At 56.3% G+C, this 139232-nt stretch overlaps 4 protein-coding genes across 11 annotated transcripts; 2 read left to right on the forward strand and 2 right to left on the reverse strand.

The window, feature by feature from the left end:
• The first annotated feature begins 20679 nt into the window (after positions 1–20679).
• AMT (aminomethyltransferase) lies at positions 20680–29240 on the forward strand. Of its 4 annotated transcripts, none has more exons than XM_077821389.1 (9): positions 20680–20889; positions 23659–23826; positions 25225–25305; positions 26115–26246; positions 26553–26631; positions 27313–27458; positions 27628–27808; positions 28165–28320; positions 28625–29240. In XM_077821389.1, the coding sequence occupies exons 1-9, from the start codon at positions 20794–20796 to the stop codon at positions 28801–28803; spliced, it is 1218 nt and encodes a 405-aa protein (XP_077677515.1). In that variant the 5' UTR covers positions 20680–20793; the 3' UTR covers positions 28804–29240. The 4 variants fall into 4 exon arrangements, with proteins under 4 accessions (XP_077677515.1, XP_077677518.1, XP_077677519.1 ...); XM_077821390.1 differs by lacking the exon at positions 20680–20889 and adding an exon at positions 21875–22043; XM_077821392.1 differs by lacking the exon at positions 28165–28320.
• Positions 29241–29913: 673 nt separating this feature from the next.
• Positions 29914–33621, reverse strand: TCTA (T cell leukemia translocation altered). The gene is made up of 3 exons (XM_077822821.1): positions 33120–33621; positions 31819–31957; positions 29914–31315 (listed from the first exon to the last, which is right to left on the reverse strand). The coding sequence occupies exons 1-3, from the start codon at positions 33490–33492 to the stop codon at positions 31273–31275; spliced, it is 555 nt and encodes a 184-aa protein (XP_077678947.1). The 5' UTR covers positions 33493–33621; the 3' UTR covers positions 29914–31272.
• Positions 33622–40957: 7336 nt separating this feature from the next.
• Positions 40958–86810, forward strand: UBA7 (ubiquitin like modifier activating enzyme 7). 5 transcript variants are annotated; one of them, XM_077822035.1, is made up of 25 exons: positions 40958–41008; positions 42618–42726; positions 42963–43131; positions 44234–44368; positions 45762–45868; positions 46152–46242; positions 47013–47151; positions 47705–47802; positions 60373–60507; positions 60737–60895; positions 63753–63860; positions 64530–64610; positions 64706–64861; positions 65979–66144; positions 66600–66796; positions 67669–67733; positions 68154–68328; positions 72759–72833; positions 77535–77724; positions 78546–78655; positions 79383–79475; positions 80021–80215; positions 84886–84987; positions 85497–85672; positions 86471–86810. In XM_077822035.1, the coding sequence occupies exons 2-25, from the start codon at positions 42647–42649 to the stop codon at positions 86604–86606; spliced, it is 3138 nt and encodes a 1045-aa protein (XP_077678161.1). In that variant the 5' UTR covers positions 40958–41008; positions 42618–42646; the 3' UTR covers positions 86607–86810. The 5 variants fall into 5 exon arrangements, with proteins under 5 accessions (XP_077678161.1, XP_077678163.1, XP_077678162.1 ...); XM_077822037.1 differs by having other exon boundaries at positions 85572–85672; XM_077822036.1 differs by having other exon boundaries at positions 64706–64855.
• A 612-nt stretch (positions 86811–87422) lies between these two features.
• On the reverse strand, positions 87423–93581 carry INKA1 (inka box actin regulator 1). Its single transcript, XM_077822032.1, has 2 exons — positions 93464–93581; positions 87423–88345 (listed from the first exon to the last, which is right to left on the reverse strand). The coding sequence occupies exons 1-2, from the start codon at positions 93512–93514 to the stop codon at positions 87464–87466; spliced, it is 933 nt and encodes a 310-aa protein (XP_077678158.1). The 5' UTR covers positions 93515–93581; the 3' UTR covers positions 87423–87463.
• Between the last annotated feature and the right edge of the window lie 45651 nt (positions 93582–139232).

The following is a 139232-nucleotide window of genomic DNA, read 5'->3' on the forward strand; positions in this document are numbered from 1 at the left end:
TAGTTTAAAGCCCTCCTCACTAGGTTAGCCAGCCTGCTGGCAAAGATGCTCTTCCCTCTCTTCGTAAAATGGAGCCCGTCTCTGCCCAGCACTCCTCCTTCATGGAACACCATCCCATGGTGCTGAGTACTGTGCTGAGGGAGGCCAGGCCTGAGGCTCTGAGAGTTTCCTATGCTGTGTTCAGACGCTCAATAAACCCTCCTGTTTTACGCTGGCTGAGAGTCACTCCGATCTAGAGAACAGGGTTGCATTATTCCCTCTGGGAGTGGAGGCCCCAAGGGTCTCAAGCAAGTGGACTTCCTGAGGGGGCCCATGGTGACAGACAGGCATGCTGATGGCTCAGAGAGGTGCGGTTCCAGGAGGTGGAGGGGCCTATGGTTTAACCCCTGAGAGAGAGTGGAACCCCAAAAAGAGCTGTTGCACTGAAGGGGGTTCCTCCCAGGGACTGTACAGAGCTGAGAGAGAACATGAGTACTGTGTGTCTGTGACAGTTACCAGTCCTTATTGTTGCTCGAGTCAGCCTAGTGGCCAGCTACACTGGACACGAGTAGCGGGAGCTAGGCCTCCATCAGACGTGTCTGATGCTCCATTGTTGCAGAATGACCCAAAGCCTCCTGGCCTCCCACCTTTATAGTAGTCGTCTTTCACGTCAGTCTATGGATTTTGCTGTTTCAGCTGGGATCCATTAATTACAAATCTGCCCTTCTCACAGTCATCTTTCATCAGTGATGTTTGGATCCTCAGTCACAAACTGTGTGCTAGGTGTTTACACAGCTGCTTCTTATCTTATACTTTGTTCTTAGTTTGGGGTGGATGCCTTGCACTTCAGGGTCATTAATTTGCACCTCTTCAGCCATCAGGACAGGATGACACTGGAGTCTTATTTTCACGCTTCCGTCTTCTTGAGATTAGGCCCATCTGCTCAGCTGGTGTGTCTTCTTATCTACTCACATCCTTGCATACCTCACTCATACAAAGAACAACTATACATCCATCCACTAAACAATTACACCTTATAAGTCAGCAAGCCATGTAGGGGCTTGAACTCTATGGACAGAAATCTAAGCCTTCTCCATGTCATGTGCTGGGCAGCTTGTGTTTGAAACAAAGGAAGCACAAGCCGCATGGCAAAAAACTATAAAAGGCAGCTGCATCTTCTCCATTTTGTCTTCAGTCCTGCTTCTTTCCTCTGAAGGAACTTTGCTACAAAGGGAAGCTCTGAACAAAGGACTGAATGACCCATCCAAGCTGTGCATGTGTTCCAGAGGGACTTTCGAGCCAGCAACTCTCCAATACTGATAAGAACCAGATATATGGACTTTGAAGTATATATTTGACTGCTTCACCATTTAACAATTCTCTTCTTGTTCTTTCTTTTTTCTTTATAATAATCTTTAGTTTTAGACACCAATGGAATGGCTGGCAGCGTGGTATTTTGGGTAAATTCCAAACTAGTATTGACCTGGTAACATGATTGGCCCTTTGGGGTCAGAACATTTTGTATATGAGAGCAGCCCTTTTAAACAGCTTCTCACTGTACTGGACCTAGGTGCTGACTGGGGGCCAGAGAACTGGAATGCAATAAAGGGGGCTGTGTGATTTCTTCTTTTTTTTTTTTTTTTGCTCTCAATAACGAGTGTGGGGGACCAGAATCAGAGTTTGTGACTGGTTGCAGAGTTTAACTTCAGTGTTAACCATCAGTTTTGGGAGTATCTGCTCCCCAGTTTGCAGTCTGCCCTGCCCTTGACATTTTCAGTGAGGGCTGCCCTGGCACCCTGGGTCACATAAGGATTGGTGCCTTACACCCTGAGCCCTTGGAAGGAAAAGGGTGGGAGTGCGTAAATTGACTGGTTGATGCCTTGAGCCCTCTGTAGAGTATAGGCTGGGTGCTGTAGATTGTGTGGGTAACACTGCCTTCCCCACATTCACCCCCATGAGCCTGGGGCTCGGTGAGCCCTTGTGCACCCTCCCCCGACCCCAGCTCTCCTGAAACCTGGCCTTGTCCCCTCTATGGACACTGGCCCTTCAGCCCCAGCTCCCCTCTTCTAAGAGCCGAGGGAAGGCTGGGTTGGGCCCAGGCAGCCCCCAAGCTGGGCCATAGGGAAGTGATGATGCCCAGGCCTGGCAGAAAGGATGGCATGTGCCAGCCCGGCTCCACTCAGGAGAAACCACTAGCACAGCTCAACTTTGGGGGTTGTTTATTAGAGCAGCTGGGTGCAGATCTAGCAAATGCACGATGCATGCCCCTGCGGGGATGGGCAGAACAAAGGTCAGATCCCCAAGGGCACAGTGACTGTTGGAGGGAACAGCATGGCTGGCTGTAGCCCAAGACCTACGTCCTACTCAGCCCAGCCCAGTCACGTGCAGCCAAGCAAACACATAGTCAGGAAGGATTGACCCAGGGGAGGGCACTAGGCTGGCATTCAGGAGAGCAGTGCTCATGTCCCAGCTCTGCTAAGAACTCCTTACGTGACCCAGGGCAAGTCTCTCTGGACCTCGGTTCCCAGCTGGATGCTGGGGCCAGCCGCGCCCAGGGTGGGCTCGAGGTTACATGCAGAGGAGGCTGGAAGGTGCTCAGCTACTCCAGCCCCCTTGGAAAGAACATGGGGAGAGGCCAGGCTGTTCACCTCCTGCCACTGCTCAGGCCTGGCTCGCTGATGAGGGAGAGATGGGCACTGCCCTGAATACCAGGGAAAGTGGCAGTCATGCCATTGCCCCATGTCTGGTGCCAGCACTGTCCACTGCACCTCCGGGGAGAGTTAATGGCACAAAGTGGGGCTCGGTTGCTGCAGGGGTTCCTAAGACACACCCCATCCTCTGCTTTTTTGAGCAGCCCGGTGAGCCCTCGAACTAGCCCACACCCCAGCGTTATGAAGGGACTGGGTGCTCGGGAGCACAGCATGGGGCTTCTAGGAGTTTTGCCCAGAACAGCAGCAGTACAGAAAAGAGAGACAACCCCCAGTACCTGGTGGTGGAGGAAGGTGCTCCAGGCCAGGATCCAGTGGCCCGGGGGATGGCACGCCAGGCTGGGATCCAGGAGACGAAGAGCTCAAATCTCTTCTGTGTGGCTGCTATTTGCTCCATGAGTGGAAGTGAGCATCTCGGAGCGCCCTAGGGTCATCAGAGGGGCTGGGTGACAAGCTGCCCATCTTCACAGAGTGTGCATGTTTATGGATCAGGAACCAATTGGGGGTGGGAGACATCTGGGGATCCCACACTCAGTCCTGGATCAGGAGTGATGTGGGTGTCTGGACTGGGTTCTGGGGAAGCATGCTTTGATTGCCATTGGTGCTGAGGCTTCCAAGAGCTGGCAGACAGCTCTCCCCATCCCAGGCTCTGAGCCCTGCAACCTTGTTAAAATCCACAGTCAGGAAGGCTCCACCCAACAGTCCTTCCTCCCCCTCGCCATGCTCCTGCAACCCCACTTCCATGGAGGGAAAGTGGCAGGGCCCCAGCCCTGTACCCCTTACACCCTCCCAGAACAGGAAGAACAGACAAACACTGCCAAAGTACCCCTGTGGCTTTTGGGTAGCACCTCCCACAGCACAGCCAGATGGATGCCACCTGTGCCCACAGGCAATAGCAATCAAACAGGGAATGTCACAGTCCCTCCCCTGTCCCACAACTCCCATGCCTGCAGCACATCAGCCCCACGCTGAGCCCCAGGCAGCCCCAAGCTTGGAGGGCTCTGGTGCAGCATTCAGGGCAGTAACTCTGTTCCCAGAGCCCAGCACATCCCTTGAGCTTCACCCAATGCAGGCCTATTGACACCCCAGATCCCACTGGCAGCCGGATTTGTTTGAAATTCCCGGGGGGACGCTCTGCCAAACACCCGCAGAGCAGTTTGATCAGGAGGCTGGTACATGCTGCTGGGCCCAGAACAGGGAGCTTATGCAGTGCTGGGAGAAGAGGAAGTCCGCAGGCCCCAGGGAGATGCAGATGGAGGAGTCTGGCCAGCACCAGGGAGCAGAGAAGCCCAGGAGATGCTGTGGGGGAGGCTTAGGGAGCACAGAACAGGGAGGGAGAGAAAACAACCCTCATGACCAGGGGTGGCCAACCTGAGCTTGAGAAGGAGCCAGAATTTACCAATGTACCTTGCCAAAGAGCCACAGTAATACATCAGCAGCCCCCATCAGCTCCCAGCGCTTCCCACCCACCAGCAGCCCTGCCAATCAGTGTCTCCCCTCCCATCCCCGCACCTCCCGATCAGCTGTTTCGTGGCTGCAGGAGGCTGGGGGGGGGAGGGGGGAGGAGCGAGGTCAAGGCAGGCTGAGGGGAGGGGGTGGGAAGGGGTGGAGTGGGGGCGGGGCCTGTGGCAGAGTCAGGGGTTGAGCAGTGAGCACGCCCCCGGCACATTGGGAAGTTGGCGCCTGTAGCTCCAGCCCCGGAGTCGGCGCCTAGACAAGGAGCCGCATGTTAACCTCTGAAGAGCCGCACGTGGCTCCGGAGCCCCAGGTTGGCCACCCCTGAATTAGAGGAAACAGCACAGGGACTGTTGAACAATTTCACAGCTATACATTCTTTTACTAAGCAACAAAAAGGAATAGCACAGGGGCTGTAAAACAATTTTCTCAGAAGCAGAACATCACAATTTTGAAACAAATCCACCTCATTTTACTGTAACTTAATAAATCCAAAACAGCTTAATAGATCAAGGCAATTTTGCCAGGGATTGGTAGTGGGTATGCTTTGTTACTGGGTATGCTTTGGCTAACATTGTTCCCCTTTTGACCCTTCAATAACAACACTGAATGGGTCACATTTTTAACCTTATGTAATTGTTTTAAAGCAATATATTGGGAAACAATTTGTGCTTGCGGTTTCAACTTAAAATACATTCTTCTCATCCAACAGCACAACCAACACATTATGATGAACAATATTCCGATTAACAAAGAAGACAATTATAGGGTGAAACATGATGTTAAGGACTGATGTCCATGGAGGTGACCATCCTTTAAAAATATACCAATGGTACACCATCATTTGTTCAGCTTGTGAGGATATTTTAAAATTTCTGACCCCTGATGTAAAATGGCCAGACTGTGGGTCTCTATCTGCTCTCGTGTGACCGCAGTCAAATGGCTAATTTGTTTGTTCTCTAGCAGCCACTTGTACAAAACCGTCCAACTGACTCCCAAGGAAAAAGTGAAATGTACAGCATTACTTGCGTCCATTGGGCTAAAACTTTTATCCTTATGGATTGGAAAGTAATACATTAAGTAGAGGTTTGTAACATAGTCACATTACACATACATGGCCGCACAGGAGGTTTGACAGTATGCCTTTCTTGCCACACAATTTTCTCTAATCCAGTGACACAGACACAACTTTTCCCATCATAATACATGTTGGTGGTGCTGTTATCTAATTCATCCCAATAGCATGTAGCCAGACCTTTGTTTTGTAGCGAACAGGGTTCCTCTAATATTTGTAGTGTGGGGTACGTCCACTGCTGGGCAGTCCATTCCTCACATCCTCAGTGGTCTATAATTTCCTCTTTCTCGTTTAAATATGACCCAGCCAGTCATGGAACCCAAATATGTCTGCCTTGAGGTGTTGGAAGTGCTAGGAAGGCCCACACAGTGCTTTGGTATCTGTGTAGCTGGGCTCGTATTACCTATATTGTAACACGCCCCATTAGGGAGGTTGCCTGTACATATGATTCCATAGGTTTGAACAATCGTGGGACATAAGGGAGAAAAAGATTATCCTTATGTTCAGTTAAAAGGGGAGTTAGGACTGCCATATCTTTGGCTTGTATTCAATCCATTTCTTTCTGTTAAAACAATGGCCAACAGTTGCTGCTCTGAGCACCGCAAAACCTTAGCTGTTTTATTGGCTATGTCCCGCATGGTAACATATTGTACCCAAAATGTATGATTCACATGGCTCCAGGTATGCCATTGTAAATACAGTGTGTCCACTCCCGTTTGTACCAATTCAGAAATTTGGTGTTCCTGTCCTTGCACAATTGTACGGTGCAGAGCTTCCACCACACTGGCCTTAGCCTTTAATGCTTCCAGATCCACAGAATTTAATATCCCTGTCCCTACTCTGATGCCTCCCAATATGGTGCTGGCTAGATCCCACCGTTTACGAGGATGGGAGTATCTTTGTTGCAGGGATTCATACCAGGTATTGAATAAGGGAGTGCTGTATTGTGCACATTCAGGCCATGTGATGGTTAGATTATTTTTAGTCCAATTAACTGTAATGTGTAAGGCTGTTATAATTGGCGCCACATATCCCTTAATGCAGGGGTCTCAAACTCACTTTACCTTAGGGCCAGTGCCAGTCCTCAAATCCTCCCAGCAGGCCAATAATGTCACTGAAGATGGTGTTCAGAAAAGAAAACGTTTATATTGTATTTTTTATTTCGAATTTCTTAGAAATAATAGAACTGTCATACAACTTTGCCTGCCAGAGAGTTTTTAGTGTTTGCCAGTGTCAAGGTTCCTTCCCCACTCTGAACTCTAGGGTACAGATGTGGGGACCTGCATGAAAACCTCCTAAGCTTATCTTTACCAGCTTAGGTAAAAAACTTCCCCAAGGTACAAAATATTCCACCCTTTGTCCTTGGATTGGCCACTACCACCACCAAACAAATACTGGCTACTGGGGAAGAGCTGTTTGGAAACGTCTTTCCCCCCAAAATACTTCCCAAAACCTTGCACCCCACTTCCTGGACAAGGTTTGGTAAAAAGCCTCACCAATTTGCCTAGGTGACTACAGACCCAGACCCTTGGATCTTAAGAACAATGAACAATCCTCCCAACACTTGCACCCCCCCCCTTTCCTGGGAAATGTTGGATAAAAAGCCTCACCAATTTGCATAGGTGACCACAGACCCAAACCCTTGGATCTGAGAACAATGAAAAAGCATTCAGTTTTCTTACAAGAAGACTTTTAATAGAAATAGGAGTAAATAGAAGTAAAGAAATCCCCTCTGTAAAATCAGGATGGTAGATACCTTACATGGTAATTAGATTCAAAACACAGAGAATCCCTCTAGGCAAAACCTGAAGTTACAAAAAAGATACACAGATAGAAATAGTTATTCTATTCAGCACAATTATTTTCTCAGCCATTTAAAGAAATCATAATCTAACGCATACCTAGCTAGATTACTTACTAAATGTTCTAAGACTCCATTCCTGGTCTATCCCCAGCAAAAACAGCATATAGACAGACAGAGACCCTTTGTTTCTCTCCCTCCTCCCAGCTTTTGAAAGTATCTTGTCTCCTCATTGGTCATTTTGGTCAGGTGCCAGCGAGGTTACCTTTAGCTTCTTAACCCTTTACAGGTGAGAGGCGTTTTCCTCTGGCCAGGAGGGATTTTAAAGGGGTTTACCCTTCCCTTTATATTTATGACAGCTTACTTTTACCAGCTTAGGTTAAAACTTCCCCAAGGTACAAATTAATTTTACCCTTTGCCCTTGGATTCCACTGCCACCATCAAACTTTATCTGGGTTTCCTGGGAAACATAGTTTGGACACGTCTTTCCCCCCAAAATCCTCCCAACCCTTGCATCCCACTTCCTGGGGAAGGTTTGGTAAAAATCCTCACCAATTTGCATAGGTGACCACAGACCCAAACCCTTGGATCTGAGAACAATGAAAAAGCATTCAGTTTTCTTACAAGAAGACCTTTAATAGAAGTAAAGGAATCACCTCTGTAAAATCAGGATGGTAGATACCTTACAGGGTAAGTAGATTCAAAACGTAGAGAATCCTTCTAGGCAAAACCTTAAGTTACAAAAAAGGTACACAGACAGGAATAGTCATTCTATTCAGCACAGCTCTTTTCTCAGCCATTTAAAGAAATCATAATCTAACACATACCTAGCTAGATTACTTACTAAAAGTTCTATGACTCCATTCCTGTTCTGTCCCCGGCAAAAGCAGCATACCGACAGACACAGACCCTTTGTTTTTCTCCCTCCTCCCAGCTTTTGAAAGTATTTTGTCTCCTCATTGGTCATTTTGGTCAGGTGCCAGCGAGGTTACCTTTAGCTTCTTAACCCTTTACAGGTGAGAGGATTTTTTCTCTGGCTAGGAGGGATTTTAAAGGGGTTTACCCTTCCCTTTATATTTATGACAGCCAGACACCTGACAACGCTTCAGTTCTGTCAGTTTGTTGATGTTTGGCCTCAGTGACTGAGCAGTTGAAACCTTCAGGATTGCAGCAAGGTGTGCATCGGATAGTTGCGTTCGGGATTCAGGCTTGTTTATATTCATTGTGGAAAAATGTGATGCTGCCTCCATGGCTGACTCTGCCGGCGACTAGTGATTCCCCAGCCGATGGGATCTGTAGGGGGTGGCACCTGCAACAGACATTGCCTGCAGCGTGGCTGCATGCATCTCTCCTTCGCGGGCTGCAATGGGGAGGTTCTTGGGCCACAGATGGCCTGCAGGCTGCCTTAACGGGTGGTTGTCTTTTAAGCAGATGTGGGTAAGGAATTTCTTTAATTGGAGGGCCATTTAAGAGTAACACTATTGCATTGCCTACAAAAATTGTCCTGTTCACCCATACTGTTATTGTACGAATTTCCAATGGCCCTGGAGTAAAGGGTGGAAAAGTGTGGTAACCAGGTTTACTGGGTTTACAAGAGGGGTTAGAATCTACCATTGTACCAGTAGGGTGGTTACCGTGGATGGTCACACACATATGATAGCCAGTGGTAAGGTTTACCCAAGCTTGTAAAGGAACTGTAGAGAAGGGCCCATACAGAGTATTGTTAAGCACTGGTACCTTTTGGACTTTATTCCAGTTGGAAAAATTGAACCATTGTATTCCCCAAAGTGTGTCTGATATCCTTAGACCACACATTCCCATAAGCAGTCCCAAAAGTATTAACATTGTGTACTTACGTCTTTGTTCTCCCACTTGACAGATTTCCAGAGGTGTTCCCCTGTATAAAAAATGCTTGCGCAGTGAGATATCAATTTGGTGTTAATGGGTGCTCTTCAGGGTAAAGATTTACACAGTGTCCACAGTCCTTGAGTGGTGAGTATAACGTATTCCAGCTGAAATAATTAAGCACAAACAGTTTAGAAAAACAGTTTTATCTGTGAAACATGGACCCATTACATTTCCTGTCCTTTTCAATGTGATACACCAGTGGGCTGAGTCGGTCAACTATGGATAAGGGCCTATCCATTTAGAATCTAGAGCATGATACCTTTTCCCTAATTTTACATACATTCCTTGGTCACCAGTTTCCCATAGCATCGATTCGGTGGCTTTTTGCTGATACATTTTCACAATTTGTTCAATGGCTTGGTTTACTCTATACTGTAGCATTGTCTTGTCTTCTTGTAATTGTTTGAGCCACTGAAAATAAGCATGTTGTGTTGCTGTAGGGTGTTCTTCAGAATTCTTAGTATGGATTCAAGATCAATTATCAATTGCAATGGCTGCCCGAAAAGAATTTGGTATGGCTGGATCTTTGTTTTCAGTCTGTCACTGCTGCAGATTGCAAATAAAATTAAGGGTAGCTTTTCAGGCCAGTTCTTGCCAGTATGGTCTACCACTTTTCGCAGCACTTCCTTAATGGTGTGATTCATCCTCTCTACTTCACCTGAGGATTGGGGTCGGTATAAGATGTAAAACTTTTGCTTGATTCCCAGAGCATGGGGACAATTTCCTGGTGCAAGTGCTGGAGGAACCAACTAGGGGCGGAGCTCTTCTTGACTTGCTGCTCACAAACAGGGAAGAATTAGTAGGGGAAGCAAAAGTGCATGGGAACCTGGGAGGCAGTGATCATGAGATGGTCAAGTTCAAGATCTTGACAAAAGGAAGAAAGGAGAGCAGCAGAATACGGCCCCGGACTTCAGAAAAGCAGTCTTTGACTCCCTCAGGGAACTGATGGGCAGGATCCTCTGGGAGAATAACATGAGGGGGAAAGGAGTCCAGGAGAGCTGGCTGTATTTTAAGGTATCCTTATTGAGGTTGCAGGAACAAATCATCCCGATGTGTAGAAAGAATAGTAAATATGGCAGGCGACCACCTTGGCTTAACAGTGAAATTCTTGCTGATCTTAAACACAAAAAGGAAGCTTACAAGAAGTGGAAGCTTGGACAAATGACCAGGGAGGAGTATAAAAATACTGCTCAGGCATGCAGGAGTGAAATCAGGAAAGCCAAATCACAATTGGAGTGGCAGCTAGCTAGGGATGTTAAGAGTAACAAGAAAGGTTTCTACAGGTATGTTAGCAACAAGAAGAAGGTCAGGGAAACTGTGCCCCTTACTAAATGGGGAAGGAAACCTATTGACAGAGGATGTGGAAAAAGCTAATGTACTCAATACTTTTTTTTCTCCTCTGTCTTCACTAATAAGGTCAGTTCCCAGACTGCTGCACTGGGCAGCACAGTATGGGGAGGAGGTGACCAGCCCTCTGTGAAGAAAGAAGTGGTTCAGGACTATTTAGAAAAGCTGGACGAGCACAAGTCCATGGGGCCAGATGCACTGCATCCGAGGATGCTAAAGGAGTTGGCTGATGTGATTGCAGAGCCATTGGCCATTATCTTTGAAAACTCACGGTGATCGGGGGAGGTCCCAGATAACTAGAAAAAGGCTAATATAGTGCCCATCTTTAAAAAAGGGAAGAAGAAGGATCCGGGGAACTACAGGCCAGTCAGCCTCACCTCAGTCCCCGGAAAAATCATGGAGCAGGTCCTCAAGGAATCAATTCTGAAGCATTTAGAGGAGAGGAAAGTGATCAGGAACAGCCAGTATGGATTCACCAAGGGCAAATCATGCCTGACTAACCTAATTGTCTTCTATGACAAGATAACTGGCTCTGTGGATGAGGGGAAAGCAGTGGATGTGTTATTCCTAGACTTTAGCAAAGCTTTTGATACTCTCCCTCAGTATTCTTGCCAGCAAGTTAAAGAAGTATGGGCTGGATGAATGGACTATAAGGTGGATAGAAAGCTGGCTAGATCATCGGGCTCAACTGGTAGTGATCAATGGCTCCATGTCTAGTTGGCAGCCAGTATCAAGTGGAGTGCCCCAAGGGTCGGTTCTGGGGCCGATTTTGTTCAATATCTTCATTAATGATCTGGAGGATGGCGTGGATTGCGCCCTCAGCAAGTTTGCAGATGACACTAAACTGGGAGGAGTGGTAGATACACTGGAGGGTAGGGATAGGATACAGAGGGACCTAGACAAATTAGAGGATTGGGCCAAAAGAAATCTGATGAGGTTCAACAAGGACAAGTGCAGAGTCCTGCACTTAGGACGGAAGAATCCCATGCACTGCTACAGACTAGGGACCAAGTGGCTAGGCAGCAGCTCTGCAGAAAAGGACCTACTGGTTACAGTGGACGAGAAGCTGGATATGAGTCAACAGCGTGCCCTTGTTGCCAAGAAGGGTAATGACATTTTGGGCTGTATAAGTAGGATCCAAGCAGATGAAATGGCCTTCACTCATCGGGAAAGCATAAAGCTGGGACTGCTGCTGCTTTTTGTTTTCAGGTGCTCAGGGCGGAATCCTGTTCCGGTCCTCATGCCCATTGAGTCTTTTTTTTTTTTAACAACTTCCATAAAGGAAGGGTGATTTCAGCATCCTTATAGATATGTGGCTGCAGGAAACTAAATCCGCCCAACAAAACACGTAAATAGTGCACATCCGTAGGGGCTGGCTGAATAATTTGCACCAGTTGGGCGTCTGCCTCCTTTGGGTAGGGGTATTGTTTCTGAGGAGATACTAGCTCGCCAACAATTTTAATGCAGGTGCTAATTTTACCGCAGTCTGTTTTCTTATGAGTCCATACAGTGGGGAATTTTAAACGCCACTCCTCAGCCTGCTCGGCTGAGAGTGTGGTGATGGGCCTCCTGCCCCCTTTTGATATAATAATAACCTAATGCCTATCCTTGCAACAAAGCCCGTTGCCAACTGTGTCCACATATCTATTCAGGGGACACCATCATAGGGCCTAATCACATCAGCCACACTATCAGAGCCTCGTTCACCTGCACATCTACCAATGTGATATTTGCCATCATGTGCCAGCAATGCTCCTCTGCCATGTACATTGGCCAAACTGGACAGTCTCTACGTAAAAGAATAAATGGACACAAATCAGACGTCAAGAATTATAACGTTCAAAAACCAGTCGGAGAACACTTCAATCTCTTCGGTCACTCGATTACAGACCTAAAAATGGCAATTCTTCAACAAAAAAACTTCAAGAACAGACTCCAATGAGAGACTGCTGAATTGGAATTAATTTGCAAACTGGACACAATTAACTTAGGCTTGTATAAAGTCTGGAAGTGGTTGTGTTATTACACAAAGTAAAACTATTTCCCCATGTTTATCCCTCCCGCCCCCCCGCTCCTCACACGTTCTTGTCAATTGCTAGAGATGGCCCACCTTGATTATCACTACAAAAGGTGTTTTTTTTTCTTCTCCCCTCCCTCCCCAGCTGGTAATAGCTCACCTTACCTGATCACTCTCATTACAGTGTGTATGGTAACACCCATTGTTTCATGTTCTCTGTGTATATAAAATCTCTCCACTGTATTTTCTACTGCATGCATCTGATGAAGTGAGCTGTAGCTCCTGAAAGCTTATGCTCAAATAAATTTGTTAGTCTCTAAAGTGCCACAAGTACTCCTTTTCTTTTTGTGACATATTAGCCGCTTGTGCCATTAAGTGTTAGCGGCCCACCATTTCTCCTAGTGTTGTAAACGTAGCCAGGATATTTGTAGGATTGTCCTGCCCCACCCTGTCAATGACTCCCTGGATTTCAGTTAGTAGATGCTGTATCTCAGGGAGTGTTAACCCTTCCCTAGCTATTAATTGAAAAACACGCAGCTTCCATTTAGAGAAATTTTCACGATTAAGGGGTCCAAGTCATTTCGCTATGGGTTGGAGATCAGAGGTGGATATGGGCTCTGTAGTGGTAGTGGTACTATTTCCATTGTCTTCTCTCGTGGTTGTCGCAATTTGGGTTATGACTGCAACTGGATTCTGATCAAGAGGTCCCCAACTCTTGGGATCATTCCAAATATTCGCTTCACTAGGATCCTAGGGTGCATTCTCCCAAGCAGGGATATTATCCCATTCTCCTGCTGTTACCGCTGCTATTTGACATGTTGTGAACCCGAGCTTTTGCCTGAGGTGTTTAATGAGGGATTCGCAATGGTTGTAACTGGCATGGGCTCTGCCTTGCTCTAGAGTTAATTTTTTAATCATTCCTTGTAACACCTGATTTTCTTTCTCTATTTTATCCTTTTCCCCAGCTTGTTCCTCTAATATTCTCTCCTTTTGTTTCCCTTCTCTGAGTGCTTCCCGAAGGGGATCTAACTGGCTTTGTATTCCTGTTGCCAATACCTTTCACTTCTCAGCTTCTTTTTCTGCTTGGGAAAGTTTCTTGTGCAGAGAGACACTCTCCTGCCGGCAAGCTGCCAGGCAAGCGAATGACTCATTGCACGCTTCCGATAGTAAACAAATTGCTGCCGAATCTCTTTTTGTTGGCGTGGAAAGTTTGTACAGGAGTATATATTTTGCCAGCCTATCTTCTCAATCCAAAATGGCCTGCACATCTGCCAATAGGTGTTCAGCCCGCGGGTTGTGCCCAAACCTTGATAAAATTTGTTTAAAAGGGGTGACTTCTTGAACAAAAGGTAACTCTCCTGACTTTTCTTAGGGGCATCTTTAGATTGTTGTTTCTTAAACATTTTTCCCAGAGATATAAAATCATGCAATGCTACTCAGATTCTTTTAACCCACAAATACTATTTGCCCAAACTCCTATATCCTTCAGAGTTGGGTCTTACACAGAAAATACCACCTAAAACTCCTCAAGAGTTTGTTCCGATGCCAAAACAGACAGTCTTAAGCAGCAGTCTCCTCCGACTGCTCAGCTCTCTATGACCAAGGGTGCGCAGACGAATTTTAAAATAAGCAATCCATTTTGCATCAACAATCAATCTTTCAACTTTACAATAAGTGTGGTGTACGGCCACGTTCCCCTGTCCGCAATTCTCCACCAAAAATGTTATGCTTATAAAAACTCACAGAATCTTTTTCAGGGGACAAAGCAATAAGCCATGTTTATTTAAAATGTCAACAGATATTAAAATCAGCAAATATATGCATATATTCAAACTAGCACACACACATAGGTTCTGGAGCTGGTGTTTATAGTTACCCCGTCCTTATTGTGCTCGAGTCAGCCTAGTGGCCAGCTACACTGAACACGAGTAGGGGGAGCTAGGCCTCCATCAGACATGTCTGATGCTCCATTGTTGCAGAATGACCCAAAGCCTCCTGGCCTCCCACCTTTATAGTAGTCGTCTTTCATGTCAGTCTACAGATTTTGCTTTGTCAGCTGGGATCCATTAATTACAAATCTGCCCTTCTCACAGTCATCTTTCATCACTGACGTCTGAATCCTCAGTCACAAACTGGGTGCTAGGTGTTTACACAGCTGCTCCTTATCTTATACTTTGTTCTTAGTTTGGGGCAGATGCCTTGCACTTCAGGGTCATTAATTTGCACCTCTTCAGCCATCAGGACAGGATGACACTAGTGTCTTAGGCTTTGTCTACGCTGAAAAAACACACCCCTGAGCGATGCAAGTTTCAGTGCTGTAAAGTGGCAGTGTAGACAGTGCACCAGCACTGGAAGCCCCGCTCCCAGCACTGGTAGCTACTCCCCTCGTGGGGGTGGGTTTTTTACAGTACTGGGAGAGCTCTACAAAGCCACGTTAAACGCTTTAACTTTGGTAGTGAAGACATACCCTTAGGCTTTGGCTACACTTGCACGTTATACTGTAATAACGCCTCACAGACTGCTCTACCTTACTCCCCGTCCACACTGGCAAGGAACGTAGAGCGCTCTGACTCCCTGGCTGGAGCACTCCTGGTACCCCACCTCCCTGAGAGGATTAACAGCTGTTATGCATTGGCTGAGACACCCTCAGTGTAAACGGGGAGTAACGTTATTATGCACTGATTGAACTCCGGAAACTCCCCATAATCCTTTTAACTGAGGCGTCCTCTCTTATTTTGTTGTAAACTCCGGAGGCGGAAGTGCTGTTTCAAAGCTCCGTTTCGGGGGCTGCTTATCAAAAAAACAAACACAGCTACTGTTTGCTTTGAATGAGTGAAAGGCAGGCGGGGGGCTCCGTTGGGAGTGCCGACAGCTAATGTTTGCTTGAAGAGAGAGGCGGCGCGGGGGGCTGAGGTCCATTTCCGCGAGCGGCTGCTTATCTCGTCTATGAGAAAAAAAGAAACAGCTGCCGTTTGCTTTCAGTGCGTGAGAGAGAGGCGGGGGAGGGAGGGGATCTGTACTTACAAGACAGCTCGCTGACACACTCTCAGCCCCCCAAAACCCCATGCTCTCCCCCCCCCACACTCCCTGTCACACTCCACCCCACCCCCCATTTGAAAAGCAGGTTGCAGCCACTTGAATGCTGAGATAGCTGCCCACAATGCACCGCTCCCAATGCAGCTGCAAATGTGGCCAGGACGGTGCGCTGGCAGCTATCAGTGTGGACAGACTGCAGCGCTTTCCCTACTCAGCTGTACGAAGGCAGGTTTAACACACAGCGCTGTACATCTGTAAGTGTAGCCAAGGCCTTATTTTCTCACTTCCTTCTTCTTGTGATTAGGCCCATCTGCTCAGCTGGTGTCTCTTCTTATCTCCTCACATCCTTGCATACCTCACTCATATAAAGAACAACTATACATCCATCTACTAAGCAATTAGAGGAAACAGCACAGGGACTGTAAAACAATTTTCTTACAAGCAGACTTGTAGCAGAACATCATGATTTTGAAACAAATCCAATCATTTACTATTTCAATTCATAAGACAAATTACTACTAACTTAATAAATCCAAAACAGCTTAATAGATCAAGGCAACTTTGTCAGGGATTGGTATTGGGTATGCTTTGTTATTGGGTATGCTTTGGCTAACAAGGGAGTTACGGTCTCTTCCAACCCTAATCTTCTTTGATTCTATGATTCTAGGTGGACAGAAGAATTCGGGCAGCCTAGGTACCGCCTCTCGGGGAGGTCAGTTGCGTACACTGGTGGGAGAAGCCCTGTTGGTGTAGGATGTGTCTACACTGAAGTGGGGCAGCTGTGAGGTTATAAGAGTAGACAAGCCTAGAGGAAAGAAGTTGCTACAGAAGCATAGCACCAGGAGGCCTGGTGTTGGCCAGGAGGGACTAGGCGGGCCTGGTCTACACTTAAATTAGGAGGACATAGCTACGGCACTCCGAGATGTGAAAGCCCCCCTCCCCCACCTCCCAAGTGCTGTAATTAAGTCAACCTAAGCCCCAGTGTAGATGTGGCTGGGTCAATGGACGAATGCTTCTGTCAACCTAGCTACCACTGCTCAGAAGCCAAAAAACCTTTCCAGCAGCACAGCTGCCATGCCGGAGCTGTACCACTGTATCACCCACAGTGTAGACATGGCCTCAGCCTTACCCTTTGCTCCTGGATACTAACCGAAGGACTTCCCAACCCTGTGTCCCAGTTGACTCTGTTTGCAAAAGGCTGCCAGGTGTCACTGCAAACACTGGCTGAGGTTCACTGAGCCCTGAAGAGGAGGAAAGGCTCTGACTAGGAGTCTATCTCAGGCCATGGCAACATGACTAAATTGACAAACGTTATGCCGGGGTGCGCTGATGTAACACGGGGCATCCCCAGGTGGTATTCCAGCATGTCCACCCCACCGTGGGGCACAATACCTTTGGGGACATTGTCACTGCTTGGTGGGCTAACTGGGAGTTTCACAGGGCTTTCTGGAACCAAGCAGGTCAAAATCCCACCATGCCACTGTCCACATCCCAGGATTTTCACATCTTTTTCTTTCCTGCCTGGTGCTATTCGGTGTCTGCCAGCTCTCGTCCAGAAGCCTGCAGAGCTCCATACGGTTCTCTTGTCTGTTGCTAATACAGGCTGCACAATTCTCTAGCATTTGCACAGTCTGAGGCAGCTCTGCTTCCATCAGGGCTGCAAGGAGGATGATGCAGAGATGTTTGGGCACAATAACTGGATGCTGATGGACTCAGCAAAAGTCAGTACCTGGTTGCTGCTCTTCACAGAGCGGTCCACATGGGGGAGCGCAGAAAGGGAAAGAGACATCTCAAAGCTCCCTGATGTTATTCTCACACATCTCTGTAATAAGAAATGCTTACTGACACTGTGGCTTTGGAGTGCATCGCCTGCACTGCTCTCCAGTGCAAACCCTGGGAAGCACAGCCAGGCTGGGCGGAGGGCATGCTCCATTGCAATGTAGCTCTATAGCTTGGTTCCTCCCTGGGTATAGGTATAGAGCAATGGCAGTGAATATACTGGCACTATTTTCATAGGCAGTTATTTTGGCTGGTCTTGCGGGTCATAAAGGCAGCTGTTACTGGCAGCCCAATATGGCCCGGGCCAGTAGGCTTCTAGCCTGTCTACTGCAATCGTGCTAGAGAACTGGCCATAGAGTGGTGCGGAAAGTGTCCTGGGTGGAGGCAGAACCAAGGCTGCCCTCCCTAGAAACCTTGGGGAGAGGATTGCACAGCATCTGCATGGAAGTCTCCCTGAGGTCTCTCATGGGGAGAAAAGCGACATCCCCATTCTGATACTGGAGAACTCTGCATGGCCCCACTGCCCAACAAGCCAAAGACATGAGAAGCCGATGCCGATTCTTCCTGTTTGTTCTACCTCTTTCTACCTCAAACCCTGGACACTGGCCTGCTGTGGCCTGTGGGATCGGATGGCCAGGACACCTGGTTAGATTGTGTTCCCTGACCGTCCCTCTCTCCCATTGGCCCAGTGGAGCCATGTGAAGGTGACACCTGCCTGAACCCACGAATGGGCTGCGTGCCGGTTTTAAATGGGGAACAAAGGCTGGTAGGGGACGGTGGGGGGGGGAGGTTCAAGGAAAGCAAAAAACAGGAGAAAAAGAAGGAATAATGTCACGGGGTCCCAGACTGGGGGCTCTGGAACTGCTCTGAATGAAGCCAGGTAGGACTCTGGGGCAGCATGTCTCCCCTCAGGCCCACTCTCACTAGAGCAGCCTGCTTGCCTTCAGCGCCTCATGGGTCTGACCTCGGAGCATTCAGCCCCCTGTTCTCACCATGATCTCCCTGCAATGAGTCCCCCTGGATGGGCCACCTGGGGAAGCCTCACCCTGCCCCCAGAGGGGCCCTGCACCCCACTCCACAGTCAGTGGTGGCTCGCAGCATGTGTAAAACAGAAGGTTTATTAGTTGTGTGGAACACAGTGTAGAACAGAGCTTGTTACCACTGAAAGCAGGAAGTTACAGCGAAGTCCATATTGGGGGATCCCCACCCCAAAGTCCCAAACCAGGAGACTGACTCGCTTCCAGCAGCCTCCACTCAGTCACACCCAGTGCCCCCTCGTCAGCCTTTGTCTCTTTTCCGAGCAAACCGGTCCCCTGGCCTCCACCTCTCGCTTTGTTCTCCAACAGCTCTGGCTGGCTCCCACAGAGGATCAGTTGCCAGAGTGTCGGCCATTGTCTGTGCCAAGGCAGCCAGTCAGCAGTCACACCTGCCCGCTAGTCCAGTGGCTCTCAACCTTTCCAGACTGTTGTCCCCCTTTCAGAAGTCTGATTTGTCTTGCGTACCCCAGGTTTCACCTCACTTAGAAACCACTTGCTTATAAAATCAGACATAAAAATACCAAAGTGTCAACAGCCACCTTATTACTAGAACACTGCTGATATTCTCATTTTGTCTGTATGAAATTTTAGTTTATACTGATTTCGCTAGTTTTTTATGTAGCCTGTGGTAAAACTAGGCAAATATCTAGATGAGTTGATGTACCCCCTGGAAGACCTCTGAGTACCCCCAAGGGTACGTGTACCCCTGACTGAGAGCCACTGCTCTAACAGCCTCTGCTTGATCACAGATCACACACCCTTGTCCCACCACCTAGATACTTGTGCAACACATAGAAGAAACTGAGGCACACACATTTTTCATACAAAACATTAAAAAAAATCCCATTTAATCACAAATGTATGAAGATACTTCCCCCCGCTCCCATTCCCGTGATCAGCAGCCTCATCCATGCAAGCCTGGCAAGACTGGCTAAATTTTGCGGAGTTTCAATCAGTGCCTGGCCCACTGCCACATCTCCCTCCTCCTCCTCCTCCTCTCCTGCCTCGCTGTTCACAACTGGGGTCTCCTCCAAGGTGTCCACAGTGGTCTGCGGGGTGTGGGTGGGCATGCACCTCATACAAGCAGCAGGTCTGTGAGGCACTACCAAATATCTAGTTGCCCTCCTTTGCACAGCACTGCATGCCCCTTCTCCTGCAGCCCCTGTGCAATGTGCACCACGATGGTCGATGGTCCGTAGCTGGGCCTGCAAAGCCTCTTCTCCCTGCCGGCCCAGGAACTCCAGTAGCTCCAGGCAGGAGCATGTCTAAGCAGTTCTTGGTGCACGGAACTGGCCTGGGTGGTTGGGCAGGTGCACACAATGAGGGAGAGCTGCCAGCTGTGTTCACCAAGATGCGCAATCAGTAAAAGGCATTTCAGAACCACGCAGGAAGTCAAAAGGTGAGGGAAGGTGTGAACTGCAGGGTACCATTGGGCTGCATGCTGGGAAACTGCATTCCAGTTTCTGCGCCCTCTGGGCAGTGCAGGTCAGAACCAGGACTAGTGCTGTCATGGGGACAGGGGCACTGTGGGATGGGTGCAGGAGAACTGGTAGGGTCACAAGTCCTGTAATGGCTCACTTGCAGTGGTGTTAGAGCGTTGCTGTCCTGGGCGGCAGGAGAAAGGTGCGAGCATAGACACATGCACACGTGCGGACTCGCCCAGACCTTGCTTTGCAATGTAGACCAGGCCTAAGCAGGACTCACTGGGCAGAGAGACTGGGTGAAGCAGGCAAGCTAAGCCAGGGGCTCAGCCTCAGAGGTGTCTTGCCCTGGGCTCTGGCACACTGAGGGGACCCTCCAAGGGTGGGGTGTAGTGACGCTCCTGGGGCTCCATGACAAGCCAAAGGCTGGCCCCCCAAAGATGAGGTGTGTGCACAGGTGGACATATGGCTCAGGGATGCTGCCACAGGGGATGGGAGCCCCAGGCTGTGAACACCCTACACTTGGAGCCATGCTCCACAGCCCGAAATCCTGGGGAGCTGGGCAGGCGCCGCAGCCACGCTGCCATGGGCATGGCAGGGGCTGTCCCTGCAATGGGCACATCCCAGTATGCAGCCCAATGGCACCCTGCAGTTCACACCTGTGTGAGCAGCACCAGGGGCCTCTACTGGGATTGGGGCACCTAGCAGTCCCGGAGTTCAGACAGACCCACATGTGTCTGGCTGGGGGCCCGGGGTAGAATGGGGGAGGTGGGCCCAGGGCCCACACACCCTCGCCACACCAGGAGCCCCCAGGTCCCATGCAGGCTGGGCTCTCCCTGGTGCCCCAGCTGGGGTGGGGGGTGCCGGGAGCAAAGCACCCAAAGCGCCCCAGCCCCCCGAGGGGCCCGGGTGGCACAGAGATCACATAAGACAGGTGCCCCCGCCCCGCGCTGCTCCTCCCCACACCGCGTTAAACCCCTCCCCCCGCAGCTCTCCTCTCCCGTATTAATCTCCTCCCCCTACAGCTCCCCCGAGTTAATTCCCTCCCTCCGCAGTTCCCTCGGTGCGTTAAACCCCTCCCCCCGCTGCTAATCCCCTTTCCCGCAGCTCCCCCACCCCCCACAGCTCCCCCGAGTTATCCCCTCCCCCGGCGTTAAACCCCTCTTCTCCTGGCGGCCCCATTTCCCAACCTGCAGTGCCGGGGGCAGGCCCGGGATCCGAGGCTGCGGGATGCTGCGGGCGGGCGGCCGGACTGCGCTGCGGGTCAGACCCCGGGGCCTGGAGCCCGGGGCGGGCGGGCGGCGGCGCTGCTGCAGCTCCGGGCCGGTGAGCGGGGGCGGGGGGACCCCGGCGTCCGGGTGCAACCCCCATAGTCCGGCCTGTGTCCTGCGCAGGCACTGTCCCGGGCTCCGGTCCCCACTGCCCCGACTCCCGACTGCCCCTTCCACCACCACCAACTTCCGCCTCGACCCTCCCCTCGCCCCCCATGCCCCCGATACCCGACACCCCCTGATTGCTCTTCCATGGCCCCCAACTTCCACCCCGACCCCCGATACTCCCTGACTCCCACCCCCAATTCCTGCCCCCTGAGTCCCAGCCCCCACCCCTGAATCCTCCCCCCCCACTCCCAACCCAGACCCCATACTGCTCCACAATACCTGCTGCCCCTGATACCTGACACCCCCTGACTGCCCCTCCACAGCCCCCAACTTCTGCTCCGACCCTCCCACCACTCCCAACTCCGACCCCCCTGCTGCCCTGGTACTCCCTGACACCCACCCCCAATTCCCCACCCTTTACCCCTGATTCCCAACCCCTACTCCGTGGCTCCGATACCCAACACCCCCAAACTCCAACCCCCTAATTTCCCCTGAGCTCCCCCTGCTCCTCTGCTGCCCCCCAAATCCCACCCCTCACCCCCCAATGCCCACTACCACCCCCCACCACCCCAATACACAACCCCCCCAACTGCCACCCCCCTGACTGCTGGTGAACACCCCCTCCAGGCCCCTGACTTTGCACTTCCTCCCTACATCCTGGCTTTGGGATAAAAACAAATTTAATTTGTAGCTGGGGCTGCTGTAGAGAATCCCCTTGCCCCCTCCCTAACCTACCCCCCTATACGGCCCCACCCAACTGCCCCCTCCTACGTGTCCCTCTACTGCCCCCACTAGCCTTCGGGACTATGCCCCCTGTGTCTGCCTCCCATATGTCTCCTGACTGTTCTTTGTACCCCCTGTTCCCCCTGACTGGTGTGTCCCCCCCTACTCCCAAATGCCCTGTCCCCTCAGACTACACCTCCCAGCTGCTCTCCTTTTGCCCCTCCAGCTGCCCTCTGCACCTCTGTGCCCCTGCTGTGGTGGTGGCTGCCTAAGTGTGCAGAGAGCCTGCCCCGGGGATTGGGGTGAGCCTGTGTTGGTGCCAACTCTGAACCCTAATGATGAATGTGGACTCTTCCTACTGATCTCTCTGCAGGCAGGGTAGGGGTGGGAGACTGGCAAAGAGCAGGGGCCAGAGAGACCTGGTGGAGGGGGGAGCGAAGCAAGAGATAGGGCAGCAGGACACCTCCCCCGCAGTGACCTTGGATATGCCAATTACCGATAATGAAGGGCACGTGCTGGGCAAAGGGCAGGAGCTCCCCTTGATCAGTGCACACAGCCCTGGGCTCTGCCATCAGTAAATATAGCCCTCGTCGTGTCCCCTCCAAGCAAGGATGCCCCGCTCCCCTCCATCCATCAGGGAGGCACCATGGACCCCAGCCTGGGGTTCTGGCTTTCTCGGCGGGTTGCGGGGGCTGTGTCCATCACGCCACAGGGAGCCGACGCGGCCAGAAAGGGGAGTCCAGCCTTGTGCTGAGTGTTGGCAGCTCTTGGCATGTAGGGAAGGGGATGCTGCTGCAGCACGGTGCTGCCAGGCTGGCACTGCAGCTCCCCCTCAAAGCCATCTCTCTCTTGCTGGGCATGACCACGGTGGGGGTGGCAGGGGGTGCTGTATCCCCTGCTGCCTGTTCTGTGCCAGCCTGGGGAGCATGGCCGAATCCTGGGGGTCCTGGCCCCTACAGTGTGGGGTACAGCGCTACAGGGAGGGGTGGGAGGACCCAGAAACCTGGCAGCTGAACGTTCCCATTAGTCCAGTCTTTGGGTCTGGCACTGGGGCAGGTTCCCCTTCTTGGGCTTCTTGGAAAATCCACATGGGCTCAGACCTGCAGCCTGGTTCTGAGCCGGGGCCCTGGCAGCCAGCCTGGGGGCTCCTCTCCATTCTGGGGCCTCTTGGGGAGCCCCTCTTGTGCCTCAAGATGAGTGTCCGAGCCAGCTCTGCAGCCCGAGGCCTCAGCTAGCATAGACACGTCCTGCTAAAACTTCTGGAATGGGAGCCCAGAGCCGGGAGCAGAGTGCCCCCCAGACCTTCCCCATCTGGAGCAGGTCCGGGGGGAGGGGCTCACGCTGACTGGGCTGTAGCCATGCACTGAGACTAAAGGGGGAAGCCTGGGGGTTCCCCAGCAAGACTGAGGTGGTCTCCCCTGGAGCCTGCATCCCTGGTCCCAGAAATGCCTGGCACTGGGGTTACAGTGGGGCAGGGCTGCCAGTGCCCCACTGTGGTGCCAGCTGGCGTCCCTTGGTCTCGGGCACAGCCCTGCAAACTGAGGCTGGCATTGGGCAGGGAGGAGCAGCAGGGGTGGTGGGGGGACAGAGCCTACAGCCTGGGCATGCTCCCAGCCTGCGGGCAGCGCAGGGAGACCCTGCGAGCTAGCCCCAAGCTGTTCAGGGAGGGGCTGCCACTGCGCAAGTGTGGCTGAGGTACCAGCTGGTCTGTGCCATCCTCTCTCCATTCTGCCCACAGGGGGAGGGGTCAGCTGCAGGTTCAGCCATGTCTCACAGGAGGGTGCCCAAGCTCTGACTGCCAGCGCGGTCCTCAGATGGTAATCTGCCCCGTGACAGGAACATTGCCCTGGGGCAGTGCCCATCGACCCTTCCTGGCCGGGAGCCATGCTGTGCCCTGGACCTGTGGCTCTGTGCCAGGTGCCAAGCCCAGCCCCTCTTGCTGGGGGGTTCTAGTGCCAGGGCCGACCTGATCCGGCCCCCTCTTGCCCTGCAGGACAGCCTGAAGCAGACGCCCCTCCACGCCTTCCACCAGCAGCAGGGCGGCAGGATGGTGAACTTCGCTGGCTGGAGCATGCCCGTGCAGTATGCGCTGAGCCACTTGGAGTCCCACCTGCACACACGCCGGCACTGCTCCCTCTTTGACGTCTCCCACATGCTGCAGGTAGCATCGCCCGCCCCAGCCGCTCCCCACCAAGGGTCCCCTGTGCTCACAGCCTGGCTGCATGCAGGCCAGGAAGCTGTACACCCCATTTGCTGTGCATCCGCTCACCTTGTAGATGAGCCTGAAGACACCCCGAGATGAGGAAACTGAGGCCCAAGCAGGGCCAGCCAGCACTGCCCAGAGTCAGATCTTAGGGGTGTGACTAGAGCTGTGGCCCTCCTGAAACAGGGCAGGGACTCAGCCAGGCTGCACAGTGTATTAGGGCAGAGCAGAGAATGGAACCCAGGAGTCCTAGCTCACTCGCCCTCCCCCACTTGCATTGGGCACCTCAAAAATATCTTAATACACAAGTACCCAGCCCTGCCAGCAGGGGCAGGGCAGGACTCTCTGCAATGGCGGGGGCGGGGCTGGACCGGTGAAGGGCTCTCTGCAATGGCTGGACTGGCACAGGGCTCTCTGCAATGGTGGAGGAGAGGGGGGCAAGGCTGGCATGGGGCTCTCTGTGATGCTGGAGAGGGGGTAGGCAGGGCCAGCATGGAGCTCTTTCTGATGTGGGAGGGACAGGGTCGACACCGGGCTCTCTGCAATGCGGTGGGGCTGGAGTGGGGGGGACTTTCTGCAATGCGGGGGGCTGGGCCGCCGCTGGGCTCCCTGCGATGGGGGTGGAGGGGGCAAGGCTGGCTCTCTGAGATGTGGGGGGTTGGGCCGATTTAGGGCTCACTGTGATGAGTGGGAAGGGCCGGCGTGGGGCTCCCTGCAATGGGGGTGGAGGGGACAGGGCCAGCATGGGGCTCCCTGCGATGGGGGTGGAGGGGGCAGGGTTGGCACGGGGCTCTCTGAAATGTGGGGGGCTGGGCTGGTGCAGGGCTCTCTGCGATAGGGGTGGAGGATTCCGGGCTGGCGCGGGGCTCCCTGCGATGGGGGTGGAGAGGGCACGGCTGGTGCGGGGCTCTTTGTGATGGGGGTGGGGGCCTGAGCCGGTGCACAGCTTTCAGTGATGGAGTTGGGGGGTAAGGCCAGCAGGGGGCTCTCTGCGATGGGGGTGGGGGAGCAGAGCCGTCACGGGGCTGTCTGTGATGGGGGCTGGGCATGTCTTAATGGCTATGGGGCAGGGCTTTGAAGCTGGTCTCAAGCTGTGCCCATGCTGGAGATGCCCACAGCTGGCCCATGCCATCTGATGTGGGTCATGGGACTGGCACGAGGGGCTGTTAAATTGCCGTGTAGAAGTCCAGGTTTAGGCTGGAGCCAGGATCTAGGATCCTGCGAGGTGGGAGGGCCCCAGAGCTGGGCTACAGCTGGAGCCAGAACATCTACACGGCAATGAAACCGCCCTGCAGTCCAAGCCAGCTGCCTGGCCTGCCAGCGGAGACAAGACCCTCAGCAATGTCTCCTTTCCAGACCAAGGTGTTTGGCCGGGACCGGGTGAAGTTCATGGAGAGCCTGGTGGTTGGGGACATTGCAGAGCTGAAACCAGACCAGGTATGGTGGGTGTGAGATGCCCTCCCCCATCCCCATGGCCAGGAGTCTTTGTAGTGCCCTGGAGAAAACAGCCTGGGCATGGGCAGAGCTACCGTTGTGGGGAGCCCTAGCCCTAGACCCCCTCTGCCCCTGCTCTGTGTGCAGCAGCAGCCTGGCAGCTCCTGCCATATGCCCGGTGGGGCACTCAGCTCCCTGCTGAGTGGGGCGAGGAGCTCACCTAGGAGCCAATGTGTTGATCTGGGCCCAGACAGCCCTGGTGACTCTGTGACTCCAACACCTTCCATGTCCCAGGGAGCAAATCGCTTCTCCCCTCTGGGGTAGTGACGCCACATGGGTAGGTCCCGAGTCAGATGGTTCATAACAAGCGCAGAAAATTGCCCCATTCATCAAAGGAGACGTGGCCACCTCAGCTGCCTGCCCGTCCTGCTCTGGCCATGGGGTCAGAGAGCTGGCGGGGGGTCCCATAGCACAAATCCATCACGAAACCAACCCCATCCTCTGTTCAGTTAGAGAGAGACCCGAGGCTGGGCTACCAGGGGGCTGCGGTCAGGAGTGAGGGGCACCAGCAGAGCTGGGGGAAGCCCAGGGCTGGGCTCACAGGGGTGTGGTCGGGAGTGAGGGGCACCAGCAGATGGGGGGAGCCCAGGGCTGGGCTTGCAGGGATCTTTCACTGAAGGGCCATTAGGAGACACTGCATGGCACGCTGGTGATCTGTGCCCTTGCCTGGAGTTTCAAAGGTGGGGGGCGGGCAGGGACAGGTCTGCTCTGTGACTTGTGGCTGCTCAGGCTCAGCATGGCCTCGCTCGCAGGGCACCTTGTCTCTCTTCACTAACGAGGAGGGAGGCATCCTCGACGACCTGATCGTGACCAGCACCTCGGAGCAGCACCTCTATGTGGTGTCCAACGCAGGCTGCAGGGACAAGGACTGGGTCCTGATGCAGGTATGTGTGCGGCTGGGCACCCCCTGCCTGGACCCTGCAGTGACCCTGAGAATGGGATCATTGCTGGGCGCCTGCTCTCTCCCTGCTGTGCTGGTGCTACCCTGCTGGTACCCTTCCCCATGGAGCTGCAGCCCTGGCTGCCAGGGGGCTCCCTGAATAGCAGAGGCGGAAGAATCCATCCCCCGTGCAGGGCTGGAGGCAGGTCTGATGGTGGTCCAGGGTCTGGCTGCTGACCTGGCCCTCAGGAGCTGGGCTCTATCCCTGCTCTGCGTGCCCTGTTCTCACCTGTGCTTGTCTCCGTTCCAGGGCCGAGCAGAAGAGCTGCGGGCTGCAGGCAGCGATGTGCACCTGGAGGTCTCTGAGAACGCGCTGCTGGCTCTGCAAGGTAACAGGCTGCCCACCCTGGGCTGCCAGCATGTCCCTGCACCAGGGCCCTGCACTGACAGCCCCTTCCCCATTGGGGTCACCCTGGTTCGGAGTTCCTGCCATGGCCGGAGCTGATGGTGCTGGCTCTACTGCCAGGCTAGCCAAGCCAAGGTGGGACTCCCCAAGGGCATGGGAATGGGGCAGGATGTCCTGTAGAGAGAATCTGATGGCACAGACCCTCGGCCCTGCTGTGCTCCCCCCATCCCCCACCAGTGCAGGGAGGAGTTGGCAAACACAAGCAGCACTGCCCTGGTACTTGGGGTTGCCAGGTGAGGGTCAAGGCCCATCATTCCCGGGCAGAGCTGTCCCAGAGGTGGGGGTGGGTCAGAAATGCTGACTCGCTCAATCTCTTACAGGACTGGTGAAACTTGGAACAAAACCTGCCTGGTGGGGGTCGGGCAGCCCTGGGGCCCAGTGCGTGGCAGCCTGCCAGGCAGGCAGGCCCTGGCAGAATGGCTGTGTGGGGCAGCGTTGAGAGAGCAGCGGGGGGCTAGCAGGAAATGCCCATTTGTTGTGAGTCAGACATACTGAAACTTCCCCTGCCGGCTCCACCCCAAGTCCTTTGTGCCCTGCCAGGGTGGGCGCTATCCCCGGGATGCTGAGGCTCACACTGAGCTCCTCCTGTGCTGTCTGTGCCCAGGTCCCTCAGCGGTGCGGGTGCTGCAGACAGGCGTGTCGGATGACCTGGCCAAGCTGTCCTTCATGAGTAGTGTGGTGATGGTCGTGTTTGGCGTGCCAGGCTGTAGGGTGACACGCTGCGGCTACACCGGAGAGGATGGCGTCGAGGTACCATGCTGCCAGGCCCAGGGGAGGGGAGGGCGGAGGTACCAAAGCAGAAGCGGCTCTGGTGGGGCAGGGAGGGGGCGAGGTGTCCCGTGGGTGGCATGGTGCTGGCTCAGGCACTGCCTGGTGGGAGGAAGCTGGAACTTACCATGCCTGCCATTGCTTGGCTCAGATCTCGGTGCCCGTCGGGCGCGTGGTGGAGCTGGTGGAGCTGCTGCTCAGGGACCCACAAGTGCAGCTGGCAGGGCTGGCGGCCAGGGACAGCCTGCGCCTGGAGGCGGGGCTCTGTCTCTATGGCAACGACATTGACGAGACGACCACGCCTGTGGAGGCAGCTCTGGTGTGGACCCTGGGTAGGAAGGGGCAAGGAGCAGGGCAGGCATGGCAGGGCCTGGGCACCTTAACAGCTGTGAGGAGCACCTTGGGGGGTGGGTGAGCCTGGTATGGGGACTGGAGGCTGGTACAAGGGTGCTAGCTGCCTTGGGGAATGGAGACACAGGGACAGAGAGAGCCCTTGTGGTTGGGGGGGAATAGGTTGTGGGGCACTTGGTGCATGGGGGGCTTGGCCGGGCCCCCAGAGTGCCAGGGCATGGGGGGCTGGCCAGACACCTAGAGGGCCAGTGGATGGGGGTGGGACAGGGTTTGGAGTGCTGGTGGTGTGGGGGAGGGGTGCCCAAACCCCTAACTTGGCCTGTCTTGCTGTCTGCAGGGAAGCGGCGCCGGGTGGCCATGGATTTCCCCGGTGCCAGGGTCATTGTTCCCCAGATCAAAGGGAAGGTGAAGCGCAAGCGCGTGGGGCTGATTTCCACGGGCCCCCCCATCCGTCCACACATGCCCATCCTGAGCCTGGAGGGCAGGCCCATCGGTAGGTGGGGCAGGCAGGAATGCGGCCCTTGTGGGGTGCTTGGGCCTGGCTAGCCCTTCATTAGCCCACTTACATGGGCCTCCCTTCCCCTCACTGTGCTGCAGCCCAGGGGGCAGGACCCTGACCCTAGCACGCTTGGCATGTCCGTCTCCCCTGTGTGATAGGCTCCGACCTGCAAAGCTCACAAGCTGGGCCCCACATCAAGGAGGATGGCACAGCTGTATGTGTGGGGTCTGCTGGCAGTGGTGGGGGGCTGGCATGGCTGTTCCCACGCTAACCTACCACTTGTGCTTCCTGTGCCCAGGCAAAGTGACCAGTGGCTGCCCCTCTCCCTGCCTGAAGAAGAACGTGGCCATGGGCTATGTGGAAGGTGAACAGAGCCGGGTGGGCACGGTGCTGGCTGTGGAGGTGCGGAAGAAGAGCTGCCCTGCCCTGGTCACCAGGATGCCCTTTGTGCCCACCCGCTACCACATGCTCAAGTGAGGCACTGCTGGCAAGCCACGCCTCCCACACACCCCAACCAATCAGCATGCACCTCTCTGCCCTACATAAAAGGCCACATCCCCAGTCAGGACTCCCCAGAGGACAGCCTGGGCCCACAGTGCCACCTGTCCAAGCAAGGCTGGGCCTCGCCAGGGGCACAGAGCCAATGTCCAGCCATGCACTGCCCAGCCAATGCCAAGGGCATGTGGCTTCCAGCCCCATCTGAGGCCAATGTCAAACCAGGCCAGTCTGTTGGTGGTCTGGGGGGGCAGCCTCTCAGCTGTGCCCTTTGTCCAGACATGCTCTGGCCTGCCGCTTGTATGCCAAATGCTGATGGGCAATGGGCTGGCAAGGTGAGAGCCCCTCTGCTGCCCCGGCCTGCCTGGGCGTCCCCCTTCTCTGTAATTGGGCTGTGATTCTCCATTAAAGACCCCCTGACTCCATTCCTGCTCTGCCACTCGTCTTTACCCATGCTAGGCTGGCAGTGTGCAGCACCCAGCGGGCACAGGCTGGACAACAGCCTTCAGCCGCCACTGCTCACATGTGGCTTCTGAGTATTCTGGGTCTCCCACTGGCCTGGAGCCCATAATCCCCAATGGGGCCTGCCAGGGGCAGTGGCAGAGCTGGAGAGAACAGCTCAGCCCACTGGAGAGCTAGCCTTGCACGGGGGTGGTACATGCCACCTGGCCCTGCAGGCGAAGGGGCCAGCACACTTCGCCCCCATGAGAAAGGGGGAAAGAGACTGGGCACACTGGGGCTGTGGGTAAACTAGGGTGCCTAAGGCCAGCCCTGTGCCAGCAGGGCCCAACCACAGGCCTTTTCAAAAGCAGCCATGGGGGTTATGCCCCCCCAACCCCTCCCCCCAGCATGGCATGCGTCTGCTTCATGCTCCTGCCCTTGCCCCCAGCAGGGGGTGAGACCAGGGAGCCCCCATCCCTTGCTGGAAGAGGGCAAGTGGTTCAAGGCAGTTGCTCCAAATGCCTGAAGAGCAACAGCATCCGCCAGCTAGGACAGCATCTCCCTGAGGAGCAGGGGTCCCCTCCTCCAGGGACAGGGTCACAGAGAGCCAGGATGGACGCAGTCCCCCCCAGTAATGGAATGGCAGCATGATCACAGCAGAGGGATTTAATCCAGCCAGCAGGTACCAGCAAGGCCACAGGAGCCAGGCCAGCACCCTTAGCCAGGGCCTGGCAGGGTGCAGAGGGACAGCAGGTGGCCCTGGGGCTAAGGGCCTAGCCTGGGATACAGATACCAGGCTCCAACCCCAGTTGTGCCACCATGTGCCTGCCAGGCCATTAGCCAGGTGCTGCCTCTGAGCCCTGCCCCCTCCTGAGCTTGGAGAGACCCTTGCTCACTGCAGGTGGGGCTGAAAGTACCTGGGGCCAGCTATTCCTACTGCCCTGAGAGGCACCCTGGCCCCTAGGCTGGGTTTGCCATGGGCATGCTGTTCCCGCCCTGATCCCAAGGACTGGCACCTTGGCAGAGGGCACTGACCTAGGAAGGCCTCACCTGGCCCAGGCAGATGGCATGGGGGGTGTTGTGTGGAAGCTGGTAGTGTTGCTGCCCAGGTGCCAGTGGGCTATCACTCCAACACTGCTATGAGACAATGAACAGGGTAAGAGCAGCCAGGTGCTGTCCCAAGGCCCACCACACCACCAAACCCCAGGGAGGTGGGCAGCTCAGCTCTCTGCTCCCACGCCATGTAACCAGATGACAGGCGCTGCCATCCTGCCCCGCAGATCCCCTGTGCCCAGGAGCAGAATTCTGCCCCTCTGAGGAGCAGCTGCAGTTGCCTCAGGGGCCCGGGTCGCAGGGAGCAAAGGAGTTCTAGCAGCAGGGAGTGGGACCTCCCACCTTGGCCGCTGGGGCAGGAAGTGGTACAGGTGTATGAGGCACACAGTCCCTGGAGGCAAAGGAGGGGGCTTGGCAGCAGGAAAGGGGGGATTGGGGCAATTTTCCCTGGAAGGGGCTGGGGCATGAGAAGGCTTTCGGCTCATCAGTGGTGGGGGCAGCAGTGGACAAGAGTTGGGGGAAGAGGCTTGGAGCATGTGCTCAGGGAGGATTTAAGCTGGGCACGAGGACCACTGAGGCACAGACTATTGACCGCCCCCCCTCCCCCCCATGTACACCAGGGACACAGGCCTGTGGCCACTGCAGGGGCCTGTTTTGTTTGGGGCAGGTAGGGGGAAGGGCTGATGTGCTTGGGGCAGTGCAGATGCCCCCAGAAGTGACCACAGGGGTGATATCACAGCTTGCCCTGCCTGAGAGGCTATGCAGAGTTCAGCTAGGATGGGCACAGGCCAGGTGGCTGCACAGCTCCCTGCTAGCCAGAGGCTAGGCCACAGGTGACATAGCTGCGGTCTCCAATGCAGCGAAGGTGCAAAGCCAGTTTCTCTGGGTGGCAGCACTGGGTCCATGGGTGGAGCTGTCCCAGGTACGCCCCTGCCCACCAGCGTATCCGTCCATGCCTCATTCTCGGTGCATCTTCATGGCCTCATTGCTTGAGCTGTCCCTACAGGAGGGTGAGAAGAGAGCAGGCGCCATAGACAGAGCTTTGGGGCAAGCCCCAGACACCTGAGGCTCAGCTCCTGCAGCTCAGAGGACTGGAGAGCAGTGGGCAACCTGGGGTCAGAGTGGGAAAGGATGGGTGGAGTCCTCTGGCAGACTCCACACATGCACACAGATCCTGTGGGGATGGGCACTGCCAGTAGGGCATGCCAACCCATACATCCCACTGCAGTGCCTGGGCACGAGAGCCACCACTGAGGTAACCCCCACCCAGGGCAGGCATGGCAAGGCTCCCCCTGCTGGCAGGGAAGCAGCTGGCAGAGCTGGGCTTCTGCCCATCTCAGAGCCCGCATTCTGGCAGTGCATGGGCCAGGACCAGCTGTTTCTGAGGCCTGAGCTGCCCTTGGAGAAGGAGCCTTACGAACTGGTGAGGTGGAGCACAGCTAGGCTCCATGCCTGTAAGCCCCCTGCTGAGCGACACAGGACTGAGCAGCGGGAAGCACTCACCAGGTGGGGAAATATGAGGCACCAGCGGGGGTCCCTCCATTCTGGCTGCCTCTGCCTGGAAACAAGGCGAAGGAGCAGTCAGGGCAGGGCCAGACAGGGCTCAGCAGGGGGCAGGCAACAGGCAACTTGCTAAAGGATACTCAGATGATGCCTAACAGCTGCTCCACATGCCACAGCCAGGCCAGCACCTGGTTTCCCCCCCTTGGTACCAGGGAGCTGCTGGACACAAGCCAGCCCCTTCCATGCTGCCTGGACAATGGTGCAGCGCTCCTGGATTTCCTCTGCGTGGGCGGGGGCCCACAAGCAGCCAGGGACGTGCAGCAGTGTGTGCCCTAGTCCTCACTGCCCCCCTCCAGCCTGTAGGTGAGACAGTGTGAAGAAGAGCACCGTTCCCTGCCCCTGGCAGTCTCACCCGCTCCCCAGGGTCACTCAGCCCTATGGGCACCAGGGCAAGGCACACAGACATGGGCGCAGCGTCCCCTGCCCAGATTCCACGAGGAATGGCTCTGAAGCGGTGGTGCTATGGGACAAACCTGTGCACAACAGGCCACTGGGAGAGGGCGGGAAGCCAATCAGAACAGGCTACCTGCCCGAACAAGCCCAGGAGAGCCTGAGAGGAGCGCCGGTCTCCCAGGGCCAGGCCCAGGGCCAGGGCCAGGCCCAGCAGCAACCCCCTGCCCTATGCCTTACATCGTTTGGAGCCCCAGTTCTCCCTGACAGCTAGAGCCAGGCCCACTCAAACTGTGGGGCGGGCAGCTGCTGGGGCAGGGCCTGGCACAAGGTGCCTAGGCTGCTCTGCCCAGGTATGCTGCTGGGATCTGGGTGCCAGAGACAGGGCTGGCTCCAACCCCAGCCCCCGACAGTACTTGGGACTGCCCAGGTTAGGCAGGAGCGCCAGGGGCATGGCACTTTGGGCAACGGGCCATCCTCCAGGACTCCCGCATTTGGAGCTGACCCCTTACTGGGGGCCGGGTTCCACCACATTCCCTATAGCACAGCTCAGTCAGTACCTGAGCGTCAGCCCTGCCTGCAGCAGGAGGTTCAGTTCGGTTGATACTTGGCCAGCAGCCCGGCCCAGCGGGGGAGTCAGTTCGGGTCAGCACCTGGACGGCAGCTTGGCCCAGGGTTCGGTGTCCGGCCAAGGGTTTGGTTCAGGTCGGTACCTGGTCGGCGGCGCAGCCCAGGGGTCCGGTTCGGTACCAGGGCAGCAGCAGAGCTCGGCCCAGGGGTTTCGGGTCGGTACCTGTCTGGCAACCCAGCCCAGGTGTTCGGCTTGACCCGGCCAGGGGGGTTGATTCAGCCCGGTTTGGTCGGTACCTGGGCGGCAGCACAGCCTAGCCCGGGGCGGGTTCGGGGCCCAGGCCGGGAGCTCGGTTCATCCTGGGAGAAGGGGGCCCGTACCTGGGCAGCAGTACAGCCCAGCCCGGGGGAGGTTATCGGGGGCTCGGTTCGGCCCGTACCTGGGCGGCAGCAGAGGCGGCTGACGCGGCCCCCGTGTAGCCGCCAGGCTAGGTGGATGCCCAGCAGGCTGAGGCCCAGCCAGAGCAACAGCAGCTGGAAGAGCGCGGCCCGCAGGTCCTGAGCCGCCCAGTCGGCCGCGAACTCCTGCCCCAGCCAGGCTAGGCCCCGCAGCGCCCGGCCCGGCGCCTCCCAGCTCAGCCACGGTGCAGCCATCGCCTTGCGCAGGCCCCGACAGAGCACTGCACTGCGCAGGCGCGGGGGACCGTACTATTGCTTCCGTCCTCTCTTGAAGGGGAGCACCCCGTGAACCTGAGACAGTGAGCGGAGCCGGTGCAGCCCGGCTCCTCCTCCCGCAGCCCGCCCGCCCGATGCCCTCCCCGCCCCTCACAGGCCGCGTTCCCCCGCTCCAGAGTGTGGTCCCGCCCCTCCTCTCATAACCTGGCCCCCATCTGCAGCGACCTTGCACCTCGTCCCACAACTCACCCTCCACCGCACTGGCCCCTCCCCTCACAGTTTGGCCTCCCCACTGGCCCCACCCCTCCTCCCACAGCCCTGCCCCTAGCTCACGGGCCCCGCCTGTCATTCCCCACTCATAGTCTGTGTCCAGCACGGGCCCTGCCACTCCTCCAACAGCCTGGCCCTGATCCCCACGGCCATCCTTAGGAATACGGGGCTGCGTAAGGCACCTGAAAATTTGGGGCACCACTGGGTCTTACTATCCATCCTCTCACCTCTTCCTATCACTGTTCTGACCCTTCCTGGAGGCTCCCACAGCTGGTTGCTGCAGCCTGGTGACTCTTACTCTGGAAGGGATCTAGTATCTTAAAATGAAAAAGCCTTTCAGCCTGCCAGACCTATTAGCACAACATTGAAACTGTTAAAGAGCCATCCAAGGGGTAATTAAGCCATTTAACAGGCATTTGCCAACTCCCAGGTATATACTGTCAGTTTCTGAATTTACTAACAAAATCAGTTGTTCATTACTGTAATATTTACTCAGAACATGTAGTCTACAGGACCTTAGTTTAAAATTTGCTTTAAAAATATTTTGTTGGTGAAGATTTTAAAATCACAGATTTTTAGATGCAAAATCATCTTTAGCTTTAAATGCTTGGCTCTTCAGACATATAGTTTTTAAAATAAATCCTTCAAAAGACCACCCTTATCTAAAATACACATTTTAATTACTATAGTAAAAAACAACTTGCTTCCAAAGTCTTCCTGTCCTTTTTGTCCATCCCTTTCTCCCTTCCACTCCCCACTCCCCTGCCCCTTGAAAAGAGCCCTTAAAGGGACAAACACCCTTTTCCTTCCAGACAGCTCAGAGGGGGGGAAACTACGGCCCGCGGACGGCATCCAGCCAGCAGGACCCTTCCCTCTAGCCCCTGAGCTCCTGCCAGGGAGCGGGGTCAGGACAGGCTTGCGGAGGAGCCAACCCAATTCCTTGGGCAGTGTGGTGAGCGGGACGGAGGCTAACCCCTGGCCCCTCCCCTTTTGTTCCCCTCCTTTGCAGTCACAGTTCCCCCAGCGCCTGAGCAGCATGGCTGCAGCTCCGGCTGGGTGGCAGGGCTATATTGCTGCCAGACCTGGGTCTCCAGGGCGTTGCGGTCAGGGAGTAGGGGGAGTTGCGGGGGTGGGAGGCGAGAAGCAGTGGGGCGGTCAAGGGGCCTGGACCCTGCTGCCGGGGACAGGGGCAGAGCAAGCCAGGGCCCCCCTCCACCCCAGCATGCTTGGCCCCTGTCCGCAGCAGCCAAGGCCAGACAGTGAGCGAGCTCTGCCTGCCTGCCAGGGAGAGCAGCCAACCGAGCAGGGAAAACACACAGGGAAAGGACTGAGCCCCCCTTTTCCCCCACCTCACAGGTAACATGGGGCAGGGAGAGCAGGGAGGGTTGGATAGAGGGGTGGGGAGCAGCAGAGGTTGGATAGGATGCGGGAGTCCAGGGGCCTAGTTGGGGGGGAGGGGGGTGTTGGATGGGGGTGGGGATTGCAGGGTGCTGGATAGGGAGTGGGGGCCAGGCCACGCCTCACTGTTTGGGGAGGCATAGCCTCCCCCAGCTTTTCCTACCCAGCCCTCCATACAATTTCTGTATCCAATGTGACCCGAGGGCCAAAAAGTTTGCCCACCACTGAGATAACTGGGCAAAGTTTCCCTTTCTTTACTTCTGACTATCTGATGAACTAGTTTTAAGAGAACCTTCCAGCAAAATCAGTACCAAGATAGATATAAAATCCTTTGTTATGGCTAAAATCTTTGGAAACATATTTATAAAGTTGGTGAAATTTCATAAACATGTCTATTGTTATGGAGATCACACAACGTAAATTAGTGTTCCCTTTTTCTAAAAGCAATGAACATTGTTATGAACACACTAAACCTCTGTGATTGATTAATTTAAAATAATGTCTGTTTCAGTGAGTTAAATATGTAGTAATCTGGAATGATTACTTTATGAAGGCTTAAGAGTACATTTAAAATATAAAATTAGCTTAGAAATACTGATTAAGAAAATGTAAAACAGAAGAGCTGCATCATGTATTCCATAATATTTAATGTTGTATTTAGCAAGACAGTTGACTCACCCTTGCTACAAAATTTTTGCAAATAAATCTCTGACAAACGTCAGGGTGTTGGGGACACTGGGACATGGCCACTAGGTAACTCGAGGGGATGGAAGACCACGAGTGTCGATGAAGCCCCCTCGTACTAGGCCCAAGTGTCCTTGGCCCCCCTGCCTGGAGGCACTGGCAGCAGTTATGCTGAGGATCTGCAACAATATGTTGCAGAGTCAGACTGCCTGAAACTAAACAAGGCCAAACAGGGCAGATATTGAAGAAAAATGCTGAATAAAGCAGCTTTATGTATAGTTTAACAAATGATACAAAAAACAAGGGAACTAGCTGGTAACTGGATTGGCTGGCTATATGGATACTTAGGGCAGCTTGCTATTGGATAAGTATGCTGAAGAAAGGATGTATAAAAGCCTGTGTAACTTCCTGCTCTGTGTGCAGGATTTGAGATTCTAATCTCCCTGTACCTTTTTGAAGCTTCAAATAAACTTTTCTGCTTCTCCACCCCGTTGTGATTATTGGGTGAAGCATACCGGGTAGTGAACCAACCCCTGCTGTTGTTTTGCCTCTCAGCATTGGGTGCTGGCAACAAGGGCATATCAAAAAACCTGTGACTGACATTTTTTATTCCCAAATTTAGTGCTTTTAATTAGGTGCCTTCTGCATGTCCAGTCTTCCCCATGGGGCATGCAGTGGAAAATATGCTTCATTTTCTTTAGAAAGAAATTGCAGAAAAGTGTTTTTTTCAAATGTCATTTGCTTCATTTGTGCTCAGGGATTTGGCTGGAAGGGGGTGAGCAGGGAGGGGGAGGGAAGAGAGGAGGAAGACAGTGGGGAGCAGGCAAGGCCTGGGGTGTAGCAGGAGTGGAGTATGGGTGGGGCCACACGCAGAAGAGGTGAGCTGGGGAGTTAGCCTCCACAAGTGGCAGCTTCACACACTGCGCATGACAGTAGGTAAGAGCAAGTTGGCTCCCGCACACCCAGCTTGGGCTGTAGTGTCCTTAGGCAGGGGCAATATTCACAGAGCCAAATGCGCCTGCGCCGCACATTCTGTGTGAGGGAGAGGGTACGGGGGGGGTCTCTGCGGGGAACTCTGACTCTCTGCCGCAGTGAGGTGGGCAGGGCTTCTCTGTATCCTTTGCTGCTTCGTCCCTCCCCCTGTGGGCTGCGAGCCCATAGGGGCACCCGTTTAATAATACTGCATAGGTAGGCTACCAGACATCCATTTTTAAAGGGACAGTCCCATTTTTGGGGACTTTTTCTTATATAGGGGCCTATTATGCCCCACGCCCGTCCTGTTTTTTCATATTTGGTATCTGGTAACCCTATGCAGAGGGCCCCATAAATCCTAAGGACAGCCCTGTTGCCCCCCACCCCGAGCCTGCCCCTCCCTTTACAGCCTACCCTGCCCCTGCCCCTCCTCTCACAGCCCAGCCTGCCCCTGCCCACTGGCCCGCCCCCTCCTCCCACAGCTCAGACCCCACCTGCACTGGCCCCCCCACCTCTTCCTCCAGCCTGCCCCACGCCCACTGACTCCCACCCCTCCTCTCATAGGTTGTGCCCCCCCCATGCACTGGCCCTGCCCGTGCCCCTCCTCCCACAGCCCAGTACCACCCCACCCCCATTGACCCTTCCTCTCCCCTCACAGCCCGGCCCAGCCCTACCCCCTGCTTTCTGCCCTGACCCCGCTCCTCCCCCCCCTCTACAGTCTGGCTCCACCTCCACACTGACCGCACCCCTGCACTGTACCATCACCCCCACAGCTCCATGGAGGCCTCCCCCACCCCTCTCCCCGTGCCCAGAGCCCACTGGTGCTTGTGGCAAAGGCTCACTGAGCTCTATAGGCCTGCCCTGGTGTTTGCTGCCCTCACCCTGTGTTCCTGGCACGACCTCTGTCAGCCATATGAAAGCACACGCTGGAGGCTGGTGATCTGACACTGACATGTGGGCGGATGGTGGAGGAGTTGTGGGTCACATAGGACCCTCTGCTGAGGGGCTGAGAGGAGTCCGGAGCTGCTATGGGAGTGGGCGGGAGGGGAAGGGTGTAATGATGCTGGTTCTGGCGGGACCCAACAGAGTGCCAATTCAGGACAAATTGCTTAGAGCAAGGCAGTCACAGCCCAAGGTTGGAGTTCCTTTACTATTAAGGCACACCAAATCAGCCCAACAGAGAAGACTTTGGTTTTACCCCACTGGCTAACCACAAGTCACACAAGCAATTTCCTTAGGCACTCCAGTTTCCCAGTATCACCACCAGTGCCACTCATTATGGGGATGAATGGTTATGAAAACCAATACCCCAGTACAAGAAAAAAGGTTCTCTCGATCCCAAAGGACCAAGCCCCAGATCCAAGTCAATATATAAATCAGATCTTACCCACAAATCACACTGTTGCCAATCCTTTAGAATCTAAAATCAAAAGGTTTATTCATAAAAGGAAAAAGATATAGATGAGAGCTAGAATTGGTTAAATGGAATCAATTACATACAGTAATGGCAAAGTTCTTGGTTCAGGCTTGTAGCAGTGGTGAAATAAACTGCGGGCTCAAATCAAGTCTCTGGAGTACGTCCACAGCTGGGATGGGTCATTCAGTCCTTTGTTCAAAGCTTCAGTTTGTAGCAAAGTCCCTCAAGAAGCAGGACTGAAGACAAGATGGAGGAGTTTTCAGGGCCTTTTATATCCTCTGCCCTGTGGAAGATCACTGCAGCAAGATGGAACCTGGAGTCACATGGGTAAGCCACATGTCCATGCATGACTTAGTTCTTAACAGGTGGCAGCCATTGCTTACATGTTATCTTGAATGTCCCCAGGAAGACTTCTTATGTGGATTGGAGTCTTCCAAGATCCATTGTCAGTTAAGTGTTTCTTGATTGGGCACTTAATTTGCACATTCTTCTCTCAAGACAGGCTTCAGAGTAGTGTTAGTCTGTATTCGCAAAAAGAAAAGGAGTACTTGTGGCACCTTAGAGACTAACAAATTTATTTGAGCATAAGCTTTCGTGAGCGACAGCTCACTTCGTCGGATCTCTCAAGAAGCTGATCAAATGCTTTACTAAGGCTACTTCAGAATCAAAACACATTTGGGGGAGGGATAGCTCAGTGGTTTGAGCATTGGCCTGCTAAACCCAGGGTTGTGAGTTCTATCCTTGAGGGGGCCATTTAGGGATCTGGGGCAAAAATTGGGGATTGGTCCTGCTTTGAGCAGGGGGTTGGACTAGTGACCTCCTTAGGTCCCTTCTAACCCTGATTCATAGATTCATAGATATTTAGGTCAGAAGGGACCATTATGATCATCTAGTCTGACCTCCTGCACAACGCAGGCCACAGAATTTCACCCACCACTCCTACAAAAAAAACCTCACACCTATATCTGTGCTATTGAAGTCCTCAAATTGTAGTTTAAAGACCTCAAGGAGCAGAGAATCCTCCAGCAAGTGACCCGTGCCCCATGCTACAGAGGAAGGCGAAAAACCTCCAGGGCCTCTTCCAATCTGCCCTGGAGGAAAATTCCTTCCCGACCCCAAATATGGCGATCAGCTAAACCCTGAGCATATGGGCAAGATTCATCAGCCAGATACTACAGAAAATTCTTTCCCAGGTAACTTGGATCTTACCCCATCTAAAACCCATCACAGGCCATTGGGCCTATTTACCATGAATATTTAATTACCAAAACCATGTTATCCCATCATACCATCTCCTCCATAAAGGATATTCTATGATATACAAGTACAGAGCCAATATTCATAGCTTCAACTACCAAACTGGTTTCAGAGTAACAGCCGTGTTAGTCTGTATTCGCAAAAAGAAAAGGAGTACTTGTGGCACCTTAGAGACTAACCAATTTATTTTAGCATGAGCTTTCGTGAGCTGTAGCTAAAATAAATTGGTTAGTCTCTAAGGTGCCACAAGTACTCCTTTTCTTTTTGTAACTACCAAACTGATACACAAACACCGATATCATAATTAGCAAATCATAACCTTTCCATAGACACCTTACACGACAGCCTTTATACAATATTTGCTGCAAATATATAACAGTGATTGCAAAATATGGTCACAGGTTATATTAATAACGTCACAAGGAGTCTGGGGCCCTGTGCTGCCATGGGACTGGGTGGTAGGGGAGGGATCTGGGGCCCAGTGCTGCCAGGGGCCCCTTGGCACTGGCCCTGACCCTGACCTGAGAGGGAAGCTAATACCGGGCAGCCCTGGGCCACCTTCGGGGCACTGTGGGGTGTGTAACCAGTGGTTTCTATCGGTCGCCCCACTCCACATCTCAGGGGGTCTCTGGCCTTTGTTAACGCAATCTCCTGTCTCACTATAACTGCACTCCGTCCTGGAGGGCACCAGACTGCTGGGCTAAAGACAGCTGGTAAACTGAGGCAGCTGCTCCTCTGGGACCAGAGGGTCTGTGATTTCGGTGGGGATCATGTTCAAGGCACTTGGGGGTCCATTGTTGACCTGCAGGCATAGGCAGCGCTGGCACGGCCTGGAGGAGTGAACGGCTGACAGGCTGGTGGGGATAGGAAACTGCCACCCGACTGGTGCAGGCAAGACTCCCTAGTGCTGGCTATAAGGTGCTGACAGCCGTGGGTGCTCTGAGAAGCATCACACCCACACACTGGCACCATCAGCACCAGATATTACAGTGGGGGAGGGACAGTGGGAGCTGCATGATGCCAGGTGGTCCCCTCTGCCAGGACACAGTCCATGGGTGCCCATGTTGCGGGGTACCAGACTTCCCCTTCAGCTGTACACAGCCTCTAGCGCATTGCGCCAGGTCCTGGGCTTGGCATTCGGACAGGGTGGGGAGGGGATGGCATGTGTCTTTGCTGAGGGGAAAGTCCTAGCTGTATCCAGACAATGCCCTACCTACACAATCCAGCATCCCTGCTGTTCCTGCACCAGCCCCTGCCCTGGCGGCGCTCTGGCATCCCCGCTGCCCACCTACGCCCTGGCAGAGCTCCGGTATCCCCGCTGTCCGCCTACCCGCCTGCCCCCAAGCGGAGCTCTGGTGAGGGTGACCCCACTGCCTGTGGCTCAGGCTGTCTGTGCCTTTAAGAGGCTGAGGGGCGGCAGCTGTTTCTCGACTTGCCGTTTCCTGCTCTCCTTCTTGTGCTGCTTCTCTGGCGCTTGTGTAGGCACCGGCTGGCTGGGTAAGTGCTGCCCCCGCACCCCACTGGGCCAGGCAGGTTTGCCAGCCTCCCCCTCTGGGCACGAACCCCAGCAGCCGTGTTATCTCCACCTCAGGGCTGGTTCTGGGCTGGAAGCGGTGTCCTGTAGCTGGAGCAGAGGGCTGGGAGGCAGGTTTTGCCCCGGGCCTTAGAGGGGCTGAGCATGGCCTGGTTGTGCCTGGCCCTTGCTTGCCCTCTGCCCATGAGGACAAGACCCAGGCACGGGGTGGGGATGTTTCTGCCCCCCTATGTGTGGGTTCCTGGTGTCTGCCCCCTCCTCCTACTGGCATCACTCTGCGGGACCCCTGCCCTGGTGCCCCCAGGGCCTTGCTGGTGTGCTGTGCTCTGGCTAGCTCTGTGCCCTGCAGCCCCCGGGAGGTGATGTGCAGTGGGGTGTGTGGCAGACCCCGTCCCATGACAGGCAGGTGTCTAGAGGAGCCCCCTTCCTGCTGCCTGGTGCCCAGCCCCACCTGACCCAGCAGGTATGCCCTCCCTGTGCCTGGGCAGCAGGGTACCAGCTGTTCTGAGGGAGGCCACTGCCTGCTCCAGTGACCTTCATGCCAGCAGCTTCTTGTGCCATGTGCCCAACTTCTGCAGGGGTGGGTTGGTCTTTGCTGCCCCACAGCAGGGCAGTGCTGTGCCCATAGCTCCATCAGGCTGCAGCAAAGTTCTGGGATGAGGGTGCTGCCAAGCTAGCCTTGGGGGCTAGGAGGGGATTGGCCTGGCTCCTGGACTCTGGGGTTCCTTAGCTCCGTTCCCTCAGCCACTAAGGCAGTCTTTGCTCCCATCTGTCCCTGTGTGGCAGGTGGGCTTCCTGCATGGCATGGGGCGTGGCATAAGGACCTGTCCAGCAGAGCCATCTGAGGCTGCTGCCCAGGGGTTGGGGAGCTCAGGGAATGCAGCCCACTTCCAGCCCTTAGCAGCAGCTCTCCTCCCCGCTCCCATTCCCGGCCTTTCACTTTCATTTTCCTGACAGTCACAGGGCTGGGTCTGCTGGGGATAGAGCTGCCTTTCCCTCCTCATGGCCAAGCCCCTGGCAGCATTAAACCTCATGGAGCCAGGCCTCTGCCAGGAGATGCTGGAGATGGGGTTGGAGCCCCTGAGCCTGCCAACCTGCAGCAGGGGGCATCCACCGCCTCATGGGTGTTCAAGCATCCTGAGCGCCCGCTGCTCCCATCGCTGCCCTGGTATGTGGCCACTGGGCTGGCCCCTTCTGGCTACAGCCCTGGGTGACATCTGTGATGCTCCTTGGGTGCTCTGCACCATGGCTCAGCCCAGCTTGGGTGCCAACCTCCTTCCAGGCCCTGCCAATCTTCCCCAATCCCTCCAGCCAGGCTCCTCTGCCCACAGCCCTATGTTAGCTGCCAGCTCTGGGACGCAGAGAGAGGAGCTGCCCACCCACAGCTGGGGGCTAGGCTGGGCCGGAGCTGGACGGCCCTAGCAGGCCCAGGGCAGCCTGGCTGGCTGTGTGGAGCATCCCGCTGCCCTTTGCAGCCAGGAATGGAGCTGGTATGGAGCCACTAGCTCCAGTGGAGGACCAGGAGCAGGGCCCATGAGTCCTGGCTCCCAGCCTGGTTCTTTTCTCATGCAGGGCTGGGCACAGCTGCACCCACCTCACCCATGTCTGCACTGGGCAGAAGCAGCATGAGGCGTTCCAACAGCCTGGGCGAGATCGACGAGGGTCTGTACTCGCGGCAGCTGTGAGTGCTGGGCCTGGAGATCAGTCAGCGTGGCAGGGGGCACCTGGGGTCAGCCAAGGAGCATGCCAGGTGCAGTGCCCCAGTGTGGGCGTGACAGGGGGAGGGGTCAGGGCCAGTGCGACAGGGCTGTGGTGGGGGCGGGGCCAGGGGCAGTGGTGTGGCGGGGACATGGTGGAGTAGGGGCTGTGCCAGCTGCATGTTCTCTCCCCCACATGCCTACTGTGCTTGCCCCATAGCTACGTGCTGGGCCATGAAGCCATGCAGAGGCTGGCAAAAACCGCTGTGCTGGTGTCAGGGATGAAGGGCCTGGGTGTGGAGATTGCCAAGAACATCATCCTGGCTGGGGTGAAATCCGTCACTGTGCACGATCTGGGCAACGCCCAATGGAGTGACCTCTCCTCGCAGGTACCTGAGGTGGTCGGGGGCAGGGCTTGGAGTCCTTCCTCCCTGGGGGCAGGTACCTCCCAGCCAGGGTTGGGATGCTGCCAGGGCCCAAGCATGCCCATCTACTTGCATGGTGCCAACCTATCGGTAGCAGCTGCCTCTCAGGAACTGCTCTGGGACTCAACTTCTGACGAGAATTGCACCACAACTAGTGACAGGCATTTCTCCATGGTAGCTCTGCCCTGCCTCTGCAATTGGCAGCAGTAGTTACCGGAGTGCTCAGTGATAGCCTCACCTGCTGACTCCCTGCAGCTGTCCCCCAAACCTGACAGAAGCCGCATTAAGCTTGAGTGCTTCCATCAGTCCCGTCCGCAGCGCCTGGTTCTCCCATGTACAGTGGAAAGCCAAGAAGATCCAGCCTTGCACAGGTGTGGGGCCGCAGTTTGGCCCCATTCCCTCCCGGCTCTGCGTTGCCAGCCCACTTTGACCTGGCCACGGACTGGGGTGGGGCAGGCCCGAAGAAGGGGATTTTTAATTACCCATGTGATTATTACTCTCTCTCCTGGTCGGGGTGGGTGCAGGCTGGCTCAGCCCCAGCCCTTGGGTATCGTTCAGTTTAACCTCATGATCAGGTTCAACTGCTTAGTTTGCGGATCCTCGCCCCAGCCAGGCTGGGTTTTCCCCTCGGTCCCTGCTTGGGGCGCTCGGCCGTAGCACTGTGCAGCTCAGGGTCAGTTTCTGCCTGGGGATTTCTCTGGCTCTTCAAACAGCCTGGGCTGGGGGAGGGCTGGTGCTGTGCAAAGGAGAGATCTGGTTGTGGGGAGCCCTCTCCCTAAATCTCCTGGCCTCTTCTCTGTAAGGACTCCCCCTGCACCAGCCCCGCTCTCCCGAGTGCTTGCTGAAGGTGTGGGGAGCCGAAGCTGCAGTGCCATGGGCAGCCTGGGCAGCACTGATTCTCAAGGCTGGCTGCTAATGTCCCCTGAAGCAATGGGTGGGTGCCCTGGTGGTACCCAGGCAAGTACTGCGACTGGGGAGGCACGAGGGGGCTGTGTGCCACGTGGCCAAAGCTCAGCCCATTGGTAAGGAGGCCAGGGGCACCCCTCATGTAGGGCTGTCTCTGCAGTTCTTCCTGTCTGAGAGCGATGTGGGCCGGAACCGAGCAGTGGCCTCCCAGCAGCACCTGGCAGAGCTCAACAGCTATGTGCCTGTGACAGCATACACCAGGGAGCTGTCTGAGAGCTTCCTGGCAGCCTTCCAGGTGAGGAGGGGCCGTGGCTCGGGCACCAACACCTAAGGGCTTGCAGGGGCCTCAAGCAGGCAGGAGCTGGGTCCAGGCTGCCGGTGTGGGGCAGCTGGGAGCTGAGGCTTGGCAGGTGTCACTCAGCTTCTGGAAACAGCCAGCATAACCAGCCCAAGTCCGGGGTGGGGGTGGGGATCTGCAGCAGAGTCCGAGGGTGCTGGGAGCCCGGGCGGGGGGGCGGGGTTTGAGGGCAGTCTGGGGTGGGGTCCCAGCTGAGCTAGGGTTGCCAAGCATCTGTTTTTTGACTGGAAGGCCCGGTTGAAAAGAGACCCTGGTGATTCTGGTTGGCACCACTGATCGGGTCATTAAAAGTGCGGTTGGCGCGGGGCTGGCAGGCTCCCTACCTGGCTCTGCATGGCTCCTGAAAGTGGCCGGCATCTTCAGCTCCTAGGCGCATGGGTGGCCATGGGGGCTCCGCACTCTGCCCCCACCCCGAGTGCTGGCTCTGTAGCTCCCATTGGCCGGGAACCATGGGGCAGTGCCTGTGGGCGGAGTCAGTACGCTGTGGCTTCCCCAGCACCTAGGAGCCGAGGGACATGCCAACCGTTGCCAGGAGCTGCCTGAGGTCCATGCTGCCCGGAGCCTGCACCCTGAACCCTCTCCTGCGTCCCAACCCCCTGCCCCAGGTCTCAGTGCCCTCCTACACCCCAAACCCCTCATCACCAGCCCCACCTCCAAGCTGGCACCCCCGAGCCGGAGCCCTCACCCCCTCACACACCCCAACCCCCTACCCCAGCCCAGTAAAAGTAAGTGAGGGGTGGGGAAAGCGAGCAATAGAGGCAGGGGGGATGGAGTGAGCAGGAGGTGGGGCGTCAGAGAAGGGGTGGGGCAGGAGCAGGGCTTCAGGGAAGGGATGGGCAGCGGGTGGGGCAAGGGTGTTTGGTTTTGTGTGATTCAAATGTTGGCAACCCTAAGCTGAGCCTGAGGGGGTGGGGAGTCTGGGGAGTGATCCCATCTGAGGCCGGGGTGGCAGGGAGTCTTGTGGGGGGTCCCAGCTGAGGGCTGGCTGTAGCTTTCTGAGTTCCTAAACAAGCAATTTTGGAACTGCTTCTCCCGGCAAAGAACAATCCAGGTGTTTACATAGAGCCTACACAAACCACCGTGTGATCACCCCCTTGTGGGCCTGCAGCACACTGACCAAGCTGGCTGGCACTGCCCAGCGGCTGGCAGGGGAGTGAAGTTCCCATCTAGCTAATGCCAAAGCCAGTTGAGTGGCTGTGAAGCAGCATAAGGGAGACATGCCAGCCCAGGGGGCGTGGCACTGGATTTGGGGGCCTCATCCCAGGCTTCCCAGGGGCACAGCCACCCCCAAGCCAGATCCCGCTTGCACTAACTCTGGGTCTTGGCTCAGGTTGTGGTTCTGAGCAACTCGCCCCTGGAGGAACAGCTCCGTGTCAGCGACATCTGCCATGCCCGCAGCATCCGCTTCATCCTAGCCGACACCAAGGGGCTGGCCGGGTAAGCGTAAGATGCTACCTGCACTGCTGTGACACGCGCACGCCAGATGCTCTGCAGCAGGGGGTGCTGTGGGGTAGGGCAGGAGCCCTGGCTGTAAGGGGAGCCTCTGGCTACTTCAGCCCCAGCCTCTCCCAGCAGGGGCCGCTGTGCAGGGGGTGGGTAGGGACAGTGGCTATGTGAGGAGCCCTCAGCTACTCCAGTCCCAGCCTCTCCCAGCAGGGGATGCTGTGGGGAGGGAGGTGCACTGGTCAGGGGTGATGACCCAGCCCGTTCCTGCCTCTAGGCAGCTGTTCTGTGACTTCGGGGAGAACTTTGTGGTCGACGAACCCTCGGAGGCTGAGCCCGTCTGTGCCTACGTCCAGCACATCTCGCAGGTACAGCCAGGCCAAGCGCCTTTGCTGGGGCCTCCGCTGGGCACCTGGGGAAGCTTGGTCTCCCCCCTCAGAGCCCGGGCCCCCAGCCAGGAGTCACCCAGGCACCACAGAGGGATCCCCGAGAGGCAGGAGTTCATCCCTTGCCCACCCTGGCCAAGCCAGCGCCATGACAAGCTGACCAAGCTGTGATGGGCCCATGCTCAGCTGCTCTCAGGTGAGAGCCCCGGTTTCTGCCAGGGCAACCCCCCAGGCCTTCGCTCTCGGACGAGGTCTGTGCCCAGCATCCCTTCGGAGCTGTGGGATCACGCTCCCTCTGGGCTGTGGGGCACTGTGGGTCCCTGTCCTGGTGACTGGCTCTGCCACTGTTTCCTCAGTGTCTCCATTGTACAAGTTGGCCTCGGCCAGTCCTCAGTGACTGCCGCCCCCTGGCTTAGACCACTGGGTGATGCCCACGCACGCCCACCCCAGGTGATGCCCACACACCTATGAGACTTCCTGGTGACGCCCACATATCTATGTGTCCCCCCTAGGCAACGTCCACACATCTGTGGCCCACCTCCACCCCTGAGAGCATACAGGCCTTTTCCACCCTGGGGAACAATGCAACATTTGGGGAAACTGAGGCACACATGGGCTTCGTAAAAATATTACAAAAATTCCCACCTTCTCATCCCCTCCCACTACGTGGGATGCCCCAGGGTCACCCTTCCTCCTGTAATCCGCTTGCCATGTGGCCCAAGTGGGGTTGCTGACCCCTTTTCTCTCCCCAGGGCACTCCTGGGGTGGTGACCTGCAGGGACGGGCAGGGCCACGGCCATGGCTTTGCAGATGGCGACTTTGTGACATTCTCGGATGTGGAGGGCATGAGCCAGCTGAATGGCTGCAAGCCCCGCGCCATCCATGTTCTGGGTGAGCCCCCACTGGCTGGGGCCAGGAGAGCGCAGGGGTGGGGATCCCAGGGCCGGGGAGCATTGGGGGATCCTGTTCTGAGGGCCTGGGGGCAGGAGAGCATTGGAAGGGACCCCACGCTGGGGGCAAAGGGCAGGGCAGCATTTTGGGGACCCTGCTCTGTGGGGAGGCTGCTGCAATGGGGGCTGGGATGTAGTCTTTCACTGAAAGTCACTGAGCCCCACCTCTCCGATGGGGGCAGAGAGGGATGAGGGCTTCCCCGCTGGCTCCCTGCTTTCAGCCCAGCCCCAGGTGGGGGCTGCTGGGCTCCGTCCAACCCACCGTGGGCCCTTGTGAGTCCCCTGGGGCCAGGGCCTGTGCTAGGGCTAGGCTGGCCTTGAGCTCCTGGCTCTGGGTCGGGCCATGGCGAGGGTCCCTGGGCAGGTCTGGGCCAGGCTGATATGGCAGAAACGCCCTTTACCCACAGGCCGTGCCCAGCTGCCACAGGCTTACACAACTGGGGAGGAGGTGTGGGGACTCAGGGCCTCCCTCACCCAGGCACTGCCTTCCCCAGATGAGTTCATGCTGGAGATTGGGGACACGGCCTTCTTTGCCCCGTACCAGCACGGCGGAGTCATCACCCAGGTGAAGGTGCCACAGCTGCACTCCTACGTGAGTATGTCCCCAGCCGACTCCCCCCCCCCCCCAATCAGGGCCCCTCTGCAGTTGGCTGAGCCCCACTACTCTGCATCCCTCCCCCTGGGCCCCCACAACTGGCCAGGCTCCCTGCTCACCCCCCCCCAGTTTCCTCCCCTGTGGCTGGCTGGACCCCCCACTCTGCTCCCACGACTGTCTGGGCCCCCACCCACAAACTGGTGCAGTGTTACAAACTGCTGCCTATCAGAATTTGCTGCTTTGGTTGGACCAGACATATCCTTGTGGATGCTCAGTAACGTCTGCTGGAACCACTGGCCTTGTGCTGCTCCCCTAAGGGACCTCCTGTTCCCTAGGGCTGGAGGGGGAAAATTGCGGGGGCGGGGGGGAGAGAGGGCCAGGCTGCGGCCAAACTGACTGCACAGGAGGGGCAAACTGCCAGAGGCAGAGGTGGAACAGGGGCCAAATCAGGGCTGGGGGTAGGAGCTGGGGTACTACTAGCTTGGGGCAGAAGGGGTAACAGTTACCCCAGAGGAGGGGGGCGTTTGCAGTGTGGAGGTGTCAAGGCTGAATCCCCATGCTGTCACTCCGAGTGCAGAAAGTGGGGGGCCCGCAAGGATTCTAAAATTTAATACTTGCCACTCCACGCTTGTATTAAACTCCCAAGGTTACTGCTTTTCTCTGACCTTGGCTTGGTAAATGCTGCCACCACCCAAATGCAAAAAACCCCCTTGGACCCAGGAAGGAAGCTCTTGGGAATTGCTCCCTGTGGGGTACCCTCAAGCCCTTTCACCCACCCACTGCCTCCAGGGAAGAGCTGAGAAAGAAAACAAAGGAAATTAGCTGTTGCCACCAGCTAGTCAAACAACATATGCACAAATCTCTTAGGACACCAAAAATCCAATCCTGTTCTTAAAAAAGGTACATTTTATTAAAAACAAAAAGAAAGAAAATACATCTGGAATTTAGGCTTTTGCTAGATTTTAAAAGAGCAATTCCAAAAATTAAGCACCCAAAATAGCTTTCTTGGGGCATTCATCTTAAAGGTTACAAGCAAACAAAAGCATCTGGGGTTAGCACAGAGGAGTCCACAAGCCAATAAGAAATAAACAAAATAACCCTAATCGCTTCTTTTTAAACATTCCCTAATTTTACTTACACATCTGAGGCTTCAGATAAGTAGGTTCCAGGTATGAATTGATAATCTATAATCATACCTGGCTTAAGCTTCTTACAGCATTGCTGCTCCATCCCTGCAGCCCAGAGAACAACAGACAAAGGGAAAGTTTCTTTCCCAATTTTAAAAAGTTCTAGCCTTCCCATTGGCTCTTTTGGCCAGGTGCCCACTTCTTTTCTTTTACCTGTGGGCTTGTTAACCCTTTACAGGTAAAGCAAGCAGAGAACAGACCAAGAGGGATTTTACAGCTAACTGGCTGGCTGGACGTCCATCAAAGGGAGCTACCTCTTTTCCACCCCCTTCATGTATCACAGGGGGGCAGAGGGGCTTTTTGTTTCCTCTGCCAGGACAGTGCAGCTCAGCGCCTGTCTCCCAGGGCAGTGCTGCCTAGCCAAGGCAGCTCTGCCCCAGCCTCTGGGATGTGCTGGGTGGCTGACGGAGACTCCATTCAGTGCTGTATTTTGCCCCACAGAAGTGACAGTTGTCAGCCATGGTTTAGTGCATACAGGAATTCCGGCTCAGCTTCCCTTTCTGCAGAACGTCCATCGCAAATTTGCCTTGGCTGCTGTTCTCATTCCTGCTCTGATGCCTGCCACTGCTAGGCCAGTATAACTCCTGACCATTCTTTATTTGAAAATGTTACCCTGATTTCCCTTGGCACTTCATTGTGAGTCGTCCTTACCGGGGGGCTGGCGGGTGGCACGGCCACTTGAGAGCAAATCACTGACTATGGGCTTGTCTACACTTACATTTTATAGCACTCCAACTTGCTGGCTTATGCGTATGAAAAATCACCCCCCTGAGCGCTAGTGTAGACAGGCTCTGAGCGCTGGGAGCCGCTCTCCCAGGGCTCAGAGCTAATCCCCTCACGGAGGTGAAGTACCAGACTCGCACTTCAAAGCGCTGCCATGAGAGCGTTCCCGCGATAGCGCTTTGAAGTTTCCAGTGTAGCCATGCACTATATGTCGCTAGTACCTTAGAATCATAGAATATCAGGGTTGGAAGGGACCTCAGGAGGTCATCTAGTCCAACCCCCTGCTCAAAGCAGGACTGATCCCCAATTAAATCATCCCAGCCAGGGCTTTGTCAAGCCTGACCTTAAAAACTTCTAAGGAAGGAGATTCCACTACCTCCCTAGGTAACACATTCCAGTGCTTCAACACCCTCCTAGTGAAAAAGTTTTTCCTAATATCCAACATAAATCTCCCCCTGCAACTTGAGACCATTACTCCTTGTCCTGTCTAGAATACCACTGAGAATAGTCTAGATCCATCCTCTTTGGAACCCCCTTTCAGGTAGTTGAAAGCAGCTATCAAATCCCCCCTCATTCTTCTCTTCTGCAGACTAAACAATCCCAGTTCCCTCAGCCTCTCCTCATAAGACATGTGTTCCAGTCCCCTAATCATTTTTGTTGCCCTCCGCTGGACTCTTTCCAATTTTTCCACATCCTTCTTGTAGTGTGGGGTCCAAAACTGGACACAGTACTCCAGATGAGGCCTCACCAATGTCGAATAGAGGAGAACGATCACGTCCCTCGATCTGCTGGCAATGCCCCTACATATACATCCCAAAATGCCATTGGCCTTCTTGGCAACAAGGGCACACTGTTGACTCATATCCAGGTTCTCGTCCACTGTAACCCCTAGGTCCTTTTCTGCAGAACTGCTGCTGAGCCATTCGGTCCCTAGTCTGTAGCGGTGCATGGGATTCTTCTGTCCTAAGTGCAGGACTCTGCACTTGTCCTTGTTGAACCTCATCAGATTTCTTTTGGCCCAATCCTCCAATTTGTCTAGGTCCCTCTGTATCCTATCCCTACCCTCCAGCGTATCTACCTCTCCTCCCAGTTTAGTGTCATCTGCAAACTTGCTGAGGGTGCAATCCACACCATCCTCCAGATCATTTATGAAGATATTGAACAAAACCGGCCCCAGGACCAACCCTTGGGGCACTCCACTTCATACCGGCTGCCAACTAGACTTGGAGCCATTGATCACTACCCATTGAGCCCGACAATCTAGCCAGCTTTCTATCCACCTTATAGTCCATTCATGCAGCCCATACTTCTTTAACTTGCTGGCAAGAATACTGTGGAAGACCATGTCAAAAGCTTTGCCAAAGTCAAGGAACAACACTTCCACTGCTTTCCCTTCATCCACAGAACCAGTTATCTCATCATAGAAGGCAATTAGATTAGTCAGGCATGACTTGCCCTTGGTGAATCCATGCTGACTGTTCCTGATCACTTCCTCTCCTCTAAGTGCTTCAGAATTGATTCCTTGAGGACCTGCTCCATGATTTTTCCAGGGACTGAGGTGAGGCTGACTGGTCTGTAGTTCCCAGGATTCTCCTTCTTCCCTTTTTTAAAGATGGGCACTACATTAGCCTTTTTCCAGTCCTCTGGGACTTCCCCCGATCGCCATGAGTTTTCAAAGATCATGGCCAATGGCTCTGCAATCACATCCGCCAACTCCTTTAGCACTCTCGGATGCAATGCATCCGGCCCCATGGACTTGTGCATGTCCAGCTTTTCTAAATAGTCCCGAACCACTTCTTTCTCCACAGAGGGCTGGTCACCTCCTCCCCATGCTGTGCTGCCCAGTGCAGTAGTCTGGGAGCTGACCTTGTTCGTGAAGACAGAGGCAAAAAAAGCATTGAGTGCATTAGCTTTTTCCACATCCTCTGTCACTAGGTTGCCTCCCTCATTCAGTAAGGGGCCCACACTTTCCTTGACTTTCTTCTTGTTGCTAACAAACCTGAAGAAACCCTTCTTGTTACTCTTAACATCTCTTGCTAGCTGCAACTCCAGGTGTGATTTGGCCTTCCTGATATCACTCCTGCATCCCCGAGCAATATTTTTATACTCATCCCTGGTCATTTGTCCAGTCTTCCACTTCTTGTAAGCTTCTTTTTTGTGTTTAAGATCAGCAAGGATTTCACTGTTAAGCCAAGCTGTTAACCTTCAGCAGTTACAGCTCACGGTGTTTCTGGGACAGCACTTCCTGTCTGTATGGCGACATTAGGTTTTAATTTTAAATTTCATCCTTTTCTCCTTTGTTTTAATCCACACGTTAATTCTTTGGGCTCAGGACATCAAGGCTGGGTGATTTCCTGCTTGGGTGTCAAACCTCTTCCCTTTCCTTTGATCCACCAATGGGGATTGCCTTGTCAACTGTTCCTTTGCTTCTCTAGCCAACCCCCTGGGGCTTCTTCACATCTCTGCGGGTGTGTAGCACTTGGCTCCCAAATATTCACCCCAGGCCAGATCTTTAAAGGGTAAGAGCATCTTGGTGCTTTTGAAAATCCCACTGGCTGCCTACCTACCTTTTAAAAATTTGTCCCAAAGGGCATTACACTATCTTGTATGAAGCCCTTCTGAAAAGGCAAATTGCTACTGCCATTGTTACTGGAGAGAGGTATGCGATCAGCAGCCACGAGTGTTCAAAAATCACAAGTTTTACACCTGAAAGTCATGGAATTAAATGAACTAAATACATCGGTTTGGGGGGCTTGTATTTTACCTTTTTGTTCCTGAGCCTTTCGGTTGCACTAACTTTGTACTTCCTCTGTTCCCTCTTGCAAAGACACCATAGACCAAAAATGGGCATAAATTCCTATAACATCCAATTCCATTTTGGACTTCCAGGAACATATGTTCCCTCTCCCGTCCTCACTGAAAACTGATTAAAATCCTTATTTCTATAAGTAGTACCCCCGTCCTGCAGACACTGGCATGCACACTAACACTTGACTCTTGTTATTTCATTTTGCTGCATACCTAAATGTTGATTTTTCTGCTGAATTGTTTATACTTTTCCTTGCATATTGTAATTTAATAGCTATTTATATATGCTACATATTGTGTTATGATACATTTCAGTATCATTCTGACAAGTTTACTGCTCTACTGCCGAAAGCAAGGATTTTTAAGGTGAATTATGCTGTTACTCCTTTGTATTGGCTGCCTTTTGGAGAAACTAAAATGCTGTCTCTCCACTATGTTTGCAGTGGCTGTGTCAGTCCCAGCATATTAGAGACATGAGGTGGGTGAGAGAATAGCTTTGACTGGACCAACTTCTGCTGGGGAGAGAGACAAGCTTTCAAGCCACACAGAGCTCTTCTTCAGCTCTGGAAACCTACTGAGAATGTCCTGGCTACATATAAGACTGAACAGATAGTTTTAGCATAAGTAGTGACACATATTGTAAGGAACCATGTAATGTAGAGTGGCCCAATAACACCCCTGTAGTCACAGGACACAAAGGGAGAGGGGATTGTTGTAATAAGCTATAAATCCAGTGTCTTTATTAAGACCACAATTTTTAGTGTCTAGCAAAGTTATGAACGTAAGCTCCCAGGCTCATCTTTTGAAGGAGTTGTGCAGGTTTCCTGTGTGGCTGAGGACTGAGAGGTCAGACATGGAGTGATCGCTGTGTGAGAAGTGTTCACCCACAGGTGGCAGATGGCATGTTTTTGTCCTTTGTCTTTTTCCTGTGCAAGTTCATTCCATAGAGATTGTCTGGTTTCACCCGTATAGCTGTTAGTGGAGCATGTAGAGCACTGGGTCTTCACAGGGAGATGCTAATGCGGGGTGGGTAAACTACGGCCCGGGGGCCGCATCCAGCCCTCCAGACTTTTTAATCTAGCCCTCAAGCTCCCACCGGGCAGCAGGGTCTGGGGCTTGCCCCACTCCGGCGCTCCAGCCGGGGAGTGGGGTCGGGGGCTTGCACCACTCCGCGTGGCTCCCAGAAGCAGCAGCATGTCCCCCATCCGGCTCCTACATGTAGGGGAAGCACGCAGACCGGGAACTGTGGCCAATGGGAGCTGCAGGGGTGGCGCCTGCTGTGGGCATGCCATGGAATCCCAGGGAAAGCCTGTGAAACTAAAGGAACTGACTGAGGCTTGTCTTAGTGAGGGTATGTCTCTAAGGTGTGACACTAAAGGTGTGAAGCCAGGCCATGCCGTGGGGATGCACTGCCCCGAACCCCTGTGTGGATGCTCTTGTTCAGGGGTGAAGTGCCCAGTGTCAGTCAGGCAGCCCTAGGAGGTTGGTGTCCATCTCCACCCACTGTTAATCATCAGGCCTGTGAGTATGTTGAACGTGGTAAAATGTCTCGTTCCCATGATGGGGGCTCCACTGGACTGGCCCCTCCCTGGTCACTGAGGTATAGCTTGCCAGATGGAGCCTCTTCCCGCAGTTGCAGGCCCTCCCTCCCTCTGTCTCTGTTGCCGGGTCTGCGGCGCCCCAAGCTGCTGCTGCCTCTTGGTGACTCAGCCTCCGGCCAAGCCACTACAGCCCTTTTCCCTTCCAGGCACCAATCTCCCTCCCTGGCAGGCTCCCTTTCACTGCCCCAGTGCCACTCCTCAGTGGTTGGCAGGGCTTCGGGCCTACTCTCTGTTCTGGATTCTGACTCAGTGCCCCTCTGCTCAGCCACCAAGGCCTGTTCCCTTTGAGCCCTCTCCTGCCACCTGGCCCTGCGCCTCTCTGGGGTTTGCTGACCCCCCCCCGGGGAGGGACTGTGGGCTACCTGGCCCTGTAGCCTTCAAGCCCTCCTCCCGCTGCCCAGCGGGGACTGTGGCCTTCCCCAGCAGCCCCTGTCTTCATAGGTCCAGCCCAGCTGGTTCCTTGGGCTCCCTCCTTCAGCCACCTTCAGCTTCCCCTCCACAAGGGCCTCTTGGGGATTAGCTCTGCCAGGCATCGCACTCTCCTCTGGCAGTGTCTTCACCTGTCCTGGCTCACCCTGCAGCCCCTTTCGCCTCCGGCTGGCTCCCTACAGGGTTCCCCTTCTGGGGTTACCCAAAGCCCTTCCACACAAACAGCCTCAGGCAGTCTTCTGATGCCACATCCGCAGGGGCTGGCAGGGGAACCCGGCCCACCTGCTACTCCAGGGTCCAGTTCGGGGCCCCATACCTCGCAACTCTGGCTGCTCCCTGCAGCCCTTGCTCCTTCCCTGGACTCCTTCCTACAGCATCTGGTTTCTCTTCCCTCCCCACCCTTTACCCCTGGCTGTACCATCTCCGAACCCTCCTCCCAGGAATAGGCTGCTTGCTCTAGCCCCAACACCCCTCCCAGGGTGGGACTGCAGCGCCCGCGGGTGCCAACTTCCTGCTTGTATGGGCCAACCTGCTCCTTCCCAGCAGAGCCTCCTCTAATGAAATCCCTGCTCCCTGGCTCCTTCTCCGTGGGCAGCTGATTGGCTCCTTTGCCAGCTTTATTCCTCCAGGCCTTGTGTGGGGTGCACACAAGTACTCCAGACTCCTGGAAATGCAGTCTGGAAGGGATCTTTTCAGGTCATCTAGTCCTGCTGCCTGCTACGTATTACCTGTACCGTCCCTGACAGGTGTATGTCCAACCTGCTCTTAAAAGTCTCCAGTGATGGAGACTCCGCAACCTCTCTGGGCAATTTATTCCAGTGCTTAAACACCCTGACAGGAAGTTTTTCCAAATGTCCAACCTAAACATCCCCTGCTGCAATTTAAACCCATTGCTTCTTGTCCTACCCTCGGAGGTTAAGAACAGTTTTTCTCTCTCCTCTTTGTAACAACCTTTTATGTACTTGAAACTGTTATCATGTCCCCCTTCAGTCTTCTTTTCCAGATTAAAAAAACTCCATTTTTGTCAATCTTCCCTCATAGGTCATGTTTTCTAGATCTTTAATCATTTTTGTTGCTCTTCTCTGGCCTTCTCCAATTTGTCCTCATCTTTCCTGAAATGTGGCACCCAGAACTGGACACAGTGCTCCAGCTGAGGCCTAGTCAGCATGGAGTAGATCAGAAGAATTATTTCTTGTGTCTTGCTTACAGCACTCCTAATACATCCCAGAATGATGTTTGCTTTTTTTGCAACAGTGTGACACTGTTGAGTCATATTTAGCTTGTGATCCACTATGACCCCCAGATTCCTTTCTGCAGTTTTTCTTCCTCAGCAGTCATTTCCCATTTTGTACATGTGCAACTGATTGTTCCTTCCTAAATGGAGTACTTTCCATTTGTCCTTTTTGAATTTAATCCTATTTACTTCAGACCATTACTCCAGTGTGTTCAGATCATTTTGAATTATAATCCTGTCCTCCAAAGCATTTAGAACCCCTCCCAGCTCAGTGTCATTTGCACTTTTGATAAGCACGCTCTCCACTCCTGTAATGATGTTGCCCTTGATGGGACACTTCTGAAAGTACCAGTTGAGGACAAATTGCTTAGAGCAGGGCAGTTACAGCCCAAGGCTGGGGTTCTTTTGCACACCAAGGCAAACCAAACCAGCCAAACAGAGAAGACTTTGGTTTTACCCCACTGGCTAACCATAAGTCATACAAGCAATTCCCTTAGACACTCCAGTTTCCCAGTATCACCAGCAGTGCCACTCATTATGGGGACAAATAGTTATGAAAACCAATACCCCAGTACAAGAAAAAAGGTTCTCTCGATCCTAAAGGACCAAACCCCAGATCCAGGTCAATATATAAATCAGATCTTACCCACAAATCACACTGTTGCCAATCCTTTAAAATCTAAAATCAAAAGGTTTATTCATAAAAGGAAAAAGATATAGATGAGAGCTAGAATTGGTTAAATGGAATCAATTACATATAGTAATGGCAAAGTTCTTGATTCACGCTTGTAGCAGTGATGGAATAAGCTGCAGGTTCAAATCAAGTCTCTGGAGTACGTCCACAGCTGGGATGGGTCATATAGTCCTTTGTTCAGAGCTTCAGTTTGTAGCAAAGTCCCTCCAAAGGTCAGAAGCAGCATTAAAGACAAGATGGAGGAGGTGCAGCTTCCTTTTATAGTCTCTTCCCATGGAAGGACTCCCCTTTGTTCTGACTGAGGAAAATCACAGTAGGGAGATGACAGGTTTCAGAGTAACAGCCGTGTTAGTCTGTATTTGCAAAAAGAAAAGGAGTACTTGTGGCACCTTAGAGACTAACCAATTTATTTGAGCATGAGCTTTCGTGAGCTACAGCTCACTTCATCAGATACATACCGTGGAAACTGCAGCAGACTTTATATATACACAGAGAATATGAAACAATACCTCCTCCCACCCCACTGTCCTGCTGGAGTCTGGAGTCACATGGGCAAGTCACATGTCCTTGCATGACTCAGTTTGCAGGCCAACGCCATTGTTTACATGTTAGTTTGAAAGGTCCCAGGAAAGCTCAGAAGTGGATTGGCGTCTCCCAAAGTCCATTGTCAGTTAAGTGTTTCTTGATTGGGCACTTACTGGGAATAGTCCTTTCTCAAGAAGCTGACTAAATGCTTCACTGAGGCTACTTAGAATCAAAACACATTGATATACAAGTACATAGCCAATATTCATAAATTCAACTACAAAAATGATACACACATTCAGATAGCATAATTATCCCCAGCAAATTATAACCTTTCCATAGTCACCTTACATGTCAATCTTTGTACAATATTTGCTGCAAATATATAACAGTGGTGGCAACAATGATCTATACGGTCCAAGTTCATATTAGTAACGTCACAACTCCATTATCCGTTATTAATGAAAACATTGAATAGTACCAGCTGCAGGACTGACCCTTGCAGGACCCCACTAGATGCACCCTCCCAGTATAACTACTCTTTGAGAATGGCTTTTCAGCCAATTGTGCACCCACATTATAGTAGTTTCATCTAGACCAAGGGTGGGCAAACTACGGCCCGTAGGCCGCATCTGGCCCACCAGGGCTTTGGATCCAGCTCGCAGGCGAGGGCAGCATGCGGAGCCCTCTGCCCTGCCTCCCCCAGGGGCCGCAGGGACATGGCGCTGGCCGCTTCCAGGAGCAGCACGGGGCCAGGGCAGGCAGGGAGCCTGTCTTAGCCCCTCTGCGCGCTGCTGCCACCCCGGAGCTGCTCAAGGTAAGCGGCGCCGGGCCGGAGTCTGCACCCTGAACCCCTCCTGCACCCCGCACTCTAACCCCCCACCTTGAGCCCCCTTCCGCACCCCTCCTACATCCCAACCCCCTGCCCCAGCCCTACATTCTTGGCCCTGCATGCAATTTCCCCACCCAGATGTGGACCTCAGGTCAAAAAGTTTTCCCACCCCTCATCTAGACCACATTCTCCTAGTTTGCTTATGAGAATGTCATGAGGGACTGGGTCAAAAGTCTTACTAAAGTCAAGATACATCAGTTCTACTGCTCCCCTCTTGTCCACTGGGCCAGGAACCCCGACGAAGCAGGAAGGCTGGTTTGCCGTGATTTGTTCTTGACCAATCCTTGCTGGTGATGCCTTAGCCCTGATCATCCTGGGTGTGCTCACAACGGGCTGGTTTGTTCATTTGCTCCAAGGAGCAACGTGAGGCTGACTGGTTTGTAATTCTCTCAACCTCTTTGTTCCTCTTTATGGAGACTTAGGGCTGGATTCGCAAAGGGCTTGGCGCTGATGTTCCAATTTTAGGCTCTGCTGCAGTTCCCCAAACTCCCACCAAATGCTGTAGGCACCTGAGCTCAGTCAGCGCCACGTGGTCAGGTCAATGCTCCCGTGGTGCCCCCGGTTCCACTCAGCATGGGCGTACTGCTGCCATGTTCCAGTGTCTGGGTTTCAGCGTCCCACTAACACACCCAAACAATTTGCTAACCAGGCAGATGGGGGCAATGCTCATGGGGCATGTGGGCCCGATCCGGTCAGTGTGCTCAGAGGCTGTGCGCTAGATAGGGCCCCACCGGACACTGGCTGGAAGAGAGGAGATGGGGCACCATCCACCTTGTAACTTCTTGCCCAATGGCTAGAGCACGGGCCCCGGGTGGGGGTGATCCCACCCCACCCCCCTCCAGCAGAAGGGTTTGAATAGGGCACTAACCCCAGGGCTACAAGATGGATCTCATCCACTGCTGTGTATGGAGCCACGTGACTCCAGAGGAGTCCCCGTTCATGGATCACCAGGCTGAGCCTAATGTCTCCCTGCCCTGGGGAGTTAGCCGCTGAACTCTGTGAGGGATGGGACTTAGCATGCCCCATTCTGGGGGGGAAGACCCCACCCAGCCTACTGGCATTTGGAAATCCCACTCTGAGCCTTCTCATTCTTGGCACAGAGAGCCTAGGTGCCCAACTCAGGCTCTGTGCACTGTGGGGTGTTCCCAAGGCTGGGTGCTGGGACACTGAGTGGACAGTGCCCCAGGCCCTCTGGGAATCAGCCCTGTTTCCATGGCTAGAAACTGGGATTGCTGTGGTGTTAACATGGGGAACTGAGGCGCGGGGGCTGTTCTGCAGTAGAACTCTAGGGAGGATGAGGCCTGAGGAGACGCTGGGCAGCGGGCTCAGCAGGTAGTGGGCGTAGCAGGGAGCAGGCACAGCAGTCTCTGTGGGCAGCAGGCTCAGCGGGTGCAGCAGGGAGTGGGCATAGCAGGCTCAGCGGGCTCAGTGAGTGCAGAAGGGAGTGGGCATAGCAGGGAGTGGGCGTAGCAAGCTCAGTGGACGCAGTGGGGAGTGGGCTCAGCAGGCTCAGTGGGCAGCTGGCTCAGCAGACACAGTGGGGAGTGGGCTCAGTGGGCAGCAGGCTCAGTGGGGAGTGGGCACAGAAGGTGCAGTGGGTGCAGTGGGCAGCTGGCTCAGTGGGGAGTGGGCTCTGTGGGCACAGCAGGCTCAATGGGCAGCTGGCGCAGTGGGCAGTGGGTGCAGCGGGGAGTGGGCACAGCAGGCTCAGTGGGCACAGTGGGGAGCGGGCACAGCAGGCTCAGTGGGCAATGGGCTCGGTGGGCACAGTGGGGAGCAGGCTCAGCAGCAAGCGGGCGCACATGGGCCCCAAGGCTGGAAGAGCAAATTTGAAAACTCCACCAGTTTGTGTAGCAGTGATAGGGCGGGGTGGGGGGGCTATGTAAGGACCAAGGCCAGTTTCCTGCCTAGCATTCCCCAGCCTTTCCTGGCGCACCACATGACTCCGAAGCAGTGAACAGTGGTTATATGGGCCAGGATCAAATCTGCGATGGCAAGAGACAAACAGACAGACTGAGACCTGCCAGCTCTGCCGGATGCTCGCCCTGCGCTCTGACGCCATATCGGCCTTGCCCAGTCACACCCACACACCTGGCAGAGGGCAGAGGCAGCAGACGAGCCCCCCATCAGTAGCTCGAACGGTAGTCATTTGTAACACAGCCCCCGGCTGGGCCCATCCCATATGTGCACCCGGGGTCCCTCAGGGAGGTGGGGGGACCATTCTGTGCCAGGTCTCAGCCCAGCAGCTCTTCAGGGCATGGATGTGTGGGCCTGGCACAATGTCCTGCTGCAGTGCATGTGTCCCGGCCCTGGCATGGCTCTCAGAGCCTGGCAGCACCATGCCAAGAGCCTGTTATGGGGCAGAGTAGCCTAGCCCTGCCTGTGCCCAGCTGCCGTGCTCTGTGGGGGGTGCATCCCAGTCTGTACCCAGCTCCCTGGGCAGCGCCACTCCAGACTCCGATCTCTGCCAGCAGGAGCCTCTGAGCGCAGCCTTGGCCAAGCCGAAGATCAAAGCCATGGACGACCGAGGGCGCAGCTTGCACCTGGCCTTCCGGGCACTGCACGCCTTTGCTGCCGAAATGGGACAGCTGCCCCGGCCCAGAGCCCAGGTGAGGAGGGTCCTTGCCTGGGGGTCAGCCACCTCCGAGCCTTGTGCCCCCTGACTGCATCTTGCCTCCACCTGCACCCCATCCCCGCCTGCGCCCAACTTGCACCTGTGCCCCACCCCCACCTGCATCCTGCCCCAGCCCTGGCCCGACTTGCACCTGTGCCCTGCCTGTGCCCCGCCCCTGCCTGGGTCCTGCCTCGCCCCCGCCTGACCTGTGCCCCTCCCTGCAGGCGGATGCCGAGAGGCTGCTGGAGCTGGCACGAGGCCTGACCGCACACCAGGAACTGCTAGACGAGGGGCTGGTGCGGACGTTTGCCCACGTGAGCGCAGGGGAGCTGAGCCCCATGGCCGCCCTCCTTGGAGGCCTGGCTGCCCAGGAGGTGCTGAAGGTGCGTGGCCAGGCTGGGGGGAGGTGGAGGACAGGGCGAGCCTGAGGCCCGGCTGCTGGCTTGGGAGGGGCAGAGCCACAGCAGGTGTCTGGGAAGTGGGGGAGGGTTGAGAGGGGGGTTTCCAGCCACTCAGACCTTGTGCCTGATGCCCTTGGGTGCTATCATATGCCAGTGTGGACCAGAATCACTGGGTTCCTGACATAGCCACCAGGTGGCGCCCCAATCCAAGCCAAACTGTCAAGCTGCAGCCTACCTTTGTGGGCAAATTCAAGGGGTGCCCTAGAGTGGGTCTCCTGGGGGGTGGGGGGCGCAGCTGGGGCAGGAGGAGGCTGGGTTAGGCTGGGACTAATGTCTGGGAGGAGCTGGCTCCCTGGCAGCCACCTTCTACCCCAGTCCTGGTCTCCCCCAGCTGTGTGTAAGCGGGGGATTGATCCTACTATTGTGGGGAACTTTCCTGGCTTATACACCATCCTGGTGGAATGGGTCCTCCCTCCCACTCCCTTTACCCAGAGGCCTGCCTGACCTTGAGAACACCCCTTCTACTCTCATGTGTGGCAGAGTCCTTATAACCCCAACAAAGCTGGGCCCAGGATTCCTGGGGGACTCGACCCCCAACCTTGTTGTGGTCACTTCGGGTAGGGGCTAGGGTGTCCCCACTCCGAGGTGCTCTCTCTGCACTGGATGGTTCCCTGACCCACTGATCATTATATACAGTTCAAAGCAAATACAATTTAATAAACAGCAATCAATTAAAAAATAAGGAAAAAACAGGAAAGGTGAAAGGAAAACCTGTCACCCTGCTCTGTCGCATGGGGCCACCACAACCAGCCATCTCTGGAGAGTAAGGAAAGTTCACAATCTGTTCCTCATTTGGCCCAGGGCTCCTGCCCAGGCCCTGGCTGTGTTGCAGGGATGCTGTGGGTTGGACACTTGCTCTGGCAGTTGCCACACGCCCTCAGGCTCTAGGTTGCAGGACCCTTCTTCCCAGCGTCAGCCCCCTGTTGGGGTTATGATCCCCCTCCCAGCTCTTCCCTGCACTGGGTCTTCTGCCCAGGGTCCCACCCACCTTCACTCTCTCCAGCTTCTCCCTGCATGCTGCTCCGAACAGCCCCAGCTTCAGCCCCAACACTGCTGCTGCTCTGCCTCCAGCCCCCTGGGCTGCTCCTCTGGCCCCTCTGGCTTTGGCTGGCGCGGCTCTGCTCCCAGCTCAGCCTGGTCCCCGGCTCTCTCCTTAGCTCAGCCCCACTCTGTTTCAGGCATCCCCAGTTCACCTGGAGGATGGGACCCTCTGCACTCCTGACTCCCTCATTAGCCTGCCCGCCCTGTCAATCAGGCTAACCCGGAGCATTGGCTTCTCCCCATTGCCCCTGGGGACTGTCAGTCTCAGGGTCCTGATTTCCCATCGACCCTTCCCCTTCCTTTTGGTATTGGGAGCTAGCAACCAAAAAACCTCACTCAGTTTTAGTAAGGGGCTAACAGTTCCCTTACATCTGCAACGCCCCTCACTCCCGCCTGACAGCCCCCTGCTAGCCCAGCACTGGGCTCCCCTCAGCTCTACCAGTGCCTCTCACTCCCGCCCCACAGCCCCTGCTAACACAGTTGTGGGCTCCCCCCAGCTCTGCCAGTGCCCCTGACTCCTGACCCACAGCCCCCAGCTAGCCCAGCTCTGGGCTCCTCCCAGATCCGCCCATGCCCCTCACTCCCTGACGGAGTCACCGGGCAATGCTCTGGAACTACTCCATACGAAGCCAGTCAGGACTCCAGGGGAGCATGCCTCCTCTCTGAGCGTACTGTCTCCAGGGCAAGAAGCTTACACAACTTCGACCTTCCTGTATCTGACCTCGGAGCGTTCAGCCTCCCCTTCCACACTGTGTGCTTCCTGCAGCGAGTCCCTGCAAAACAGTAAAGCTGACATAGGCTCAACAGTAAGACTCACGTACAACATAACGAGGGAAAATCCCCACTTCGTCACACTCCCGCCCCACAACCCCCTACTAGCCCCGTTCTGGGATCAGCCCAGCTCTGCTGGTGCCCGTCACTGCTGACCCGCAGCCCCCTGCTAGCCCAGCCCTGGTCTCTCCCCAGCTCTGCCAATGCCCCTCACTCACGACCTGCAGCCCCTGCTAGCCCAGCCCTGGGCCTCCCGGTCTGCTGGTGCCCCTCACTCCCGCCCCACAGCCTCCTGCTCGCCCAGCCCTGGGCTCCTCCCCAGCTTTACCGGTGCCCCTCACTCCCAACTCGCAGCCCCTGCTAGTCCAGCCCTTGGTTCCCCCCAGCTCTGCCAGTACCCCTCACTCCTAACCCGTAGCCTCTGGCTGTCCCAGTGCAGGTGCCCTAGTGAAGAGGAGCTAGTTGCTTCAAAGTAGGTTGCTGGGATGTGACAAGCAGGGCTCACATGTGTGTAGTGCTGCAGCTGGGTAGGGTCCCTGACTCCCTCATCTTGGCGACTGGCCTGCGTGCTCACAGGGAGCCAGTGGCAGGCCTGGGTGGGACCCAGGATCCTGATCCTGTTGTCTCTGAGCTACATCTGCACAAATGGCCAGCAGGTGGCATTACCCGCCGCAGTGCCATTGCAGTGGGGTCAGGGGTCTGGGGGTACAGTCCCTCGCAGCAGGATGGGATAGGAAGGTCTGGGGGTGCCCAGGTGCCTGTTCCCATGCCAGGCAGCTCTGCTCTGCTAGGCACCTGTTGACACCGCTGGGCCTGGCACAGTGTGCGGGGTCCTCCTGTGGCAGCCAGCCCATGGTGCTGCTAGCCGCTCTGCTACCCAGCTCAGCTAGCCCTGAGCTACAGGCGGGCACTGGCCAGGCACTTGGGGTCCCAGGAGAACTGATGTTGCCTGTCTCGCTGTGCCCAGGCTGCCTCGGGGAAGTTCTTGCCGCTGGAGCAATGGCTTTACTTCGATGCACTGGAGTGCCTGCCCAAGCAGGGCACTACGCTGCTGACGGAGGAGTCCTGTGCCCCGGTGAGTGCCGTGCCCACTGCCGCCCACTGATGGACACAGCCTGAGAGCCACTGGCTCTGGGGCCGGGCCCCTCACCCAGCCCTGTGCAGGGATAGGGTTCCTAGGTGTCCAGTTTTTGACTGGGACGCCCAGTCGAAAAGGGACCCTAGCGGGTCACTAAAAGTCCAGTTGGCACCCCCCCACACACCCCAACTCTCTGCACCTGAGCCTCCTCCCACACTCCACATCCCTCGGCCGCAGCCTGGAGCCCCCTCCTGCACCCCAAACCCCTCATCCTTGGCCCCACCTCAGAGCCCACACCCACAGCTGGAGCCCTAACCCCCTCCTGCAACACAACCCCCTTCCCCAGCCTGGGGAAAATGAGCAAGTGAGCAAGGGTGGGGGACAGCGAGTGATGGAGTGAGTGGGGGATGGAGTGAGTGAGGGCAGGGCCTCAGAGAAGTTACAGGGCAGAGGTGGGGCCTCAGGGCAGGGCAAGGGTATTTTGTTTTCTGCAATCAGAAAGTTGGCAACCCTATGAGTGGAGCCGGCTGGGGGAGGAGCAGGGTGGGCCCTGGTGAATGGGGTCAGTGTGGGGAGCCTGCTGGGGGAGGGGCACTGTGTGGGAAGCTGGTTGGGGGAGGAGTGCTCTGAGGGAGCTGATGTCAGTCTGTCCCTCTGCTCTAACAGCGTGGCAGCCGCTATGATGGGCAGATCGCTGTGTTCGGGGCTGACTTCCAGGAGAGGCTGGGCCGGCAGAAGTACTTTGTGGTGAGCAGGTCGGGAGAGGGGCCAGGTGGTGGGGCAGAGTGGGTGAGGCAGGGCGCTCAGGGCAGGACCATGCTGACCCCACCTCCTCCCCCTAGGTGGGAGCCGGAGCTATTGGCTGTGAGCTGCTGAAGAACTTTGCAATGATTGGGCTGGCGGCTGGCAAGGGCGGGAGCATCACCGTGACGGACATGGACACCATCGAGCGCTCCAACCTCAGCCGGCAGCTGCTCTTCCGCCTGCGGGATGTGGGTGTGAGTGGGGCGAGGGCCAGGCAAGGCCTTGACTATGGTCTAATCACACAAATCCAAAAGCCCTGCCCCGCCCCTTTCCCTGAAGCCCCGCCCCTTCTCCGAAGTCCCGGCCCACTCACTCCATGTTGCTCGCTGTCCCCCACCCTCACTCATGTTCACCAGGCTGGGACAGGGGGGTGGGGTGCAAGGGGGCGTGTGGGCTCTGGGCTGGGGCTGAGGGGTTCGGAGTGTGGGAGGGGGCTCTGGGGTGAGCCTGGGCAGGAAGGGATGCGGGGTGCAAACTCCAGCCAGTGGGAGCTGCAGAGTCAGCTCTTGCGGCAGGGGCAGCGCATGAAGACCCCCTGCCCCCACCCCAGGGACATGCCGACCACTTCCGGGAACGGCGCGGAGCCAGGGCAGGCAGGGAGCCTGCCTTCGCCCTGCTGTGGTGCCAGATTTTTAGCACTTAAAATCTCCCAGTTTGGCTTCAGTAGCCTCCAGGAGACTGAGCCCGATTCCAGGAGACTCCCTTTGAAACCGGGATGGTTGGCAGCCCTAGCCCTTGACACCCCTCACTCCTGACCCGGAGCCCCTGCTACCCCAGCCCTGGGCTCCCCCCAGCTCTGCCAGTGCCCCTCACTTCCGACCAGCAGCCCCCTGCTGCCCCAGCCCTGGGCTCCCACCTCTCTGCTGGTGCCCCACACTCCTGATCTTCAGCCCCCTGCTGCCCCAGCCCTGGGCTCCCCACAGCTCTGCCAGCGCTCTGCACTCCTGACCCTCAGCCCCTACCTGGGCGGTTCTGCGTGAGGGATGAGGATGGGTGGGTCTGAGGGAAGGGGAGAGGGAGTGCAGCCTCCTGCCTGGCTCTGACTCTTGCCCTTTGCCCCCTGCCTGGGCCCAAGGGGTCCCTGGTGAGGGGTCGAGCACCAGCCAGGGGCACTGACTTTCCACAGCCTGGTCTGTTATCCTCACTGCCACTGGCTCTGGGCCCAGAAGGGGTCTGTGGAGCTGGCAAAGAACAAGGGAGCAGCCCAGCCTGGCCCAGCACCTGGGCTGGGGTCTCCCTGGGAGGTGCAGCACTGATGGGGGCGAGGCTTCCTGGTCTCCCCTCTGCTCATGGCTCCCATGGCCCTTGCAGAAGCTGAAATCGGAGACGGCGGCGGCAGCTGTACGGCGCATGAACCCCATGACCAGGGTAACAGCCCATCCGCACCATGTGGGGCCCGACACGGAGACACTCTACGGGGACGACTTCTTCACGGCCCTGGATGGCGTGGCCAATGCTCTGGACAGCATGCAGGCCCGTGAGTGCCCGGACACTGCCACAGGCAGCCTGGCCCTGAGCGCCCGGGGCCAAGCCCCCTGCCACATACTGCCACTGCCCTTGCCCCACACCCCGCCATGCCACATGCCTGTGTCCCCACGCCCACTGCCACATTCCCACACCTCTGCCACACCCACCCACATCGCCACAGGCCCCGCGTGGTACAGAGACTGGCCTGGGACAGGCACTGAGAAGAGGCTGCTGCTTCCTTCTCTAGCCTTGGCTCAGTCTCTGCTCTGCCTCCCTTGGCTGGGGCATCTCCTGGGGATCTCTGCTAGGCGGAGCTTCCTAAGATCTCATCCAGAAGGCAGTGCCTCCCAGGGGGCTAGCAGGATGCACCCCAGGGCCCTGCTCTCTAGCTGCTCCAGAGGCTACCTGGACAGGGGGAGGGGCAGAAGTGGGACATCTCCCTGATCAGCCACTCTTTTCCCATAGGGGCCTATGTGGACGGCCGCTGCATCCGCTACCTCAAGCCCCTGCTGGACTCGGGCACTGAGGGCACCAAGGGCCACGTGCAGGTCATCGTGCCCTATCTGACACAGCCGTTTGGGAGCTCCGTGGACCTCACGGAGTCGGCCGTGCCCCTGTGCACCCTGCGCCACTTCCCCAGCACCATCGAACACACCCTACAGGTGGCCATCCCTTCCCGCGTCTGGAACCTGGGCTCTCTCCACCCCGAGCCTCTTCCTGGCCCCTCCCCACTCCCAGCCTGGCCCACTCCTATCCAGAGATTGGGCTCTCCCCAACCCTGGCCTGGGCCTGGCCCCTCCCTGCATCCTGAGGTTAGGCCCAGCCCTTCCTCCCTGCCCCAGACCTGAACCCCCTCCAATCTGTGCCCTGACCCCAGCCAGTGCCTTCCCCGACCCCAGCTGCCCAGCAGATTCCCGCCCTATTGCGAAGTCCAGGAGCCAGTGGCCAGGCTAGGGGCTCCGATGCAGGCCCAGGCCATCCAGGGCCCAGCAAGGGCAGGGGTGACTGTGCCTGGGGCCAGGCTGGGGGACAGGGGAGCACTCTGACCTGCAAGGTGGCTCTCCGGGCACTGTCGTTCCCAGCCCCTTGCTGGGCCTCTGGCCTGCTTATTTGGCAGAGGAAGGAGCTGTCAGGGGTCTGCTGGCCAGACCTTCCTGCTTCCCAGCCCTCACATTGCCCCTCCTACCCACATGCTGCCCCACGCCGACACAGCCCCTTGGACTCGCAGCCCCCGCACCCTGCACACACCGTGCACACGACCCAGGCCCTGCCCAGCTCCCTGTCTCGGGGCCTGGCACTAGGCCTGGGGGGCTGCAGGGGCTGTCGCCTGGCCCCCTGCTAGAAACCCCTGCCCTGGCCACCTGCCCCTGCTCCTGTCCCACAGCTGGGGCTCTGAGGGCCCAGCAGCCAGAGCATATGGCCCTCAGCATGGGCCGTGCCAGGAGGCAGCATGGGGGTCCTGCCCACGCCCTGATGGGATTGGGTGGGAGTGGGGCGACCCCAGCCTGTGTGTAACTCACCCCCTCTCCCACAGTGGGCCCGAGATGAGTTTGATGGGCTCTTCAAGGTGCCTGCGGAGAATGTCAACAAATACCTGGAGTGAGTGTGGGCTGGAGGGGGCTGTAGAGTGGCTCTGTGGGGTGGGGGTTTGGTGGCTAAAGGAGGGAGCTGGGGGGCAGGGGTTGGGCAGCTGAGGGTGCCTCTGGGGGGTGGGGCGGCTGAGGGGAGGTGTGGGGGTTGGGGACTGAGGGGGATTCTGGGGGGCAGGGATTGGGCAGTTGAGGGGTTCACTGAGGATTTGGGGGGCCAGTGGGGGACTCTGACATTGGGGCCTGTCTGTGGTCTCCGTGGCCCAGTGGCTCACATGTACCAGGGCTCAGGAGCCAACCTGGAAGGGCCCAAGATGTTTGGGTTCTCTCTGGGTGGGTGACCCTCCCCCAACCCGGGCCCTGGCTCTGGCACTGTGCTGTGCAATGTGTGTGGGGTGGGGCTCGGCCTGACACTGCCCTGTACCCACAGGGACCCAGCCTTCCTGGAGGGACAGTGGACGACGCAGGATCTGGAGGGGTTGCGGAGCAGCCTGCAGGAGAAGCCGCGCAGCTGGCAGGACTGTGTGTGCTGGGCCAGGCAGCACTGGGAGAGCCTCTATCGCCACACCATCCTAAACCTGCTGCATGCTTTCCCGCCCAGCCACGTGAGCAGCACTGCGGACACCCCGGGCTCTGATCCCCCTGGTTCAGTATCCGTGGTCTCTGATCCCCCTGGCTTGGTGCCCCGGGCTCCCATCCCCCCAGCCTCAGTACTATGGGTTCCCATCCCCACGGCACAATGCCTTGGGCTCCAATCCTCCCAGCTAAATATTCCTGGCTCCGATCCCCCGAGCTCAGTGCCCCAGGTTCCCATCCTCCCCTGGCTCAGTGTCCATGGGCTCCCATCCCCCTGTAACGATGCTACCTTTGGTGGGACACTTCTGAGTGTATCAATTCAGGACAAAAAGAAAAGGAGGACTTGTGGCACCTTAGAGACTAACCAATTTATTTGGGCATAAGCTTTTGTGAGCTACAGCCAACTTCATCAGATGCAGTCTCTAAGGTGCCACAAGTACTCCTTTTCTTTTTGCGAATACAGACTAACACGGCTGCTAATTCAGGACAAATTGCTTATAGCAGGGCAGTTACAGCCCAAAGCTGGGGTTTCTCCACTTCTAAGGCAAACCAAGCCAGACAGACAGAGAAGACTTTGGTTTTACCCCACTGGCTAACCATAAGTCATACAAGCAATTCCCTTAGACACTCCAGTTTTCCAGTATCACCACCAGTGCCACTCATTATGGGGACGAATGGTTATGAAAACCAATACCCCAGTACAAGAAAAAAGGTTCTCTCGATCCTAAAGGACCAAACCCCAGATCCAGGTCAATATATAAATCAGATCTTACCCACAAATCACACTGTTGCCAATCCTTTAGAATCTAAAATCAAAAGGTTTATTCATAAAAGGAAAAAGGTATAGATGAGAGCTAGAATTGGTTAAGTGGAATCAATTACATACAGTAATGGCAAAGATCTTGGTTCACGCTTGTAGCAGTGATGGAATAAGCTGCAGGTTCAAAGCAAGTCTCTGGAGTACATCCACAGCTGGGATGGGTCATTCAGTCCTTTGTTCAGAGCTTCAGTTTGTAGCAAAGTCCCTCCAAAGGTCAGAAGCAGGATTAAAGACAAGATGGAGGAGGTGCAGCTTCCTTTTATAGTCTCTTCCCATGGAAGGACTCCCCTTTGTTCTGACTGTGGAAAATCACAGTAGCGAGATGGAGTCTGGAGTCTCATGGGCAAGTCACATGTCCTTGCATGACTCAGTTTGCAGGCCAACGCCATTGTTTACATGTTAGTTTGAAAGGTCCCAGGAAAGCTCAGATGTGGATTGGCATCTCCCAAAGTCCATTGTCAGTTAAGTGTTTCTTGATTGGGCACTTACTGGGAACAGTCCTTTCTCAAGAAGCTGACTAAATGCTTCACTGAGGCTACTTAGAATCAAAACACATTGATATACAAGTACATAGCCAATATTCATAAATTCAACTACAAAAATGATACACACATTCAGATAGCATAATTATCCCCAGCAAATTATAACCTTTCCATAGTCACCTTACATGACAATCTTTGTACAATATTTGCTGCAAATATATAACAGTGGTGGCAACAATGATCTATACGGTCCAAGTTCATATTAGTAACGTCACAACTCCATTATCCGTTATTAATGAAAACATTGAATAGTACCAGCTGCAGGACTGACCCTTGCAGGACCCCACTAGATGCACCCTCCCAGTATAACTACTCTTTGAGAATGGCTTTTCAGCCAATTGTGCACCCACATTATAGTAGTTTCATCTAGAATCATAGAATCATAGAATATCAGGGTTGGAAGGGACCCCTGAAGGTCATCTAGTCCAACCCCCTGCTCGAAGCAGGACCAATTCCCAGTTAAATCATCCCAGCCAGGGCTTTGTCAAGCCTGACCTTAAAAACTTCCAAGGAAGGAGATTCCACCACCTCCCTAGGCAACGCATTCCAGTGTTTCACCACCCTCTTAGTGAAAAAGTTTTTCCTAATATCCAATCTAAACCTCCCCCACTGCAACTTGAGACCATTACTCCTCGTTCTGTCATCTGCTACCATTGAGAACAGTCTAGAGCCATCCTCTTTGGAACCCCCTTTCAGGTAGTTGAAAGCAGCTATTAAATCCCCCCTCATTCTTCTCTTCTGCAGGCTAAACAATCCCAGCTCCCTCAGCCTCTCCTCATAAGTCATGTGTTCTAGACCCCTAATCATTTTTGTTGCCCTTCGCTGGACTCTCTCCAATTTATCCACATCCTTCTTGTAGTGTGGGGCCCAAAACTGGACACAGTACTCCAGATGAGGCCTCACCAATGTCGAATAGAGGGGGACGATCACGTCCCTCGATCTGCTCGCTATGCCCCTACTTATACATCCCAAAATGCCATTGGCCTTCTTGGCAACAAGGGCACACTGCTGACTCATATCCAGCTTCTCGTCCACTGTCACCCCTAGGTCCTTTTCCGCAGAACTGCTGCCTAGCCATTCGGTCCCTAGTCTGTAGCGGTGCATTGGATTCTTCCGTCCTAAGTGCAGGACCCTGCACTTATCCTTATTGAACCTCATCAGATTTCTTTTGGCCCAATCCTCCAATTTGTCTAGGTCCTTCTGTATCCTATCCCTCCCCTCCAGCGTATCTACCACTCCTCCCAGTTTAGTATCGTCCGCAAATTTGCTGAGAGTGCAATCCACACCATCCTCCAGATCATTTATGAAGATATTGAACAAAACCGGCCCCAGGACCGACCCCTGGGGCACTCCACTTGACACCGGCTGCCAACTAGACATGGAGCCATTGATCACTACCCGTTGAGCCCGACAATCTAGCCAGTTTTCTACCCACCTTATAGTGCATTCATCCAGCCCATACTTCCTTAACTTGCTGACAAGAATACTGTACCTAGACCAAGGGTGGGCAAACTACGGCCCGTAGGCCGCATCTGGCCCACTAGGGCTTTGGATCCGGCTCGCAGGCGAGGGCAGCATGCGGAGCCCTCTGCCCTGCCTCCCCCAGGGGCCGCAGGGACATGGCGCTGGCCGCTTCCAGGAGCAGCACGGGGCCAGGGCAGGCAGGGAGCCTGTCTTAGCCCCTCTGCGCGCCGCTGCCACCCCGGAGCTGCTCAAGGTAAGCGGCGCCGGGCTGGAGTCTGCGCCCTGAACCCCTCCTGCACCCCGCACTCTAACCCCCCACCTTGAGCCCCCTTCCGCACCCCTCCTGCATCCCAACCCCCTGCCCCAGCCCTACATTCTTGGCCCTGCATGCAATTTCCCCACCCAGATGTGGACCTCAGGTCAAAAAGTTTTCCCACCCCTGATCTAGACCACATTCTCCTAGTTTGCTTATGAGAATGTCATGAGGGACTGGGTCAAAAGTCTTACTAAAGTCAAGATACATCAGTTCTACTGCTCCCCTCTTGTCCATTGGGCCAGGAACCCCGACGAAGCAGGAAGGCTGGTTTGCCGTGATTTGTTCTTGACCAATCCTTGCTGGTGATGCCTTAGCCCTGATCATCCTGGGTGTGCTCACAACGGGCTGATTTGTTCATTTGCTCCAAGAAGCAAAGTGAGGCTGACTGGTCTGTAATTCTCTCATCCTCTTTGTTCCTCTTTATTGGGCACTTACTGAGAATAGTCCTTTCTCAAGAAGCTGACCAAATGCTTCACTGAGGCCACTTAGAATCAAAACACATTGATATACAAGTACATAGCCAATATTCATAACTTCAACTACAAAAATGACACACACATACAGACAGCATCATCATAACCTTTCCATAGACATCTTACTGGACCTCCTTTGTATAAGATTTTGTGCCACTCTAGGACTTTGGTTGCAGCAATGATCTGTACAGTCACAGTTCATGTCAATAACATCACACCCCCCGGCTCAGTACCTCATGCTCTGATCCCCCCTGTTCAATGCTCCGGGCCCTGATTCCTCAGGCTCTGATACCACTGGCTCATTGCCCCAGGCTCCCATCCCCCCTTGCTCAGTGCCCCGGACTCCCATCCCCTCAGATCAATGCCCCTGGATCCGAGCTCCCCTGGCTCAGTGCCCTGGGTCTCTGATCCCCCTTGTTGTGTACCCCAGGCTCCGATCCCCACCCCTCAGTAGCCCCCGGCTTGGTACCCCGGGCTCCTATCCCCTCTGGCTCTGATCCCTCTGGGCTCCAATCACCCCCGCAGAGCCTCCAGGCTCAGTACACCAGGCTCTGTCCCCTGCACTTCTCATGGATCTGGTCCCCACCTGAACTCCTGGGCTCTCACTGCCCCCGGGCCTCTATCCATCCACCTCTTGACACCCTCCTACCCCTTTGGCCCTTGTCTCCCGGCCCCCCCACACCGTCAGCCCACCCTTCTGCAAGTCCCTGCTGCACATCCCACAATGGAGCCTCAGCCCCCTGGTCCTTGTGACCTGCCCTGGAGTTGCACACAGGGAGGGGAGCCTCCATTGGCTGGGCCCCTCCCTGGCCCTGGCCTGACCCCTGGCTTCCCCTGTCCCCAGGAGACCAGCCCTGGGGTCCCCTTCTGGGCAGCGCCCAAGAGATGCCCCCGGCCCCTGGAGTTTGACTGCGATAATGTAAGTGGGGAGCAGTCAAGGGTGCCTGCAGGTGGGGGGTGGGGCCAGTGGTGGAGCCAGGACCCATGCTGGGGAGAGCTCTGTGCTGGGGCTAGTGGATGAGGTGTGGCCCCTGTCGGGGGGTGCCTGTGTGAGAGTTTGGGTTATGGTGACAGAGGCCCATGGGGAGGGACCTGTGTTAGGGGCGGGGCTCATGTTGGGGGTGAGACTGTGAGGGGCAGGATCTATGCTTGGGGCAGGAGCTGGGGGGCCCGGGGGCAGGTGGGTGGGTGTGGTCGGGCGATGGCACCAGGTGTGAGCGGGTGGGCGAGGGCACCAGGCGTGGGTGGTTGGACGTGGGTAATGATGCAGGGTACAGGCAGGCGGGTGGATGATGGCGCAGGGCGATGGTGGGTGGCCGATGGCGCCGGGGGTGGATGGGTGACAGTGCAGGGTACAGGCAGGTGGGTGGATGATGGCACTGGGTGATGATGGGTGGGCGATGGCCCCGGGCATGGGCAGGTGAGCACGGGTGACAGTGCATGGTACAGGTGGTGGGGTGGATTATGGCGCAGGGCAATAGTGCGTGGGTGATGGTGTCAGGCGTGGGTGGGTGAGAGTGCACGGTATGGGTGGGTGGGCGAGGGCGCTGGGCATGGGACAGTACAGGGTACAGGCAGCGGTGTGGGCGATGGGTGCAGGGCATGGGTGGGTGATGGTGCAGGGTACAGGTAGGTGGGTGGATGATGGGGCAGGGCAATGGTGCCAGGCACATGTGACGGTGCACAGTGCGGGCGGGTGGACGAGGACGCCAGGCATGGGCATGAGATGGTGTCACGGAGTGTGGGGGAGTCAGGGCCCTGCACCCCCACTGCTTGCAATCCACCGTGACTCTCAGCCAGCCAGTAAAAGAGCAGGTTTATTAGATGACAGGAACACAGTCTAAAACAGAGCTTGTAGGTACAGAAAACAGGACCCCTCAGGCAGCTCCATCTTTGGGGGTGGGGAGCCCAGACCAAGGTTCTGGGCCTCCCGCCATCTCCTCAGCCAGCTCCAAAACTGACACCCCTTCCTGATGCCTCACCCAGCCACACCCTCGGTCCCTCCTCCAGCCTTTGTCCAGTTTCCCAGGCAGAAGGAGTCACCTGGCCTCAACCCCCTCCTGGGCTCAGGTTACAAAGGGCAGCCGCCATCTTCTGCATACTGGCGTTCAAGTATCATCCCTCAGTGAAGTCACACCCTTATTTCTAGTATTGGTGCAATACCCCAGGGAAACGGAGGCACACCCTGTGTTAGCAGAAGACAGTAAACTAGTAAAACTCCCATGCAGTATTACCCAGTTAATACTCCCTACGCCGTCACAGAGTATGCCGGGTATAGGCGGGTGACAGTGCAGGGTACAGGCAGGCAGATGGATGATGGCACAGGGCGATGGTGCTGGGCATGGGTGACAGTGCAGAGCACAGATGGGCAGGTGGGCAAGGGTGCTGGGCAGGGGCGGGTGATGGTGCAAAGTATGGGTGGGTGGGTGATGGTGCCGGTCATGGGCGGGTGGGCGTGCGTGACAGTGCAGGGTACAGGCGGGTGGGCGGACGACAGCGACGGGTGATGATGGGTGGGCGAGGGCACTGGGCATGGGTGTGTGACGGTGTAGGTTACGGGCAGGTGACAGGCATGGGCAGGTGGGCACGGGTGACGGTAAGGGTGGGTGGGCATGGGTGCCAGATATGTGTGGGTGATGATGCAGGGTACAGGTAGGTGGGTGGATGATGGCACAGGGTGATGGTGGGTGACAGAGCAGGGTACAGGCAGGCGGGTTCATGATGGTGCTGGGCGTGGGTGATGGTGCAGGGTACAGGCGAGTGGGTACACGGTACAGATGGGTGTGTGGATGATGGCACAGGGCAATGGTGCTGGGCGTGGGCAGGTGATGGTGCAGGGTACAGGCACATTGGTGGGCAAGGGTGCTGTGCATGAGCGGATGACGGAGCAGGGTACTGGTGGGCAGGTGAGCAAGGGCACTGGGCGTGGGATGGTGCAGGGTACAGGTAGGTGTGTGGATGATGGCACAGGGCAATGGTGGGTGGGGCGGGTGACAGTGCAGGGCAATGGCACTAGGTGTGGGCAGGTAATGGTGCAGGGTACAGGCGGGCAGGTGGGCGAGGGTGCTGGACGTGGGCGGGTGACTGTGCACAGTACAGGCGGGCGTGTGGATGATGGCGCAGGGTAACGGCGAGGTGGCGGGTGACAGTGCAGGGTACAGATGGGCGAGTGTATGATGGTGCAGGGCCTGGGTGACATTGTAGAGTACACACAGGCAGGTGGGCGAGGGCACTGGGCATGGTTGGGTGATGGTGCAGGGTAAGCGCGGGTGGGTGGGCGAGGGCTCCGGGCGTGGGTGGATTACAGTGCAGGGTACAGGTGGGTGGGTGAACGAGGGGGCCAGGCATGGGTGGGTGATGGTGCAGATTACATGCGGGCAGGTGGACAAGGGCGCCTGGCATGGGCTGGTGACAGTGCAGGGTACAGACAAGCGGGTGGATGATGGCGCAGGGTGATCATTGGGAGGCGGGGACGGTGCAAGGAACAGGCGGGTGGGAGGGCGCTGGGCATGGGTGGGTTAGGTACAGGTGGGTGGGTGCAAGGACAGACGGGTGTGTGGATGATGGCACAGGGCGCTGATGCTGGGTGTGGGCATGTGATGGTGCAGGGTGCAGGCTGGCAGGTGGATGATGGCGCAGGGCCATGGTGGGTGGGGTGGGTGACAGTGCAGGATGCAGGCAGGCAGATGGGCAAGGACACTGGGTGTGGTCGGGTGACAGTGCAGGGTACAGGTGGGTGGATGGACAAGGGTGCTGGGCATTGGCGGGTGACGGTGCAGGGTACAGGCTGGCAGGTGAATGATGGTGAGTGGAGCGGGTGATGGTACAGAGCACAGGCAGGTGGGTGGGCAAGGATGCCAGGCATGGGTGTGTGATGGTGTAGGGGGTGGGTGGGTGAGGGTAGCAGGCTTGGGTGGGTGGGCACAGCTGACAGTAAAGTGGGTGGGTGGGCAAGGGCACCGGGTGTGGGACGATATAGGGTACAGGCGGGTGGGCAGGCGAGGGTGCCAGGGATGGGCTGGTGATGGTGGATGATGGCGCAGGGTGATGGTGGGTGGGGCTGGTGACACTGCAGTATACAGGTGGGCGGGAGCATGATGGTGCTGGGCGATGGTGCTGGGCACAGGTAACAGTGCAGAGCACAGGTGGGTGGGTGAATGATGGTGCCGGGCATGGGCAGGTTACAAGCGGGCAGGTGGATTATGGCACAGGCGATGGTGGGCACTGGGCATGAGCAGGTGGGTGTGGGTGACAGTGCAGGGTACAGGCAGGTGGGCGGACAACAGCAATGGGTGATGGGTGGGCAAGGGCATTGGGCATGGGTGCGTGACGGAGCAGGGTACAAGTGGGTGGGTGATGATGCTGGGTGTGGGCAGGTGGGCACAGGTGACGGTAAGGGTGGGTGGGTATGGGTTCCAGGTGTATGTGGACGTGGGTGATGGTAAAGGGTACAGGCGGTGGGTGGGCAAGTGTGCTGGCTGTGTGAGGGTGATGGTGCAAGGTACAGGCAGGCAGGTGGCGAGGGCGCTGGCTGTGGGTGGGTGACTGTGCAGGGTGCAGGCGGGCGGGTGGATGATTGCACAGGGTGATGGTGAGTGGGGTGGGTGACGGTGCAGGGTACAGGCAGGCAGGTTCATGATGGCACTGGGCGTGGGTGATAGTGCAGGGTACAAGCGGGTGGGTGCAGGGCACATACGGATGTGTGGATGATGGCACGGATCAATGGCGCCAGGCGTGGGCAGGTGATGGTGCAGGGTACAGACGGGTGTGTGGATGATGGCACAGGGCGATGGCGCCAGCATGGGCAGGTGATGGTGCAGGGTACAGGCGGGCGAGTGATCAAGGGCGCTGGGTGTGGGATGGTGCAGGGTACACGTAGGTGTATGGGTGAGGGCGCTGGGCGTGGGTGGGTGACTGTACACGGTACAGGTGGGTGGGTGGATGATGGTACAGAGCTATGGTGGGTGAGGTGGGTGACGGTGCAGGGTACAGGCGGGCGGGTAGATAGTGGCACAGGGCGATGGTGGGTGGCCGATGGTGCCAGGTGTGGGTGGACCGTGCAGGGTACAGGTGAGTGATGATGCAGATTACATGCAGGCAGGTGGACGAGGGTGCCTGGCATGGGCTGGTGACGGTGCAGGGTACAGGCAGGTGGGTACATGATGGTGTAGGGCAATGGTGCTGGGTGTGGGTGGGTGACTGTGCAGGGTAGAGGCAGGCGGATGGATGATGGCGCAGGGCTTGGTCACAGGCGTGGGCATGGTACCGGCGGGCAGGTGGGCATGGCCGCCGGGCACGGGTGGGTGACAGTGCAGGGTACAGGCAAGTGGGTGGATGATGGCACAGGGCAATTGTGCCGGGCACCGGTGACCGTTCAGAGGACAGGCAGGCAGATGGATGATGGTGCCGGGCATGGGTGGGTGATGATGCAGGGTACAGGCGGGCAGGAGAGGTAGGAGATGGAGGTGTGGGACAGGGAGAGCAGGGGGCGTGGTGGGGCAGAGAGAACAGGGGGAGGGGTCAGAAAGGGAAGTGTGGAGCGGGGGAGCAGGGGGAGTGGTGGGGGTGGGCAGGGACTGCCCCCGCTCTCCCCACCCGCTGAGCCAGGCTGTATTCGCAGAGCACACACATGGAGTACATCATGACGGCTGCCAGCCTCTTTGCCCAGATGCACAGGCTGCAGGTGCCCTGGGACTGGGCGGCTGCCAGGGAGACGCTACGGGCCATGGCTGTGCCGCCCTTCCAGCCAGAGGTGGGGGTGCGGATCCCCGTCACGGAGGAGGAGATGGAGGAGGCGCCTGCCGGGGTCGGTAAGGGCCATGCTTGGGTCACGGTGCAAGGGGCTATGCAGGGGGAAGGGAAGTGGGCACTGGCCAGGGCGGGGAGCTCTGCCTGGCGCCAGCTGTGGGGGAGGGGCTCTGCCTGGTGCCTGCGGACGGGGAGCTCTGCTTGACACTGGCCGGGGTAGGGGAGGGGAGCTCTGCTCTGTCCTGTGAGAGTCGGTGGCCAGGCACCCCAGGACCCAGTGCAGAGCAGCCTGTCACCCTCTGCAGACACCTGCAGGCTCGCTGGCCTGGCTCGGACCCCTCTGGAGTAGACATTTCCCTCGCAGGCGCTGCCTTGGGCAGCCCCTGCCCACCAGCCTGCATTTCCGCTGGTACCTGCTGCCCAGGGCGGGTGGGTGCCCTCCGACCTGGGCCAGAAGAATCCTGGCCCACCGGGGGAAGGGGTGCCCTGACTCCAACACCGCCTCGCTGGGGCTCAGAGGGCCTTGGCACAGTCAGGGCTTGAGCCTGGCCCACTCCTTGCCTGAAGCTCGGCTGCAGGTCCCATGCTGCCCCTGGCCCCCTCTGAAATGTGTACTGGCCCCACTCCCCAATGGGCACCTCGCAGGCCCTGCTCCTGCTCTGCTGGCCTGGAAGGGCTCCTGGCACCGTCCTAGAGCAGCCTGGGGCAGTGTCTGCTGGGGACATTGCTGTCCGTGGCTTCACCCCGGGATGGCACTCAGCCCCAGTCTTCCTGCCAGAGCTGCCCCACCCTGCTGCTGGCTTGGGGGTTCCCTGAATGCCACAGATGGACTCAGGAGACCTGCCCCCAGCTGCAGCCCCACTGTTCTCTGTGCCCCCTGCAGACGAGGAGCAGCTGGCAGCACTGAGGCAGGAGCTGGCAGAGCGCAGATGGGCACTGCTGGAGGGGGGGTGCGGTAGCACCCACCGCATGGAGCCTATCCACTTTGAGAAGGTAGTGGGGGCTGCACTGGCTGGGGTCACTCTCCCCCAGGAGTTGGGGGGAGGGGGTGTGGTGCTGTGAGCCGTGGCTGGGGTGGTTGACTGGCCTGGTTGGCATTGCCCAGGGGCTGGGGCTGTGGGAGATTCCAACGCGCCTTGGGGGAGCATGAGGGGCCAGGGTGGAGCACACGGCCCCACCCGTGGGCTGGCCTTTGCCCTGTGGGCGCTGTCTGGGCAGGGACTATCTATTACTGCCACGTGGGGTTGGGCAGGAGCCAGTGAAGTTATGCAGGCTCAGGCAGGGGCTGCTGTGGCCATGTGGGGTCAGGCAGCAGTTGGGCAGGGGCTATTGAAACCAGGTGGATTGAGCATGGGCCTGGGCAGGGGTCAGGCAGGGGTCACAGGTCAGGCAGGGGCCAGGGTGGCCATACGGGGTCGAGCAGGGCCTGGGGTGGCCAGGCAGTGTCGGGCAGGGGTCACGGGTCGGGAAGTGGCCGGGGTGGCCAGACAGCTGGCTGTCCATGTCACTCAGAACAGGGCTTCATGTCAGAGACGTGCTGGGGCACTGCCCCCTTTGCAAGGCAGGCATTGCCCTATGTACTGTGGGTTGAGACCCAGGCTGCCCTCACCAGATTAGGCCTTGCCCATCGGTGGCGGCTACGGGGGGCTTCCCCTGCAGGCACTCGGATGGGGCGTCCGGCCCCGGTTCTCATCATGCCCCTCTTGCGCTGGCCCTGCAGGACGATGACAGCAACAGCCACGTAGATTTCATCATGGCTGCGTCCAACCTGCGGGCTGCGAACTACGGCATTGCCCCCGCCGACTGGCACAAGGTGTGGGGGACCAGGGAGAGAGGTGGGGTGGGGGCGGGACCATGCACCACCGGGGACAGATGTGGGGCAGGGGTGGGGCGATGGCCCCCCTGGGGACAGATATGGGGCAGGGGTGGGGCGATGGCCTCCCCGGGGACAGACACGGGGAGGGGGGGGGAGGCGATGGCCTCCCTGGGGACAGATGCAGGCCGGGGCCGGGGCCAGGCGCCTCCCAGGGACAGACGTGGGGAGGGGTGATGGCCCGCCTGGGCACAGGCACAGGGCAGGAGTGGGGCGACAGTCTCCCCGGCCACAGACGTGGGATGGGGGTGGGTCAACAGTCCCCCCCTGGGCACAGACACGGGACGGGTGTGGGGGAACGGGCCCCCTGGGGACAGACACAGGGTGGGGTCGGGGTTGGGGTTATGGGCCTCCTTGTGGACAGACAAAGGGTGGGGGCAGGGGTGGAGGTGAGGCAAAGGCCTTCCCCAGGATAGCTACGAGGTTTGGGGCCCTGCGCCCACCCCTGGCAGCAGCTGCTGACACAGTTCCCTGTTGCCTGGCAGAGCAAGCGGGTGGCGGGCAGGATCGTGCCCGCCATTGCCACCACAACAGCAGCAGTGGCCGGACTGGCATGCCTGGAGCTCTACAAGCTGGTGTGGGGGCACCAGGACCTCGGCTCCTACCGCAACAGTTTCCTGCAGCTTGCGGAGCCGCTGCTCACCCGCTTCCAGCCCCTGACGCCCCCAGCCACTTACAAGGTGAGACCCCATGCCTGGCCTTGCCAATGACCTCCCCCGCACCCAGGAGGGGCTGCTCGGGGCTGAATGGCCGGGAGGGGGGATGGGCCTTCCTCAAGGGCAGCAGAGTCAGTGGCTGGGGGGCTGCCAGATGCTGGTGACCGCGCTCTGGCAGTCAGGGCTGAACGATGCCTCAGTGCAGCGCTAGGAGGTGCTGTGCTGCAGGGAGTGGGCTGGGGGTCTCCCCTGGTGGTCAGGGCCAGCACCTATGCCCCAGTGCAGCACAGGGTCACAAGGGGCGCTGTGCTGCAGAGAACCACACAGGGTCTCCCCTGGCAGTCAGGGCTGGCCCGATACCCAGCACGGCCCTACAGGGCCTGTGCCCTGGAGGTACAGTGTGGGGAGGTTGGCACAGGGAGGGTGCGCCCAGGGTCCTGGCTCACTGTTACACTCCCATCTCCTGTGTGCTGTTTTTGGTTCTGGGGTGGCTGCCTGGCTGCACCGTGTTGCTCCCCAGCATGAGCTGCATCTCGGTGGTGGAGGGGAGCACGGCTCTGGGTGAGGGGCTGCAGCTGTAGCTAGGGATCCCCCACTCTGGGTGACACTGAAGCAAAGGGAGCCACAGCCGGGGCAGTGCAGGGGCGCCATGAACATGGTTGAGCCTAGCCTATGCTGTGCCCTCTGCCTGGGTGCAGGGCCCAGCACGCGTGCGGGGCCTAGATCCTGTGCGCACGGTGTGGGGAGCTGTCCAGCCCCTGACGCCTGGACCATGCTGGGAGCCAGCATCCCAGGGACCGGGGCTCTGCCAACAGCTGCCTGGGCATGGCTGAGCAGCTCTCAGCCCCAGCCCCTGTGGCTGCCTTTCTCTCTGCCACGCTGAGCTACCCCTGACTTGCCCCGGCCAGGCCTTGCTGCACGAGAGCGCTGTGGGGCAGCGGGGGAAGCAGGCAGAGCTGTGGGGCACTGGGGGGCTGTGGGGCACTGGAGGGCGCAGGCAGAGCTGTGGGGATTAGTGGGGGGCCGTAGGGCAGTAGGGGGAAGGCAGAGCTCTGTGGCAGTGGGGGGCTGTAGGGCAGAGGGGGGAGCAGGCAAGCAGTGTGGGGAGGCTTGGGGGGCTGTAGGGCAGTGGTGGGAGCAGGCTGAGCTGTGGGGGAGGTGGGGGTTGTAGGTCAGTGGGGGAAGCAGGCAGAGCTATGGGGAGCAGGGGGGCTGTAGGGCAGTGGGGGGAGCATCAGAGCTGTGGGGCAGTGGGGGACTGTGGGGCAGCAGGGGGAGCAGGCAGAGCTGTGGGGCAGCAAGGGCTGTAGGGAAGCGGGGGGAGCAGGCAGAGATATGGGCAAGAAGGGGGCTGTCGGGCAGTGGGGGGAGCAGCAGAACTGTGGGGCAGCAGGGACTGTGGGGCAGTGGGGGGAGCAGGCTGAGATATGGGCAAGAAGGGGGCTGTAGGGCAGTGGGGGGAGCAGCAGAACTGTGGGGCAGTGGGGGGAGCAGGCTGAGCTGTGGGGATCAATGAGGGGGCGGTAGGTCAGCAAGGTGGAGCTGTGGGGCAGTGTGGGGCTCTGGGGCAGTGGGCGGAGCTGTGGGGATCTGCGGGGGGCTGTGGGGCATTTCTGGGAGCAGGCAGAGCTGTGGGGATGAGCTGGGGGCTGTAGGGTAGTGAGGGAAACAGGCTGAACTCTGGGGATCAGCGGGGGTCTGTAGGGCAGTGGGAGTAGCTGCTGTGTGTCAATGCCTGGCTCCCCCCAGCCTGGGACAGGCACTCCCTCCCCCGCTCTGCTCCCCCTGGCCTGGGATGGGCACCCACCCATGCTCTGCTCCCCTCTGCAGGCCTGACACTTGGCTTGGGCAGCAGAGGGCGCCGGGGGCAGGGCCCTAAATTGGGACCATGTGTCATGGGAGGAGGCAAGTTTCCTGCTGCACAGGAAGCACTGGCAGGAGCCAGGCTGCCTGTGGGGGCGGGGGAAGGGGAGCCAGGCTGGCTGGGGCGGCCAGGAAAGAGGAGGCGCCAGGCATGGGTCTCAGTGTATTTCCACTAACGCAGCCAGCTTAGCTCCCGGCCTGCACTTGCCTTCCCACAGCCCACTCTCCCCCCCCATCCCCTCCAGGCAGTGCACCCCACAGCCCCCCGAGCAGGGCACCCCACAGTCTGGCCAGGACCGCAGCTCCTGGGCCTGGGGTGCAATGGGGTTGAGGGCTGGTCCCAGCATGGGTAATGAGAGCACCCCCTACAGGGGCAAGGGGGCCGGCCTGTCGGCCAGGGAGAACCCCCTGCCCCACACCCTGCTGCACAGCTCCCCGCCCATGCTGGCACAACCCCTGACAGCCAGGGAAGAGCGCCCCCTGCTGAGCTCTCAAAGCTGCAGCCCAAAGGGGTCCGGAGCCCCTCTTAAGGCCTGGGTGCCTTGGGGGAGCCATTCCCTGGCTGGGAGACCAGTGGGGCCACAGCTCCAGCACACAGGGGCTGGCAGGAGAGCAGGCAGAGGTCGGCTGCCGTGGGCTCTGCGCAGCCTGGCTCTCCTGAGCATGCTGAGCTCTGGCTCAATGTGGGGAGGAGCGGAGTCGTCTGGGTCAGTGCCCTGCTGCCCTTGGGGACAGGAAGGGGGTGCAGGCTGGCAAGAGTGGAACAGCCATCCGTGGGAGTGTCAGCCCCTTGCCCAGAGGGGACCTGAGGTGCTGGGAGCAGATGGGCTACACCAGGGTCACCCAGCAGGGCAGCATCAGGCAGGATTTGACCCCAGGAGTCCTGGGCCCAGGCCTGTGCTCTGAGCTCCTGGGGCACAGCAGGCGTCTCCCAGGCTGGGCTGAAGGGATGTGGGGCAATGCCCACATGGGCAGGGACCAGCAGGGCCCCCAGCTCTGGGTGGGGCCAGCAGAGGAGCTGTGCCATGGCAAGCACAGAGTTAACTCTGCCAGGCTCTCAGGCTGCAGGTGGCGAAGGGAGTGGGGGGAGCGGCCAGGTGCTAATGCCTTGTCCCACCCGGGTGAGAAGGGGTGGGTCCCGCTGCCCCATGGAACCACCGCAGCACTTGGCAAGAGCAAATGGCCAGGGCCAGCTGCAGCAAATGGCCAGGCTGTTTTGCTCCAAGTACACACACCGTGGCCCCAGCTGCCTATGCCAGGCTTGCTGCAGGGGCTTTCCCAGGCTTTCCCAGGGGATGGGGGGGGAGTGAGCCTCTGTGCCTCAGTTTCCCTACCATGAGCTCACTGCCTTAGAGGTGGCAGAGTGGCCAGGGGCAGGGAGCTGGGGCTTGGCACAGTGGGGGCCCTGCTGGAAGGCAGAGCAGAGAGCCCAGCAGGGGAGGGGCAGGGGCCTGGCTTGCCCTGGGGCTGGCGCTGAGCAACGTGAGCACTAGGCCTGGGCGCAAAGCTGTGAGGCTGGGGAAAGTGCTGTGGGCTGACTAGTTGTGGTGCAGGAGGTGTCTGGGGCAACCGTCCTGCCTCCTAGATCTCTGCAGCCCGGGGTGGGCCCAGCTGGGGCAAAGTTGGCCCTGGGTTGGGGGGATGAGCCATGTCAGGGCCAAGCCCATGAGAACTCCTGCCTCCACCCCCCCCAGGCACTCCAGTCATCTCCCCTTTGGCAGCCTCGTGTGCCCGCATGCTCTCCCCACATCTGGGCCGCCCAGAAAGGCCTGGCTTGTTGGCAGTCAGAGCCGTCCCTGGCCCCAGCTGGCTGGGTCCTGGGCAGGGCAGAGACGCGCAGGCAGAAGTGGCTGATTGTGTGTGTGCGGGGGGACACTGCCTCAATGGGGCTTTGTGCAGGGCTGCCTGGCCCAGCCTCTCCAGAGCTCAGCAGCTCAGACCCCCACCTTATCAATGCTCATAGGGGAGCTATATGCTTGGGCACAGCCCTTGGCGGAGGGGGGTTGTCCTCTGTCCCAGCCTGGCCAGCCAGGGGCCCCAGCTCCCTGTGGCATGAGCAGAGCTCTCGCCCAAGTCTGCTTGGGGCTGGGCTGTGCCCTATCCCCTCCCTCCAGTGCCCCCCCCCAGGCCGTATGTCCTACCCTGACCTCTGCATCCTGCCTGTCCTCATGTGAGGGGCCAGGGGGGCTGGGCATGGCCCCCATGTCCTAACACTGCCGTACCCGGATGCAGGGTCCTGTTTGCACTCGCCCTCACTAGCCAGAGGCCAGGACTGGGACAGGCATCAGGGAAGGGAGCTGAGTGTTGGATTGGCCAGGGAGGCTCTGGACCCCACTGCCAGGATGTGGATTTTCTAATTCACATTCTGGGGTGATTTTGATTATTCTGAAAAGGAGGGAATTGCAAAAGGGACCATCCAGGCAAACCGCCCCCCTGGCTCGGCTGGTTTCCCTCAGCTCCGACCCACAGCCCCTGCTAGCCCAGCCCTGTCACTTGCCAGCTCTGGTGGTGTCCCTCAGCCCCAACCCACAGCTCCTGCTAGCCCAGCCTTAGGCTCCCTCTACAGCTCTGGCAATGCCTCTCACTCCCGACCCACAGCCCCTACTATCCCAGCCCCGAGCTCCTGCCAGCTCTGGCGATGCCCCTCACGACCTGAAGCCATGTATTAATGGGCAGAGCAGGGAGAGAGCCGTGTGTCATTGTTGAGGGGAAGTGCCACTGTACGTGGCCATGCACAGAGCTGGTGCTCAGGGGGAGGGGGAGGAAACAGATGGGGAGACCTGGCTCCCTGGCCTCATGGTGGCTCTAGCCTGCCCTTGTGTCCCCACCAGTATGGCCAGGAGACGTGGAGCTGCTGGCATCGGGTCGAGGTGCCTGGGATCGGCGCTCACGGGGAGGAGCTGAGCCTGCAGGAGCTCCTGGACCAGCTGCAGGTGACCATCCCCCTCTCTTCCCCTCACCAGAACCTGGGCTGGGTGGGGGCTGTGGGAACAGGCCTGTGCCCTCCCCCCACATCCTGCTGAACCCCCCCTTTCCCTCTATAACCTGAGTCCTGTCCCCACTGCCTAGGGGCTGTGGCTGGGCCTTGGGGAGTCTGCCCCCACCCGGGGCAGGCACTCACCTCCCCCCAGCTCTCACCTGCCCCCTACCCAGGTCTCTCTGGGGTGCCCACTGCTGGACATGGCTGCTTGGGAAGGTCTTGGCTTGCCCAATTTCTCCAGACAGCCCCCTGCATGCTGGCCTAGTCCGGGCACGTCCAGTCTGGGACTTATGCTGGGGGGAAGCGCGCAACCCACTTCCGGGAGACATGCCCACCCCCAGCTGGGACCGGCTGGACCCTGGTGCTCCCAACGACTGGGGGAACAGCCCCGTCTGTGGCTTGGGAGAGATCCGGGATTGGGGGAGACCCTCTACTTACACCTTTTTTCCTATTCCACAAAAGCTTATGGGAAGTGAGCGCCCAGTGCTGGGCCTGGCACTGACCTGCCCCATCCCTGACGCCCCTCCTGCCTTACAGGGGGTGCACGGCCTGCCTGTGCGCACAGTACTGTGCGGGGTGACCATTCTCTATGCCAGCTTCTGGGCTAAGCAGAAACGTGAGGCACAGCTCGCCCGCAGGTAGGTGCTGTCCTGGGCCTCTGGGCTGGCAGCCGGCCCCCCTCCGGCCCTGGGCTGGCTGCCCTCCCTCTGCAGGGGGCTGATGGGCCTGCAGCAGGGGGCATCACCCCATGAGCCCACATCCCCAGTGAGGTCCTGGGGGCCAGCACCAGCCCCTGCGTAACCCACTGCCCCTCCCCTGCCAGTCGCCAGGACTCCAGCTCCCCGCTGCCCCTCCCCGCTCCAGCTCTCCCTCCCTACTGCCCCTCCCCCCTACCCCCGCTCACCAGGAGTCCAGCTCCCCCACTCCTCCGACAGCTGGATCGCTGGCCGGTCTGACCACCCGGTAAACATCCTGCTTCCTGCACCGGGACCCCCTGCCCGGCCCCTTGCTGGCTGTGCTCTGCAGAGAGGCCCCGAGGGCCAGGTGGCATTGCCCTCAGGCCTGGCCATGGCAGCTCCTCCAGCCAAAGAGCCCTGCCAGTGCCCCTGGGCTCTGCGAGGAGAAGGACTGGGGCCAGTGTCAGCACGGGGGGAGGAGAGAAGGGCTAAGGGAGCCTGGTGAGGGGCAGGCTAGCATGGGGAGCCACTCTGACCTTGGGCTGCTGCCCCGGGCAGGCTAGCTGGACGCCCAAAAAGAGGGGCTCTTCAAACCTGGCTCTGGGTGCTTGGACTGCAGCCAGGGCTGTGCCCACTGGCACTGCCAGGTTTCCACTGATGCAGGCTCGCCAGGGGTGACTGGCATAGCCTCTGGGCACATACACTGGGCCTGGCCCCTGCTGGATGCCCTGTGGCTTATTCACCCTTCCCCTTCCCTAGACTGATGCAGCTGGTGGGCGGCCCCCCTGGAGGAGCCTGGCGGCCCCCCCGCATCCTAGTGCTGGACCTGGTCTGCGAGGACCAACAGGACGACGACGTCTTACCGCCTGTGCATGTTCGGCTACCCTGTGGCTGAGTGAAGCCTGCTGCCAGGCGCCTCCCTGGGCACAGATGGGCAGTGGGGGCTTGGCTATACGCTACAGGCCCCCTGAGATGCTCAGCGGGATGCTGGCCCGCTTCTCACCAGCCTGGCAGCGGAGAGCCCAGGATGTAGATGGGCGCACTGGGAGCGAGGTCTGTCCCCGGCCCCCCTACAGCTAATAAACCCTTGTCCCTGTCAGTAGGAGCCAGAGGACCGCTCATTCCAGGGGGTGAGGGCAGTGCCCCCATCCGTTAACTACTTGTTGTAATTCTCCTGCTGAAATGGGGAGGGGCATAACAGGTTTAATAGCCCCACTCCTTGGGATGGACGTGGGATAGTCTGGCACCAGCGCCAACTCTGTGCCACAGATCGAGGCCCAGCCTGGTGCTGCCTCAACCATGGAAGCTGGGCATGGCAGCCTCAGGTGGGCAGGGCCAGCACAGCCTGGCACCCCCCACCGGCAGCTCCAGCATTTTAATAGGTGCGTCCTGTGCGTGCAACATGATTGTGTAGCACACAGTGCATGCGTGTGCACTGTGGGGGGGGTGCATGTGTGCGTGCATTGATTATTCTGTGTGTGTGGGTATATGCACTGCGTGTGCACCATCTAGGTGAGCCAGGCTCCCTCCCCTGCCCCAGTGCAGGCTGCAGCCACCAGGGTGAAGCTGGCACAAAGCCCCTGGTGAGGACAAGAGCACACTGGGCCAGTGACGGGCTCCGGCCGTGCCCAGCGCTGCATCCCCTTCCCCAAGCGACAGGCTTCGGCTGCGCGTTCCATACAAAAGCCGTTTATTTATTTACAGAGCTGGGTACAAATGCAGAGCTGGGACAGGAATGCGCTGGGGGCGGGGCTAAATGTAGCCAATGATGTCATTGCAGATGATTGGCTGCCGGCTGCGGCTGTTCAAGAGGGCAGCGAAGCGGGTGCAGTCCGTGGTGAGCTTGGCAATGTCGCCGTGTGACTGGTGGAAGAGGGGCCCCTGCGCCCGCCCACCTAGGCCCCCTGGGCCGGGGAGGTGCTTGGGGCCGGGCTGGGGGGCAGCGGGGCCCTTGGGGCGTGCCAGGCTGGCCAGCTTGCGCCGCACATTGCCCGAGAGACTGAGCAGAAAGCCGTGGGGCTTGGCCAGCCGGTGGGGCAGGGCGCTCTCCTCAGGAAGGTCCATCCAGTTCTCCACCAGGTCAGCGAAACAATTATCACCCAGCACGAGCGGCTGCCGGTTGCGGCTCTGTGAGAGCAGTGCCACAGTCCAGTCCTGCGTGTCTGCCGACTCCAGCACCCGCCACTGCTCCAGGCAGGCATCTGAGGTGGACTTAGGCCGGACCTGCCGGCCGGGGGCCTGGCTAGGGCTGCTGCGGAGGAAGCCCCCCGTGGAGAGCCTTTGTGCCCTTTGGCAGGGGGGCAGGGGGTTCCTGCGCAGCACCAGCCCCTCCTCCTCCCGCCACGTCCCCCCTGACACCTCCGAGTAGCCCGAGTCGAACTCCAGGCTCCTCTCACTAGCGGGCAGTGCGCACTCCTCCTCCATCAGCTCCAGGCAGCAGGCTGAGTCTGCCTCTGAGACGCCCGATGCCCGGTTCTCCGCAGGCCGCTCCCAGCAGGGCTGTGGGGGAGCTGGCACGGGCTTGGGGGGCCCCAGCCGTGGAGCTGGGCCTGGCACCCGCTTCAGCTCGTGGAGAGTCCGCATCATGCCCTGCATCTGATCCCGCAGCGTGTCCCCCGCCGCCTGCAGGCACAACTGTGGGGAGAGGAACATGGTGATGTGATCGCTGCCCTGATGGACTGGCCACCCTGGTAGCATGGCTGGCCCATACCCCATCTCCCTAACAGCCCCATTCCCCACCTCCAACAGTCCCATCCCCACAACAGCCCTTTCACTCATCATCTGTCCTGACATCTCCAACAACCCCATCTCCCCAGCAGCCTTGTCTCCCGTCACGCGTCCCAACACCTCCAACAGCCCAGTCCCCCACCTCCATCAGTCCTGTCACCATCCCAACAGCCTCATCACCCGTCCCAACACCTCCAAAGCCCCATCCCCCGCCTCAGTCAGCCCCATCAATGTCCCAACAACCCCATCCCCCCCCAACAGCCATCCTGACACCTCCATTAGCCCCATCCCCCACCTCCATCAGCCCCATCCCCCCCAACAACCCTGCCACCTGCCACCCACCACCCACACCTCCAACAGCTCCAACAGTCCCCCTCCCAACAGCCCTGTTCCCCACTTCCATCAGTTCCATCAATGTCCCAACAGCCATCCCGACACCTCCATCAGCCCCATCGCCGTAACAGCCCTGCCACCCATCACCTGTCCCGACACCTCCAACAGCCCCACCCCCGCCTCCATCAGCCCTGTCCCCCATCACCTGTCCCAACACCTCCAACAGCCCCATCACCTGTCCTGACACCTCCCACAGCCCTGTCCCCCCAGCAGCCCTGTCTCCCATCACCCAGCCTGACACCTTCAACAGCCCCATCCTCCACCTCCAGCAGCCCTGTCCCCCACCTCCAGCAGCCCCGTCCCCCATCACCTGTCCCAACACCTCCAACAGCCCCGTCCCCACAGCAGCCTTGTCTCCCATTACCCATCCCAACACCTCCGTCCACCGCCTCCATCAGCCATGTCCTTCACCCCCAACAGCCCTGTCCCCTCAAAAAGCTCTGTCACCATCCCCTGCCTCCAGCAGCCCCGTCACTGTCTCCCCCATCCCAACACCTGTCACCCTGTCTGCAGTCCCAGTACTCTCCAACGCTCTCCCTGCACCGGCCCAATGGCAACAAAGGCCCCAGGACCTAGGATGGGAAGGACACTCAGGGGTTATCGGCCAGGCACGAGGGCGGAACCCAGCCCCATGAGCCAGGTCATTCCATGGCAGTGACCCGGGTGACTGGCTATGGGACACCAGAGTGCCCACCCCATCCACCCCACATATCTCCTGCACCGTCCCCATGCACCCCATCCACCTCCCTGCCCCCTCCTCATGCCCCCCAAACACCCTCTGCCACCCCACACCCACCCCCCGCCCTGTCTCCTCCCCCCATTCACTCCCCGCCCCATCCCCTCCTCCCCCCCGCCACCATCCACCCCGCTCCTCCCATCCACCCCATGTCCCGTCTCCACACTCCCCATCCACCCCATGCCACCTCATGCCCCATCCATTCCTCACCCTGTCCCCATGCCCCCATGCCCCCATCCACTCTCTGCCCTGCATCCAGTCCCACTCCATCCTCACCCCCCATTGACTCCCTGCCACCCTACACCCCCGCATCCACCCATCTTACTGTCCCCACACCCGCTGTCCCATCCCCATATGCAACCACAAGCTCATATACACTGTGCCCCACTATATACCCTCCTCTGTATACCCTCTCCATGTCCTTCCCCATACACCCCCTGCCCTTTCTCCACACCCCCCATAAACACCCCACCACCACCTATACACTCTGCCCCAAAAACACCCCATGCTGTGTCGTCGCCCCCCTCACCCCCCCCGTGCTCACCAAGCACCGGTTGCAAGGAGCCTCCCTCTGATCCCCATGTCACTCAGCCTCCAGGAGAGCCCCCAGAGGACTCACCAGGCTCTGGGCTCCCGGACAGCGAGGCCAGCTGGGCCCAGGGCCCCCAGAGCTGGGGCTGAGTCCCTGTCCCCTCTCTGGGTGGCCACAGGGGCTGCCCTAGGAGATGCCGGGGTCCAGCTGGGTTGGGCTGGGCACTCAAGCAATGGTCTCTGCAGTTGCAGCAGCGTCTGCCTGGGCTGGGTGTGGAGCTGCAAGGGGGAGATGCACATGCAGGGCTCCGCTGCCTGGACGTGCACCCAGCCCCAGGGCACCACTTTCCTGCTGCTCCTGCACCGAGCTAGCCCATCCCTGCCGCGTGCTGCAGCATGTCGGGGTGAGCAAGCAGCCGCCCCGCTGCGTCGGCAGCTACATATCCAGCCCCAGCCCAGCCGCTGGGACATGACAAATAGAGACGGCAGCTGGAGTTACACAAGCTGGGCCTGGCCAGAGACGCTGGGTGCCCAGAAGAGTCCAGCACTGGGGGACAGAGGGAAGGGGCACCACGTAGGCCTGGCCCGGAGCAGTATGGAGGGACCCTGGCTCCCACCCACCCCTGGGAATTCCTCAGGGCAGGCATGTACCACTAGCGAAGGGCCATGAGCCAGGGCCTGGGGCAGCCAGGGGCCACGCTCCAGTGGGCCACGTCAGCAGCCCAGGGCAACATGAGCTCTGGGGGCCATTGGTGCTGTCCCACACAGCCAGCGCAGGCATTGGGCCCGGGGAGGAGGGAGCTGAACTGCTCACCAGGGCCAGGCACACACGGGGCACCAGCCACACCAACAGGCACCCTCCGATGGGACCTGCTCAGGTCCCCTTGTCTGTACCAACCCCTGCAGTCACACCCAGGTGGTTGGACAGACATCAGGGCTGGGGTTGCCCCACAGATACACATGAGTGTGCCAGAGCTGGGAACTGAACCCAGGAGTCCGGACTCCCTGGCCTGGCTCTAACCACTAGCCCCCACTCCTGCCCACATCAGGGAAGCAAACCCTGGAGTCCTGGCTTCCAGCCCCACCAGGTACAAAGAGCAGCGCGCTGTGTGGTAGGTGGCCAGCAGGGACATGCCGGGGCTGGAGTGCCAGGAGCCTCGCCAAGGGCAGGCCGTGAGGCCATGAGAACAGAAGGACTTGGGGCCTTAACAAGGCGAGCCCAGCCTGAGAGGCTCCCTAGTGCTGCCAGCTCTGTGCTTTGGGGTGGGGCTCCTCCTGCTTCCAGCCACCCCCACATCCCACCCTGCCTGCCAGCCACCATACCTCTCCCCCGCACGTCCCGGCTGAGGGCGTCGCTGCACTTCCCGCAGGGAAACACTAGCAATTCAGCCCCAATGCCTGCTGCAGCCCCGAGCCCGGGAAACCTCCTGCACTACTGCACCACAAGGGCCTGCTCACCCAGTCGCCCCGCGGCTCCAGCCTCGTGTCCCCAGCTGTGAGTGATGGCACCACAGCTCGGGCTTAGTCCCTTTGTCCTAGAAATGAGTTGGTGACTCCCACTTGCTGGCTGAGGGCAGCTGGGCTGCAAGGCATGGGGTCTGCAGACTGGCCTGGGTCTTGGGGGGCTGGATGGACCCAGGGCATGTGCAGCTCCAGGGTCCCTGTGGGCAGTGCTGGACCCTTTCTCGTTTGCTCCCCAGCTCTTCTAGGCCACACCAGCCGAGGCCCCAGCCGAGCGGAGCCCTGCAGGGGGTGGCTCAGGCAGTTGGTCCCAGCAGCCTGGCATCCAACATGCCATGAAAACCATCTATCATCCAGCTCCGCCAAAGCTTCAACCTGAACAGGGGCCAGGTTTGCCCAGAGCTGCTGGAGGATTGAGGGCATCGGGGCCACATGCTCCCAGGGGCCAGGGAAATCACCCTGCCCAGTAAGCAGACCCAGGCGGGCCCAGAAACAGCAGGGCTAGTGCCAGAGGCCCACTCCCATAGCAGAGGCCATGCCCAGGGCTCCGGAACAGCCCCAGGATCTGCCCGTTCAGCCCTAGCCCCAGCCCCAGCCCCAGCCCCAGCCCCAGCCCGGGGACACAACAGACCCTACAGGAGGGAGACATGGGACCAAGTGACAGGGCCAAACAGCACCTCTGCCACGACCAGTCAGGGCTGAACCGGGCCCAGCTTGGGCAGATTGGCTCCCCCAGCTCTGATGTCACTATCCCCTCGGACAGATTGGTTCCCCCAGCTCTGATGTCACTAACCTGTCACCCAGCAACCAGTTGTTCGGCAATCGGCACTTTCTTGACATCAGATATAAAACAACAAAAATGGCTTCCTATGTCAGCCGCCTGTGAGGGAGGGAATCCTGCTGCTCCTCCCCTGCCCACAGGGACCACCCAACCCCGGACACCAAGCACACGCGCCTGCTGCCCTGTGCGGGTAAAGGTGCATGTGGGTGCCCGGAAATGTGGGTGGGTATGTGTGCACAGCCCTGCCTGGGGACCCTGCCCTGCTCCAGCACTGCCCACCCATCCTGGGCCAAAAACCAGATTTTCAGATGTGCCCAGGGATTTGGGGAGCCCTGAGACTAGCAGCGGGCAGTGCTCAGGTCAAACAGGGGATCAGGCCCCTGAGGCCACCAGGGGTGGGTGGGTGGCTGGGGGAACTGTGCCCAGGTCACACAGGGGATCAGGCCCCTGCACCCGGCCGGGGGGGTGATCAGGCCCCCTGCGGCTTCTCATGTCAGTCCCCAAGTCCCTGGTCACATTTTGAAATTATGGCCGAAGAGTCCTCCAGCCGCCAGTTACTGCGAGTGGGTCACACTCTGCCCCCACCAACGCCCCCAGCCCCCCACCCCATGGCAGGGCAGCCCAGCGCCCACCTCCCTGGGGGCAGCCAGCCCCTCCGTTGCCCCATGTATAGAGGGCAGGGTTCGAGCCGGGCTGAGTCCCTGAGCATGGAGCCAGCGGAGCAGCAGGGGGCTGGGGGCAGTCTGGGCCCTGCTTGGATCTCGGGGATCCCAGAGCCGGGCAGGCCCAATCGCAGGGGCTGAGGGTAGCTCTGGGCCAGCACAGCCCGTGGCCCGATACTGTGGCCTGACTCTGGTGACGCCCAGCCTGAGGCTGCCCGGCCCCGCGTGCAGCCCTGGGCACAGGAGCGGGCAGGGCTGGCATGTGCCCAACGCGGGCAGCCAACCGAGCCCAGCGGTGCTAGGCGTGGTCCGGGCAAAGCCGAGCCCCGATACTCCGGGGACGCCCCTGGCCTCTGCCCTGCATCCCCAGCGCCCTTCCCCGGGCTAGCCCCGCCGCTGCCAGGGGGAGCCGGGCTGCCCGGCCGCACCCGCTGTCCTCCGAGCCCGGCCAGGCCACTCACCACTTCTGCCCGGAGGCGGCCGAGGGAGGCGTCCAGCCGGGCGCGCCGCATGTCGGGGGGGCTAGGCGGGCAGCCCCGGTGCGCGCAGGGAGCCCAGGGCGCCCCGCCAGCCCGGCGCTCGGCGCTGGCCCGGAGCTGCGAGCTGGATCCCAGGCGCTCACTGTCCCAGGCCCGGCCCCCGCCCTGGAGCAGCCAATGAGCCCCGGTCTCCCCTCGACCTGGGGGCCGGGCCGGGCCAATGGGAGGCCTCAGTAATGTGATTCCCGGGGCGGCGGGGGCCGGAGTCCGCTAGGGTATCCCCTGGGCCAGACGGCGTGAGGGGCCCCGTCCGGGCCCCGGCTCCTCCAGCCCTGAGCAACCCAGACCACGGGCATCGACCTCCTCCTCCGAAGCCAGAGCACCATGGGCACACCAGCCCCCCAGCCTCGGGCACTGTGGGCACCATCCCTCCAGCCCTGGGCACCAGCCCCACCCAGCCCTGGGCACCGAAGGCACCAGCCCCCCAGCCCAGTTGCAGAGCTCTGGGTGGGTGCTGGGTGGTGGGCGCAGGGGACAGGCAGTTGCAGAGTTCTGGGTGGGTGCTGGGTGGTGGGCGCAGGGGACAGGCAGTTGCAGAGTTCTGGGTGGGTGCTGGGTGGTGGGCGCAGGGGACAGGCAGTTGCAGAATTCTGGGGCGTCGGCGCGGGGGGATGAGGGGGGGACAGGAAATTGCAGAGCTCTCTGTATGGGAGGGCTGGGGGTGGGCACGGTGGGGGGACAGGAAGTTGCAGAGCTCTGGATGGATGGGTGGGCACGGGGGAGATAGGAAATTTCAGATCTCTGGGTGGGTAGGTGGGTGGACAAGGGGGGGTGCGGTGGGCACAGGCAGTTGCAGAGTTCTGGGTGGGTGTGGGGAGGTGCAGGGGGGGACAGGCAGTTGCAGAGGTGTGGGTGGGGGCTGGGGGGTGGGTATGAGGGGAGGACAGGTAGTTGCAGAGCTCTGGGGGGGACAGGGGTTGGGTGCGGGGGGACTGGGGACTGAGCACAGGGTGAACAGGCAATTGCAGAGCTCTGGGTGGGCAGGGGCTGGGGAGTCTGGGGATGGGCGTGGTGGGGGGTGCGGGAGGGCCATGCGGGGCATGCAGTTGCAGAGCTTTGGGTTGGTGGAGGCTGGGGGTGGGAGCAGGGGTGTGTGGAGGGGAACAGGTAGTTGTAGAGCTCTGGGTGAGTGGGGGAAGGGGGGTGGGCACGTGGGGGACAGGCAGTTGCAGAGCTCTGGGTGGGTGGGGGCTGTGGAGGCTGGGGGTGGATGCGGAGGGCACAGGCAGTGCCCGACTGAAATCTCTGGGCAGTCCTCACAGAGGGTGCCCACACTGCATGTGCTGAGATTGCAGGGCCAGCTGCTGGAAGAGGACCAGGCTGTCCCCTTTGGGGGAAAAGGGTGGTACTCTGTATGCAAATCGCTCAATAAACTAGTTTGCATTTTGGCAAATAATTTGCATATTTGTATATGACCCTAAACTCCGTTTACAATCTGTTGGTTTAGTGCTGGCAAAAAGCATCCACTGGTAAGCCCCTCCCGCCACCCAGCTGCCAGCGGATTTTAAAGAATCCTTATTGAGGTTACAGGGACAAACCATCCCGATGTGTAGAAAGAATAGTAAATATGGCAGGCGACCAGCTTGGCTTAACAGTGAAATCCTTGTTGGTCTTAAACACAAAAAAGAAGCTTACAAGAAGTGGAAGATTGGACAAATGACCAGGGAAGAGTATAAAAATATTGCTTGGGCATGTAGGAGTGAAATCAGGAAGGCCAAATCACACCTGGAGTTGCAGCTAGCAAGAGATGTTAAGAGTAACAAGAAGGGTTTCTTCAGGTATGTTAGCAACAAGAAGAAAGTCAAGGAAAGTGTGGGCCCCTTACTGAATGAGGGAGGCAACCTAGTGACGGAGGATGTGGAAAAATCTAACGTACTCAATTCTTTTTTTCCCTCTGTCTTCACGAACAAGGTCAGCTCCCAGACTACTGCACTGGGCAGCACAGCATGGGGAGGAGGAGACCAGCCCTCTGTGGAGAAAGAAGTGGTTCGGGACTATTTAGAAAATCTGGATGAGCACAAGTCCGTGGGGCCGGATGTGCTGCATCCGAGGGTGCTAAAGGAGTTGGCGGATGTGATTGCGGAGCCATTGGCCATGATCTTTGAAAACTCATGGTGATCGGGGGACGTCCCGGACGACTGGAAAAAGGCTAATGTAGTGCCCATCTTTAAAAAAGGGAAGAAGGAGGATCCGGGGAACTACAGGCCAGTCAGCCTCATAGAATCATAGAATCATAGAATATCAGGGTTGGAAGGGACCCCTGAAGGTCATCTAGTCCAACCCCCTGCTCGAAGCAGGACCAATTCCCAGTTAAATCATCCCAGCCAGGGCTTTGTCAAGCCTGACCTTAAAAACTTCCAAGGAAGGAGATTCCACCACCTCCCTAGGCAATGCATTCCAGTGTTTCACCACCCTCTTAGTGAAAAAGTTTTTCCTAATATCCAATCTAAACCTCCCCCACTGCAACTTGAGACCATTACTCCTCGTTCTGTCATCTGCTACCATTGAGAACAGTCTAGAGCCATCCTCTTTGGAACCCCCTTTCAGGTAGTTGAAAGCAGCTATCAAATCCCCCCTCATTCTTCTCTTCTGCAGGCTAAACAATCCCAGCTCCCTCAGCCTCTCCTCATAAGTCATGTGTTCTAGACCCCTAATCATTTTTGTTGCCCTTCGCTGGACTCTCTCCAATTTATCCACATCCTTCTTGTAGTGTGGGGCCCAAAACTGGACACAGTACTCCAGATGAGGCCTCACCAATGTCGAATAGAGGGGGACGATCACGTCCCTCGATCTGCTCGCTATGCCCCTACTTATACATCCCAAAATGCCATTGGCCTTCTTGGCAACAAGGGCACACTGCTGACTCATATCCAGCTTCTCGTCCACTGTCACCCCTAGGTCCTTTTCCGCAGAACTGCTGCCTAGCCATTCGGGCCCTAGTCTGTAGCGGTGCATTGGATTCTTCCGTCCTAAGTGCAGGACCCTGCACTTATCCTTATTGAACCTCATCAGATTTCTTTTGACCCAATCCTCCAATTTGTCTAGGTCCTTCTGTATCCTATCCCTCCCCTCCAGCGTATCTACCACTCCTCCCAGTTTAGTATCGTCCGCAAATTTGCTGAGAGTGCAATCCACACCATCCTCCAGATCATTTATGAAGATATTGAACAAAACCGGCCCCAGGACCGACCCCTGGGGCACTCCACTTGACACCGGCTGCCAACTAGACATGGAGTCACCTCACCTCAGTCCCTGGAAAAATCATGGAGCAGGTCCTCAAGGAATCAATTCTGAAGCACTTAGAGGAGAGGAAAGTGATCAGGAACAGTCAGCATGGATTCACCAAGGGCAAGTCATGCCTGACTAATCTAATTGCCTTCTATGACAAGATAACTGGCTGTGTGGATGAGGGGAAAGCAGTGGACGTGTTGTTCCTTGACTTTAGCAAAGCTTTTGACACGGTGTCCCACAGTATTCTTGCCAGCAAGTTAAAGAAGTATGGGCTGGATGAATGGACTATAAGGTGGACAGAAAGCTGGCTAGATTGTCGGGCTCAACGGGTAGTGATCAATGGCTCCATTTATGTTGGCAGCCGGTATCAAGTGGAGTGCCCCAAGGGTCGGTCCTGGGGCCGGTTTCGTTCAACATCTTCATAAATGATCTGGAGGATGGTGTGGATTGCACCCTCAGCAAGTTTGCAAATGACACTAAACTGGGAGGAGAGGTAGATACGCTGGAGGGTAGGGATCGGATACAGAGGGCCCTAGACAAATTAGAGGATTGGGCCAAAAGAAATCTGATGAGGTTCAACAAGGACAAGTGCAGAGTCCTGCACTTAGGACGGAAGAATCCCATGCACCACTACAGACTAGGGCCCAAATGGCTCGGCAGCAGTTCTGCAGAAAAGGACCTAGGGGTTACAGTGGACAAGAAGCTGGATATGAGTCAATAGTGTGCCCTTGTTGCCAAGAAGGCCAATGGCATTTTGGGATGTATAAGTAGGGGCATTGCCAGCAGATCGAGGGACGTGATCGTTCCCCTCTATTCCCCTCTATGAGGTGAGGCCTCATCTGGAGTACTGTGTCCAGTTTTGGGCCCCACACTACAAGAAGGATGTGGAAAAACTGGAAAGAGTCCAGCGGAGGGCAACAAAAATGATTAGGGGACTAGAACACATGACTTATGAGGACAGACTGAGGGAAGTGGGATTGTTTAGTCTGCAGAAGAGAAGAATGAGGGGGGATTTTATAGCTGCTTTCAACTACCTGAAAGGGGGTTCCAAAGAGGATGGCTCTAGACTGTTCTCAATGGTAGCAGATGACAGAACAAGGAGTAATGGTCTCAAGTTGCAGTGGGGGAGGTTTAGGTTGGATATTAGGAAAAAAATTTTCACTAGGAGGGTGGTGAAATACTGGAATGCGTTACCTAGGGAGGTGGTGGAATCTCCTTCCTTCGAGGTTTTTAAGGTCAGGCTTGACAAAGCCCTGGCTGGGATGATTTAATTGGGGATTGGTCCTGCTTTGAGCAGGGGGTTGGACTAGATGACCTCCTGAGGTCCCTTCCAACCCTGATATTCTATGATTCTATGATTCAGAGCTCCCCACACCTGCGGCAGCAGTAGACTGTTGTCCTGTTTGCCGAGCAGGAGAGTGCACAACCTGCCTTCTACAAACACAAATGTTTGCTAGAATGTTGGATCCAGGACTCCTGGGTTCTGTCCCTGCCCTGGGAGGGGAGTGGAGGAGAAGGGGGGTTCTAGTCGGTTGTGGGGGGTAGTTGGGAGCCAGGACTCCTGGGTTCCATCCCTGGCTTTGGGCAGGGAGCGGGGATCTTGTGACCAGAACAGTGGTTCAAGCAGCATAGCCTAGTCTGTAGACGTAGCACCTTCATCTGCAAGGTAGCGAGGCCACAGGGCACAGCTGTGGGGCTGGTTGGGGCTGACCCTGCCCTTGAGGGTTGTTTGCAGGCTCACACTGGGCTGTCCTGCCCCATGCCACTCCCTGAGCTCGCCGTGAATATGTTCTGGGGTGCCCTCGCATGGCAGCACCACGTGTTAAAACCCATCAGCCAGAGGCCCCTGCTCAGAGCCCAGGCCCCATGCTGATCTGGGGGCAGCCCCATTGAGCTTCTGGCACCCCCCACTGGACAGAAGTTTGCACATCAGGATTTAAAACAGTGGTCCCCAAACTTTATTTGTTGCACGCCCTGTCCCTGCTTTAGTTGTACTGTAATCTGTCTCTGCCCCCCAGGGGCTGGGAGCCAGGAGCCCAGCCATGGTTGGGGCTGAGGTCAGGGATGGGAGCCAAAGCGGGGGCCTTAGTTGTGGGTGGGGCAGTTTCCTGATGCGTTTGCTGCGTCCAGTCTTTCTGACCTAAGGTGCCTTCTGCCTGCAACAACTCCCTGCAGTGTGCGAACGCCAACCTCTGCTCCCTCCGAGTCCCTGATCTCTCCCAGCCCCTGGCACCCAAACCCTGCTCCCTCCTAGCCCCCGACCGCTGCTCCTTCCCAGCCCCCGAACCCTGCTTCCTCGGAGCCCCTGGTCCCCAAACCCTGCTCCCCGTCAGACCTTATCCCTCCCAGTCCACGGCACCCAACCCCTGCTCCTCCCAGACCCTACTCTCTCCCAGCCACCAGCCCCCAACCCCAGCTCATTCCCAGCCTGTGGCCCCTGACCCACGCCCACTCCCAGCCCCCGGCACCCAACCCCTGCTTCCTCTCACCCCTGGCCCACAACTCCTGCTCCCTCCCAACCCCTGTTCCCTTTCAGCCCCTGGCCCCCCTGTGATGCTCTGTACCTCGGGGGAACACTCAGCACCCCATGTTCATCCTTGTAAAATGATGGTGTGGTATCCAATGCAAAGTTTGTCATGTTGGGTGTCTTTGGAAGACTCATGATGCACTGAGCATTGTTATTATAGTGATGTTATAGGTTATAATTTCATGTATATAGTTATGAAGCTGAAAATGTATCCTCATGGCTTAAAATAAGCCCAGGCAAAAACTGTCTAAGAGCAGAGGGGCAGTTCATACCTCATCAAGGCATGTATGGGACAAACCTAGCCCAGCCTCACAGGAACAAAGGATGATGGCCTAGGCAGCAACAAAAGGATCTGTTGGACTCTCGAGTGAGTCACCCCCCCTTCCTTTGATCAGTTTGGGACTCCGATGAGGTAATGCTCACCTGACTCTGAAGGGGGGGAGCAAAAAAGGAAGAAAGAACATTATAAAAGGAAGAGACATTTGCCATGCTCTTCCTCTCTCTTCTACCTCCATCTACAGATACCACACCAAGCTACTGAAGCACTGTTCAAAGGGGAGAGCCTGTCTGAAGAGCAACCAGCCACCCTATGGTGAGAATCATCTAAGTTTATAAGGGCATTGAAAGTGTTAAGATCACGTTAGAATGTGTTTTGCTTTTATTTCTTTTGACCAAATCTGACTTGTTATGCTTTGACTTATAATCACTTAAAATTTATCTTTGCAGTTAATAAATCTGTTTATCTACCTGAAGCAGTGTGTTTGGTTTGAATCGTGTCAGAGATTCCCCTTGGGATAACAAGTCTGATACATATCAATTTCTTTGTTAAATTGACGCACTCATATAAGCTTGCAGCATCCAGCAGACATAACTGGACACAGCAAGAAGGAGGTTCCTAGGGTTGTGTCTGGGACCGGAGATATTGTCTAGTGTCATTCGGTTGCACAATCCAAGGCGCAGCTCACATGCCAGAGGCTGTGTGTGAACAGCCCAGGAGTGGGAGTTCTCACAGCAGAGCAGGGTAAGGCTGGCTCCCAGAGTCAAGGATTGGAGTGGCCTAGCAGATCACCGGTCCAGATAACACCAGAGGGGAACATCACAGTGGCGCAGCGAGCAGGGTTACTCCAAGTGAAGTTTACATTTTAAGCACTGATATTTGTGATTTTAAATGAGTCTTAAGTGCAGTGGTTAAGAACAGTCAGGAGGAGGTCACAGTATTGTTATTTTCTGTTTGCTTATTTCAAGAAAGTGAAGTATGAACAGAAAAACAGGAAAATGAGTTAAATCACTGAAGCAATTGCGAAGTTGGAGCTTTTTAGGCTACAGTCTGCAGAGAAGAAGAGGGAGCACCAGAGATTATTGCAACTGAGAGAACTGGGAATAAAAGAAAAAGAAAAAGAAAAAGAAAAAGAGGCAGCCAGAGAGGAGGCTGCACACAGAAGGGCCATGGAAGAAAAAGAGAGAGAGAGAGAGAGAGAGAGAGAGAGAGAGAGAGCGAAAACACCAACTGGACCTGCTAGAGAAGCAGAACCAGAACCCCCGACCCCAATGACTCCCATCATTCCAAAAATCCACAAATGGGAACACTTATGTCCTGCATACAGTGAAGAGGAAGAAATTGCTGAATATCTGACTACCTTCGAAAGGCTGTGTGTAATACATGCAATCCCTGATGATAAGAGAGTTCCTACCCTGATTGCGAAATTAACTGGTAAAGCTCAAAATGTATCCAATGGAATACCGATTGGAGATGCTTTAGATTATTGTAAATTTAAAGATACTATTTTGCAAAGTTTTCAGATTACTCCTGAAACATACAGAGATAAATTTAGGAATCTTAAGAGGGATATTGGGATGAGTAATGGGGGATATGTAAACAAAATGAAAGATTTTTTAGGAAAATGGGTGAGCGGTAAAGAGATGGCAAGTTTTGAGGCAATGTTGGATCTTGTTGCCTAAGAGCATTTCCTAAGCATGTGTAAGGCTGATGTAAAGCAGTGTCCATGGGACAAAGATGTAAAGTCTGTGGATGAGATGACTGTTTTAGCTGATGCCTTTGAACAGACTCAGGCGTCTACTGAGAGCAGGCCACAGAAAGGTTTAAAACTGGTGAGAAGGGAGGATCCCATTTTGCCCCTGAGAAGAGAGAAGGGGGTTGGGAGCCTAGACATTCTCTTACCCAAAAAACATTGCTCTACTGGTAACTCCTATCCCAAATCTCCTGTAAAAGCAGAAGAGCCCAAAAGGTGCTATCAATATAATTCCACTGATCACTTGAGGAATAAATGTCCTGTGCTAGGAGGAAGCAGGCAACCAATAGCTCATGTTAGTTCTGCTGTCCTCAACACAGAAACCCCCCAAGCAATTGAAACCTATCGTATTGGTTTTGTGCGATTAGCCTTTGCAGAACCAGATATGGAGCATGTTAAGGCTGTCCAGATTGATGGCAGGGAGTACTTAGGGCAGAGGGATACAGGGGCCCAGATCTCTCTGGGTAAGCAAAGGCCAGTATGCTACCTGGCCAAATGCCAGAGATTGTGGGGGTTGGCAAAAGCAGATTCCTCCTACCACTAGCTAAAATCCATGTGGTTTGGGAAGGTTTGGAAAGTGTTTTGACTGTGGGGTAAGAACACCTCCTAGTCAACCTGCTCCTTGGTAATGATTTTTTCCATGTAGCTCAGGTTAAAGTATTTGCCTGCAGCAGGAGGGAGCTTTATGCTAGGACCCCAAAGGTAACGTCTCAGGAACTGCTGAGAAAATGGGAAAGAGTCTCCTTGATTCTTCTGCAGCAGGGGAAAGCCACATGCTTCCAGGTGGGAGAGTGGTTAAGACCAACACCTGCATTGCAGCTAGGGTCAACACCACATCAGGAAGGGAGGGGGGTGTAATGCCTGCCAGGGAGAGAACTGTCCAGGGTCTTAGCTGCCAGCAGTTCACAGCTGAACCAGACGCAAAACTGGCTCTAGGTAGCATAGAGAAATGTATCCCAGAGGGGAGCCCAGAGAAGGGGCAGAGGAAACAGGGTGCTTCCAGAAACCATTGACGTGGGTGAAAATTCCTGTGACACTGTAACACAGGGAAGCAGTGTGCTTCCAAGTATGGGGGGGGCTGAGACTAGCTCCTTTTCAGCAGAAGGCAACATGCCCTCAGCCATAGGGGCAGGAGAGGTGTTGTGAGTGATTAAGGAAACTGTCCCGGTTGTTAGCTGGCAGAGTTTTGCAGATGAACAAGAGACAAAACGCTTCCCAGGGAGCACAGAGAAATGTGTCTTAGGAGGGGCCTGTGATGAAGTAGGGATTTTCTCTTGTTATGTTGTATGTGACCCTATGTGAGTCTTACTGTTTTGCATGAATGCTGTGTGTGCCTCACTTTTCCTGTATATAGCACCAATGTCTAGGTGGTGAGAATAAGGGGGTGTGACTTTTGAAGAGGCTGCTCCAGCTGCCTGCACTGATGCTATAGCCACCCCTTCGTAACCTGAGACCCAGGAGGGGGAGGTGACCAGATGACTCTTGACCTAGGTAGCGAGACAAAGGCCAGAGGAGGAGCAACAGGGAGGACAGGTGCCAGGCAGCTGGAAGCGAGTCAGTTTTGGCTGGCTTGGGGCACAGGTGGAGGAATAGAGCCCTGGCTCTGGGCTCCCCTCCGCCCACTATGGACTTAGCAGAAAGTCACTGATTTCTGTGCTAACAAGCTCTGTTCTACTCTGTGTTCTGTGACGGGGCAAGTCTGGATGGCTATATAAAAGTAGTGGGAGATAGATATATTAGCTCCAGGCTTAACAAATCCCTGGTACCAGGATAAGTGAAATGGCAGCTGCTCCAGGTCAATTAAGACACCTGGGGCCAATTAAAAACTTTCCAGAAGGCAGGGAGAATGCTAGGTTGATTGGGACACCTGAAGCCAATCAGGAGCTGGCTGAAACTAGTTAAAAGCCTCCCAGTCAGTCAGGTGGGTGTGCATGTCAGGAGCTGTGGAAGGAAGTTGTGCTGTTGGAGAGGCTGAGTAGTACACATCATATCAGGCACAAGGAAGGAGGCCCTGAGGTAAGGGTGAAGTGGAGCTTGAGGAAGTGAGGGCTGCTGTGGGGGAAGTAGCCCAGGGAATTGTACATGTCATGTTTCTAAAAGGTCAGCTACCATAGCTGATACTATTAGGGTCCCTGGGCTGGAGCCTGGAGTAGAGGGTGGGCCTGGGCTCCCCCTCCCTTTGCTCCCTGATTAATCACTGAGACTGGGAGACAACAGAGACTGTGCAAGGAAGGATAACTTCTCCTCACCTCCCTTGCTGGCTTATGATGAAAATGGCTCAGTAGACTGTGACCCTTGTCTCTAGAGAAAGAAGGGTTACGTGGAGGGTCACAGTGAGCCTCTGAGGCTAGCGAAATCCTCCAGGAAATGCAGGACCCACAAAGGCAAGGACAGAGCTTTGTCACAACTGGTGTTAGCAGTGGGATTTCATTCAAAGCATGGCGGAAGAAAGAGGTTTTAAAAAAAAAAGTGCACTGGGGTTTTGGATTTTTGTTTTTGTTTTGGTTTGCTTGCTTTGTACCACAATGGAGGAGGTGGTAAGACCTCTGGTACAAGCCACGGCAGCCCAGCAGGAGGCCACCCAGGTTCAGGTAATGGAACAACAGGAGCCTATGCGGCTACAGCAGGAAACCAACCAACTATTGATGAGCCAGGCGACCCAAGATCGTGCCCTCTTGAGAGAGGTGGTGGACCAGCTGAAGATCCTCACCATCCAGGCCTGGGGGTCCGACGGGACGCGAACCCTGAGGGCCACTGGTTGTCTGCCACAGATGACATCAGGAGATGACGTAGAGGCATATCTCCTCTCATTCAAAAGGACTGTTCAGCGTGAGGCACGGCCCCAGGAGCAGTGGGCCAGCATTCTCGCCCCTTTTTTGTGTGGAGAGGCCCAGAAGGCCTGCTTTGACTTGCCTGCCACGGATGCCACTGACTATACCCGTCTGAAGGCAGAGATCCTAGCATGATCAGGGGTAACGGCAGCGGTAAGGGCCCAGAGGTTCCATGAGTGGAAATACCAGGAGAACAAACCCCCGAGGTCCCAGCTATGCGACCTCATACACCTCGCGCGGAAGTGGTTACAGCCCGAGGTGTGCAGGCCAGAGGAGATTTTTGGAAGCCCTGGTCATAGACCATTACATGCGGGGATTACCGCCAGATCTCCGCAAATGGGTAGGCCAGAACGATCCATCCACGTACGACAAGATGATCACACTGGTAGAAAGATGGATGATAGCCATGGATCTGGTAGGGCCCCTAGAGAAGACAGCTCGGGGACACCAACATGAGAGATTTCTCAAGTTGTTGTATTGGAGTATGCAACCTGGTACCCAGAAGCTGTTCCCCTACACAACACAGCTTCCAAGACAATAGCTAAGGAGCTAATACAGATCTTTGCCCAGGTTGGGCTACCCAAGAAGATATTGACTGATCAAGGGACACCTTTTGTGTCCAAGCTGATGAAAGATCTCTGTTCATTGCTCTATGTACAATAAACAGAGATCTCCATTGCTCTCATTCCTCCATATACAGAGGCCCTACGGACCTCTGTATATCACCCGCAAACAGATGGCCTTGTGGAAAGGTTCAATAGGACCCTCAAGGCCATGATCAGAAAAGTGGTGAGCCGGGATGAGAAAGATTGGGATACCCTATTGCCTTACCTCATGTTCGCTATCCGGGAGGTTCCGCAAGCCTCCACGGGTTTCTCTCCATTCGAACTAATATATGGGCGCCACCCTCGGGGCATATTGGATATAGCCAGAGAAGCCTGGGAAGAGGAGCCAAATCCCAGAAGGAACATAGTTGAGCATGTACTGCAGATGAGAGATCGGATAGCCTGAGTTACGCCCATTGTACAGGAACACTTGGAGAGAGCACAGGAGACCCAACGAACCCATTATAACCATCAAGCGAAGCTTCGACGGTTCCAACCAGGGGGTCGGGTGATGGTACTGGTGCCCACAGCAGAAAGTAAACTGTTGGCCCAGTGGCAGGGACCCTACTAAGTAATCGAAGCCGTGGGAGAGGTGAATTATAAGGTGCGACAGCCAGGCCACTGGAAATCGGAGCAAATTTACCACATCAATCTTCTAAAACCTTCACACGATTGAGAGGCATGCTTAGTAATGCAGGAGACCCTTCCCCAGGAGGATAACTTACACGAGCAAGTGAGGATATCATCCGACTTGACACCGATCCAAAAGATCAAGGCAGCCGACATGATTAATCGCAACCAAGATGTGTTCTCTACAAAACCAGGGTGGACGACTGAGACCTATCACCATATCCGCATGATCCCCGGAGCCAAGGTAACATTGACACCCTACTGAAACCCAGCAGCCAAAAGAGAAGAAATCAAGGCCGAAGTAAAGAAAATTTTAGAATTAGGGGTTATTGAAGAATCTTACAGTCAGTGGTCCAGTCCAATTGTTCCAGTGCCTAAACCTGATGGTACCATGAGATTCTGTAATGACTTTCGCCGACTGAATGAAATATCCCAGTTTGATGCATACCCCATACCATGCATTGACTAACTGGTTGACCAACTGGGTAGTGCCTGATTCTACTACAGATCTACTACACTGGATCTGACAAAAGGGTACTGGCAGATTCCTCTGACCAAAGAAGCTAAAGAAAAGACAGCATTCTCCACCCCGGATGGGCTATTCCAGTACACCGTCCTCCCTTTTGAGCTACATGGGGCCCCAGCCACATTCCAGCGCCTCATGGATAAGCTGCTGCGCCCCCATACTAGTTATGCAGCTGCATACCTAGATGATGTCATCATCCATACGCCAGACTGGGGAACCCACTTGGAGAAAGTTGAGGCAGTAGTGCGCACCTTAAGGCGTGCTGGCCTCACTGCTAATCCCGCTAAATGAGCCATAGGGCTAGCAGAGGCTAGGTACCTGGGATATATTGTGGAAAGGGGCATAGTGAAGCCCCAAACGAATAAGCTAGAGGCAATTCAAAACTGTCCCCAGCCAACCCGAAAGAAGCAGGTCCATGCGTTCCTAGGCGTGGTAGGCTACTACAGACGTTTTATTCCCCACTTTGCCACTAGGGCAAGTCCCCTAATGGACCTTGTGAAGGCCCAAGGTCCAGACATGGTAAAGTGGACCGATGCAGCAGAGGGGGCATTTACAGACCTTCAGACGGCCCTCTGCAATGACCCTGTACTCATAGCCCCGGACTTTAACAGGGAATTTATTTTACAAACAGGCGCTTCCGAGGTGGGGTTGGGGGCAGTTCTGTCGCAAATGGTGGGAGAAGAGAAACACCTGATCCTCTACCTAAGCAGAGAGCTTCTCCCAAGAGAACAGAAATATGCAGTAGTTGAGAGAGAATGCCTTGCTGTCAAATGGGCTATGGAGACACTGTGTTATTACCTCTTAGGCCAGCGATTTACTCTTGTGACGGACCATGCATACGGATACGGCACAGGGCTGGATGCCACCATGGCAACGCTGACGGTCTGTCACGAGCCTGGCATCCCAAGTTGCCGAACTCTATGGTGTTGAGCAGAGGAGGGGGATATGTGAAATCCTCCAGGAAACGCAGGACCCACGGAGGCAAGGACAGAGCTTTGTCACAGTTCCTGTCTACTAATAAACCTTCTGTTTTACCGGCTGGCTGAGAGTCATGTCTGACTGCGGAGTTGGGGTGCAGGGCCCTCTGGCTTCCCCAGGAGCCCCGCCCAGGTGGACTCACTGCTGGAAGCGCACAGTGTGGAAGGGGATGCTGAATGCTCCGAGGTCAGACCCAGGAAGGTTGAAGCTATGCAAGCTTCTTGCCCTGGAGACAGTATGCTCAGAGAGAGGAGGCATGCTCCCCCGGAGTCCTGACTGGCTTTGTATGGAGTAGTTCCAGAGCCTTATCCTGGTGACTCTGTGACAGGGGCCCAGAGGAGGAAACCATGGAAGGAATAGTTGGGGTACAGGAATGTCTCCTCACTAGTCACTTGGGGCAGGATGCCCAGGACACTTGGATGATGGCTGGGTCAGCATCTGTACACCCAGCCACTCAGGCTGTGACCCAGGTTTTGAGAAGGAACTGTGTAACTGACCTCCTGGAGGGGAGCAGTCACACAGCTGACTTCTCAGGGACAGAGAAAGGGGCGGCAGAGGATACCCCAATCCAGGTCCCAATTTTTCAGGATGCTATTTCTGATACGTTTTTGGAACGTAACTGTGTCTCTTTAAATCAAGATGCAGTTCCAATGTCTGTGATAACAGAGGAGGTGGGAGCAGGAAATTGCCAGGTGGTACTTTGTCAGAATACAAATGACCCAACTAACAGAGAAAGGGGTGTTTTCCCCCAGGCTGTTGAAACAGAGAGAAGGGTTATGGGAAAGCTGCTGGGAAAAGGTGAATCTGATCAAAGGGTAAACACACCTAGCCCAGATCACAGCCCTCTAGGGGGCAGGGAAGGACTCAGTGCTGGGAGGGGAAAACACACGGTAACCCCAAAAGGGGAGCTGGATTTTCTGCATATGTACAGTCCCGAGGTTGGGAGACCACTCCCCAAAGGGCAAGCCAATGTGAAGTATCCCCCTGAACACCTATCTTGCCAGACCCTGAGGCACCAACATTCCAGAAACATGATTAAATTAAGAGCCCACACAGACAGGAACACTGGAGGGAAGGAAAAGCCAGTGACTGATTACATGAGAGAGAGTCAAAGGACTCCATGGGTAATGAACAAACTAACCTCAAACTAGAATATCTGAACAGAGGGTGTGGTATCATAAAGATACTTGTAAATGCACATCTGAGACAAAAAATTTGGTTCTCATGTTAAGTTTTGGGATAAGAATTTTGACACGGATGTTAAACCTTGTGATAATGCTACTTTTCAATTAATTCCTGTAAACAGGTTTAAAGCTTATAACAGCAGAGAAACCCTAAAAAACCTAGTTTTCTGTGTGAGAATGGGGAAACTGAGGCACACTGCTTCATGGGCTTAATGGCTGGATGCCAAGAGAACTATAACACAAACTGCCTTTGAGCTAGTCCGGGGTGGGCAAACTTTTTGGCTTGAGGGCCACATTGGGGAGTAGAAATTGTATGACGGGCCATGAATGCTCACAAAATTGAGGTTGGGGTGTGGGAGGGGGTGAGAGCTCTGGTTGGGTGTGCGGGCTCTGTGGTGGGGCTGGGGATGAGACGTTTGGGGTGCAGGAGGCTGCTTCAGACTGGGATCAAGGGGTTTGGAAAGCTGGAGGGGGGATCAGGGCTGGGGCACAGGCTTGGGGCATGGGGAGCGGCTCAAGGGTGCAGGCTCCGAGCAGAGCTTACCTCAAAGCGGAGCACCCATGGGGAAAAATTGGTGGGTGCTCTTCACCCACCAGCAGCTCCCTGTCCCTCCCACCCCACCCCAGCTTACCTGCGCCCCCGCTCCGCCTCCACCTCCTCCCCTGATTGTGCCGCCGCGTCCTGCTTCTCCCCACTCACTTCCAGCGCTTGTGCTGCAAAACAGCTGTTTCGCGTGGCAAACCTGGGAGAGAGGGGGAGGAGGGGGAACACGGCGTGCTTGGGGGAGGAGGCGGGCTGGGGCAGGGATTTGGGGAGGGGTCCAATAGGGGCAGGGTGGGGCGGAGTTAGGGCGGGGACTTTGGGGCGGGGGGGCGAGCACCCACCTGCTCAGAAAAAAGTTGGTTCCAGTGCCCGGAAGCAGCGGCATGTCCCTTCTCCAGTTCCTGCATGTGGGGCAGCCCCTGACCTTTGGAACAGGGCCATGTGGCTGCTTCTGAGAGCCGCGTGGTGCAGCTCCCAACCTGGTGCCCCAGCTGGAGCTTGCGGGCTGGCTTAAAATGGCTCGCTGGCTGGATCCAGCCTGCAGGCCGTAGTTTGCACACCCCTGAGCTACTCAGTGACTAATCCTCTTGCAGTAAACTAAGGGGGGAGGTGTGATGCTCTGTACTTCAGGGGAACTCCCAGCACCCCCATGTTCATCCTTGTAAAATGATGGTGTGGTATCCACTGCAAAGGTTGTCATGTGGGTGTCTTTGAAACGCACATGATGCACTGAACATTGTTGTTATAGTGATGTTATAGTAATTGTTGTTGCAGTAATGTTATAGGTTATAATTTCATGTATATAGTTATGAGGCTGAAAATGTATCCTCATGGCTTAAAATAAGCCCAGGCAAAAACTCTGTAAGAGCAGAGGGGCAGTTCACGCCTCATCAAGGCATGTATGGGACAAACCCAGCCCAGCCTCACAGGAACAAAGGACGCTGGCCTAGGCAGCAACAAAGGATCTGTTAGACTCTCGATTGAGTCACCCGCCTTCCTTTGGTCAGTTTGGGACTGCGATGAGATAATGCTCACCTGACTCTGAAGGGGGGGGGAAGGGGGCAAAGCCAAGAGGGAAGAAAAAACATGATAAAAGGGAGAGATGTTTGCTATGCTCTTCTTCTCTCTTCCACCTACTCCTACAGATACCACACCAAGCAACTGAAGTACTGATTGTCACGGAGTGTGGGGGAGTCCAGGGCCTGCACCCCTCTTCCTGGGATTCACCGTGACTCTCAGCCAGCCAGTAAAACAGAAGATTTATTGGACAATAGGAACACAGTCTAAAACAGAGCTTGTGGGTACAACCAGGACCCCTCAGTCAAGTCCTTCTGGGGGGCAGGGAGTTTAGACCCCAGTCTTGGGGTTCCCTGCATTCCACCACCCAGCCCAAAACTGAAACCAACCCCCCACCCCAGCAGGCTCTCTCCTGCAGCCTTTGTCCAGTTTCCTGGGCAGAGGTGTTACCTCCCTCCTCCCCCTTCTGGCTCAGGTTACAGGCTCTCAGGTATCCCATCCCTAGTGAAACTCCCCTGCCACATTCCCAGGTCAACACTCCCCACTCCCTGCTGCATCACATCTCTCCCCTCTTCGAGACTGAACTGAACGGGATCACTCTGACCAGTGACCTGGGGAAGTTCAGGGCCCCCTCTCCGGGACAATGCTTCCGCTATCATGTTGGCACTTCCCTTCACATGGACCACGTCCATGTCATAGTCCTGCAGGAGCAGGCTCCACCTCAGGAGCTTGGCGTTGGCTCCTTTCATCTGGTGTAGCCAGGTCAGGGGAGAGTGGTTGGGGTACAAAGTGAAGTGTCGCCCAAAGAGATACGGCTCTAGTTTCTTAAGGGCCCACACCATGGCCAGGCATTCCTTCTCGATGGCTACGTAGTTCTGGTCCCGGGGTAGCAACTTCTTGCTCAGGTACACGATGGGGGTGTCTCTCCCCCTTTGAATCATCCTGCATTATCACTGCCCACAGTCCCGTGTCTGAGGCATCGGTGAATACCATGAATGGCTTTTCAAAGTCTGGGTTTGCCAGAACTGGGCCACTGACCAGAGCCTCCTTCAGCGCCCGGAAAGCCTCCTGACACATTGTCCGGCTTCCCCTTCTTGCATAGCCCAGTGATGGGGGTGACTATGGTGCTAAAGCGCGGCACAAACCTTCGATAGTATCCTGCCAACCCAATAAAGGCTTGGACCTGCTTTTTGGTGTGGGGAGCGGGCCAGTCTCTGATCACCTCCACCTTAGCTGGTTCCGGCTTTAGGCAGGCGCTCCCCACCCGATGGCCCAGGTAAGATACTTCAGCCATCCCCACCTTGCACTTCTCAGCTTTTATGGACAGCTCAGCCTCCTGGAGTCGGTCCAGCACTTGTCTAACCTGGGACACATGGTCCTCCCAGCTCTGGCTAAAGACACAGATGTCATCAATATACGCCATGGCAAAACTCTCCATCCCCCTCAGTAGCTGATCCACCAGGCGCTGGAAGGTGGCCGGCGCTCCCTTGAGGACGAAAGGCAGGGTCAGGAACTCATAGAGCCCCAGAGGGGTGATAAAGGCCGATTTCAGCCTGGCATCTGCATCCAGCGGCACTTGCCAGTAGTCCTTTGTAAGATCCATGGTGATAAAGTATCGAGTTCCTCCCAATTTGTCTAGGAGCTCATCAGGCCTGGGCATGGGGTAGGCATCAGATACAGTGATGGCACTGAGCTTCCGATAATCCACACAGAACTGGATCGACCCATCCTTTTTGGGGACCAGCACCACCGGCGAGGCCCAAGGGCTGGCAGATGGCTGGATCACCCCCAAAGCCAGCATGTCCCTGACCTCTTTTTCCAGGTCCTGAGCAGTTTTCCCTGTGACTTGGAAGGGGGAGCATCTTATCGGTGGGTGCGATCCTGTCTGCACCCGGTGGATAGTCAGATTAGTGAGTCCAGGCTGGTTGGAAGACAGATGTCGGTACAAATGCAGCACCCCTCTGATCTCAGTTTGCTGGGCAGTGGTTAGCTGATCCGAGAGGGGAATTATTTCCAGGGGGGAACCAGCTCTGGTCCCAGGGAATAGATCTACTAAAGGGTCATCTCCCTGCTCCTCCCAGTGTCCACACAGAGCCAACACCACATTCTCCCTGGCATAATATGGCTTCATCATATTCACATGGTACTCCAAGCAGTGGTGTGCCCGGTTCGACAGCTCCACCACATAGTTTACGTCATTTAGCTGCTTGACAACCTTGAAAGGGCCTTCCCAGGTGGCTTGTAGTTTGTTTTTTCTCACGGGGATGAGAACCATCACCTGATCCCCAGTGGTGTAGGCGCGGGCCCGCACTGTGAGGTCATTCCAGACCTTCTGCTTCTTCTGGGCTCTGGCCAGATTCTCCCTGGCCAGGCCCATGAGTTCAGCAAGTCTCTCTCAGAAGATTAGGACATACTCCACCACTGACTCTCCATCGGGAGTGGCCTTCCCCTCCCATTCGTCTCTCATCAGGTCCAGGGGGCCCCTTACCCTCCTGTCATATAACAGTTGACAAGGCGAAAAGCCGGTAGACTCCTGGGGTACCTCCCTGTACGCGAACAGCAGATGAGGTAAGTACTTGTCCCAATCCTGCGGGTGCTGGTTCATAAAGGTTTTCAGCATCATCTTTAGCGTCCCATTGAACCTCTCCACCAGTCCATTGGACTGGGGGTGATAAGCTGAGGCCCAGTTGTGCTGGACCCGAAATTTCTCCCACAAGTACCAGAGCAGGGCCGACATGAAGTTGGACCCTTGGCATGTCAAGACTTCCTTGGGGAACCGCACTCAGCTGAAAATGGTCAGCAGCGCATCTGCCATGGTGTCTGCTTCAATGGAAGCACTGCCTTGGGGTAGTGGGTGACGAAATCTACCACCACCAAAATGTATTTTTTCCCCGACTGGGTCGTCTTGCTGAGAGGCCCCACTATGTCCATGGCCACCTTCTGGAAAGGTTTCTCTATGATGGGCAAAGGTTTCAAAGCCGCTTTCCCCTTGTCCCGGCCTTCCCCACCCTCTGACAGGGGTTGCAGGATCGGCAATACTGCTGGACCGTGGTAAAGACCCCAGGCCAGTAAAAGTTCTGCAGCAGCCTCTCTCTGGTGCACCGATTCCCAGCTGCCCTGAGAGGGGGATGTCATGGGCCAGGTACAGCAGCTTGTGGCGATACTTGTCGGGGATCACCAGCTGCCTCCTGATCCCACAGGACTCCACTTCCCCTGGGGGAGCCCAATCTTGGTACAGGAACCCCTTCTCCCACAGGAACCTCTCCTGGCAACTTCTCCTCATGGTCCGTACCACACTGAGGTTGGCCAGGTCCCTGAGCTTCCATAAGGAGGGATCTTTCTGCAACTTGGCCTGGAACTCAGCGGCTGGGGAAGGGATGGGGACCGGTTCCCTCTCGCTGGCTGGGTCTGAGGCCACAGCCTCTCTGAGCCATGCCCCTCGGCACTCCCTCCCCACCAGGGTAGGGTCCTGCGCCTCCGGTGTGGCACCCTCCCTGTGGTCGGGGCGCAATGCCCCTCGCCAGCTCTGGCTACAGGTAACAACCAGGGTGTTCTGGGGGTTGCTTGGCCAGTCCTCTAGGTCCCCCCCATCAAAACCTCAGTGGGCAAATGGTGGTGCACCCCCACATCCTTGGGGCCCTCCTTGGCCCCCCATTTCAGGTGTACCCTTGCCACGGGCACCTTGAATGGGGTCCTGCCCACCCCTGTCAGGGTTAGGTAGGTTTTGGGCACCACCCAATCTGGGGCCACCACCTCAGGCCGGGCCAACGTCACCTCCGTGCCCATATCCCAGTATCTATTGACCTTCCTCCCATCCACCTCCAGGGGAACAAGGCACTCTCTCCGGAGGGACAGCCCCATGCCCACCCTGTAAACTGAGAACCCTGAGTCCAGAGCATCCAGCCCTCCGGAGGAGCTGGCCTGGGGTACTCTTCCCTCCTGAGCATGTGGTAAGCTGGCAGCCCCCCTTGCCTGGGCCATCTGCATTTCATCCAACTGGGTCCTTACCCAATTAATCCTGGGTAGGTTGGGTTATAGAATCATAGAATATCAGGAGGTCATCTAGTCCAACCCCTTGCTCAAAAGCAGGACCCTCAGGGTCTGCTCAGTCTGTCCCTGAGCCTGGGGCACTAGGTCCGTACGTGGCCTCTCTGGCCACAGTGATAGGCAGCTCATGTCACATTGGTCCCCTCGAGCGGGTCAGATGGTCCTGACGCCAGGTGTTCCCCTTGGGAGGGGGTTCTCCGTATTTCCCCACTGGGAGGTCCCATGGTGACTCTCTCTCTGCATCATGGGGGGTCTGTTCTTTTGGGACTCCTCTCTGCTGCCCCCTGACCGACTGTTCACAAACTCGTCGGCCAGTTGCCCTGCATGCTGTGGGTTCTCTAGCTTTTTGTCCACCAACCATAGCCTCAGGTCGGAAGGGCACTGTTCATACAGTTGCTCCAGTACGATTAGGTCAAGCAGGTCCTCTTTAGCTTGGGCCCCAGCTGTCCACTTGCGGGCACATCCCTGCATTCGGTTGACCAGTTGTAGGTATGTGACCTCAGGCTTTTTACGCTGACTCCGGAACCTTTTCCGGTACATCTCGGGGGTCAGCCCAAACTCACGGAGCAGGGCCTTTCTGAACAGTTCGTAGTCCCCTGCCTCCACCCCTTTCAGTTGGCTGTACACCTCCACGGCTTTGGGGTCCAGTAAGGGGGTGACAAACTGGAGCCTGTCTGCAGGGTCAATGCTGTGCATCTCACAGGCATTCTCAAAGGCTGTCAGGAATCTATCTATGTCCTCCCCCTCCTTACGCTGGGCCAGGAAGCACTTATCAAAGCTCCTCGCAGTCTTGGGTCCCCCCTCACTCACCGCAGCTGGGGCCCCACTGCTCCTCAGCCTGGCCAGCTCCAGCTCATGCTGATGTTGCCTCTCCTTCTCGTCCCGCTCATGCTGACTTTGCTTTTCATGATCCTCCAGCTCCCTCATTTTCATCTCCCTCTCCCATTCCAGCCACCTCCGCTCCAGGGATGGGGAGCTTCGCCGGGAGAATCCCCTGCTGACTGCCGGAGTCAGAGTGCCCTCGGTATTCGCTGGGCTTCCCCTAACCCCTCCCATAGGCATAGGTAGGAAGAGTCTCGGGATGTCCTCAGCAGCAGTCTGACCCCTCCCAGCCCGGTCAGGCCCCAGGGCCTACTCTGCGTCCACCGGGCGGCTTCCGTCAGGGACAGGGATCGGGTCATCCAAGCAATCCTTCTCCTCCAACTGGGCAATCAGCTGTTCCTTGGTGGACCTCCCAATGTGCACCCCCTCTGCCTGCACAGCTCCACCAGGTCACGCTTAAGGCATTTAGCATACATCTCCCTGCTGGCCACTCACAGGACTGTGCAGCTTTCCATGGTTTCCAGGAAGAACCCCTAGGGTGCCAGTCCTTCTTGAGGTCACCACCTCTTTGCCAGGGTCGAGCTGCAGACTCCTCCGCCCCTGGGACCACTCGCTGCAATCCCCCAGGGGACCCTGTTACTGCAAAAGTCCTTCTTTCTGGTCACACACTCCCAGGGGTTAACTGCCCCCTGAAACCATCTCTCTCTGAATCTTCAGCACACCTGGTCCCCGTCAATCCCCCTTCATTTTACTGCTCCCCAGTCACTTACTTCAGGAAGCGCCGTCCACGGGGTGCAGTACATCCCACAGCTACCACCAGTTGTCACAGAGTGTGGGGGAGTCCAGGGCCTGCACCCCTCTTCCTGGGATTCACCGTGACTCTCAGCCAGCCAGTAAAACAGAAGGTTTATTGGACAATAGGAACACAGTCTAAAACAGAGCTGGTGGGTACAACCAGGACCCCTCAGTCAAGTCCTACTGGGGGGCAGGGAGCTTAGACCCCAGCCTTGGGGTTCCCTGCATTCCACCACCCAGCCAAAACTGAAACCAACCCCCCCCCCCAGCAGGCTCTCTCCTGCAGCCTTTGTCCAGTTTCCCGGAGAGAGATGTTACCTCCCTCCTCCCCCTTCTGTCTCAGGTTACAGGCTCTCAGGTATCCCATCCCCAGTGAAACTCCCCTGCCACACTCCCCCCTCCCTGCTGCATCACACTGATCAAAGGGGAGAGCCTGTCTGAAGAGCAACAGCCATCCTGTGGTGAGAAGCATCTAAGTTTATAAGGGAATTGAACGTGTTAAGATCAGCTTAGAATGCATTTTGGTTTTATTTCATTTGACCAAATCTGACTTGTTATGCTTTGACTTATAATCACTTAAAACTTATCTTTGTAGTTAACAGATCTGTTTGTTTATTCTACCTAGGAGGGTGGTGAAGCACTGGAATGGGTTACCTAGGGATGTGGTGCAATCTCCATCCTTAGAGGTTTTTAAGGCCCGGCTTTACAAAGCCCTGGCTGGGATGATTTAGTTGGGGATTGGTCCTGCTTTGAGCAGGGAGTTGGACTAGATGACCTCCTAAGGTCTCTCCCACAGAACTGCAGAATCACAGAAGATTAGGGGTGGAAAAGACCTCAGGAGGTCATCTAGTCCAACCCCCTGCCCAAAGCAGGATCAACATCAACTAAATCATCCCGGCCATTCCAGGAAGGATTCAGAAGGCATGTCCCATGTGGGGGGGCAGAGGGAGGGGGGCAGAGGCCAGCTCCCATGCGGAGTCAGAGGGCAGGTCTCATTGGGGGGTCAGAGGGAAGGGGTTAGAAGGCTTGTCCCATGGGGGGGTCAGAGGGCAGGTCCCATGAGGGGTCAGAGGTAAGGGGTCAGAAGGCAGGTCCCATGGGGGTTCAGAGAGAAGGGGTCAGAGGCCAGGTCCTATGGGGGGGTCAGAGGGAAGGGGTCAGAGGCAAGGTCCCATTGGAAGGGTGTCACAGAGTGTGGTGGAGTCAGGGCCCTACACCCCCTACTTCCTCCAGTTCACCGTGACTCTCAGCCAGCCTGTAAAACAGAAGGTTTAGTAGACAACAGGAACACAGGAATATCTCCCCAGCCAGCTCCAAAACTGACACTCCTTCCTGCTGCCTCATCCAGTCACACCCCCGGCCCCTCCTGCAGCCTTTGTCCAGTTTCCTCAGCAGAAGGTGTCAACTGGCCCCAACTCCTCCTGGGCTCAGGTTACGAAGGGCAGCCACCATTGTTTACTTGCTGACCGTCAAGCATCATCCCTCAGTGAAGTCACACCCTTATTTCCCATCACCATCTAGTATTGGTGTTAGCAGAAGACAGTAAACTAGTAAAACTCCCATGCAACATACCAGGTTAATACTCCCTACTCCGTCACAACTCTCCCCCTTCGTGACTGAACTGAGTGGAGTCACTCTAACCAGTGACCTGGGGAAGTTCAGGCCCCCCTCTCCAGGACAACGCATCAGCTATCACATTGGCACTCCCCTTCACACGGGCCACCTCCATATCGTAATCCTGGAGGAGCAGGCTCCTCCTCAGGAGCGTGGCATTGGCTCCTTTCATCTGATGTAGCCAGGTCAGGGGAGAGGGTCAGTGTACACAGTGAAATGTTGTCCAAATAGATATGGCTCTCGTTTCTTAAGGGCCAATACCATAGCCACGCATTCCTTCTCTATGGCCACGTAGTTTTGCTCCCGAGGTAACAACTTCTTGCTCAAGTACACAATGGGATGTCTCTCCCCCTTTTCATCAACCTGCATTAACACCGCACCCAGCCCCGTGTGTAGGTGTCAGTGAATACCATAAAGAGCTTGTCAAAGTCTGGTTTTACCAGAACTGGGCCACTGACCAGAGCCTTCTTCAGCGTACAGAGAGCCTTCTGGCACTGCTTGGTCCAGACCACCTTGTCTGGCTTTCCCTTCTTGAATAGCTCAGTGATGGGGGCGGCTATGGAACTAATGTGAGGCACAAATCTTCGATAATACCCCGCCATCCCAATAAAGGCCTGGACCTGCTTTTTGGTTTGTGGAGCGGGCCAGTCTCTGATCGCCTCCACCTTGGCTGGTTCTGGCTTCAGGCAGCCACTCTCCACCCAGTGGCCCAGGTAAGATACTTCGGCCATCCCCACCTTGAACTTCTCAGCTTTTATGGTCAGCACAGCCTTCTGGAGTTGGTCCAGCACTTGTTTAACCTGGCACACATGGTCCTTCCAGGTCTGGCTAACGACACAGATGTCATCAATGTATGCCATGGCAAAACTCTCCAACCCCCTCAGTAGCTGATCCACCAGGTTCTGGAAGGTAGCAGACACGCCCTTGAGACCGAAAGGCAGAGCCAGGAACTCATAGAGCCCCAGCAGGGTGATAAAGGCAGATTTCAGCCTGCCATCTGCATCCAGTGGCACTTGCCCTTTGTAAGATCCATAGTGGTAAGGTAGCGAGCTCCTCCCAGCTTGTCTAGGAGGTCGTCAGGCCTGGGCATGGGGTAGCCCTCAGACACGGTGATGGCATTAAGCTTCCAGTAATCCACACAGAACCGGATCGACCCATCCTTTTGTGGACCAACACCACAGGAGAGGCTCAAGGGCTGGAAGATAGCTGGATCATGCCCAAAGCCAGCATGTAACTGATCTCTCTTTCCAGGTCCTGAGCAGTTTTCCCTGTGACTCGAAATGGGGAGCATCTTATAGGAGGATGCAATCCTGTCTGCACCCAGTGGACAATCAGATTAGTGAGTCCAGGCTAGTTGGAACACAGCTGTTGGTTCAAATGCAGCACCCCTCTGATCTCAGCTTGCTGGGCAGGTGTTGATCAGAGAGGGGAATTGTTTCCAGGGAGGAATCAGCTCCTGTCTCAGGGAATAGATCTACTTAAGGGTCATCTCCCTGCTCCTCCCAATGCCTACACATGGCCAACACCACATTCCCCCTCTCATAATATGGCTTCATCATATTAACATGGTACATCAGACGGTGGTGTGCCCGGTTAGACAGTTCCACCACATAGTTTACCTCATTTAGTTGCTTGACAACCTTGAAAGGGCCTTCAAGTTAAAGAAGTATGGGCTAGATGAATGGACTATAAGGTGGATAGAAAGCTGGCTAGATCATCGGGCTCAACGGGTAGTAATCAATGGCTCCATGTCTAGGGTGTCGAGCAAAGTGCCCCAAGGGTCGGTCCTGGGGCCGATTTTGTTCAATATCTTCATTAGTGATCTGGAGGATGGTGTGCATTGCACCCTCTGCAAGTTTGCAGATGACACTAAATTTGGAGGAGTGGTTGATGCGTTGGAGGGTAGGGATAGGATACTGAGGGACCTAGACAAATTGGAGGATTGGGCCAAAAGAAATCTGATGAGGTTCAACAAGGACAAGTGCAGAGTCGTGCACTTAGGATGGAAGAATCCCATGCACTGCTACAGATTAGGGCCCAAATGGCTAGGCAGCAGTTCTGCAGAAAAGGACCTAGGGGTTACAGTGGATGAGAAGCTGGATGTGCGTCAACAGTGTGCTCTTGTTTCCAAGAAGGCCAATGGCATTTTGGGCTGTATAAGTAGGAGCATTGCCAGCAGATCGAGGGAAGTGATGATTCCCCTCTATTTGGCACGGGTGAGGCCTTACCTGGAGTACTGTGTCCAGTTTTGGGCCCCACACTACAAGAAGGATGTGGGAAAATTGGAAGGAGTCCAGAGGAGGGCAACAAAAATGATTAGGGGGCTGGAGCACATGATTTATGAGGAGAGGCTGAGGGAACTGGCATTATTTAGTCTGCAGAAGAGAAGAATGAGGGGGGATTTGATAGCTGCTTTCAACTATCTGAAAGGGGGTTCCAAAGAGGACGGATCTAGAACAGGGATCTCAAACTCAAATCACCACGAGGGCCACATGAGGCCTAGTACATTGGCCCGAGGGCAACATCACTGACACCTTTTCATACAAAGATACAAAAGCCACCCTCTGTGTCCCCGGCCCCACCCCTACTCCACCCCTTCCATGAGGCCCTGCCCCTGCCCCACCTCTTCCCACTCCTTCCCCACCCCCATTCCCACCCCTTCCCCAAAGTCCCCGTACCAACTCTACCCCCTTCTTACCCCTATTCCAATTCCTTCCCCAAGTCCCCACCCCAGCCCTGCCTCTTCTCTGCCTCCTCCCCTGAGTGCACTGTGTCCCTGCTCCTCCCCCCTCCCTCCTGGAAAGTCCTAAGCACCCCAAACAACTGTTTGGTGGCGGGAAGCACTGGGAGGTAGGTGGAAGAGTGGGGATGTGGCATGCTCAGGGCGACGGAGGCGGGAGGATGGAGGGCGAGGGGAGCTATGGTGGGCCACAGGAAATAACTCCACGGCCGCATGCGGCCACATGGGCCACATGTTTGAGATCCCTGATCTAGACTGTTCTTGGTGGTACCAGATGACAGAACAAGGAGTAATGGTCTCAAGTTGCAGTGGGGGAGGTCTAGGTTGGATATTAGGAAAAAACTTTTCACTAGGAGGGTGGTGAAGCCCTGGAATGGGTACCTAGGGAGGTGGTGGAATCTCCTTCCTTCGAGGTTTTTAAGGTCAGGCTTGACAAAGCCCTGGCTGGGATGATTTAGCTGGGGTTGGTCCTGCTTTAAGCTGGGGGTTGGACTAGATGACCTCCTGAGGTCCCTTCCAACCCTGAGATTCCATGATTCTATGATTCCCAGGCAGCTTGTAGTTCATTTTTTCTCATGGGGATAAGAACCATCACCGGGTTCCCAGTGGCGTAGGCAGGGGCCCGAGCCATGCAGACATACCAGACCTTCCGCTTCCTCTGGGCTCTGGCCAGATTCTATTTGGCCAAGACTATGAGCTCAGCAAGTCTTTCTTGGAAGGTCAAGACATACTCCACCACTTGGACTGTCCAACGGGACTAGCCTTCCCCTTCCATTCATCTCTCATCAGGTCCAGGGGCCCCCTTATCCTTCTTCTGTATAACAGTTCAAAGGCAAAAACCTAGTAGACTCCTGGGGCACTTCCCTGTACACGAACAGCAGGTGGGGTAAATACTTGTCCCAATCCTGCGGGTGCTGGTTCATAAAGGTTTTCAGCATCATCTTTAGAGTTCCACTGAACCTCTCCCCCAGCCCACTGGACTGGGGGTGGTATGCAGAGGCCCAGATGTGCCATAATCCACATTTCTCCCACAAGCACCGGAGCAGGGCTGACATGAAGTTGGATCCCTGGTCTGTCAAGACTTCCTTGGGGAACCCCACTCAGCTGAAAATGATCAGCAACGCATCTGCCACTGTGCCTGCTTCTATAGAAGACAAGGCCACTGCCTTGAGTTAACAGGTAGTGAAATCTACCACCACCATAATGTATTTCTTTCCCGATTGGGACGTCTTGCTGAGAGGCCTCACTATGTCCACAGCCACCTTCTGAAAAGGCTATGATGGGCAAAGCTCTCAAAGCCACTTTCCCCTTGTCCTGGGCCTTCCCCGCCCTTTGACAGGGGTCACAGGATTTGCAATACTGTTGGACAGTATTAAAGTCTCCAGGCCAGTAAGAGTTCTGTAGAAGCCTCTGCCTTGTACACCAGATTCCCTGGTGTCCTGAGGGAGGGTTGTCATGGGCCAGGTACAGTAGCTTGCTGCAATACTTCTGGGGGATCACCAGCTGCCTCTGGATTCCCCAGGACTCCATTTCTCCTGCGGGAGCCCATTGTTGGTACAGGAATCCCTTCTCCCACAGGAACCTCTCCTGGCAGCCTTTCCCCATGGTCTGTGCCGCACTGAGGACAGGCAGATCCCTCAGCTCCTGCAAGCAGGGATCTTTCTGCAACTTGGCCTGGAATTCAGTGTCTGGGAAAGGGATGGGGGCCTACCCCTCTTGCTGGCTGGGTCTGAAGCCACAGCCCCTCTGAGCCTTGTCCTTGGGCACTCCCTCCCCACCAGGGTAGGGTCTTGCACCTCCAGAATGGTACCCTCCCTGATGTCAGGGCGTAGTGCCCCTTGCTGACTCTGGCTACGGGTCATGACTAGGGCATTCTGGGGATTGCCTGGCCAATCCTCTAGGTCACCGCCCCTCAACACCTCAGTGGACAAATGATGGTGCACCCCCACGTCCTTGGGGCCCTCCTTGGCCCCCCATTTCAGATGTACCCTTCCCATGGGCACCTTGAATGGGGTCCCACTCACGCCCATCAGGGTCAGGTAGGTATTGGGCACCACCTGATCTGGAGCCACCACCTCGGGCCAGGCCAGCATCACCTTAGCGCCCATGTCCCAGTATCCATTGACCTTCCTCCTATCCACCTCTAGGGAAACAAGGCATTCGCTCCACAGGGACAGCCTTGCGCCCACCCTGTAAACTGAGAACCTTGAGTCCAGAACATCAAGCCCCACAGAGGAGCTGGTCTGGGAAACTCCTCCCTTCTGAGCTGTTGGTAAGCTGCCAGCCCCTCCTGCCTGGGAGGCCTGCCCCTCCTCCAGCTGGGATCCTACCCAGTTAATACTGTGAGGGTTTGATTTGCTCAGTCTGTACTTGAGCTTGGGGCACTGGGTCCGTATGTGGCGTCTCTGCCCACAGTAACAATTCACATTCCGTTTGTCTCCTCGAGATGGTCAGTTGGTCCTGGTGCTGGTTGTTCCCCTTGAAAGGGGGTTCTCCACATTCCCCCTTTGGGGGGTCCCAGGGTGACTCCCTCTCTGCACCATGATGGGTTTATTCTTTTGGGACTCCTCTGTTCCACCCTCTGGCTGTCCACAAACTCGTCATCCAGTTGTCCTGCGCTCTGCAGGTCCTCTGGCTTTTTGTCCACCAACCATATCCTCAGGTCAGATGGGCAATGTTCATACCGGTGCTCCAGTACAACCAGTTTAACTAAGTCCTCCTTAGTGTGGGCCCCATATGCCCATTTGTGGACATATCCCTCCATTCAGAGGATCAGTTCCAGATATGTGTCCTCAGGGGTTTTACGCTGACTCCAGAACATTTTCTGGTACGCCTCAGGAGTCATCCCAAACTTGCATAACAGGGTCTTTTTGAACAGTTCTTAGTTCCCTGCCTCCACCCCTTCCATTCGGCTGTACATCCCTGTGGCTTTGGGGTCCAGTAAGAGGGTGAGAAACTGGAGCCTGTCTGCAGGGCCAACTCTTCTGCAGCCCGCAGGCCTTCTCAAAGGGCATCAGGAATTCATCCATGTCCTCCCCTTCCTTAAATTGGGACAGGATGCACTTATCAAAGTTCCAGGTAGTCCTGGGTTTCCCCTCACTCACTGCAGCAGGGGGCTCTCTGCTCCTCAACTTTGCCAACTCCATGTTATGCTGCTGCTGTTTCTCCTGATCCTCCAGCTCTTTCAGTTTTATCTCCCTCTCCCATTCCAGCCGCCTCAGCTCCAGCAATGGGGAGCTTGGCCGTGAGGATCCCCTGCTGCCCGTGGTGGTTACGGTGTCCCTGGGGTTTGCCTGGCTGGTTCTAGCCCCTCCCCTAGCCACAGGTAGAAGGAGTCTCGGCGTGCCCTCGGCAGCAGTCTGACCATTCCCAGCCAGGACAGATACTGGTGCTGGTGCTGCATCTGCTGGGCTGCTTCCCTCAGGGACAGGGATCAGCTCCTCCGAGTGATCCTCCTCCTCCAGCTGGGCAATCTCAACAGGCTAGAGCTGTGTTTTGGTGGCCTTCCCTCTGTGAAGCCCCCTCTCCTTGCACAGCTCTACAAGGTCCCTCTTAAGGAGATGGTTACACATCTCCCCGCTGTTCCCAAGTTGTGGTCTCACAGGCCTGTGTGCTATTAGCTCCCCACGGTTTCCAGAAAGAACCCATACAGTGCTAGCCCTTCTCCATGTCACCACCTCTCTCCTAGGGTCAAGCCGCAGACTCCTCCACCCCTGGAACAACTCACCACAATCCCCGGGGGACCCCGTTACTGCAACAGTCCTTTTCACTGGTTCCACATTCCCAGAGGTTAAGTGTAGCTCCTCCGCCTCCTGAAACCTCTCCTCTCTGAGCTTTCAGCACACCTGGTTCTCATTAATCCCCTTTAGTTTTACTACTCCCCAGCCACTTACTGCAGAAAGCACCATCCCACTCTGCCACCAGTTGTCATGGAGTGTGGGGGAGTTTGAGCCCTGCACCCCCCCCACTTCCTGCAATTCACCATGACTCACAGGCAGCCAGTAAAACAGAAGGTTTATTAGAGGACAGGAACACAGTCTAAAACAGAGCTTGTAGGTACAGAAAACAGGACCCCTCAGTCAGGTCCCTCTTGCAGGGTGGTGTGGAAGGGGATGCTGAATGCGCCGAGGTCAGACCCAGGAACGTTGAAGCTATGTAAGCTTCTTGCCCTGGAGACAGTATGATCAGAGAGGAGGCACGCTCCCCCAGAGTCCTGACTGGCTTTGTAGGGAGTAGTTCCAGAGCATCATCCAAGTGACTCCGTGACACTCTCTCCCAGTCTCTGGCCCCCTGAACCCTGCTCCCTCTCAGCCCCTGGCCCCCCGGGCCTTACTCCTTCCCAGCCCCCAGCTTCCTCCCGGCCCCGGTCCCACTCCATTCTGACCCCGCCCCCTCAGAGTCCCTGACCCCTACTCCCTCCTGACCCTCGACCCCTCCCACTCCCCAACCCCCACTCCCTGCCAGCACATGCCATATGAACCCCAACCTCCATTCCCTCCCAGGCCCCAGCCCCCGCTCCCTCCCAGCCCCTGGTGCCCAGCCAGACACAGACGGATTGTCAGCCAGATACAGATGGATTGTCAGCCAGACACGGATGGACAGACAGACACAGATGGATGGACAGCCAATCGCAGACAGACAGACAGAAGGACAGCCACGCCCAGCCAGGACACAGACAGACAGACAGCCGTGCCCAGCCAGGACATAGATGGATGGACAACCATGCCCAGACAGACACAAATGGACAGACAGCCACCCTGAGACAGACACAGATGGACGGAGAGCCATGCCCATCCAGGATGCAGACAGACGGACAGATACCCCCAGCCAGACATAGATGGATGATACAACCATGCCAAGACAGCACAAATGGATGGACAGCCACGCCCAGCCACACCCAGCCAGACACAGACGGATGGACAGCGACCCCCAGCCAGGACACAGACGGACGGACAGCCATACCCAGGCTGGATGCAGATGGATGGATAGATACCCCCAGCGAGGCACAGATGGACAGACAGTCACGACCACACAGACTCAGATGGACAGACAACCATCCCCGGCCAGGACATAGATCTACAGTTATGCCCTACCAGTCACAGATGGATGGACAGCCATGCCCAGCCAGTACATAGATTGACAGACAGCCACCCCCAGTCAGGACACAGATGGATGGACAGCCATGCCCAGACAGACACAAATGGACAGACAGGCACAGATGGACGGACAGCCACTCCCAACCTGGAGACAGACGGAGTGACAGCCATGCCCAGCCAGGATGCAGATGGATGTACAGCCACCCCTAGCCAATCAGATGAGCCCCAGGATCAAGCCCCGGCCCAGCTCTGCTGGTGATACCTGAGGGACCCTGGTGCCTGCCCCTTTGCAGGTCTCCGAGATCCCCACAGGCCCTGGAGCAGAACCCATGGCCACACCCCGATCTCTGGGACCTGCCTGATCACCAGGAGCCACCCAGCTGCTCCCCTGAGGGGCTCAGCCCAGCGTAGTGGCAATGCGACAGATTAGGAGTGCGCGTGACTTGGGCCATGGACTGTTCCTCCAGGTACACCCAAATAATGCACCCGACATCCCCAGCGTGATGCTGCAGAGAAACCTTTGCTCGTTTTGGTATTCCAAAACAGCTGCTGTATTTGCACCTTGCACCAGCCTGGGCAGAGAGCTGGGGAGGGGCAGCTGGGAAAGGTGTTGAAGAAGGAGAAGAATCGAGAGGCTGAGCTAGCAGGTGAATCCGAGCCCAGGCAGGAGGGAAGTGACACAATAACAGAAGAAAAGGAGAGTCAAAGTAGGGCCCTGGGACGTGAGAAGGAGGAAAGAAGGAAAGGTAAAACAGGCCTGGATACATGAGCAGATGCCACCAGAGAAGGGAAGGAGAGAGTGAGGATCTAGGGACACTGAAAGGAAATTGAATTGGTGAAAAAGGGAACTGATCCTAAAGCTGCGTGAGAAGCAGACAGCTCCTGGCAGGGGAAACATCCCTGACCAGAGCAAGTGACTGTGAGGACATCCATGGAAGGAACACAGGTCAAAGTGCAGGGGAGAATTTCTGTATTTCTGTTCTGGTTGTTCACGCCATCTTGAATACCTGACAACAACAACGAGGAATCCATCTCAGCTGCCTTTCTTCGCCCTCCTTAGGTGTAGTTTCCTGCCCTTTTTGCCAAAAGGCGGGAAACTGGGTAACCATGTGACATGCGATCTGCCCAGTAACAACAGGGAATATAAGGGCTAGCATGTCCGAGGGAGGGTGCTGCCCATCTGAGTGGCAGAGTGCTGTATTCAGGTGCGTAAGCCAGAGCACCGTGCCTTAGGGTTGTGGGAGGGTTTAACGCAAAGATGACCTGCTAGCTGCCACCCTCTCATGCTGATCTTACTTGCACCCATGATGCCGTGGGGAAGAAGGAATAAGAATCACCAGCATTAAGCAGTTACCACCTACCTGTTGCCTAAGGTCCACTTCTCACCCTGCTGAGTATCCTGGTCGATTCTGGACCCGATCTGCATCATGAGGTCAGGAGGCCCCAGACAAGCTGCAGGAAATGGTAGAGACCTTTTAAGTCCTCCATACCCCTTACCTTGGACCCGTCTTAGGGAGAGAGTAAACCCTTTTGGTCATAGTCAGAATAGTTATAGTATCACCTTTACCTATTTATTTTGCTTACCTGTGTTGGGAGTCCTTTATAGCACATCCTATTTACTGACCTTGTTGAACTGTTGTTAGTCTAATAAACATACCGGAGTTTTACTCCTGAACTCCTGTTGCAGACTCCCAGGTCGTGCCCACTCTTGGCCCCGTACGGTCCCTGGGGGGATCCCTTCAGTGTGACAGCCCTTCTCAGGGGTCCACTCTCTCTCGGGGGTAAAGCCCCTCCGCCTCCTGGAACCGCACCTCTCTGAGCCCTCGCACGCTTGTCTGTCACCGTGGGCCCCCTCAGAGAGTCCACTCACTCTGGACCCCCGGGGCCTCCACTCCCAGAGGGAATAGTGCAATCCTGTTCTCTAGACCAGAGCATCTCTCAGCCAGCGTAAAACAGGAGGGTTTATTGAGTGTCTGAAGACAGCATAGGAAACTCTCAAGGCCCTCAGGCCTGGCCTCCCTCAGCACAGTACATCTAAGTCTCCCCTGCCTCCAGGTAGGCTCTGGCTGCTCTCTCCCCGCAGTCCAGAGACACTAGGTTTCCAGCTGGGCTTCCGATATCACCAGCCCCAACAGCTCCTCCCCTGTCCCTTGTCTTCCGTCCAAGGTAAACAGATCATCCCAGGTAAACAGATCGCTGGGGCACTCTCTCTTCTGTCCTTTGGTCTCCTCTGGCTGGAATCAGCTGGTCAGGTCACTGGGATCCTCTCGCCTCAGCCCTTTGTCCTCCCATTGGCCAGAACCGGCTGACTGCCAAGCTGGGGTGGGCCTCTTAGTCTCCAGATCACCAGTTGTTAGGGTTCCCCATCTCCAGGCCATTGTCCGACTGTCCTGGCTGCTAGGTGAGGTCACACCTGGTCCTCTGCAACAACAACCCTCTCCCACCACCTTATTAAACATGCAGCACACAGGGAAACTGAGGCGCGCACACGCTATTCATGTAAAACGCTACAAAAATCCCCAATTTCGTCACAACTCCCTTGTTGTTTTTTATTCTGGCAATCTTAAACCCCAATGATAGATGTGAGTAGGGAGATGAATCTCTCGACGGGTCTCCAGCCATCCTAAAACTGGTCAATAAAAGGTGCCCAATCGAACAGGGAGGTGTCACGAGGTCACTGGGGCGATGCTCTGGAACTACTCCATATGAAGCCAGTCAGGACTCTTGGGGGAGCATGCCTCCTCTCTCTGAGCATATTGTCTCCAGGGCAAGAAGTTTACACAGCTTCGACTTTCCTGGGTCTGACCTTGGAGCATTCAGCATCCCCTTCCACACCGTGTGCTTCCCGCAGTGAGTCCACCCGGCTGGGGCTCCTAGGGAAGCACGCCAACTCCACAGTCAGATGTGACTTTCAGCCAGCCAGTAAAACAAAAAGTTTGTTAGTTGACAGGAACACAACATAGGACAGAACTTGTTAGCACAGAAAGCAGTGACTTTCAGCCAAGTTCATCTTGTGAGGAAGGGAGCCCAGAGCCAGGGCTCTGGTCCTCCCCCTGAGCCCCAAGCCAACTGAGACTGACTCTTGTCCAGCTGCCTGGACCCTGCCCTGCCCATCACCTGGTTGTATCCCCCTCCTAGGTCTCAAGTTACAAAAGGGGTGGCGATAGCATCTATGCAGGCAGCTGGAGCATCCCCTGCAAAAGTTGCACACACTTATTCCCACCACCTAGACATTGGTGCAATACACAGGGAAAGTGAGGCACACACAGCATTCATGCAAAACAGTAACACTCACATAGGCTTACATACAACATAACCCGGGAGAATCCCCACTATGTCACAGGAAGGCCACAAGGTGAAGAAACCAGCTTGTGGCTAAGCTCGGTGCAAAGAGGAACAGCGAATCTATGGAGCATGGCAAGCCAAAGGGAGGCAAAGAACAGGACAGCAAGAGCGGAGCCAGACTGCCAGCCAAGATGGAGAAGTTGATTCTTCTTGCAGTGACCCAACCTATTGTAGATACTCTCTTCTGTGGCCGTTCATAACAATGCACTTGGTGCTAGCCGCACAGCGTTGCCAAGCTACCCAAGCCTTATGAGCTGGTCTCCCCAAGGTTATTATTACCATGAGTAGGTCTTTGGCAATGGTCTCTATTATTTATCCTCTGCCCCTCCTCCCAGTTAGCACAGCCTGGCCTAGCTGGGTCCCTACACCTGGGCTGGACAATGGAGCCTAGCAGAGGCGTCAACTTCTGGTGTTAGAATATAGATATTCAGGCCTGTCTGCAAAGGCCTGTACTTTAAGAATTTAGGGGTATTCTTATCACTTGGCTAGTTCTAGAGGTATAAAAGAAAGAATCAAAATCACTGTCTGCTGGTGTAAGGGCCTTCTCTTACTGTGGCAGTCTGAGGCCCTGTTCTTAGGCTAAGGCCTTTGGCTAAGCAGCAGAGGCAGCCATAAGCTAGGAAGCGAACGGTCACATCCTCACATTCCAAACTAGTCACATTGAAATAAGGTGCTATTGGGCTGTCAGGCTGTATTCCTGTCACCTCCAGAGAAAGGGAAGTGCCTAGAAAATGTAAAAGGAAACTTAGCTTGATAGCATCCTGTCTGGCAAGAACTCACTTATCAATAGCTGGGATGTGAAATCCTCACTTCTGTATTGTTTTGTCATTATAGTTCCCACTTTGCTATTGTTTGTCTGTATAATCTCTGTCTGGTTCTGTGATTGTTCCTGTCTGCTGTATAATTAATTTTGCTGGGTGTAAACTAATTATTGTGGTGGGATATAATTGGTTAGCTAATCATGTTACAATATGTTAGGATTGGTTAGTTAAATTTCAGTAGAATGATTGGTTAAGGTATAGCTAAGAATATTACTATATAAATTAGGGGCAAACAGGAAGTAAATTGGGATTTGAAAATAAGGAAAAAGGAACTTGGATTTAAGCTTGCTGGAAGTTCACCCCAATAAACATCGAATTGTTTGCACCTTCGGACTTCGGGTATTGTTGCTCTCCGTTCATGTGAGAAGGACCAGGGAAGTGGGAGAGTGAAGGAATAAGCTCTCTAACATCTGGCGCTAGTGGGAGCTTGACCCCCACTGCCCCGGCCCTGCCCCAACTCCACTCCTGCCCCGCCCCGACTCCACCCCCGCCCCGCCCCCTCCTGTCCCTGCCCACCCCCATTCCAACCCCTTCCCCAAAGTGCCCGCCCCAGGTCCGCCCCCTCCCTGCCCGTATTGGACTCGTTCCCCAAATCCCTGCTCTGGCACTCCCTCTTCCCTGCCTCCTCCCCTGAGCGCTCCACATTCCGCTCCTCCCCCGTCCCTCCCAGAGCTTGTTACTCCATGAAATAGCTGTTTCACGGCACCAAGTGCTGGGAGGAGAAGCGGGGATGCAGCGTGCTCAGGGGAGGAGGCGGAGGCGGAGGTGAGGTGAGGTGGGGTGGGGCGGGGAGCTTGGCTGCTGGTGGGTGCAGAGCACCCACCAATTTTTCCCCGTGGGTGCTCCAGCCCCAGAGCACCCACGGAGTTGGCGCCTATGGAGCCCAGCTCATTCGAAATGACAAATGGCTTTGATCCTTTTCCTGGCAGCCCACATTACCCATAAGCGAATGGGGATGTGGTGAGAGCTGTACAGACAGCCAAGAAAATCCTGCAGCAGGAAGATCCATTCCTTGCTCTTTTGGGCTACAGATCAGCATTGATAACAGCTCCTGGCTGTTGTCCAGCACAAGGCAGCTCAGAGCTATTGTTCGGACTTTGCAAAGAGCCTAGCTCCCAAGTGGCAAGGCACGAAGAGGGGCCAAATCAGATAAAGGCACAAAGAGCTTACGGAGGCTTTTACAACAGACCTTGTTCAGCTCGAGAAGTGCCAGGGTTAGCGCCCAGGGGCTGCTTTTGGGTGAAATAGGATGGAGAGAAACATGGGAGAACTCCAGAATTCATCACCAAGCCCACCAGTGAAGAGTGCCTCAGGAATCATAACACACCTGACCCGGCGGGGAGGGAGGGGGCATCTCCATGACCCCACCAAGGAGACGCAGGGGCTATCTAGAGGCCAAACTATGTTTTCTCTCAATCAGTCGGGGCAAAGGAGAACTCAGGGAAGTGGGGAGGAATCACAAGTAAATCAGAATTAGTTGTTCTCCACTGACAGGGCCTGGGATCCTAATAATACTCCCGTTGCAGGTAACGATGGACATTTCTGAAAGTGCAGAATCTGGAATAGAAAACACAAGGCCATAGAACCCAGCCCCTCCATCCATTCCCTGTCCTGTGGCTCTATTCGCAGCCTCTGCCAGCCAAAGTGTGGAGGAAAAGTTCTTCAGCTGTTTAGCCACATCTGTCACATGGGCAGTGAGCCCCGGTAACTGGAGCCAGAGTGGGAGTTGGCTGGGTCAGGATACAGGGAGGTCAGAACTAGGAGTCGGATGCTGGGGTCATGCCAGGTCAGGTGGCAGGAAATCATGCCATGGGAGCAGGAAGCAGGAGGCCCGCAGTCCAGAGTGGGGCGGAGCCCAGTTGTTCAGACAGCTCCTTGAGCCTGCTGCTGGCTTAAGCAGGGTCAGTGGGTCTGGACACTGCTCTGGATGCTAGGGCTGGGCTTCCTGGGTCCCAGGAGAGCAGGTGTCAGCAGGCTGCCAGGGAGAGGCTGGAGAGGGCTGCTCCATAGGCTCAGCTTTGAGACTGGGGGTCGTGACAAGCTCAGGTGGGCGCCTTGTGCAATCTCTGCTCACTGACTTGAGTTCCAGCTTGCTGCCTCGTGTTGGCTTCTCCCCCGCTCCTTGCTGCCTTGCGTTGGCTTCTCCCCCAGCTCCTTTCTGGCTGCCGGTCTTTGCTCTTGGCAGCAGCTCCGTTCTTGTCGCTTCACCTTGTTGACCGGAACCGGCTGCCTGGTGTTTTACATGACAGCTCCCTTCCTCCTTCCAGCCTGCATCTGTTCCTCCATCTGGCAGCCTGTTTCCTGCCACTGCACTCACGCCTTACCCCCGCACGGGTCACTCATGAGGGGCTGTGAATAGCTTCTTGGATCCCGCAGAGACTCGCTAGTTACTGTCCTCATGGAACTTCCTTCAGCCTCCCCTCTGCTTCCCTAACCCCTGCTGTGCCTCTTGCTGCCCCATCCTGGGCGAGCCCCCGCCCCCATTCCCTCTCTCACCTGGCCTCTCCCTGTCCGCTCTGTTCCTGGCACCCCCAGCCATTGGGTCCCTAGCCACTAGCCATGTCCCTCCTTTTCAGGTGCTGGGTGCTGCCCCACTGGGGACTGGCCTCTCCTCCAGTACTGGGCAGCCTCCCTCTGGCTCCTCCAGCACTTTGCATCACTGACTGAGTGGCCAGCCAGCAGCTGGAGCTGCACCTGAGGCAGGGGGAGCTCCCCCGAAAGCTGTGCTGGGTTAAGCTCACCCTGGAGTCTGGGCAGTTCTCTGGGCCCTTCTCCCCAGTGCAGCTGGGTTGCGGACCCAGGGAGGGGCAGCTGCAGCCGGACAGGGCTGCTCACAGCTCACCCTCCACCCGGGCTGCAGTGAGTCCCTGCTGGGCACATGACAGCACCAGCTTAGCACAGTACCAGCAGGGACTCTGTGCCAGGCCTGGGGCAGCTGAGCTCTGAGCAGAGTCCAGGGAGGTGACCCCAGGCCCACGTGTGTTCCCCAGCCCCGCTGGAGCTGCTGGCCAGAAGCCTCCTGCAGCCTCCCTCAGCACATCAGGCTATGCCCAGCTCTGGTACTGACCCCTTTCAGCCCTGACCCCACCTCCTGACTCTCCGGTTTCGACCTCTGGCCACCCCTGCACTCCGGCTACTGTTCTGGTTCTGGCCGGCCTCTGTTCTCAGTTCTGACCCTGGCCTGGCCCCTGAGCTCATCTCCAGGACCCCTGATCTCATCCCCTGATCTCATCTCATCTCCCTTCCCTCAGCCTGGTCCCAACTCCATCTGGCATTGCGTGCTGCTCCAACCATTAGGCCTGTCTGTCAGGAGGTCTCACCAGGCACGCCTTTTCAAAAACTAATTCTCAATACCCTGCAGCTGCTCCCATTGTTCCTTCCACCCAAGAAGCCCCCCATCCACAAGCCCTGGCTGTGTAACTGCTCCCTCCAAGCACTCAGCCATGGGCTCACCCCCGGCCTGAGCTGCGGGCTGCCTTTCTGGCTGGCCAGAGGCCAAGTTAGCCCCTCAGCCCTGGGCAGACCTGGTTTCTCACACCTCAGGCACCATGCCTGCTTGTGTCCCATTCTCCCCAATGTCCCCTCCCCTCTCCTCCCCCCCCACACCCCTGCCCCCAGGCTTGGGCCATCCCTGGTGGGGTCTGCTGCGGTGGAATGGAATTTGTTTGTGATTCCTCTGTGTGCTGTGGTTTCCCCCTGCCCCATGCATGACGACAGGGGTCGGTCTGCACTTGGGGTGTGTCACCAGCCATCTGAGCCGAATCTGACCCAAATCACAGAAGAGCCAGCCAGCGGATGTGTGAGCTGAGCTGAAGCGCCAGGGAGAAGGGCTAAGAGAGGCACTGTCCATTGTGGCTTAGCTGGTCTGAACAGGCTGGACCCTGGCTTGAGCTCTGCCTCTCGGTGCTGAGCTAAGGACATTTGGACTCTGTGGCCAGGTGCCTTGTTTGGGACAGGCTGCCAGCAGGGCTGTAGTGCACCCTGGCAGTATTGCGCCTCCCATAGGAGTGATGGAGAGAGACAGGGAGCTGGTGCCAAAGACCTGGTGTTGGAGGCCACAAGCCTGTCCCGTGGAAGTGTGAGGCCCTGGGGCCTGGCTCACTGCAGGGGTCACCCCCAGGAGCCTGGTAACAGGCTGGGGCACTGACCAGGCCTTAAATTTACCTGTATGCCATTCCTGGGGTGCCGCCAGGGGTCCCTTTCCCAGGGCCCAGTCTCAGGCCAATCCCCATTGGGCTCCTCTTCAGACCCAGACCTATGCTCCACAAACTCCTCTGCCAGCTGGCCAGCACCCACAGCTCCCTAGGTTCTTGGCCACACATGATGCTCCTGGAGCTGCTCTGACCCAGCCAGGTTATCCGAATCCTCTAGGACAATGAGCCCTGTGCCCGTACCCCCGTGCAGAGAGATTCTCCCTTCGGCTTCCACACAGGCAGGGGCGGCCTGGGATCCAGCAATATTCAGGGCTCGAGGTCCCAGCTTCACCAATGTTTGGGGCCAGGTCTCTCTCCCGGCCCTGCCTGTCTCCCACACGTGCCTCTCCCGAGTGCCCCTGGCCCCCACTTACTGCCCCTGTGCGCTTCCCCTGGTTCCCGGAGCTTCCCTGCTTCTCCCCTACAGCTCCGCACTGCCACCGCACTGCTGGCTCCCTAGTCCTAGTGCCTCCCATCCACTAGTGTTAGGGCAGGCTGACCCAGCCCCTGCCCTTCCACCTCGGACCCTTCCCTTTTCCAGCAGGACCCTCCACCAGCAGAGGGCCCCCCCGGCCCGCAGTCACCACTCCTGTCCCACACTGGGCAAGGGGCAGCCACATCCCCCACCCCCAGTGAGGCTACAGTGAGGGTCAGCAGCAGGGGAGGAGACGCACATGTGATGGCAGCCCCCCACCCAGCACCCACCACAGAGAGGGCTTCCTCAACATGAGAGGGGCCCTAGGAGCACATGCAGTGACTGTGGTGTGAGCTGAGTGTGCTGCCAGAGGAGAGAGCCCCTCCCCCGGAGCTTGTTGCTGCCATCCTTCCCTCTGGCCCCATCCCCGGAGCAGCCTGCCTGCACCCCAAACTCCTCATCCCTACCCTTGCCCCAGAGCGCTCACATTTTTACATTATTTTAAAAATATATATCTGCTTATGAGGCAGGTTTGGGGTATGTGTGATGTTATTTACATGAACTGTGATCGTATAGATCATTGTTGCAACCAAGGTCCTAAAGTGGCACCAAACCTTGTACAAAGTAGGTCAAGTAAGGTGTCCATGAAAAGGTTATGATTTGCTGGTTATGATTATGCTATCTGTATGCATGTATCATTTTTGTATTTAAAGTTATAAGTACTGGCTCTATACTGTCTGTATTTCAAACTTGTGCTATGCTTTGGGTGACACCCCAGACAATTTGGCATCAGCACTGCCTAGCCTGCTTGATGGGCCCATTAAGGACCATCAGCTATACAACTGACCCACTGAGAGAAGGCAGATACTCCTTATGATGCAGCAAGGCATGCAAGGGCATGCCTATGGCGAGAACTCTAAGGTTTTTCCATGCCATGTGCTGGGTAGCTTGTGTTTGGAACAAAGGAAGCACAAGCCACATGGCAAAAGGACTATAAAAGGCAGCGGCATCATCTCCATTTTGTCTTCAATCCTGCTTCTTACTTCTGGAGGAACCTTGCTGCAAACTGAAGTTCTAAACAAAGGACTGAATGACCCATCCAACCTGTGGACGTACTCCAGAGACTTGATTTGAACCTGCAGTTTGTTCTATCACTGGTACAAGCCTGAACCAAGAACTTTGCCATTACTGTATGTAATTGATTACTTTGACCAATTTTAACTCTCATCTATATTTCTTTCTTTTTATAAATAAATGTTTAGATTTTAGATTCTAAAGGATTGGCAACAGCGTGATTTGTGGGAAAGATCTGATTTGTATATTGACCTGGGTCTGGGGCTTCATCCTTTGGGATCGGGAGAACCTTTTTTCTTGTACTGTGGTATTGGTTTTCATAACCATTCGTCCCCATAAGAAGCGCTGCTGGTGGTGATACAAGGGAACTGGAGTATCTGAGGGAATTGCTTGTATGACTTCTGGTTAGCCAAAGGGATAAAACTGAAGTCCTCTCTGTTTGGCTGGTTTGGCGTGCCTTAATAGTAAAGGAACTCCAGCTTTGGGCTGTAACTGCCCTGCTCTAAGCAATTTGTCCTGAATTGATACTCTCAGTTGTGTCCTACCAGAGGCCGCTTCATTACAGGGGAGCAGGATATGGACCTGTTCTGGGCACCACCAAAAATTATACAAACCTGCCACGTCTGCACGCAGGTCACCACTGGGGCCTTTTCCTAGCAGTGGATCCTCTTTGAACGGTTCATAGTCCCCAGTCGGCACCCCGTCCATCTGGCCGTGCGGCTCTATGGGACGGAGCAAGAGGATGTGACAGCCAGTCCGGTCCACAGAGTCAAATCACAGGCCATCAGAGTTACTGAGGTCACATCTGTATTCTCCTCCCCGCCAACTGGGGCAGCAATTTGATATCTCAGTTCCCTGTGGAATGGGCATCCCGGGGCTTTCCCCCATGTGGCTCATGGTGGCTTATCTTGCCCCGTGCTCCTCTGGCTCCAGTTCATGCTTTTGCTGCTTCTGGGGTTTTTCTGTTATTTCTTCTCATGATTTTGCTCCTTCTAACAATCAGCTCATGCCCTCTTGTGGTCCACTACATCCTTCACTCCTGGCTCCAACTCCCATCGCTTCAGCTCTATTGAAGGGGAGCCAGGCTGTGAGGGTGCCCGACAGAAGCCTCTGTTGCTCTTGGACCCTCCTGCCCCTTCAACCAATCATCGTTCTCCAGCCATGCAATCAGCTGCGCCTTGTTGAGTTCCCAGCTACTTAATCCTCTCTCCCTGCACAGGTCTGTGATGCCCTTCCTGGGAGATGGTTCTACCCCATTTCCTTTGACAACATGCTTTACGGCCACATGTCACTTATTGCAAAATGCTACTGGTGCGTTCATCATCCCACCCCTGCCACCACTTTTTACAGATCCCCAAGAGATCTTCCCTTGTTATGTTGTATGTGAGCCTTACTGTTTTGCATGAATGCTGTGTGTGCCTCAGTTTCCCTGTGTAATGCACCAATGTCAGGGTAGACGGAATAAGGGGGTGTGACTTTTGTGGGAGCTGATCCAGCTGCCTGCACAGATGCTATGGCCCCACCCCTTGGTAAACTGAGACCCAGGAGGGGGATGCAACCAGGTGACCCTTGGCCCGAGAAGCGAGACAAAGGCCGGAGGAGTAACAGGCAGGGCAGGGGCCAGGCAGCTGGAAGCGAGTCAGTCTCAGCTGGCTTGGGGTGCAGGAGGAGGGCCAGAGCCCTTGTTCTGGGCTACCCTCCCCCCAAGATGGACTTGGCTGAAAGTCACTGATTTCTGTGCTAATAAGTTCTGTTCTACTCTGTCTTCCTGTTGACTAAGAAACCTTCTGTTTTATCGGCTGGCTGAGAGTCACGTCTGACTATGGAGTTGGGGTGCAGGGCCCTCTGGCTTCCCCAGGAGCCCCACCCAGGCGGACTCGCTGCGGGAAGTGCCCAGTGTGGAAGGGGATGCTGAATGCTCCGAGGTTAGACCCAGGAAGGTCAAAGCTGTGTAAGTTTCTTGCCCTGGAAACAGTATGCTCAGAGAGAGGAGGCATGCTCCCCCGGAGTCCTGGCTGGCTTTGTATGGAGTAGTTCCAGAGCATCGCCCTGGTGATTCCGTGACACCTGGTGGCGAAGGTGGGATAAACAGCACCACATAGACAGAGCATCCTGCAGTAAGTGACTGGGGAGCAGTAAAATGAAGGGGGCGTGCTGAAGGCTCAGAGAGGCACGGTTCCAGGAGACCGAGGAGCCTATGGCTTAACCCCGAGAGAAAGTGGACCTCTGAGAAGGGCTGTTGCACTGAAGGGGTTCCTCCCAGTGATTGCGAGGAGCTGAGATCTCACTGGCAGGTGCTTTTGGATCCAGATGCCAGATTGAAATCTGCTTTTGTCACCCCTTTGGAGCTGTACAAGTCCCTGGTCCTCCCTTTTGGCCTGAAGGAGGTGCCCATCACCTACCAGCGCCAGGTGGATCAGTTACTGAGGGGGATGGAGAATTTTACCCTAGTAGACATGGATGATATTTGTGCCATTAGCCAGACCTGGAAGGACCAGGTGTCCCTGGTGAAGAGGGGGTTGAGTCACCTCCAGGATGCGGGACTGACTGTAAAAGCTGGGAAGTGCAAGGTGGGGAGTGGCTGCCTAAAGCCAGAGTTGGCCAAGGTGGGGGCAATCAGAGACTGGCCTGTTCTGCAGACTAAGAAACAGCCTTCAGGCATATATCGGGATGACGGAGGTACTACTGGAGGTTTGTGTCAGCTCCCATTCCTGAGCTATGCAAGAAGGGTAAGTCAGACAAGCTGGTCTGAACTGGACAGTGCCAGAGGGCTCTCTGCACCCTGAAAGAGGATCTGATCAAGGACCCAGTGCTGGGAAACGCAGACTTTGACAAGCTCTTAATGGTGTTCACCGATGCCCCAGACACAGGTTTGGACACGGTGCAGAGGCAGGCCAATGCAAAGGGGGAGAAACACCCCATCATGTACCTGAGCAGGAAGCTGCTGCCCTCGGAGCAGGGCTATGAAGCCATAGAGAAGGAATGCCTGGCTCTGGGATGGCTCTTAAAAGGCTGCAGCTGGATCTATTTGGGCAGTGCTTCACTGTGTACAAGGACCACTCACCCTGCCATGGCTACACCAGATGAGAGGGTCCAATGCCAAGCTCCTGAGGTGGAATCTGTCCTCCCAGGATTATGAGATGGAGGTGGTCCACATTAAGGTGAGTAAAAATGTTACAGCTGATGCTTTGTCCCGGAGAGCGGGGCCTGAACTTCCCCAGGTCACTCGCTAAAATGACCCTGCTCCGTTTGGTCTCAAAGAGGGGAGAAATGTGACCATGTGGGGATTTTCCCTTGTTATGTTTTATGTGAGCCTATGTGAGACTTACTGTTTTGCATGAATGCTGTGCGTGCCTCAGTTTCCCTGTGTATTGCACCAACGTATAGGTGGTGGGAATAAGGGGGTGTGACTTTTCCGGGGCTGCTCCAGCTGCCTGCACTGATGCTATAGCTGCTCCTTCATAATCTGAGACCCAGGAGGGGGATGTGACCAGGTGACTCTTGGCCTGGGAAGTGAGACAAAGGCCAGAGGATGAGCAATGGGCAGGGCAGGGGCCAGGCAGCTGGAAGCGAGTCAGTTTTGGATGGCATGGGGTGCAGGGGAAGGACCAGAGTCCTGGCTCTGGGCTCCCCTCCTCCCAAGATGGACGTGGCTGAAAGTCACTGATTTCTGTGCTAGCAAGCTCTGTTCTATGCTGTGTTCCTGTTGACTAATAAACCTTCTGTTTTACCAGCTGGCTGAGAGTCCCGTCTGACTGCGGAGTTGGTGTACGGGGCCCTCTGGTTTCCCCAGGACTCCGCCCGGGCGGACTCACTGTGGGAAGTGCACGGTGTGGAAGGGGATGCTGAATGCTCCGAGGTCAGACCCAGGAAGGTGGAAGCTGTGTGAGCTTCTTGGCTTAGAGACAGACTGCTCAGAGAGAGGAGGCTCCCCCAGAGTCCTGACCTGGCTTTGTAGGAAGTAGTTCCTCTTCAAGTGATTGCTCATGTGCATTCCAATAGGTGTGTTCGCGCGCCGTGTGCTTGATCACCGGAAAGCTTTTCCCCTAGTGGTACCCGTCGGGTCAGCTGTGGAGATCCCTGGAATGGCGCCTTTATGGCGGTGTATTAGTCCCTGTCGACCCTCTGCCTGCTCAGTTCCTTCTTACCGCCCTGAGGGTCGTTGGAACAGCTGTCTCTTGCATCTGCAAGTGTCTTACCTAGTGTTTCCCTTTGTTTGTGTAAATAGTTATTAGTCAGTTAGTTGTTAATAGTTGTAGGTTAGTTTAGTTTACTTCAGGGGGCTCTCCCCCCATTCTATTCTCCCCGGCGCCAAGGCATGCGAGAGGTGGCAAAACCTATGCCCACAAGTGATTCGCATGCTGCCTGTCTCAAGTGCCTCAGGGAGGGCCATCAGACAGATAAGTGCCCAATTTGCAGAAGCTTCAGACACAGGACTAAGAGACTATCATTTGAAGCTCCTTCTGATAGAGTTGACCCTTCAGCAACAGCCAGAGCTGGCACCAGCATCCGCGGTGCGCAGAGCACCTGCCTCGGTGCGGGATGTCCCAGCACCAAGGAAGGACTCCGCCAGGGAGCACCTGAGCTGCTCCCCAGCCCGCAAGTCCCTGGTGCCACATAAGAAAA

This window comes from Eretmochelys imbricata, chromosome 7 (assembly GCF_965152235.1).
Source record: "Eretmochelys imbricata isolate rEreImb1 chromosome 7, rEreImb1.hap1, whole genome shotgun sequence".
In the NCBI taxonomy this organism is placed as follows: Eukaryota; Metazoa; Chordata; order Testudines; family Cheloniidae; genus Eretmochelys; species Eretmochelys imbricata.

What these genes read in the sequence shown, in the direction of transcription:
- INKA1 (XM_077822032.1), bottom strand. Translation starts at nt 93,514, where the DNA reads ATGCGGCGCGCCCGGCTGGACGCCTCCCTCGGCCGCCTCCGGGCAGAA. An exon ending in GCCGCCTCCGGGCAGAAGTG is followed by an intron (nt 88,346 to 93,463) that starts GTGAGTGGCCTG and finishes CTCTCCCCACAG; the next exon opens with TTGTGCCTGCAGGCGGCGGG.
- AMT (XM_077821389.1), top strand. Translation starts at nt 20,794, where the DNA reads ATGCTGCGGGCGGGCGGCCGGACTGCGCTGCGGGTCAGACCCCGGGGC. An exon ending in CGCGCTGCTGGCTCTGCAAG is followed by an intron (nt 26,632 to 27,312) that starts GTAACAGGCTGC and finishes GTCTGTGCCCAG; the next exon opens with GTCCCTCAGCGGTGCGGGTG. An exon ending in CCGGAGAGGATGGCGTCGAG is followed by an intron (nt 27,459 to 27,627) that starts GTACCATGCTGC and finishes TGCTTGGCTCAG; the next exon opens with ATCTCGGTGCCCGTCGGGCG.
- TCTA (XM_077822821.1), bottom strand. Translation starts at nt 33,492, where the DNA reads ATGGCTGCACCGTGGCTGAGCTGGGAGGCGCCGGGCCGGGCGCTGCGG. An exon ending in CCAGGTACCGACCAAACCGG is followed by an intron (nt 31,958 to 33,119) that starts GCTGAATCAACC and finishes GCATCATCTGAG; the next exon opens with TATCCTTTAGCAAGTTGCCT. An exon ending in GCCTCATATTTCCCCACCTG is followed by an intron (nt 31,316 to 31,818) that starts GTGAGTGCTTCC and finishes ACCCTCCTGTAG; the next exon opens with GGACAGCTCAAGCAATGAGG.
- UBA7 (XM_077822035.1), top strand. Translation starts at nt 42,647, where the DNA reads ATGTCTGCACTGGGCAGAAGCAGCATGAGGCGTTCCAACAGCCTGGGC. An exon ending in GGTCTGTACTCGCGGCAGCT is followed by an intron (nt 42,727 to 42,962) that starts GTGAGTGCTGGG and finishes CTTGCCCCATAG; the next exon opens with CTACGTGCTGGGCCATGAAG. An exon ending in AATGTCAACAAATACCTGGA is followed by an intron (nt 67,734 to 68,153) that starts GTGAGTGTGGGC and finishes CTGTACCCACAG; the next exon opens with GGACCCAGCCTTCCTGGAGG.